General features: G+C 34.6%; 18 protein-coding genes, 3 long non-coding RNA genes, 1 other non-coding gene and 1 pseudogene across 37 annotated transcripts in view; 14 read left to right on the top strand and 9 right to left on the bottom strand.

Moving 5' to 3' along the window:
- The first annotated feature begins 411 nt into the window (after positions 1 to 411).
- Positions 412 to 2807, top strand: LOC142539594 (pentatricopeptide repeat-containing protein At3g02490, mitochondrial-like). Its single transcript, XM_075645158.1, is given in 2 exon segments — positions 412 to 1890; positions 1892 to 2807. Coding segments are annotated over 2 exon segments (1959 nt in total). The 5' UTR covers positions 412 to 540; the 3' UTR covers positions 2501 to 2807.
- An 888-nt stretch (positions 2808 to 3695) lies between these two features.
- LOC142539596 (basic leucine zipper 43-like) lies at positions 3696 to 6493 on the bottom strand. The gene has a single exon (XM_075645159.1). It carries the CDS (start codon positions 5120 to 5122, stop codon positions 4616 to 4618), a length of 507 nt encoding a protein of 168 aa, XP_075501274.1. The 5' UTR covers positions 5123 to 6493; the 3' UTR covers positions 3696 to 4615.
- A 3863-nt stretch (positions 6494 to 10356) lies between these two features.
- On the top strand, positions 10357 to 13211 carry LOC142539592 (pentatricopeptide repeat-containing protein At3g02330, mitochondrial-like). The gene is given in 2 exon segments (XM_075645156.1): positions 10357 to 11036; positions 11038 to 13211. Coding segments are annotated over 2 exon segments (2673 nt in total). The 5' UTR covers positions 10357 to 10523; the 3' UTR covers positions 13198 to 13211.
- A 269-nt stretch (positions 13212 to 13480) lies between these two features.
- On the bottom strand, positions 13481 to 16375 carry LOC142539593 (GDSL esterase/lipase 7-like). The gene is made up of 6 exons (XM_075645157.1): positions 16050 to 16375; positions 15808 to 15905; positions 15475 to 15597; positions 14232 to 14549; positions 13864 to 14116; positions 13481 to 13738 (listed from the first exon to the last, which is right to left on the bottom strand). Exons 1-6 carry the CDS (start codon positions 16306 to 16308, stop codon positions 13485 to 13487), a joined length of 1305 nt encoding a protein of 434 aa, XP_075501272.1. The 5' UTR covers positions 16309 to 16375; the 3' UTR covers positions 13481 to 13484.
- A 1665-nt stretch (positions 16376 to 18040) lies between these two features.
- On the top strand, positions 18041 to 21917 carry LOC142539591 (transcription factor BIM2-like). Of its 3 annotated transcripts, XR_012818948.1 has the most exons (9): positions 18041 to 18286; positions 18393 to 18480; positions 18821 to 18890; positions 18972 to 19070; positions 19423 to 19648; positions 19730 to 19835; positions 20425 to 20554; positions 21323 to 21463; positions 21598 to 21917. XR_012818948.1 is itself a non-coding variant. In XM_075645155.1 (7 exons), the coding sequence occupies exons 1-7, from the start codon at positions 18091 to 18093 to the stop codon at positions 21679 to 21681; spliced, it is 1080 nt and encodes a 359-aa protein (XP_075501270.1). In that variant the 5' UTR covers positions 18041 to 18090; the 3' UTR covers positions 21682 to 21917. The 3 variants fall into 3 exon arrangements, 1 of the variants encoding a protein (XP_075501270.1); XR_012818947.1 differs by having other exon boundaries at positions 19423 to 19835; XM_075645155.1 differs by lacking the exon at positions 21323 to 21463 and having other exon boundaries at positions 19423 to 19835.
- A 579-nt stretch (positions 21918 to 22496) lies between these two features.
- LOC142539590 (rhamnogalacturonan I rhamnosyltransferase 1-like) lies at positions 22497 to 25735 on the bottom strand. Its single transcript, XM_075645154.1, has 8 exons — positions 24859 to 25735; positions 24537 to 24604; positions 24367 to 24455; positions 24116 to 24281; positions 23752 to 24035; positions 23469 to 23673; positions 23136 to 23293; positions 22497 to 23002 (listed from the first exon to the last, which is right to left on the bottom strand). Exons 1-8 carry the CDS (start codon positions 25112 to 25114, stop codon positions 22753 to 22755), a joined length of 1476 nt encoding a protein of 491 aa, XP_075501269.1. The 5' UTR covers positions 25115 to 25735; the 3' UTR covers positions 22497 to 22752.
- LOC142538323 (uncharacterized) lies at positions 25529 to 29206 on the top strand (annotated as a pseudogene).
- Positions 29207 to 29313: 107 nt separating this feature from the next.
- On the bottom strand, positions 29314 to 30655 carry LOC142539589 (uncharacterized). Its single transcript, XR_012818946.1, has 2 exons — positions 30161 to 30655; positions 29314 to 30049 (listed from the first exon to the last, which is right to left on the bottom strand). It is a non-coding gene; the product is annotated as an uncharacterized LOC142539589 (long non-coding RNA).
- Positions 30656 to 41098: 10443 nt separating this feature from the next.
- LOC142539588 (E3 ubiquitin-protein ligase At3g02290-like) lies at positions 41099 to 43975 on the top strand. 2 transcript variants are annotated; one of them, XM_075645153.1, is made up of 5 exons: positions 41099 to 41203; positions 41278 to 41641; positions 41797 to 42223; positions 42539 to 42648; positions 43661 to 43975. In XM_075645153.1, exons 2-5 carry the CDS (start codon positions 41525 to 41527, stop codon positions 43685 to 43687), a joined length of 681 nt encoding a protein of 226 aa, XP_075501268.1. In that variant the 5' UTR covers positions 41099 to 41203; positions 41278 to 41524; the 3' UTR covers positions 43688 to 43975. The 2 variants fall into 2 exon arrangements, with proteins under 2 accessions (XP_075501268.1, XP_075501267.1); XM_075645152.1 differs by having other exon boundaries at positions 41116 to 41641.
- A 1753-nt stretch (positions 43976 to 45728) lies between these two features.
- On the top strand, positions 45729 to 51327 carry LOC142539587 (ultraviolet-B receptor UVR8). The gene is made up of 9 exons (XM_075645151.1): positions 45729 to 45842; positions 45939 to 46196; positions 48128 to 48321; positions 48918 to 48965; positions 49427 to 49499; positions 49745 to 49916; positions 50130 to 50561; positions 50652 to 50843; positions 51021 to 51327. The coding sequence occupies exons 2-9, from the start codon at positions 45941 to 45943 to the stop codon at positions 51076 to 51078; spliced, it is 1425 nt and encodes a 474-aa protein (XP_075501266.1). The 5' UTR covers positions 45729 to 45842; positions 45939 to 45940; the 3' UTR covers positions 51079 to 51327.
- Positions 51328 to 51516: 189 nt separating this feature from the next.
- Positions 51517 to 55406, bottom strand: LOC142539586 (agamous-like MADS-box protein MADS2). Of its 2 annotated transcripts, none has more exons than XM_075645150.1 (8): positions 54911 to 55406; positions 53948 to 54026; positions 53664 to 53728; positions 53201 to 53300; positions 52613 to 52654; positions 52467 to 52508; positions 51859 to 52001; positions 51517 to 51745 (listed from the first exon to the last, which is right to left on the bottom strand). In XM_075645150.1, exons 1-8 carry the CDS (start codon positions 55093 to 55095, stop codon positions 51658 to 51660), a joined length of 744 nt encoding a protein of 247 aa, XP_075501265.1. In that variant the 5' UTR covers positions 55096 to 55406; the 3' UTR covers positions 51517 to 51657. The 2 variants fall into 2 exon arrangements, with proteins under 2 accessions (XP_075501265.1, XP_075501264.1); XM_075645149.1 differs by having other exon boundaries at positions 51517 to 51759; positions 54911 to 55405.
- Positions 55407 to 58364: 2958 nt separating this feature from the next.
- On the bottom strand, positions 58365 to 59795 carry LOC142538868 (uncharacterized). The gene is made up of 2 exons (XR_012818753.1): positions 59636 to 59795; positions 58365 to 58868 (listed from the first exon to the last, which is right to left on the bottom strand). It is a non-coding gene; the product is annotated as an uncharacterized LOC142538868 (long non-coding RNA).
- Positions 59796 to 59867: 72 nt separating this feature from the next.
- On the top strand, positions 59868 to 59939 carry TRNAD-GUC (transfer RNA aspartic acid (anticodon GUC)). Its single transcript has one exon. It is a non-coding gene; the product is annotated as a tRNA-Asp (tRNA).
- Positions 59940 to 61350: 1411 nt separating this feature from the next.
- On the bottom strand, positions 61351 to 64987 carry LOC142539585 (uncharacterized). 2 transcript variants are annotated; one of them, XM_075645148.1, is made up of 10 exons: positions 64762 to 64986; positions 64490 to 64619; positions 63961 to 64099; positions 63672 to 63884; positions 63438 to 63576; positions 62414 to 62564; positions 62174 to 62283; positions 61996 to 62093; positions 61848 to 61917; positions 61351 to 61678 (listed from the first exon to the last, which is right to left on the bottom strand). In XM_075645148.1, the coding sequence occupies exons 1-10, from the start codon at positions 64852 to 64854 to the stop codon at positions 61589 to 61591; spliced, it is 1233 nt and encodes a 410-aa protein (XP_075501263.1). In that variant the 5' UTR covers positions 64855 to 64986; the 3' UTR covers positions 61351 to 61588. The 2 variants fall into 2 exon arrangements, with proteins under 2 accessions (XP_075501263.1, XP_075501262.1); XM_075645147.1 differs by having other exon boundaries at positions 61848 to 62093; positions 64762 to 64987.
- Positions 64988 to 65941: 954 nt separating this feature from the next.
- On the top strand, positions 65942 to 66420 carry LOC142538867 (large ribosomal subunit protein eL39x). Its single transcript, XM_075644163.1, has 2 exons — positions 65942 to 65965; positions 66082 to 66420. The coding sequence occupies exons 1-2, from the start codon at positions 65963 to 65965 to the stop codon at positions 66232 to 66234; spliced, it is 156 nt and encodes a 51-aa protein (XP_075500278.1). The 5' UTR covers positions 65942 to 65962; the 3' UTR covers positions 66235 to 66420.
- A 6864-nt stretch (positions 66421 to 73284) lies between these two features.
- On the top strand, positions 73285 to 77495 carry LOC142539583 (protein LONGIFOLIA 1-like). 4 transcript variants are annotated; one of them, XM_075645143.1, is made up of 6 exons: positions 73285 to 73418; positions 73664 to 73899; positions 74038 to 74084; positions 74217 to 76163; positions 76246 to 76405; positions 76553 to 77495. In XM_075645143.1, the coding sequence occupies exons 2-6, from the start codon at positions 73740 to 73742 to the stop codon at positions 77353 to 77355; spliced, it is 3117 nt and encodes a 1038-aa protein (XP_075501258.1). In that variant the 5' UTR covers positions 73285 to 73418; positions 73664 to 73739; the 3' UTR covers positions 77356 to 77495. The 4 variants fall into 4 exon arrangements, with proteins under 4 accessions (XP_075501258.1, XP_075501261.1, XP_075501259.1 ...); XM_075645146.1 differs by lacking the exon at positions 73285 to 73418 and having other exon boundaries at positions 73579 to 73899; positions 76255 to 76405; positions 76580 to 77495; XM_075645144.1 differs by lacking the exon at positions 73285 to 73418 and having other exon boundaries at positions 73579 to 73899; positions 76255 to 76405.
- LOC142539584 (uncharacterized) lies at positions 77061 to 78337 on the bottom strand. The gene is made up of 2 exons (XR_012818945.1): positions 77864 to 78337; positions 77061 to 77315 (listed from the first exon to the last, which is right to left on the bottom strand). It is a non-coding gene; the product is annotated as an uncharacterized LOC142539584 (long non-coding RNA).
- Positions 78338 to 87020: 8683 nt separating this feature from the next.
- Positions 87021 to 89269, top strand: LOC142539582 (ninja-family protein AFP3-like). The gene is made up of 2 exons (XM_075645142.1): positions 87021 to 87934; positions 88614 to 89269. Exons 1-2 carry the CDS (start codon positions 87349 to 87351, stop codon positions 88952 to 88954), a joined length of 927 nt encoding a protein of 308 aa, XP_075501257.1. The 5' UTR covers positions 87021 to 87348; the 3' UTR covers positions 88955 to 89269.
- Positions 89270 to 89628: 359 nt separating this feature from the next.
- Positions 89629 to 93678, bottom strand: LOC142539581 (LRR receptor-like serine/threonine-protein kinase RPK2). The gene has a single exon (XM_075645141.1). The coding sequence runs from the start codon at positions 93377 to 93379 to the stop codon at positions 89954 to 89956; it is 3426 nt and encodes a 1141-aa protein (XP_075501256.1). The 5' UTR covers positions 93380 to 93678; the 3' UTR covers positions 89629 to 89953.
- Positions 93679 to 100742: 7064 nt separating this feature from the next.
- Positions 100743 to 102516, top strand: LOC142539580 (UDP-glycosyltransferase 83A1-like). Its single transcript, XM_075645140.1, has 2 exons — positions 100743 to 101254; positions 101491 to 102516. Exons 1-2 carry the CDS (start codon positions 100771 to 100773, stop codon positions 102363 to 102365), a joined length of 1359 nt encoding a protein of 452 aa, XP_075501255.1. The 5' UTR covers positions 100743 to 100770; the 3' UTR covers positions 102366 to 102516.
- A 2274-nt stretch (positions 102517 to 104790) lies between these two features.
- LOC142539579 (DNA (cytosine-5)-methyltransferase 1B-like) lies at positions 104791 to 113757 on the top strand. The gene is given in 17 exon segments (XM_075645139.1): positions 104791 to 104959; positions 105046 to 105165; positions 106656 to 106760; positions 107197 to 108646; positions 109004 to 109283; positions 109285 to 110152; positions 110155 to 110241; positions 110244 to 110503; positions 110695 to 110859; positions 110983 to 111181; positions 111284 to 111395; positions 111527 to 111674; positions 111785 to 111982; positions 112072 to 112350; positions 112483 to 112644; positions 112741 to 112959; positions 113293 to 113757. Coding segments are annotated over 15 exon segments (4665 nt in total). The 5' UTR covers positions 104791 to 104959; positions 105046 to 105165; positions 106656 to 106657; the 3' UTR covers positions 113428 to 113757.
- Positions 113758 to 117941: 4184 nt separating this feature from the next.
- LOC142539578 (uncharacterized) lies at positions 117942 to 120991 on the top strand. 8 transcript variants are annotated; one of them, XM_075645138.1, is made up of 4 exons: positions 117942 to 118151; positions 118373 to 118524; positions 119086 to 119160; positions 120037 to 120424. In XM_075645138.1, the coding sequence occupies exons 1-4, from the start codon at positions 118008 to 118010 to the stop codon at positions 120038 to 120040; spliced, it is 375 nt and encodes a 124-aa protein (XP_075501253.1). In that variant the 5' UTR covers positions 117942 to 118007; the 3' UTR covers positions 120041 to 120424. The 8 variants fall into 8 exon arrangements, 4 of the variants coding, with proteins under 4 accessions (XP_075501253.1, XP_075501251.1, XP_075501252.1 ...); XM_075645136.1 differs by lacking the exon at positions 120037 to 120424 and adding an exon at positions 119858 to 119998; XM_075645137.1 differs by lacking the exon at positions 120037 to 120424 and adding an exon at positions 119834 to 119907.
- An 858-nt stretch (positions 120992 to 121849) lies between these two features.
- LOC142539577 (uncharacterized) overlaps positions 121850 to 121896 on the top strand; it is a 2681-nt gene continuing 2634 nt past the window's right edge. The window contains exon 1 of the mRNA XM_075645134.1: positions 121850 to 121896. This exon is cut by the window's right edge and continues 364 nt beyond it. The gene's annotated coding sequence lies outside the window, so the exon portion shown is untranslated.

Below are 121896 nucleotides of genomic sequence, written 5' to 3'. Positions count from 1 at the left end.
AAACTAATCTCCCTAATTTTCGCTAATATTTTTTTATTGTTGTTGACTTTATTATATTTGTTATTTTAATATTTTAAACATTGTTGTTAATACGCGCAACTAATTTACTTAAATAATCGTCTTCATTTTCTTAATTTTTTTTAAAATAATAATATTATAAATAATTTATTAATTTTTAAAACGAAATAAAAAAATCGTGGCGGATTGCCTTAATTTGATAATACATGTTTTTTAAGAATATATCATGCCAGCTAAATTACAATGTACAAATCAATGTCGTAACAGTAGGGGCCAAAAGTCAATTTTCGGAAATCGGGTGGCCAAACCGATGTTGTAACGGAATATAGAGGCCAATTTGAAAATTACACGGTTTTTAGGATCTGTTTTGGTATTTCACAGTCTACACTATAGATTCCCAAAAACATCTCCTTGAAAAACCCTAATAGCAAGAAATCAAAAATCGAAAAACATTTAATAAACCATCACCCTTTTGAATCCGAGGAGCCCCGTTAGAATAGAAGATCTTTGGGAATTTGTATCATGGGGAATCAATGGCTCCGATTGCTTCTTCTCCGATGCCAGACTCAATATCCGCCCCACATTTATAGACATTCTCAGGTAAAACCTGTCCGCTCCCCAAATTCATCACTTCTCCAGTCGCCTGCACCTTTCGCAAATCTCGTGTTTCGGTATTTTTCATCATCCCCCGAGCTTGCTGTTGAGCCGCAGAAACCTCCCTCCGATCAGACTTTTGTGTTGGCTGATATTTTCGCTAAGCCTGATAAGTCTGCTGAAGAAATTAAGCAGGAGTTGGATTCTAATAATGTTATTTTTACGCATGATTTGGTTTTGAGCGCTCTACGAAGTGACCACACAACCCCTGATGTCGCGAGAAGACTTTTCGATTGGGTTTTGGAGAGTAATAGTGAGAAACTGAGCTCAAAGTCATACAATCTAATGTTGGGCATTTTGGGTTCTAATGGGTTTGTGAAGGAATCTTGGGATATGATTAGTCAAATGAAAAAGAAAGGCTTTGGTGTGTCAAAAGGCACATTTATAAGAATTTCCGATAAGTTCAAGGCAGATGGATTGAACGAAGATGTTGAGAAACTGGAGGACGTGTATGCTTCTGGTTCGGCAAGCATTAAAATTAATGATCCTAGAAACGATAGTACTGCCCACAAGTTTTCTTCTTGGGTTTCTCAAATAATAAGGAGAGAAGTGTGGGGTAATGATGTGGAAAAGCGGTTGCAGGAGTCAGATGTGGAATTTTCTGGTGAACTGGTTACGATGGTGTTGGAGAATCGTGAGTTAGAGCTCAATAAAGTTTTGATTTTCTTCAGGTGGGTCGAGGAGAGTGGGTTGTTTAAGCACAATCAAACTACATATAATGCAATGGCCAGAGTATTGTGTAGAGAGGAGTACGTCGAGAAGTTTTGGATGTTTGTGAATGAAATGAGAGGTGCAGGTTATGAAATGGAGAGGGAAACTTATTTTATGGTATTGGAGCGGTTTGTGAGGTCTAAAATGATGAAGGATGCTGTAGACTTGTATGAGTTTGCCATGACTGGTGGGAATAAACCTTCAGTCCAGGATTGCATTTTCCTTTTGAAGAAAATAGTGGTTAGCAAGGAATTAGATATGAATTTGTTTTTGAAAGTTGTGAGGATATTTAATGAAAGTGGGAATGTCTTAACTGATGCTAACCTAAATTCGATTCTTAAGTCTTTAACTAGTGTTGGGAGATTGACAGAGTGGAAAGAAATATTGGAAGCGATGGAAAAGGGTGGTTATCTACCTAGTGTTTCTACTCAATGTCAGATTGCCTTCAAGCTTGGTAGTGGTGGGAAAAGCAGGGGAGCACGGGAATTTATGGATAAAATGGTAGATGGCAGAGGGTGGTACGGATAACAGTACTTGGGTTTCTTTGGTTAAAGGATATTGCTTGGCTCGTGATTTGGATGAAGCAACTTGTACGTTACGCAAAATGCTCGAGCAACAGGGGGCCTCATCTGATTCTGAGCGTGCTTTACAATTGTTGGTAGGTACATATTGTCGAAAGAACAGGCCTTTAAGTGCATACAAGTTAGTTTTAGAGATGGTTAATGACAAAGGGTTAACTCCTCGGCATACCACATACAAAGAATTGACGAGCACACTGTTGCTCAAAAAGCGTTTCAAAGAGGCATTAGATGTGATGGGTATGATGAAGAATCATGGGTACCCACCAGTTTTGGATTCCTTTGTTGCATATCTTTCCAGGATTGGCAATGCTGAAGAAGCTGTCTGCTTTTCACGAGCCCTGGCTTCAAAGAGATCTCCTTCAGAATCTACGTATCTTCGTCTATTTGAAGCATTTTTAAAAGCTGGACGACAAAATGAAGCTCAGGATTTCCATGCTAAATGCCCTAGTCACATAAAGAATCATGCAGATGTTTTGAATTTGTTTTGTACCATGAAATCTGGAGATAAAGCTCGGAATGACGGCAGAGTCCTTTAGGACTCAGATGTCTCACCTGTTGTTTCTTGTAGCACTATGTGATGGGGTATTTCCTTGAAATGTTTTCAATTCTTTAGGACTCAGATGTCTCACCTGTTGTTTCTTGTAGCACTATGTGATGGGGTATTTCCTTGAAATGTTTTCGATTCCGTCTCCTCACATTCCAATTTATTAACTTTTGTGGTGGTTTTTGAAGCATGCTTAAATTTTGATAGAGATAAATTCGGGAGTAACACAAAGTGAATATATATTTTAACATAACAAGTGCACTTACATTGGAGTAGGTATATGTGATAATGATTTTCGATTGCTAAAGTTGTGTTGTTTTGATGTCTTTCACGGGATATAAATTAACTTTTGTTAATTTTGGTCGTGGATTATAGAAGCTTGGAGAACAAGAGAGAATTCGAGTTTCGTACATAAAATATGGCCGCAAAACACACGATGATACCTGTAAAACTAAAAAGGAAATTTGAGAGTTCGTCGAGATTAACTTATAGAACTACAAACCCGAAAGGTACGAATAAATCCCAGAAAATTTACAGCGGAAAACACTTCAAAACATTACATTTGCGTTTTTTTTATCCTGGTAAAGACGTCTGACCCAATGTGACATTATCAACCAGGGGTGATGCCTGTATTTAAAGGTATAAAACCTCTCTCTAACCAGACTGGTGTCGGATCATTTCGTTTGCAAACTCCTCGCGGACTAGAATGTTGTCCAAGAAGATTGCTCGATCGATACAACCTCCTTTCCATAACCGTGCCGATTTCCCCTAACCTTAGCTGTTTCCATTTTTTATTCATTTAATTAGTTTATTCCAATTAAATATTTTGTAATTATCATGCAATAATTGTTAAGAAGTGGACTAGGACCTAGTGTGATCCCAGCTTAGCACACCATAAACAGAGGGAAGCTTATTGTCCTGGAACCAACAGAAACTCGGCATCACCGACGGCAAAAACAACCTCTCTATTATTGTTCCAAATTTCCTCCTTTCTCTCAGCTTTACTGATAGCAGATTCTCCACTACAGATTTTGCAGTATCCTTCAAAGGGTTCATTCTCCACCATTTGATCGAATAGGGTATCGTACGTATTCCATTTGAAGTTCGCGCCTTTGAATGCAATGAATCTGTAAGTGTTTTCTTGCCCTCGATCCGTTCGTGAAAATTACGCTTAGAATGAAAATATCTTTCCCCTTTTAAATCCAGCCAAAGGGATGGAGTTGTAAATTTCGTACATTGTTATTTTCTCCGTGATAACCATTCTGTATGCTTCACAAAATCACTAGCTATGAAGTCAATCTTATCCACAGAAATCACATTGATTGTGTGCATTTAGGTGTTGACCTCTTATGGCCCTGCTGATATTTTAAAAATGTTCAAAGCGAGGAGTCCTAGACCTGGCACAACAGGCCAATGCCCCGGATGACCTTGTCCGGCTTTAAACCCACAAGTTTTGTAACCACTTGTTTAATTCAAATATAAATTAGATGCTCCCATTTGGAACCTTGCGAATAATATTCTTGAAGACGTGTTCAAACGGGACACAGTGTTTTGAAAATGAGGCGATTTTTATATGGCATTTTTTTTATTTTGAGTATTTGAGCTTTCCCCTGCTTGCTAATGGCCGAATGAGTGTACAGGGAATTGGGGTGGATCCTTGATGCTTAAATTATAAAGCACAATTTTTAAGTAAAGGTATTGGCTGTGAGTCCTTTTATTTTTATTTAAAAAAAACTGTTTGTTCATATTCTTAAGTTTGTCAAGTCCTGTAAATGCATTGGTTGCTTTTTTGTGCATCCACGGAATTGGGGTGGATCCTTAATGCTTAAAAAAACTAATATTTTAATTGGTAGATATGTTGTGTTTTCATTCTTAGACTTACTTGTATTGGTTGCTTTTTTGTGCATCCACGGCAGGCTGGCACCCAGAAACTTAATTATGATAATGTATCGAGATTTCGATGAAATATAACTATTTTCTCATAGCGAACAACAAAGTCTAACAAGCCTTAAAAAAAAACCCAGAATCACAGCCTCCTCCTCTCCAGGAAAATTCAGGGAACCTGAGAACAGAAAATAGTTTGTAATACTTGGAGACTTTTATTTTGTCATTTGCAGAGAATATCTTGAAATTCTCTAATCATACTGGGATAAGGACTATTGAGCTGCATATTAGCAATCATCTGACGAAGCTCGGAAGTTTCTTCTTTCAGTTGCTCATTCTCTTGCACTACTCGTTCATGATCCTCCGACACATGGTTCAACTTGTCAGTGAGTTGATTATTCTCATTCCGTAGCCAAATGACTTGGGACCAGAGCTCATCCAAGTGCTTCTGCTTCCTCATACGTGATCTTCTTGCAGATTCTCGGTTAGAAATCTTTCTTCTCTGCTTCCTCTCATCTATGATGCTAAATCGTTGTTCACCTGCTTCATCTGAAGTTGTATTGTTGCTCAAACATGTTATTTGAGGATAAAATTCATGAACCTTTGGATTAATGTGTAGTTGAAATAAAGGGTCTGAAAATCTATTACTACTCGTACCAAAATGGGTAGGGAATGCAACTAAATTTGAAGGAAATATATACTGAAGCCCGGTATCTTCACCCGATTGCATTTCTAATTATACTAATGTATCTCTGTAAGTATTACGAGAATAGGAAATGCAAGTGAGAAGAAGTATTGGTGTTAGAAGGCGAAGGAACTTGTGGAGAGTGGTAATTTATAGTGTGGAAAAAGGTTTTGTTGGCCCCATTCTATCAATTTACCGCAGTAGAGTTCGATGAGAACCTGGGATATGATTGCAATTAAAACTATGCTTAGTGTTCTTACATAACTTTTTTACAATGCATTCATATAAGATGATGGACTAGTCCACACATTATGTTCTCCATGTATATAATTCTTTCATTAATGAATTGCCGTCGATGTTATTAGATACTAGAGAAGAAAGAATAGGGAGGGATTTATTTCAAAGTTTGATGCTCGAGGAAGAAATTAAGAATACGGGGTGTGAAAGTTAGATTTTAGATTAAATAATACGTTAAATTTGTTATTATTTTTCATTTACAGGGACGACTACCCTGTTCATATTGAGGTGTTTCTAGATATTACTTAATTTTGAAATATTGGTTGACTTATGGATAATCTTCAAGATTTATTTTAAATAAATGCTTAAATCAGTGAAAGAGGATTTTATCATGGGGCGTGCGATGATTGAATGGGGAATACCAGGGAGAGTGTATTGGAAAATGGGTCTAAAAAGTGGTGTTAATACAAGGTTGGCCAGATTAAAATTATACACTACAATATATTGGTTTTAGCATGATGGATGTTTAATGACGCAAAAGAATATAAGGAAACCATGTAAGAAGTTGGGGTCTGAAAGTGGCAATTTTAAGTGAAAAATGGGTGGCTCAATCAATCACCATTTTTGTGGACTAAATCAGAACAAAAAATTTGTACTTATATTTTAATCATATTTCAATCTGCGGACTCAGAAACAGTCAGATACAGAAAGGGATATCTCATTAGCACATCAGGCTCACAACTGAGTTGGGCTAGCCCCAGATCATCATGAATGACTAAAAAAAATTAGGTTGAACTTAATGTAAGTGTGAGTTGGATCGAGCTCAAGTTTGAATATTTAGTTTGGTTAAAATATGAGTTGAGTTTAGGCTTTTACAGGCTCATCTCATTTAAAGTGCAATCCTATCAATTGTTAATTTATTTCAGGTAATTATGGAACTGAATTGAATGTACCGACTTTTTCGGAGTCCAAGAAATGAAATCATGTTCGTATGATCAAATGAAAGATTTTTATTTTGAGACTAACAAGTGATATTTTAAATTCATTGTTCAATTATCATATAAATGAAACTTACGTGTAATTTTATATTTCTTTGAAAATTTTATGTACCAATAGTGGAATTATGAATTTGTGATTTTGTATTATTTATAATTTTATATATGGACATTACACATGTTCTTACTCAGGCAGCCTAAGCTCAATCTAAAAGTCGAATGATTTTATGAGCCGAGTAGGAGCTGCATATATGTGAGCCTTATTGAGCTAAAGCTTTTGTGAGTCTCACATTTTTTGTATGCATTAAGAAAAATCTTCAACGGTTTGTGGTGAGTATTCGAAGGTGTTGAGTGCATGAGATTGAGCTTTGAAAAATGCATCTTCCACTAAGAAGAAGGGGTGGATTGGAGGCAAATTCTTTCTCCTACATATTGGTTCAACTCGAGTGGCCTAAACGTTCAACTATATCATTAGACAAATATTGACTCCTCTTTCTTTTCTTGTCTATATTTGTTGGTTCTTTGCTTTATTTATTTTCTGACGATCGTCTACTTTTTCCCCCATGTATGTCTTTTACCATAATGGGGGATTTAACGATTGAAGATGGTTAATGTGGTTGAATACACGACATCACCACTTTTTTTGCCTGCTTGTATTAGTTAACTTTAGGAGTTCTATTTCCCACATACTGAATTTCGAAACCTATCATTTTTGTTCACCTTGCTATTTTACCTGCCATTACCAACACCAACACGGTCCAATGGTTGAATGAATGATGGAACCATAGAGAAACGAGCAGAGATAAATATCGTTTTTAACATTCTGGTTCTAGCCATAGAATGTTTTCTTGGCTCATATATTTTTAGCATTTCTATCAGTTTGGCTCATGTTTTTACAAATATGAAATGAATCCCATTTTCTTACCATATACATCATAATTGGATATCGAAACTGACACTTTATCCCAAGTGTCATCCCAAACTTGAGACATCGACGTCAAATGAGCTACAAGAATACGCTCACTAATCATGATATTGGCTATTGTCGATGTAGCACTACTTTTTCTGATTGATAAATAGAGACAGGATCCTAAACCAACGGTGGGGGTATTGTACGAATTGAAACTGGATTTGACACTTGCTTTGTCCCGACTCAGCATTGGGTGAATCGATAAGTTGGGCATATGTAGGATAGCTACGATAAAAAAAAAAAAAGTATCTTCCTAACGCAAGAATCTTCCCAGGTAAAAATGCAAGAATCAATACCATCAAACAATCTAGGATGCGAGCTCCCATGATCCTAGACGTACCATGAGTTGCCTTCGTAAACCCTTGATATATACGTAGAGAATTCGATACCGAGCCAATAACGAAGTCTGAACCATAGTGGACTACTTGTCACGAGCTGTTGATCACCCACCGGCATTCACATGGTCGATGAAAAGGTGTTTGGTTACTTAAAGAAGATGATGACCAATGTCTTTCCTGGGCAAAATTGGCGTTGACAAAACATTTTGGAGATACCTATGTTTCTTGCTTTTGTTTTTGGAAATGTAAATAATCTAAGTAATCATTTAGATCTATTGAACTTTTTCTTTGTTCGAATTCGTTTGCTCAAAGTTTGATTGATCATGAGATTAAATTAATAAGTAAATTTTATTTTGGTGCATGCATGAATTATATACTATGCACCAAAATTAAATATTTTTGGTGCATCAATATTTCATAGGAATATGTATTTTTATAAATAATTATGATTATAATGATGAAAAATGAAAGGTGTAGAGCAAGCCAAAATACACACCCTCTTCAATTGGTATTTATACCATATGATGCAAATTGATTTCATGAGAAAGAAAGAGACTCGTTGATTTTAGAGATTGTTTGGATGAAAAAGTTAATGGAGTAAAATCATTTTTTAGAAGTAGAATTTTTAGTCTTTTGGTTTCCGCTTCTACTTCTATTTAAAATAAAAACAAAAATAATTTTCAACATTTATCCAAATATCAAAATTGCTTATATTTTTTTAATAAAAACAATTTAAAAAACTGAATTTATCTAAGTTCTTTTTAAAGTTTATGCATATAAACTCAATTGTAAAAGAATATGAAAATTGATCAATTGTAAGATATGAAATTCATCACGCATAAAAAAAACATCGCGAAGATAAAACGAGTATAATTAAATATCTGAACTATGAAAAGAAATATATTTAATATGCATTTCATATGTTGTGGTAGAAACCAATCCGAGTAGAACTCTTGTGAGACGGTTTCACGAATCTTTATCTGTGAGACGGTGAACCCTACCGATATTCACAATAAAAATAATACTCTCAGCATAAAAAGTAATAATTTTTCATAGATGACCTAAATAAGATATATGTCTCACAAAATACGACTCACGAGTAGAGGTGGGCGTTTATTTTCGGGTATCGGGTACCCGATCCGACCCGATCCCGAAAATAATTTTCGGATTCGGGTATTTCACCGATACCCGATCGGGTATCGGGTACCCGAAAATTTTAAAAAAAATAGTGGGCCTATATGTTTATTCATTTAAAAAATACATGTATTTTTTGTGGCTAGTATATAATGACAAATGATTAATCATAAAATGATATAATGACATGATATTTTGTGAAATGTGAAAAATACATGTTTTTTTTAAATTTACTAATCATAACTCGATATAATGACGTGATTTTTTGTGAAATGTGAAAAAATATATATTTTTTCCAAAAATTTTTTTAAAAAATATTATATATTTTTTTCGTCGGGTACCCGAAAATACCCGATCATTTCGGGTACCCGGAATTATCGGGTTGGTGTCGGGTAGTAAAATTTACTACCCGACTTGTCAGGCACCCGAAATTTCGGATACCCGAACCCGAAAACCCGACCCGCACCCACCCCTACTCATGAGACGATCTCACACAAATTTCGTATGGAATTGGGTTCGACGTGAAAACAAGTTGGTTACAGATTTGACTTCAGGAGGTAATTCTCGTTTTATTATTTTGAAAAAATTGATTCTTTTTTTTTAATATCATAATCTCGGTGAAGCAACAACATTAAGTAGTTTTGTTTGAAAATTTGGGAATACTTAGTGATCTTTTGCAGTCAATCTGTTTGTGAAAATTACGCCATGTAAATTCAGTCAAAAGGTTCAGCTCATTTATGCAGCAAATTTACACGTATGAATACAAAGGCACGACCTTAGAAAACGTGGGGATGTAAAATGCAGATAGAAAGATCATTATTCCTTACCGACGTAAGAAGAAATCATAGAGTGATAAATCTTCAGAAAATATTGGCCAAAAAATTGGCGGCACGCTGATTTTGTTGAGAGTAAATTCCAAGCCTTTTGGCAGTTCAAGCAGATGGGCTAATTTTCCTGCACTGGTTTCTGCTAAAGATAGACGGGGTAACAAGTATTATGCTATATTCCTTTAACTGCTGGTTGAGTAACGGAACTGGCTGTTTACAGCAGAAGCTAACTTGTTCTTTTGGGAAAAAAAAGAAAAAGAAGAAGAAAAATCCTTTAGCTCTAGTCAAACTGAAATAATTGAACTTCTCTTTAGTCCTGCAATAGAGATGGCAATATCATCCTTAGATCTTGATGGTCCTACTCTTCCATCATGACTAAGGCTGCCCAGTTCTTATATCTATAATGCTCCGAATTCAGATTGGTTATCTTTAAATGTATGACGATGATTAAATTCTAATAATTATGCTTTAGATAATCACTAAGACCTGGAAGCCTCGTCAAGGTGCTCGTTGAACACATGCTCGACCAACTTTATCATCGTGAATTAGCATGACTTTTGTGGTCACAGGCAGAGGTGTCGCACAATATCTAGGGATGGAATCACATTCCCTTAAAAAAATGCCCTCAACCAGTAATTTTGACGCAACAAGGTACATAAAATAAAAAATTGCTAAAAACTAACACCACTCACACTGGTGCATTACTGCCTACCCTCTACCAAACAAGATAATTTGATCAGAGTCAACGTACTCTTTTTTTTTTTTTGCAGTTTGTGCTCACTTCTTGACCATTTATGCTCTCTCAGATATAGCGCCACGGGAACTGTAAATATAAGAAGATCAAGAAAATAGGGCCAGTTTACAAAGCATTGTACCTACAAGTAGTTGATGTTGATCAGTTCATCTGATAGCTAATACACCCACCAAGCATGAATTCAAAAATCCATGACTTCTTATTACTTCATCAAACGCTTCCTTTACCCGATAAAAGTTCCACTCCACGTTTCACCCTCGAAATTTCTACTGTTCGATGCTACAATCTCTACGGTGGCACATCAATCTAAACCCCATCCCATCTACAGAAAGACCTTCTCCAATATATTTCAAGAATGTTCAAAGCAACGATCCCTTGAGCCGGGACAACAAGCCCATGCCCGGATGGTAGTATCTGGCTTTCAACCCACAATTTTTGTTACCAATTGTTTAATACAAATGTACATTAAATGCTCCCATTTAGAGTGTGCAAATAAAGTGTTTGATAAGTTGTCGGAACGGGACACAGTTTCATGGAATGTGATGATTTTTGGGTATTCGATGAATGAAAAAATGAGGTTGGCGCAGTCATGTTTTGATTTGATGCCTGAGAGAGATGTGATTTCTTGGAATTCTTTGATTTCGGGGTACACGCAGAACGGGGATTGCTTGCAGTCAGTTAAGGTTTTTCTGTTGATGGGAAGAGGATGGCGTGGATTATGATGAGACCACATTTGCTGTTGTCTTAAAAGCATGTTCAAGTTTAGAGGATTTTGCCTTGGGTACGCAGGTCCATGGAATTGTAGATAAGTTGGGGTTTTTGTGCGACGTGGTGACAGGAAGTGCGATATTGGATATGTATGCAAAATGCAAGAGGTTGGATGAGTCATTGCAGTTTTTCTATGAAATGCCATTTAGAAATTGGGTTTCTTGGAGTGCTGTAATAGCAGGTTGTGCTCAAAATGACGAGCTTGCCTGCGGATTAGAGATTTTTATAGAGATGCAAAGAAATGGAGTTGGGGTCAGCCAATCTATTTATGCTAGCGTTTTTAGGATGTCTGCTGGATTATCTACTTTACCGCTGGGTTGCCAATTGCATACTCATGCATTAAAGACTGATTTTGGAGATGATATCGTTGTAGGTACATCCATGTTGGACATGTATGCCAAGTGTGACAATTTGCATGATGCTAGGAAGGTATTCAACTTGTTGCCAAACCGTAATTTGCAATCTCATAATGCACTTATAGTTGGTTATGCTAGAGGTGGTAATGGATTTGAAGGATTGCGATTGTTCCAACTTCTGTTGCAATCTGGTCTTGGTTTTGATGAAATAAGCTTATCAGGTGCCTTTAGTGCAGCCTCCATGGTGATCAAGGGATGTATCTCCGGAATCCAAGTACATGGATTAGCAATCAAGAGTCCTTTCAAATCCAATGTTTGTGTGGAAAATGCTATGCTGGATATGTATGGGAAATGTGGAGCATTGATGGAAGCTTGGCAAATATTTGATGAAATGGAGAGAAGGGATGATGTCTCTTGGAACGCAATCATTGCTGCCTATGGGCAGAATCAAAATGAAGAGGGGACTCTTTTACTATTTGCCAGAATGCTGCAATCAAGGATAGAACCTGATGAGTTCACATATGGGAGTGTTCTGAAAGCTTGTGCTGATAAGCAATCTTGGTGCAGTGGGAGGGAGGTCCATGGAAGAGTCGTTAAATCTGGGATGGGATTCGACTCATTTGTCGGAAGTGCACTTGTTGACATGTACAGCAAGTGTGGGATGATGGACGAGGCAGAAAAACTTCATAACCGATTGGAGGAACAGACTTTGGTTTCATGGAATTCGATCATTTCTGGGTTCTCATCCGAAGAAGACAGTGAGAGAGCTCAGAATTTCTTTGCAAGACTGCTAGAAATGAGAGTTAAACCTGATAATTTCACTTATGCAACAGTTCTTGACACTTGTGCTAATGTTGCTAATATCGGGCTTGGGAAGCAACTTCATGCTCAAATAATCAAGCAAGATTTGCTGTCAGATGTGTACATTACAAGCACTTTAGTTGACATGTATTCAAAGTGTGGAAACTTGCAGGACTCTGTTCTGATGTTTGCAAAATCATCCAAGCGTGATTTTGTGACATGGAATGCCATGGTTTGTGCTTATGCTCACCATGGTCTTGCAGAAGAGGCTCTACAGATTTTTGAAAAAATGCAGCTTGAGAAGGTAATACCGCACCATTCAACATTTGTGGCAGTCCTTCGTGCTTGTGCACATATCGGTCTTGTAGAAAACGCTTCACACTACTTCAACCTAATGCAGACCGACTATGGATTAGAACCTCAGTTGGAACATTTTTCATCAATGGTGGAGATTCTTGGACAATCAGGACGACTTGTGGAAGCTCTGAGGCTTATTCAAGATATGCCTTTTGAGGCTGATGATGTGATTTGGAGAACACTGCTGAGTATTTGCAAGATACGTGGGAATGTTGAGGTTGCAGAAAAAGCAGCAAGTTCTCTTCTGAAACTTGACCCTGAGGACTCTTCAGCCTATGTTCTTCTATCAAATATCTACGCTGACGCTGAAATGTGGGACGAAGTTTCAAAGATGAGGAAAGTTATGAGACATAGTGGGCTTAAAAAAGAGCCTGGTTGTAGCTGGATTCAGGTCCAATCTGAGTTGCATATGTTTCTTGTTGGTGACAAAGCTCATCCAAGATCCGAAGAGATATACGAGAACTTGGATATGCTTATTGATGAGATGAAAAGGGATGGTTATGGAACTTGTAGTCAAGTAACCATGAGTGAGGAATGGAACGTAGATGATGAGAAAGAACTGCACGCAGTCTCTTGTTGTTAAATGAAGTTTTGTTAGATGAGGATCTTTATATTTAATTTACTGATCAAGTTTTGTCCCTAACCTTTTCTTTGTAGAAAACATTCACAGATTAATACTTGTGAACTTTTGTACTAGTGCCATTGGTGAAGGTAGCTTCAAGGACATAATATTTTGACATACTAGAAATAAGTTCTAGAGAGGAATTTATAATATAGTTCAGACAGGCATAGTATTTTACTGTAGCGTCAAACTCGAAATTCCAAAAAAGAAATATCTAAATGTATGCGTCACATAAATGCGAAAATGTATTATATCTTCGATGTGTTAAAAATGGAAAATCCAAAGGACTTATATTTGCACCAATTGTTGAATATTTTGGGCATGCAGACAGATGTGTCGTTGAAGCAAAGAGAGCTGAGTGCTCTGTACACTGATTCAGTAAGATGATAGCCATCCCAAAAAAAGTGTTGGTCCGGATCGGGACACGCAGGAAGCCCTGGAATGCATGCCGATGTCCCATTCAGCAAAGCTATGCAGCATGGGTTACTTGTATCTTTCAAACCTTAAAGTTAAGTCCAAAAAAATGAGAAGATAAATTAGTGGATGGTTGATTGGCTATGTCCACTATCTTGGATCCATCCCTGAGTGACATGCTTTATTATAACGAGTAGATTTGAATTTAGTTACCATATTTGGATGGGTTAAGGATAGCATCATATCCGAACTGGTGACCCAGACCAAGAATAAAGGATGAGCTTTTGAGTGTAGATGTTAGATTTTGAAGAATGGAGGCTAGCTGAAGATTAAATGTGATTGCCATCTGATTCAACTTCTCAACGCAGGCTCCACTGTGCTCGTATTGCCTGATAATGTATGGAAGGCACCCAAGAGGGCCGAGCTCGAACATCACCACCTTCCTTGCTCCCAACTTGTACAATCTCTGCAATGACAAAGTTCATTATTTTGTGTATTTTCTTGATTATTTGTGCAAAAACACAACCAGAGGAATCCTCGTGATTTCTGATGAGCATTGACAGAGAATAATTTGATGTTACCCGAAGTTGTAGGGAGAGTTGATGTATGAGAATTTCAGCAAAGGATTGAGAACTTATGGTGGAGTCATGTTCTTGTGGGGAGACATTATCTATGACCGATTTCGTGATGCTTCGAGGATTAATCAAAGTGTTGCTTGATTCAGTCTTGTATTGAGCAGCAAAGTAATCGAGGTAGTCATTGCTCCCAATTGTGATCACAAATAATGACTTTAATAAATAATTTGAAAGCTCCTCTTGAGTTTTGTAGTATTTAGGCAAATCCCTTTTAACTGTTCTTTCAAATAAGTCGATTTGGTCATTTAGACTCAGGCACTTTCCCTGCAGATGACCAAGGTTTACATGTTTAAACACGAAAATGAGATGCATCATCATCTCGCGCTTGACTCAAATTTTATAATCTTTGGAGTTAAAATCCAACGATCAAAGCGATGATGTTTACAAATTTATAAGAATTGTACAATGACTATAATCTATTAATTATGCTGATATAAATGTAACTTCGATAAATTTGGATTGTTAAAATAATAAGCAAAAATCCAAATTTTATAAACAAGAATGACAAGGGACATTGAATAAATAAAATTAGCGTAATGGGTGAAAATTTGGTTGAACAAGTGAAGTAATAAATAAAAATCATTTTCACTTTTAAAAACATTCAATAATAACAGTTCTAGTATGAATATGAATACCCTTCTATTAATCATGTATACTAGCAAGTAATGGCACGTACAATACTTGTGATAACTAAAAAAATAGAAAGAAATGTTTTTTAAAAAATTTTAAATGCAAATTATCTAATTTTGAAGTTGAAATAGTAGAATCAATTTTTGAAATTGAAATGATAGAAGATAATAAATATGATGAAAAAAGATTTGTTAATAAAAGATAATACATTAAAACTTCGTTTAGTTTGATAGGATGTAACGTATTTTAGGAAAACCTAGTTTTTTGCGCAAATATTGTATGTAAAAGTAAAACAGTAGATACAAAATATAAATTTGTATATTTCAACTCATATTTTTTATTTCTACAATCTAAACTTTAGAAATAAGTAAATAAAATAAAATTATAAATCATGGATTATTTACAATATTTGTTAAAATAATTATTAGTCTTACACTTTTAAAATAGGAGACAAATTTTTAAAATAACGAGTGTATTAAATAAAATAAATTTCGTTATCCACATAAAAAATTTGTTACTCTATCTCAATTAATTGTAAAATATTTATATAAAAATATACCAAATCGTCTCCAGTTTGAGGAAGAATTCCACATGATCCTGAGGCAAAATTCAGTCCCCTCAACTCCAATTCACCTCTTATATTTAGCAAGCCAATTTTATCAGCCAAATCCAAACATTTTCCCTGCAAAATAAACCCCGCTTAACAAAAATATTTAAAATTTACAAAGAATGTCCGTGCTTACTCTACCGATTAGATCATTTTTTATCCGCAGAAAAAAGAACCAGACATATTTATTTCTTCATATTTCGACTTCCATGAAATTTTTTATTCGCTACAACTGATAAAATTCATTGTTTTAGACAATGCATAAATATATAAATAAACTCTTACCCCGTTTTCAATTGTCGGAATACTAATTCCACACTTCCCTATTGATCCGTCCAGCAAACTCACGTATGGTGGAGGAAATGGCAATCCAAGCAACTCAGCTGCCAAAACAAGAATCCATTTTACTTGTCAAATACCATAATTTACTTCATTTTCAATAGCAAGATTTACAGTTACTGAACAATTGTATGGACTTTAAACAATTTTTTTACATAAAATTACGATAATTTTCATGTTAGAGTAACCTATAAAATCCGCGACAGTTTTTCCGTTGGTAAATCTTCCGGTGGCTCCTCTCTCGAAGTCCAAGCCATACGGGGGATAATTCGCCTTTGCTAAAGTCGGCAGCAGATTATTATTGCCACTGTCGAACAGAGAATCCCCGAAGACATACAATGCAGGGGCTGAAGGAGATTTCTGATCAGTTCTTCCGAGACCAAAAACAAGAAAGGTAAACAAGATTTGAAATAGCAAATATTTATTCATTTTACCCCAAAGTTTCATGAACAAGGAAAAGGAGATTTGGGTTTTGGAATTTCTCGAAATGAGGTGTCAACGCATAAAGATGGAGGAAAAAATCATGTGATTGTTGAAATGATGATGGTCTGTGAATTTATAAAAGCTTAGTTGTCAACCTTACATTAATATAATGTATATAGGTCCAACAGTATATTTAATACATGATTAATAATTATTCATGTTTTCAAATCTTGAGCACGTATATCAGAAAAACTACACACAGTCAAGATTATGTACTTAATATTGAAAACATATATAGAGATACGCGTGTTCAAGATTTGAAAACACAGATGGTTAATAGATATTTATTTTTTGAATGAGTGTTTTTAGCAATCATATTAACAATATAATCACATGATTTTTTTATAAGAATGATTAATTACATGGATTATAATCGATTCAATGACTTGTCGGAAGACTTGTTAGTTGTTATTTTCCTCCACCGATATTGGTGGAACCGATATTTATATCGACTAAGCAATTTATTCAATTCGAAAGGGAAAAAATGATTTGCCAAAAAAAAAATTGTCAAAAAATTCTAATTTAAATATCAAATTGCTCCTCCGGCTTACCGTTCATTTAACATCAGAGTTTCGATTTTGAGATAAGACATCAAGCTCGAGACCTAATTGTAACAAATCTCGTCCTACAAAAAAAGCTCCGTGTTAATTCATTTAACATGCGATGACACTGAGTGATGCTCTTCAAAATAAGTCGGTATGTGCATATGATGTTATTCAAAATACAGCGATAAATGTGAATGGTGCAAGTTTGCTGCACTTTACAATTGTAATCGGCTTAATTTGCTCCGATGGCTGTATGAGGGTCTAAAAGACTCGAATAAATACTTGAGAGGGCCCCTGATTTTTCTCCGACGTAAATTCTCCGATGCTCAAGTTTCGGACGGAAAAATAGGAAAGAAAAAATATTTGTAGAAGATAAAAGAAAAAATGGTCTTTTTTTTTTTTTTGGGTCCAGTACTCTCCCTTGAAGTTTTCTATTATTATATATAAAAAAAGTCCAATTAATTTTAAAAATGACGACAACCTTAAAAATTGAAAGTATGATTATCCTATTGTTTAATTTTTGCTATATGTAAAAAGAAAACAGTAAAAATATGGAAAATTTTGAAAATAGTCAAAATTACAAGAGTATATGTGAGATCTAAATTTTAATATATAAAATCGTAATCGTTTTTTTATTATTTTAATTTTATTATATATAATTTAACAGACATCATTATCAAACACATTAAATTAATAAAAATGCATTCAAAGTCGATAGTAATTTGAAATAAAATTTATAGAATATTAAAAATTTCAATTTAATCTAAATGATTATTAAAACTTCTAGAAAATAACAATGAAAACATTAAAAATTACAATCAAAGGATTTTTGGTCAAGTTCTAATATGTTTTTAAATAAAACGATAAAATTGGAATATTATAGAAATCATTTACCAATAAAATATTTTTTTTATCAAATTATTTAATGAAGGAAATAATATGTAAGATAATTAAAATTGCTAAGAAGATAATATATATTTTTAAATTCATTTTAAGTTTTGTTATAACCACAAGGGTAGATTGAATGCAATTTTATAACCCATTTATCAAAAGACCGTAAGAGCCCATTAATAAATTGTTCAGCCCAGTCCATTATAATTGAGCCCAGTAGCAATACAGTCCATAGGCAGTGCACCTTTAGCGACTAAAAAATATAATGCGCACGTTAGCGCATATCACCCACCAAAATTTTCTATACTGAATGCGGTTGCCTAGGGCTCCTCAAAATCTGGCACGCGGCAAATATTCTGTCAGTACACATTATACTCATTGTTTCCTCGTACGCAAACACGTTTTTTTACACATTGGTCGAGAATTTGGATTTGGTGAAGCTCAAATGGTAAGAATTGGGAGTCATGTTGAAGATGAAGAAGCTCCCGATAGCTATTCTCCGATAGGTATACAAGCATGCTTGTATGTGTGTGTAGGTATCTAGTCCGGGTAATCAGGTCTGGTTTTGTTTATTTATGTGATTTGGGTTGTGGAATTTTGAAATTCGAGCAGAGGGGGTGAGACTTGATCAGAAGGTGGATGCTTCTCGATCGAAGCATTCGGAGACCGAGCAACGAAGGAGGAGCAAAATTAATGAGAGGTATGCGTGATTATTATTATTTTTTGTTTAATTGCTGATGTTTTCTTTAATCATTGTTTTGTACAAGTTTGTTGTTTGTTTGGTTGCTAGTAATATGTTAGGCTCGTGGACATTGAACTTTGGTGCGAGATGTTACAATTCTCATGTTTTTTTAACTGTGCATTGAATGTGTTATTTTTCGGTTGGGAGTTGGAAGCCTGGTTTTGGACTATTGTAGTATATGCATGTGTTTAATTTGGGATGGAGACAACCATTTTGATTGTGAGACCTCAATTTTTGTTTCGCTTGCATCATAAGTATCTTCTTGGGTGGAGATTGTTGTAAATTTTATGCACCGCAGATTTCAGATTTTGAGGGATTTAGTTCCGGAAAATGATCAGAAGAGAGATAAGGCTTCATTACTGCTGGAGGTTTGTTATCTCCTTTTACAGTTCAGTATTTGGATGCATTCTTACTTTGGGTACAAATGCTAATAAGCTGTATCTATACAGGTTATACAGTACATTCAGTTTTTACAGGAGAAGTTACAAATGTATGAGGGATCTTATCGAGGTTGGAGTCCAGAGCCAACAACGAAGTTGGCACCATGGGTAAAATATACATGCTCTTTGGTTTTCCTTTGATGCTGCACAAGTGAGTTTTTTTCCCATTTTTTGGGTCTTACTATTGGCTTCATGTAGTTTTCACCTACAATCTATGCAACATGACGTGACATTAAATTTTTGAGTATATTAGATTTATTTCTCATTCACGTAGTTTGGGTTGACTGCGTCAAGTTGTGTTATGATATTCTATCCGTGTGTGAGCACTACGATTGAGAAATGACCAGATTGAAAGTTGAATAGCATGCTTTGTGTATCATATAGTTGATTATAAAAGCGCCATCATCTTTTGAATTGCTTAGTCAAAATTACTGTCCATTACTTATGGTTGACACGACAGAAAATCAATTCTGGACCAGTTGAAAGCTTCCTTGATCAAATTCAGCTCGAGAAGCATATATCTGGGCATGAAGACAATGGTGTTCTCAACCCTTTATGTCATGTACGGAACTCCGTAGAATCTGAGTTGATTGGATCTAGCTTGTATAAATCAACAGATAACTTACCTATTGCAACAAATCAACCTCCTCTTCTTAACCTGCCAACTAAAGCAGCAACATTTGAGGGTATGTCTGGTCGGTCTCATCAAGAATGTTTTCCTGACGCTGAGCTATTGACCCAGCTTTCGCAATCCCAATCATGGCCAGGGAGATCATGTGTGAATGATTACTCTTTTCCTATCTGCAATACAAACGAGAATGAACCAAACATTGAAAGTGGGGAAGCCAGTCACTCAAGTACTTGCTCTCAACTGTAAGCACCCATTTTGAAAAGAGAAGGAAATTGACTATGGATATGACATATGCCCAATTACTCATGCTTATTTATTTTTCTTGGAAAACTGCATTTGGCGCTGTTAATTATTCGATACATGCTATTGATTTTTGTGGGTTTTGTATTTCTATAACAATGATCATGGTGGAACGTACTGAAATAAATGCTCTAATAATGCGCACCATGTAACAACATTTAGCAAATATTATTTGTGAACTGGTTGGATTCATGATTAGATATGTGATTCTTTCTTGGCAATTTGAGTTGATATTTTTTATTGTATTTTTACATGCTGATGATACATGGATAGCAAGTCTCTTTATAATTTTACAAAGTTTATAAATTTGATGTATAGGGGTGTAATTTAACCATTTCACTGATAAAAAGCTTTCAAAATGAAGATTTTAGTTGCCTTCTGATGTGGTTTTTTAACATCTTTTTGTTAAAGGAGATCTTTTTCCTAAATATTTTTGTACCTGATCTCTGTTTTTCCCATTACTGATGGGAGATTTTCATGAAAATAGTAGTTACATATTTTTTGAGTTAATGCTTATTTTGTTGTTGACAGGATATTGAGTTCTTTGAAGTACGCTCTACAATCATCTGGAGTGGATTTATCTCAGGCCAGCATTTCTGTGCAACTTGATGTTGGCAAACAAATAAATGATAGAAGTACCATGGCAAAGTTCAAAATGAAGGTTCTTCCATCTTATTACTAAGCTATATTTTAACTTTTGACTCCCCTGTGCTTCTCTATGTTTGCGTGCTACTTGATCAAATGATTCTCAAGTGACTGGCCCAAACATCTCCGGAAACTTCAATAGTATTCCGATATAGATTCCGTATTCATATCACATAATCTCTTCGAGTGACTGTTGGCTCCTACAATTGTCTGGAAAAGGGGAAAGCAAGAAAAAGAAACACATAGAAACAGGAAATAGAAAATGGGGAATCCAGAATGGTCGAAGCCCAGGATAGGAGAATTTGTCAAATTTTATTACCTGTAAAAAAAACCATCTAGCATATTTATCCTCACCTGGCCAATTGATAAGTGCATCAATGATTTCTAATTACAATAACATTGTCAAAAACTTGAATGAATTTATAAATTATCTGTATTAATTTATATTCCCAACATTAATATTGTATCATAATCAAAGATCAATTGACATTCGAACTTGGAATGTACTCCTTGAGATGCAAAATCTACATCTGTTGGAAAAATTTTATGTTCTCAGTCTTCAACTGCACAAATTAGAAGTATGGGGAAAAGGTTCTTATGAATGACTGCATGCTTGTGATTTCAGTACTTGGACATTTTCTCCATCTGCGGAGACTGTCCACAGTCTATTATGATCCTGTCGGTACCTCATGTCATTCTTCTATGTAACTTCAAAGATTTTAGTTTTTCCAAATCGGATCTACTTTTATATGGTTGGACTCTTACCGTTTTCCTACTGATTCAGGGGGATCAGAGTCCACCTGGCCATGTTTCTGTTGCTCATGGGAACGAACATCCTCATAAAAAATTCAGAGTTGACGAAAGCTAGTGCAATGCCCCCTAGCAGTGTACATGCTCATGCTCTTCTGAAAGGAGTTTTAATCAGGTTTTAGCATGTTATGTACTCTTTTTCTAATTTTTGCCTTGGTCATTCTTCTATGAAACTTCAAAGATTTTAGTTTTTCCAAATCGGATCTACTTTTATATGCTTGGACTCTTACCATTTTCCTACTTATTCAGGATAATCATAGTCCACCTTGCCTTGTTTCTGTGGCTCCTGGGAACGAACATCCTCATAAAAGGTTCAGAGTTGACGAAAGCTAGTACAATGCCCCCTGACAAATGTACATGCTCATGATCTTCTGAAAGGAGTTTTCATCAGGTTTTAGCATATTATGTACTTTTTTTCTATTTTGGTAGGCTTCCTTTTCTTTATGGCAAGACTTCCGTAAGAGGGCAATTGCATTTGCTTAACTTGGGTAGTTGAGTACTTAGTCACCTATCACTCCAAATATTACGAACTCAGGCTATATATATCTAGCATTTGCCGTATTGCTTCACCTTTTGGCCTATATTTATTTCAAACTTTTAACAATAATTACAAGTGTGGAGAAATGAAGGTTATCGCATTTATTCGGTGGAGTGCTAAAGCTATTTCAATTTTCACCAAAAACTACTTTTAAGAATAAATAAATAAAAATGGTTTTTTGTTAGTCATCTAATCTTGAAAAAAAAAGATTGCTTAAAAAGATAGAAGCCAAAAGTCATAATATTTAGCTTGTGAGCTTTCTCTCTCTTTCAAAATTAGCATATATATAATGTTTTTGTTGTATAACAAAAACTTATAAAAGCTGATTCTGCTAAGGAAATTTTTTAATTTGCAGCTTCTAGCTCGAAATCATATTGATCAGAAATAATTATTAAAACGTTAACTACCTAGCTCATACGTCTTTTGTTTCTTTCTTGACAAAATCTCTCATTTCAACTTTTATGAGAACTTTTTACATTCGAAGAGTTGCTATTTGGAGCTTCCAGATTAAATTCTGAAAAATATTAGAGGTTTTAACTGTGAGAAAGTATCAGTTCAAGTTTGAGCCTTGTGTTCAATTCCAGTTAATCCCGAACAGCCAAGCTGGCTCTTATGTAGCCCAAAAACAGTTGGATAAGGTAATGGACAAATGCAATACACAATTTCCAATCCCCGAAATAATAGGATTCCATCTGTACAGCCGAAGTAGACCGAAAATGTCAAATTTTAATGTATATGCATGTAAAATTTCCGTAGGTTTAGAACAATGGGTTAATCTAACTTAACCCTCTTGAACTTTTCTTCGATTTCCCACCATCCTTGGTGGACTAAATATATGCATATGAATCGAAAATATGATCGATGGATCACAAACTTCTTGGCATTTTATCCAACGGTGGCAAGCATTCTTCTGGGTTGGCATAAAAGTAATCTTCTTCCTTGGGTCTATTCTCCATGGAAACACGCTTCTTTGGACTCCCTGCTCGGTCTTCCGAATGAGCTTCTCTCACATAAGCTGAGAACTCATCCCAACTCAATGATCCATCATTGTATTTATCAATTAAAGCTACCAAAACTCGTCTGTTCAGGAGAATCGTCTTCTTGAAACCTAGATATCTGGATTGTTTCAAATGATAACACAACCTTCATTAATCCAAATGTAATGAATCAATCCTAAATGAGACGCTCAGTTGAATAGCAGCACAAAACGATAAGAGATACTGATCCAATAATACATAAGAGAACAAACCTGCGGTGCCCTTCAACAAGTTTAGCCATATTTCCATCATAAGTGGGAACAAATACATCACTTTCCAAAGATACAAAATAATCCAGAGCAGCCATTTGAGATGAATGATTCTTGAGAAACTTCAAGTCTGATGCTTCCAACAATGTCTCCTTGTTAACCTATTGCACAAAACTCATTAATAATGAATGTGCTTTAAAATTAGGCTTAAGGATGGACCCAGAAAGGGGCGAGCTGAGGCAGACTGTAGTTTACCCCTAAAACATAACCATGTAGCCAGCCCCTCAACTTTCTGGATCCATCCCTATTGAGCTCAAACTTGATTCTTTTACTCACAAGATTTGGAAATGCTGCCTTCAGACTTCTCAATCTCCTCGTTCCACCATATATCTCTCCAGAAGCGATATACACTTGAGTGTTACTATCAATACCGAGTGCAGTTAGTCCTAGAGCAGTTTCTTCGGGTGTCAGAGGACATAAACCTTCCTTTCTTTTGAGTTTGGGATCTATGACTTTCTCCTTCCACCAAGAGTTAGCAAATCTAGTCGTAGATTGTTTCTACTGTCAGTATGATAATACGAATCACTGCATTTTAGTCAAAACAGAAACATTTTTTTACCTCATTGTAGTGAGTTCATTCACCTCCTCAGTGTTGCAACCTCGAGTACAACCAGAAAAAGACAACATATCCATTTCATATCTTAGATGCAGGACAAGGAATGGGCCATTTAGCCTTCTCAGAATTTTTCTACCCAATTCCTCAATTTGGGAAGTAAATCTTAGAGAATGGAAATTTACTTTACATCTCAGCTTTTGAATCTCGAGTGGTAACCTGTTGTTAGCTAGCCGAGCATCAGTTCTGTTCAGATGCACTACTTTATATTTTTTAAGAAGTGGAAGAATCTGTCAACAAATGTCACAGCATTAATTTCTATAACTAGCCAGGATGATATTATTATCACACCTTTTTTCTTTAAACCAACCTGTTTATGGTAGTAAGAAATATTTGACCAGCTGACGGGTGCTAGCTCGTAAAACTTTCCTAGATCAACTCTAATTTTAAGTTTTGAAGGAAGCTTTTTGAGTATCTGGACCTCATCCCTCAAAGATGTGATGAAATGGTCAACATCGAATATATCCTTAAAATCACTGCGAAGCAGGTAAACAAGTTAGTAACAAAAATAAGCATATAACGAATTGAGACAAAAATTGCATGGCATTCACGTTTATGTACCTTGAATCTGCCCAAAATGATGTTTTATCCAATTCTGGGACTAGAAGAGTTATGTTAAGATATTTGGCAATAGCAACCATGTCACATATCTGCAAATGCAGGAGCAAGAGCAAGTGAGAAACCGACAACTCAAACGAGTTTGGAGAAGCCACATGTTAAAGTAAACATACCGCCGCTCTCATTTGGTTGAGTCCTCCATTGCAAGAAACAAGTAGATGACCATTGTTCTTGTATGATCCTGGCGACAACAGAAACTGAATTCAAAAAATAATTTGAAATTACCACATGAAACCCAGCCGGGACACTATAGGTATTATTTGGTATGTGGTATGGAATGAACAAATGGTATGCATTTGTAATACGAGTGATAAAACTGATTAGAAATAGGTCATTTATGTAACCTGATTAGAAAAAAAAAACTTATTATATTACTAGAAGTTTAAATATCTTATACTACATTAACAAGAGAAAGAACAAGAACCAGCGGCTCACTCTTTGGAGGTAGATGCACTTTTGGTTGGACAAAAGACTTGCTTTCCTCCGTGTGCTTATCAGGTGAACTAACATAAGAAGGCCAATCTTTTAGCAACTTTGCCCCCCTAAAGTCCCCTACCGCCACCAATTGAATCACACAAGTCCATAGTGATAAAATCGCGATCACCCTCAAAATCCAGAGCTTCATTCTACCACGACACGCTCTCAAAAGCATGGTTTTTTTCACTTTAGCTTCAACCAAAAACTTCATCATGCTCAAATCTGAAGACCGCAATCTCTCTTTTTTCTTCTCATTGATATCTTCCTGTCTACATGAGTAATTTACAACTAACCTGGGATTAAAATGATATCAAATTATAGTTCTTACGAGAAAGATAGTGAAAAACAGGGAACAAGCACACAAGAAACGAAGGTTGTTAAAAGAGAGGTTAAATATTAAAGATAATGGACTAGTTTTTGAACTTTAATGCTAAATTTACGCAGAAAAAGAGGGTAATGTACACACTCCTTGAATACCCAGAAAACAGAAATGAATTAACTGCGTTCAGAATCTTGAAATAAGGATTCATTAATCTCTCGCTTTATTAAAGCTCCACGCAGTGTGATTGATATACTTGGTTTCCAGGACAGTGGTTGAAATCTTGAATGTAAATGGACCAGACAGGAAATGGTTTTTGAAACTGCGCAGACCCTTTCCAAGATTCGGGATAAAGATTGGGTTACCGATAAAACTCCGCCGGAAAAGCGTGGATGGAAGTCAAGTCAAGACTCCGCAGAGAAGAAACTGGCAATCGCAGTATTGTTTACCCGTCTGTCATGTAACGTGTGTAATCGCAATTCTTTACACCATCTTTCAAATATTTAAACATTTCATTTATCTTCTAATCTTTTGGATAAAAAAAGATAGATACAATATATATAAGCCATTTAAATCTAATCTAAAAAAAAAATTTAAGGTAGTGAGAAAGTATATCCATTAACTCATTAAAATCATATCTTAATTATTATATTATATTATTTTTTATTTTTATATTTAGTAAATGCATGGCTTTTGGAGCCTTTTCTTACGACAAATTGCCTAATTAAATTTCCATGTCTTGCCAACTCCAAATCTGACGCATTCAAGATTACGAAATATATATTAAAATTTGAATCGGTTTCCACTAAATTTTTTTTTATTATCACGAAGAAGAAATTTTCAAAGTCAAATTACTAATGATACAAAACACAAAAATACAATTAATTTTTTCAATACATACATGCATTTTGCTATAAGTATCACTCATTTATTAGATGTGATGAAGTGTCACTTCATTGATGGACACTGAGGTGAGCGAGTTGACATATATCAAAACTGTATTTATATATTTTAGATATATAAGTTCTATTTAAAAAAAATTTAGATAAGGGTTTTTTTAAAAAAATGAAATCATTAGTGAATCCATTTAAATTTAACAACTAATATCAAGATTTGGATGAGAAGATTGGAATCTGATATAGATTTGGATTGTATGTATAGCTTAAACAAAAGAAGACGTACATATAATATATTTAAAATTTAAAAGGAAAATATGAAAAATGTTGATATTTATTTTCCAATATAGATTGGTGTTGAAAAGAAAATATAGCATTGTCAAATGTCGACCTATTATCATAGAAACCGATCGATCAATAAAATTAAACCGCGTATAAAATCTGCTTAAAACACCACGTTATAGGAAGCCTCATCACTCATAATTTCGGGGAATGAAAAAGTGTACATGCATTAAAAAAAAAAAGACAAAAACTTCTGTGAGACGATCTCACGGGATCGTATTTTGTGATACAGATCTCTTATTTGAGTCATAGATGAAAAAATATTACTTTTATACTAAGAGTATTACTTTTTATTGTGAATATCGGTAGGGTTGACCTGTCTCACCGATTAGGATCCGTGAGACGGTCTCACATGAGATCCACTCTAAAAAAATACAAAAACATGTGTGAGACGGTCTCACAGGTCGTATTTTGTGAGACATATATCTTATTTGGGTTATCCATGAAAAACTATTACTTTTTATTGTGAATATCGGTAGGGTTGACCCATCTCATATATAAAGATTCGTGAGACCGTCTCACAAGAGACATACTTAAAAAAAAAATTTACATACATTGTTGCATCATGTGTATACGTTTATTTCGATTTTGGTTTTAAAAATTATAAAATTTCAATTTTAGTAAACTATTTTTGGTTTTTCTGATAATTTTAATAATTTTTCCGACGTGATCTTGATGTGACTGAAACGACTAAATTTGTTGAAAATTGAAAGATTATGCAAAATTTACTTGACAAAAAAAATATATTAATAGTTATACAAACATCGTGTGGCAAGAGCACTAGTAATAATAATTATCCAATCATTTAAATTATTGAGATAAGGCATATCGGACCTTATTATATTATTATACTTTGATATAAAAATTAAAATTTTACAATTATAATAATGATATGAGATTAATGTGAATAATTACAGATTATCATCCATGTTAATGGGCTATTTAAAATTTGATGTTTCAATAGATATTAAATGGGCCTATTGATTTCAACCCAGATGTATATGGACTTAAAGCCCAAATGGTCTCCCAACGTCTAGGTTTAGGTCTGGTGTTTTCCTCTGGATTATAATCGGTCATTCGCAGTGACAGAGCGAGAGAAGATGAGGGGAAGCTTAAGTTTCATGAGAAGAAGCTATTGAAAAAAGTAGATTTCTTGGAATGGAAGAGAGAAGGTGGGCACAGAGAGAACATGGTTATGCATCGGTACCATGTCACGGGCAGAGACGACTATAAAAAGTATTTCTCGCGATTTAATTTCGAATTTATGTTGCGGGACTACTAAATTTTCTGAATATTGGTGCATATCTTGATGTATGATTTTTTTGCTTGATTAATGTTTCTGCTGGACTCAAACGAACTTTTTTGTTATTGACATTTGGTGGATTGCATGATTCTTTTAGGTATTCGAGCTTGTGTAGAATGGTGCAGAAGCTTGTGAATATTTTGAAACAGATGGATCCGAGGGACCCTTATCGGATTGAGATGACTGATGGCCTTCTTGAAAAGCTGTAAGTTTTACTCGTGAAATCTGACTTTTAATGCTTCGTAGTAGTTAACAGGTGCTCGTATGAATGTAAGAAAAAAATTTGTTCATGATTATGTTGAAACGAGCTTTCGGATTAGTTGAAATGTCTCTAATTTGAAAAATAAACGAACATGGCCAAATTTAGGTGCCAAGTAGTTAATTGTCTTGTAAGATTCTTTATTTCGAACAGAGCATGTAGCCATTTGTGACCAGTTGGGTCTTGTGGTGGACCTGTGGTGGTGGAAGGGACTCAATTTGCCATGTAATTTGTTGGACAAAGGACCTCATGTCTCTTTTTTTTTTTTTCAAAAGTTGTGTTGGGTACTATGCAACATGCATCAATTGCAGTTGAATCACATGAAACCTAATATCGCTTGGACTTGCATAATCTTGTGGCATTGAATGCGAATAGTGTGGGTTACAAGTTGTAGCAAATGTATATATTTTTTCACTTGGTAATGCAGCTACAAACCAACTGTCCCGGCCATCATAGTGGCAGAGCTCTTACTTCACTTTTCTAGGAGTATTTGTGTCCACTATAATGTGTGTTAAATAACAAGAGAGTGGAAATATATATTTGATTATTTTTATTTTGCATCGATTCAGTTACAGCATGGGTGTGATACCATCTCGAAAAAGTTTGGCTTTGTGTGAACGCTTGTCGGTATCATCCTTTTGCCGGTAAGCAGGCTGTACCATGTAGTTTATTGCTGTGCCTCAAACAATGACAGGCAGATGATATTGGTGTTATTTTGTTTGTATATATGTGCTTGCTTCAGGCGTAGGCTTGCAACTGTCATGGTGCAGTCGAAGTTCGCAGAACGCAAGCAGTAACATATATCGAGCAAGGGCATACTCGTGTGGGACCAGATACGGTTACAGACCCTGCATTCCTCGTCACGAGGAATATGCAAGATTTCATTACATGGGTTGATACGTCAAAGATAAGGAGGAAGTTCCTGGAATACAATGAGAAGCTGGATGACTTTGACTCAATGAACTGAGAGTTCCTTTACAAATTGATTTCTCTTATCAGATAATGGTTTATACGTGAGTAAGTACCGTGGCACTATATGCTTTGTTTGTCTTAGCTTGAAATTTGTAGTGTCGACTTTGTGATAAGTTTCAGATCTAAGAATTAAGCTTAAGGCTCTTTTTAACGCATCTGGAGGTGGGAATGATCTTTTTGGATGATTATACATGAAATTTCAAATTTGAGCTCTAGCTATTGAAGATTGACGAACTCAACTCCTAACACGCTCCTATCTGATAGTACATACGATAGTGCATACGAGCAGATGGAACAAACAAATTAACATAAAACGGTATCATGACTTTACACATAACAATCAAATTCCACATATTTATTGAAGAGAAATTACATGTTTAAATTCACTATGGAAAAATACGAGAAACTTCAGTCACCACTCTAGGGAAGCCAATAATCTGCTTGAAAGGAAATAGATGGAATGAGATCGGCAACAGGTTGCTTCACTGATCATTTATTTACCTTTATTATTCACCACTTGGGATGGTTTTACAGCAGCTTCTCTCACGGGGGGCAAATATGGGATTCCAGGCAGTGGCGGCAAACGTGGAAGCAGCGGTAGAGGTGGCAGCCTGGGAAGCAACGGCAGTGGAGGAAGGTAGAGCCCGAGTGTTGGCTGTTCCGGTGGTGTTGGATCTTGAATTGGAGGCAGAATTGCTGGATCATTAAGATTTGAAAAGCAGGATTTTTCAGCTTTCATGTTCTTGAAATTCTTGACGTCTGGTCTCTCATCACACATTTCTGGTTCCTTCATTGGCTTTAACGTAAGAAACCCTTCTGAGAATATGTTTCTTCCTTGTTTTCCTGATCGGACATGGTGACCTGCTGTAGCCGCAACGGCGCAGTATGGATGGATGCTGCTGAGTAATTTACGGAACATGCCTTGATTTTTCTGACATGTTTGCTTATATAGGGAGGGAGATAAACTTTGAATTCTCCATTGTCGTTTGTTTTCACTTCCTGTCTGAAACTGATTTTCGAAGAACTTGTGTCCTTGCACTCCACTGCAACAGATGCACCTGAGCACATGACAAAATAATTGATTTTTTGTTAAAATATATCAAAATATAAAGATCAAGGGCGACCACCCTTAATTTGAAATATAATGAGTTCTTGAAGATGAAAAGAACCTGAAATGAAGTGTCTGATCTGTGGAAATTTATGGCGGAAGCATGTATCACAATATGCAGTTCCGTAAACAGCAGCAAGGGATGGAACCTTTTTCACATATTCACCCTCAGAAAAATTACCAAATGTGAAAAATAATAAGATCACTGTCCAAAACAAAGACATGGTCTGGATCATAACCACCCTACAATCACAAAATGTGTCTGTCGGATTTTGATTCTGAATATGAACAAGATCATTCACAAAATCAAAATTCTGCGTTTGTTGATTTAGGATTCTTGATTGCTTAAATCTTTTTATAGTATGAGGAATGGCATGGCTTTTATGTCATTCACGCAGAAACCAGTGAACTGCAAACTAGCAAAAATTATTTCATATTGTAGTAGTCAGTAGACAGGACAGAGATAAGATTTGAACTTTAGGATGATTTTGGCTTGGTTATGGTTGAGAATTGGATGAATGGGCAGTTGGAATTCTATTTGTTCACGAGAACTTTCTTGCTGTCATATTATTACGGGCCTTCTTAGACCCTGTTCTTGTGTCAGTCCTACCATGAATTCTTGGAATTCACAAGAGTCACGCTGTGTGTTTGCCTTCGACTTTACTTTTAGAAACCGAGTAATCAAATGAAATATCATTCCATGTTTTAACCAAAAAAAAAAAAACATATGTAATATTAGATAATTAAACCATTCTTCACCAAGTGATTACTTTTACAGTTTCCATGATAACATAAATTTTTACTATTTTATCCTTTATAAATTAATATAATATTAAACTAAGACTTTTCAGCATTTGTTTTATTATGCAATATGAAAATAAATAGAGAAACTAAAAAACTGTAGTTAAATTGAAAATTCAAAATAAATATTAAAACATAAAAGTTTATACAATAAAAAAATAATTGTGTTCGCAGAGAGCGAGGGGGACATGATATAATTTTTAATATCAATAATAAAAAAAATGATAATTATTTAAATTAATAAGAAATTATTAGTAATAGAATTACTGATTAATTATAATTATAATTAATGAGGAAACTATAATTAAATTATTGATTAAAGAATATATCATTAATTATAACGAAAATAATAACTGTGTAAAAAAATAAATTTTAGAAAATAAAAAAAATTGACTTTTTAATATTAATATAAAAAAGTTAATAATAAAAGTAATAATAAATAATAAAAATTAATCGAATATTTTTTAAAATTATTTATTTATTTATTATTATTTTATTTTCTATTATTTATTTATTTTCTGTTTATTATATCTAGGTTAGGTAATTATACACATATAGTGAAGATATTTTGGTCATTTCAATATAATACACACAATTAATCCATAATTTTAAAATCATACCAAACATCATATATTTTATCTCACTAAGTTATTTATCATTATCTCTCATTTTTAATCACTCCAATTACTAATCATTTAGTTATCCTATCATTCAAACCAAACACACATGTTCAAATTCAAGCGTAAAGATGCATATGTTTTATTGACTACTCTCATACAATTGAATGTTAGTCAAGCAACAGGTAGCTAATCAGGCCAATCTCAAGTAGGGACTCGTATGCCAAACTATTTGTGAAATATCTCGATTTTTTTTTTACATGAAAAGATGCGACAAATTATACATAGCAAATATACAAAATTTATATAATTCACTCTTCCTTCACGCACATTACACGGTGTGATACACCTCGAGAAAAGGGCAACAACGAAAGTTTCTAAAACTCTTATTTCACACATTTAATAATATTTTTAACAACTAAGAACAATAAATAAATAAGAGTATCTCTCTTGTGAGATGGTATCATCTTTATCTGTAAGATGGGTCAATCCTACCGATATTCACAATAAAAAGTAATACTCTTAGCATAAAAGTAATAATTTTTCATGGATGACCCAAATAAGATATACGTCTCATAAAATATGATCCGTGAGATCGTCTTATACAAGTTTTTGTCGATAAATAATGAAATGACAATACATATCATATCAATTTACCTCAATTCTTCTATCTCTGTTTCCTTGATTCTCAAATATCTTCTCTTCTATATTTTTTCAGTGTTATTAAAAAATATTTACTTACTACTATATTTTGATATAGATATTGCTTAAACTTTCAATATTTACTCAATCATTGATGAGTTTGAAATTATAAATAAACATTAGTCACAACTTAAAATGGTTAACATAATAAATAAGGTTACAAATTTTGTTTATATATTGTAATCAAATTAGTAATATAAAAATCAGAAGTATTATTGTTGTATTCAAGTTTGTGAAGCATGGAAAGCTCAAGTATTGTAAATCGTTGTTCCTAGTTTTAAGTTATTTACTTGAAATCGTTGTTCGTTTCTTTTTCCTTTTCTTTTTCCTTTTTGGTTTTTATGGTACTAAGTCAAGAATTTGTTTATAATAATATTTTTGTTAGAATAAAAATATAACAACGATTATTATTTTATACATACATGTTAATTATTATTTTTTAATGATTATTTGTTTTAAACAAATTTCGGCCTCCCAATGAAAAGTCATGGCTCAAAAGTCTTCTTATTTAACTCAAATATAATTTAAGCCCACCCATGGAATAATTCACCCTCCCTCCAAGAAAAAAGTGCTATTGGTTTTATCCAAATCCGACCAACCCAACATCTATTTTGTTCATGTCGTTCGTGTTGAAAAATAATATTTAAAATGTGTGTATTGAATATTTGAATGTTGAAAATAAAAGTTGTAAATATTGAAAATTAGTGTGTGATGATGTAGGTAATAATGTATTTTATTTTTGGATTATTTGTAAAGATTTCCTATAAATAGATTTCTCATTTGTGAAGAAAATCACAATTGAGTAGAGAGAAAAATATTATAAAGTGTGTAGTTTGGTAAATTTTGAGAGTTTGAGATTTTTACTTTTTACCATAAATTTTTACTTTTTCACAACACGTTATCAGCACGAAGCTCTAAAAGTCCTACATACTTTTCCAAGCTCCAAACAGAAGAAAAAGGTAACAAAAATAATTATATTTATTTTACTGTTATTTATTTATTGTGTATTTATTTAATATACAATATAATGTTATTATTAGAAATAATAAAAATAAATTTTTCATAAACTTGTTATAAATCCTGGGAGGATGTTAAGACGGACATCCCACACTCCCGGTAAGGGATACGACAAGTATAAAAGCCTATAAGGTTTTTAAACAAAATAAATTATGACACTCATTATAATATTATGATATGATATACATAATTATTTAAACATGTCTAATATTATATATATCATATTATTACCATAAAATTATACAAATACATACCTTTATTTTTTTTGTACCCCAACGGTCATAAATGGTAAAACAACAGCTAGTTTTTGCCCTATAAATATGATCTCACAAACACATTCCATCACTCCAACTTTCTCTTCTTCTCTAAAAATTATTCATCATCAAATTTTTCGAAGAAAAAAGAAGATGGCTTTCTCAAGGATATTTTTAATTATTTTGGTTGTCATACTCACGAGTCTTGTATTTATCGGAGAATATCATCCTCCTGCGTTTTCTTTATTTTTACAAATACTTGTACTTGTTGTTTATCCGTTACTTTGTATTGCAATAATTATTAACTAATAAAATGCATCGTAATTTTTTTTAGTACCATCATGTCAAATTTAACAAAACTCGAATTTGTTGCGTTCGACATCACGGGAAAGAATTATATGCCATGGACTCCAGATGTAGAAATGCATCTTGAGTCATTGGGTCTAAGCGAGACTATTAAAGAAAATGGCATATGCACGTCACAAGAAAAGGCAAGAGCCATGATATTTTTGCGTCGACATCTCGACGATGGATTTAAATGTGAATATCTGACTGAAAAAAATCCCATGGTTTGTGGAAAGGATTAAAAGAAAGATTCGAACATATAAGAGAAGTTATACTTCCGACCGTCCGGGATGAATGGAATACATTGAGATTCCAAGACTTTAAAAAAGTCAGTGATTAATATTCGGCGATGTATAGAATAATCTCGCAATTAAAATTTTGTGGACATGAGGTCACAGAATCTGAGATGCTTGAAAAAACATTTTCCACGTTTCATGCATCAAATATTACTCTACAGCAACAATATAGAGTACGTGGATTCGCGAGATATTCTGAACTCATCGCCTGTCTTCTTGTGGCGGAAAAAAAACAACGAGCTATTAATGAGAAATCATCAGTCCCGACCCACTGGATCAACAGCATTTCCAGAAGTAAATGCTGTAAGTAAAAATGAATTTAAACCTGAAAACCAAAATCAAATTCAAAGACAAGGTTTTGGTCGAGGTCGTGGACGTGGAATTGGCCGTGGTCGTGGTCAAGGCCGTGGTTTTGAAAATAATCGAGATAGTTATTTTTATAACTCATCTCAAAAGAACGTCCCAAACCATCCACAGAAAAGGCATCATGAGAATACAAGTGTTAATGAGAAGCACTCAAAAAGATATGAAAGTTCTTGTTACAGATGTGGTACTCCAGGACATTGGTCCAAAGTTTGTCGAGTCCCTGAGTACCTTTGTAAACTTTATAAAGAATCATTAAAGGGGAAAGAAAATGAGACCAACTTCACTGAACGCAGTGACCGTTTGAGTGATTCAACTCATTTTGATGCTGGTGATTTTATGAATGATTTCTCTGGAAATGATCAATATGTTGGTGGGATAGAAATGAACAATATTGATGCTGCAGATTTTCTCAACGATTTCTCTGAAAATGAACAATATAATGATAGAATATAAATGTACAATAATATATTTTCCATGTATTCATAGAATAATGTTTTATTGTATAATTATGATTTGTGTTATATTTAAATATATATTGCAAGTAATTTATTTCATTGCATATTTTTTTGAAGTTCAAATATGGAAAATGCTATGAGCAAAGCTGAAGTTTGCATACCCGATAGTGGTACAACGCACACTATCCTCCGAGATAAAAGATATTTCTTGGAACTAAAACCAACAAAAACAACGATGAATACAATATCAGGTCCTGTAGACTTGATTAAAGGATGTGGTAAAGCACAATTTTTGTTACCTAATGGTACAAAATTTTTGATCAATGATGCTTTATATTCACCACAATCGAAAAGAAATTTGTTGAGTTTTAATGATATATATTCCCATGGGTATGATACTCAAACAATGAATGAAGGGAATGAGAAATATATGTGTCTTATCACATATAAATCAGGAAAGAAATATGTAATTGAAAAACTACTAATGCTCCCTACTGGATTGCATTATACACATATAAGTCCCATTGAATCAAACATGGTAGTTGATAATTCTTCGATATTAACCAATTGGCATGATCGATTGGGACATCCTGATTCAACAATGATGCGAAGAATTATAAAAAATACACATGGTCATCCACTGAAAGACCAGAAGATCTTTCAGAATAATAAGTTTCAATGTAAAGCATGTTCTCTTGGAAAACTTATTATAAGACCATCACCAGTCAAAATCCAAACTGAATCACCAATGTTTCTTGAACGTATTCAGGGTGATATTTGTGGACCAATCCATCCACCATGTGGACCATTCAGATACTTTATGGTATTGATTGATGCCTCCAGCAGATGGTCACATGTATGTTTATTATCAACTCGAAATGTTGCATTTGCAAGATTACTTGCTCAAATAATAAAATTGAGGAATCAATTTCCCGATTATACAATCAAGAAAATTAGACTTGATAATGCTGGTGAATTTACTTCCCAAACTTTCAATGATTATTGTATGTCTATGGGAATCATTGTTGAGCATCCTGTTGCTCATGTACATACAAAGAATAGATTTGCTGAATCATTGATTAAACCTCTGCAAATGATTGCTAGACCAATGATTATGAAAACAAAGCTCCCTATTTCTATATGGGGACATGCAATTTTACACGCTGCTTCATTAATTCGCATCAGACCAAGTGCATATCATAAATACTCCCCATTGCAGCTTGCATTTGGTAAAGAACCAGACATTTCTCATCTGAAAATTTTTGGATGTATGGTGTATGTGCCTATTGCACCACCGCAACGAAAGAAAATGGGACCTCAAAGAAAGGTTGGAATTTATATCGGTTATGATAGTCCATCAATCATTCGATATCTTGAACCTCAGACAGGCGACGTGTTCACAGCACGTTTTGCTGATTGTCATTTTAATGAGGAAATCTTCCCAATGTTAGGGGGAGAACAGAAACATACCGAAAAGAAAATTACATGGTATGTATCATCATTGTTACATCTGGATCAAAGAACAAAACAATGTGAAAAAGATGTACAACAAATTGTACACTTGCAAAGAATAGCAAATCAAATACCAGATGTATTTGCAGACACAAAAGGGGTAACTAAATCATATATACATGCTGCAAATGCCCCTGCTCGAATTGAAATTCCAAAGAAACAAATGGAAGATACTCATGATGTCATTAAACGCCTGAAGCGTGGAAGGCCAGTCGGTTCCAAGTATAAAAATCCTCGAAAAAGAAAATTCATAGAGAAACACGATGATCACAAAATAAAGAATGACGTTTCTGAAGAAAACACATGATGATCACAAAATAGAGAATGATGTTCCTGAAGAAACACATGATGATGAAAATGTTCTGTCAGAACCACAAACTGACGAGAATCATGAATTCTCTATCAATTATATTAATACTGGAAAAATATGGAACCGAAAAGATATAGATGAAATTGATGATATATTTTCTTATAATGTGGCAATCGACATCATAAATGATAACGAAGATCATGAACCAAAATCTTTTGGTGAATGTAAAAATCGGCAGGATTGGATAAAATGGAAAGATGTCATCCAGGTTGAATTAAATTCGCTAAATAAACGTAATGTTTTTGGACCTATAGTCCTTACACCTGAAGGTGTAAAACCTGTTGGATACAAATGGGTTTTTATTCGAAAGCGAAATGAGAAAAATGAAATAGTAAGATATAAAGCTCGACTTGTTGCACAAGGTTTTTCTCAAAGGCCTGGAATTGATTATGAAGAAACGTATTCTCCTGTGATGGATGCAATTACGTTTCGGTATTTGATTAGCTTGGCGGTATCTGAAAATTTAGAAATGCGTCTTATGGATGTTGTTACAGCTTACTTATATGGATCACTTGATAGTAATATATATATGAAAATCCCTGAAGGATTTAAGATGCCTGAAGCACAAAGTTCAAAACCTAGGGAATGTTATTCTATGAAATTACAAAGATCATTATATGGGTTAAAGCAATCAGGTCGAATGTGGTATAATCGACTAAGTGATCACTTGATGAAAAAGAAATATGTAAATAATTCAATATGCTCTTGTGTTTTCATTAAGAAAACAACATCCGGATGCGTAATTATTGTTGTATATGTTGATGATTTAAACATCATTGGAACGAATAAAGAAATTCAAGAAGTTGTGTCATACTTGAAGGAAGAATTTGAAATGAAGGATCTTGGAAAAACCAAGTATTGTCTGGGTTTACAAATTGAACAAAAAGAATGTGGAATGTTTGTTCATCAGACAAATTATACAGAAAAGATCCTTAAAACGTTTTAATATGGATAAAGCAAATCCTTTAAGTACTCCAATGGTTGTTAGATCATTAAACATAGAAAAGGATCCATTCCGTCCATGTGAAGATGATGAAGATATTCTTGGTCCAGAAGTACCATATCTAAGTGCCATCGGTGCCCTTATGTACCTTACAAATTGTACAAGGCCTGATATTTCTTTTGCCGTGAATCTGTTGGCAAGATTTAGCACATATCCAACAAAGAGACACTGGAACGGAATTAAACATATATTTCGTTATCTACGAGGAACGACAGACTTGGGACTTTTGTATTCAAAAGATGCTAATCTAAGTATAATTGGTTATGCTGATGCTGGATACTTATCTGATCCACACAAGGCACGTTCCCAAACTGGATATGTATTTACTCGTGGAGGCACTGCAATATCTTGGCGTTCTCAGAAACAAACGCTCGTAACAACTTCATCAAATCATGGCGAGATTATTGCACTACATGAAGCAAGTCGTGAATGTGTGTGGTTAAAATCAATGACCCAACATATCCAAATTTCATGCGGATTATCATCTGATGAGAAGCCAGTGATACTATATGAAGATAATGCTGCATGTGTTGCTCAAATGAAAGAAGGATACATAAAAAGCGACAGAACTAAACATATTCCTCCTAAGTTCTTCGCATTCACCAAGGAGCTTGAGAAGAATAGATGTATTGATGTTCGTCACATTCAATCAAGTGAAAACTCATCAGATCTCTTCACAAAGGCACTTCCTACGTCAATATTCAGAAAGCACATATATAATATTGGGATGCGCAATCTACGAAATTTGTGAAGAATTGTTCATGTCAACATCAGGGAGAGTTTACGTGACTGCAGTCTTTTTCCCTTACTATGGTTTTTATCCCAATGGGTTTTTCCAAGTAAGGTTTTTAACGAGGCAGTACAAAAACACGTAATAAAGACATCATCGTATCATGATCATCATCACAAGGGGGAGTATTGGAAAATAATATTTAAAATGTGTGTATTGAATATTTGAATGTTGAATATTTGAATGTTGAAAATAAGAGTTGTAAATATTGAAAATTAGTGTGTGATGATGTAGGTAATGATGTATTTTATTTTTGGATTATTTGTAAAGATTTCCTATAAATAGATCTCTCATTTGTGAAGAAAATCACAATTGAGTAGAGAGAAAAATATTATAAAGTGTGTAGTTTGGTAAATTTTGAGAGTTTGAGATTTTTACTTTTTACCATAAATTTTTACTTTTTCACAACAGTTCGCAATATTTAACCTTCGAATACATATTTGTTTGTTCATTTTGTGCTTCAGTCTACTCTCAATCATATAGGTCATATATAATTAGTGTCATTTTGCACGCGTTACAGCTAAAATATTTATTTAAACATGATAATTTTTGTTATTCAAATTAATGCTTTTTTCATAATTTTTTTTTACAATGAGTGATAAACTATCTAAAAATTTTAAAAATATAAATAAAGATAGGATTGCATTTAAAAGTAAGGTACATCTCTTGTGAGACGGTCTCACGAATTTTTATATGTGAGATGAGTCAACCCTGTCGATATTCATAATAAAAAGTAATACACTTAGCATAAAAAGTAATATTTTTTCATGGATAACCCAAATAAGATATATGTCTCACAAAATACGACCCGTGAGACGTCTCACACAAATTTTTGCCTTAGAATTGTACATAAAGATATGATTGAAGATTTAAAAGAAATTTTATTTTAAGAGAAAAAAAAAAGCATCAATGAAGTTATATACTGAAGATATAATTTTAATTTTAAATAAAATTCACCAAATCAATTAAATCAAAAGCTAGTTATTATTATAAAGACTTCAACCTTCACTGAATTATTTTTAAAATAAATTTTATATTATTAAAATATAATATAATACTCTCTATTAAATTTAGATAATATTAATATTATTAAATCTAGGGTAGTATTGTATTAAAATTTACTTTTTCGTCACTTAGTAGCGAGCTTCGTATTTTTTTTTAAAAAAAAAACAAATTTGAAAGAATAAAAATTAAGACAGGCTATTAACATAATATAAAAAAAGTAGGTTTATTGTGAGACGATATCACGAATTTTTATCTGTAAGACTGGTCAATCCTACCGATATTAACAAAAAAATGTAGTACCCTTAGCATAAAATGTAATATTTTTTATGGATTTCCCAATTAAGATATCTGTCTCACAAACGATCGTCTCACACAAGTTTTTGTTATATAAAAAACATATTAATATATCTATTTTCTAATATCATCAGTTTTTATGTTAAATCAAATTTACCCCTCGGAAGAAAATCACGAGTCCACCCATGCTTATACTGTTTTATTTTTATGGTTTGCCGCATTAATAGAAATAATATCTCATGGCAGGATTCTTTTAATATAAATTTATTTATTAAATTGCTGTAAGCAAAATTAGCTAGAAAACTAAACAAATAATAAATTGAACTTAAATTCACAATAACTTAAAATCAAAAATATTTATGTTTTTATTACTTTTCAATTCCAATTTCCGACTAAAGAGAATTATATTAACAAACACAAAAGTTCTTATAAGATTATTTTATCAGGCAATTTTATGTTACGAGACAAATCTCTAATATCATATAATTTATTAAAAAATATTATTTTTTATTATACAAATATTAATTTTCATCAATCAAATCGTTCCATATCACGAATATAAATTCGAATATTGTCATGTAACAAACTTATTACATCTATTATATATTGCAAAAATTTTATTAGACGGATATCTTATTTGAGTCATTTATAAAAAATATTATTTTTTATGTTAAAAATATTATTTTTTATTGTGAATATCGATATTATTAATCATCTCAAGATAAAAATTGGTGAAAACTTCTCACAAAAAAACTCATTATTATATATTATACAGAGAGAACAGGACACAGGGACCTTTTTTTGTTTCGTCTTTCTTCTTGTTCTCTCTCCCTCTCTTCGTGTGTGTGTATGTGCACACATTGAGAGAAGACAAAGAATAAACTGCAGAAAAATTGATACGTTTTCCTCGGATTTTACGGCCCTTCTCTCCGAAATCTTCTAATCCCAGGTTGCTTTAGCAGACCTTTGTTGTTTCTTGTCTATTATTTTCTTTGCGAGATAATCTTTCTTCCGATTTCAGTCTCCCTTCTATTTTATGGATTGGAATTTATGAGAATCGCATAATCTGTTATCGGTTTTTCTTGATGAATGCAAAATTTTTGTTCTCTTACAACACTGTACAATTGCTTATCTTTCTTCACTTTAAAGAAAGATACTATATACGATGTTTCGTAATTTGGGTGTTTTTTTTTTTCAATGAGAATTATTTAATAGGTTGATTTTTTGTCATCAAAGTCACCCAGAAAGGAAATTGGACTAGGGGTTGATGGGTGGCGGTAAATTCCAATTATTATTCTTGGATGATTCATCCAATCTTGATTGGATTATAAATCCTTTGTTAATGTGGCAGATGCTTTTTCAGTTACTTGAGGCCACCATATAAGGAGAGGCATTCGGGGTATTGTTTCCTGTCGAGAGAGGTGCTTGCTCGTGAAGTCGATTATCCTCTTCGAGCTTGATTCCTTTCTCGCTGTATTTAAGTTATCTACCGACAGCAAGAGTCGGTCTTTATTGTTTCTGTGATCGTATTCTGCTTTTGCATGGTATCGGCGGGAAAGAGAGTTTTGTAAGATTAAGTTTGGATTATCATTTCAATCATGGGTGCTGTTTGTTGCTGCTGGAGGGGTGAATGGGAAGATTTTTCAAACCCGAACAGCTCTGTGTATAGGAACTGTGTTTGCCTTCATTGCTTTGTTCAGCACTTCTTACTTGTGGTATGATATGGTTTCTTCCCTGTCAAATTTTATATCAATGGATGCTTATAATATAACTTCCTTGCATGTTTAGTCCATTTCTGAATTTTGAGTGCCAGAGTTCAGTGGTCGCATTGTGCCGAAGTTTATTATAGTTTTATAATTGCATTCTGCAGTATGCATCAGTATTTCACAGAGGAGGAAATGCCCTGCCTTCTTCGTCTCAGGGGACATCATCTTTCAGTTCTACAGAAACACTTGATGACTCTTTAGCTGATACGTATCATGCTCCTTCGAGACCTCTGCCTTATGATGTGTATCCAAGATATGTCCGCATCCAGCAGGATGAATCAGCCTCAAGAAGTGAGAAAGGCTCAACTCACTCAAACAATGAAATGGAACCGCTAAGAATGAATGGATTTGAGAAAGAGTCTGATTCTTTGAGTTACACAAGCAAACAAAAGGAATTTACATGTGATGAAGGATTGAAACAATACCATTCGAAATCTCCGCCAAAGCTCTCAGCAGTTAAAACCACGACAGGGTTTACCCATATTTACCCATCTTCGGAGGATGAAGATGTCTGTCCAACATGCCTTGAAGGTAATGAATAGTTGCTACTATAATAATGTTTTGTTCTTCATGCATAAAATTTCCATAGCTAGATATGCCAAGTAAACATCTGTGTATATTCACAACCAAATTTTACTGTGAATCGAGTGTGAGGCTAAAAGTACTAGCATCTGTAGTTGAATGCATAGGAAATAGCACATAATAGGAACAAAACTCTCAATAAATCTTGAATTATTTTGCTCACATTATTAGGTGTTGTTTGAGTTTATCTCTTACCAATAAATAAAACTCGTTTGTTATGAAATTGCAAATCTTTGTTTTATAAGACTGCATCATTTTCTGCAGAATACACCGCTGAAAATCCCAGTATATTGACAAAATGTTCTCACCATTTCCATCTTGGTTGTATATACGAGTGGATGGAAAGAAGTGATACCTGTCCGATTTGTTGCAAGGTACCGACTGATCCTTCCTGGTGTTTTTATGTCTGGCTATAATTTAGTTTGTGTTTATTCACTTGTAAGCTTGGGATTGTACTTTCACCTTTATTTTTTCTGTTATCTCAAACTTATATACTCCTCGTGCTTCTGTATTTTGTGATCCTTTTTGCACTGGCTAAGACTAATTTTTTGCTAAAGCCTATAGTCTCGCTAATTGTGCATAGGGTAGGGGGATAGTTCTGTGAATGCCTTTGCTCTTCATGCTCGGTCCCCTTTATTTATGATTTTTCATTTGGATTACTTGTATGATTGTTGATTCAATATATTTTCCGTGAGGAATTCTTTGCAATATGGATTATGAAAATTTGCTACGGCGTGTTTCTTTTTCTGGTAATGTTTTATGTACCTTATTCTGTATGCCTCAAACAACAAGAGGATAGGAAGGTATGCATAGAACTACAAACTAGAAAATTAAGTGTTGACAGAAAGTTGAATGGTTCAAAGGAAAAGTAAGGCGGTGAACGGGCCGCTAAGACTGGTAAACTGTGACCTCACGGTAGACCCAATAACAACGCCAAATAAATGTGTGTGATATGTAACTACTGCTTGACTTTTGGTAGGCACCAGTATTTCGGGGGAAAAGATGGGACAGTAAATATTAAAACTTCTACATATAGTCTTACAGTCTCGGCTTGTCTGAATATGTTGTGTGGAAGGAAAATCTTTAAGTGGAGGAACTTAAGCTGGGAACCAACATCTGAAACTTCAAACAATGCTTTAAGAAGCAAATTACATTAATAAGGCCATGCCAAGAAAATTGTGGCCGGTTCAATGAAATCCCAATCTAAAATAGCATCCCTCTTAGATTTTGATATTGTGGTACGGCTATCCTTTCCAGAAAATTGAATCAGAGGTTAAACTGTCAGCTGAAGTTTCAATGAAACATAGAATTGCTGTACAAATGGACGACTTCTTGAAGATATATGTTTCAGTCTCAGAGTCTGATAAATGTATAATTGGTTTACAGGTGATGGCATTTGATGAAACGACTTGATTTTTCAAAGACGCTGCGGTCGCACATGAGTGTAGTCGTGACGTTCAACATTTAAAAGAGGAGCACTTTGAAGGAGACCGGGAGCGTAAAGTCATTGTAAATACTGCGTGCTAGTTAAACGAGTGTGAAGTGTTGCCATTATATGCCGAACGATACGTCTAGCAAGACAATATCTCACATATAAATTTATCCCCGCGTTTCTTTGTGAATCGTCTTGATGTTTGTTTGGTTGCAACAATTGTGGAAAGTGAGCAAGTTGAATGGAGTTTTTGAACGTGGGAGATGATATTTTCGTTTCTCAAGCTTTGAGATGGATGTGGGAAGACCCAATCTATCGTATGAAAACATGAAAAACGAAAGTTTTAGAAGAGAGGTTATATCATCGTCTCAAAATATGATATAAAATGAGTAAGACTTCTTATGTGACGATATATTCATAGAACAGATCGATACGATTCATATTTAAAGAGAAAAATAATATTTTTGACATAAAAAAAAATGATAATTTTTCATGATATTTGGTTTATAGAATTGAGACGATCTTATAATAATTTTTGTGATAAAAAAATATCAAGAAAATATAAACTATGATATTTAAGAAGTAGATTTGTCAAGACATGTCTGATCGAGTGTTGATTTCGAAATATCAAGTTATGTTTGTATTACATACAACATTGCCCAAAGAACCGCTTGACTTCGTTGCTCATGAGATGCACGTATGAGCATCACAAAATATCACGTTTTTGGATGTTCTTGAAAAATGCTGTAAACAGTGACTTGATTGGTTGAACAATTATATGTCTACCAAAAAAACATCGCATTCAATAAATAAATAAAAATATTTTGGCCCAAAAAATAAAGGAAATTGATTATTCTAAACCATTTATTGTAATTTTAGAAATAATCTTCTTTATTAAATGTTTTATATTATGTCTTGTATAATTGAAATATCATATATTACCCTTTTTTATTCCAAATTATTTGCTCCAATTCTTTACTGCCTGGTTATCAATAAAACATGGATAAATAAAGAGGCAGATTCGTGCCAATTGCCACAGACCCCATTCCCTTTCTCCGACATTGATCTACATTTCTGTTCATTATTTCAAATAAGTTATTTTACAATCGTTGTTCAATCTCTGTTCTCAATTTTTATCCACTTTTAAACTTGTGTCATTTAATATTTGATAACTAATTGAAATTTAATATTAAGAATATTTAACTCAACATAGGAGGTTCCATTGCAGACGGTTCGACTCTCTATCGTAACCATGTGATATTCCATCAATTCTCAATAATTAGATCCTAGAACTTGGGTTTATGTGATAAGTTTGTATGATTTCCAAGAACTCAGGCAAAAGAATTATTATAACAATTAACAAGAACACATAAATATTTACATTTTAATACATACAAATAAAAAAAATTTCAAATATATTTCAACTTCAAAATATTTTTGTTGTAGTCGATATATTGCGAATCTTCCATTCATTAGTACTTACAAATAAAAGATTTCACACATATTTCAACTTCAAAAAATTCATACATATTTCAATTGCAATAAATCACAAATCATCTGCTTATTTTAAGTTAAAAATATTTTTAATTAAAAAACTTAAAATTATAGAAAAATCATGACAATAATCAAGTCAATTTTTTTTAAAAAAAATTAAAATCAAAATTATAAACTTTTATTAAAGTCAATATATTCAACAATTCGACAGAAAAAAAAATGTTTTGTCATATATCTATGCATATATATTATTATAAACAAAAAATAAATCATTATTTGTGTAAAAAAATTAGATGGACTGAAAAAAATGAAATTCATACATGTTTGAAGTATTACAATAGATGTGTTTCAAAGCTCTTGATGCATAGAATTGATGACAGAAGAAAAGAGATTGTGAGAAAAATTGACGGTGAGTAAAGATTAAAAAATATTTTTGTAATTTGATAGGATAAAAATTTATTTTCATAAATTAACTCGATTGAAAGTTAAAAATGATTATGACAATTTGATGGAGACTATTTAAGAAAATCTCTCTAAGAAATTATTGGGTGCAAGCGGGCAGCTGAGGGATTAACCGTTTCTTTCTCCAAGCTCTTCGGAACCCAACACATCGTTTCGCTCCTAAATCTACCTCGATCCAAGGTTCTCTTTTTCCTCACAATCAATTATCTCATTTCCTTTATTTTTCTTTTTTTTTTCTGCTGAAATGATTGTGAATTAATGACTGTTTATGAACAGTAATGGAGGTTGACGAAATACTGGGGGAATCCCAACGGATGAGGTTGCCGACGAAGAGCGCAATCTACGTATGGGGCTATAACGAGTCGGGTCAAACGGGCAGGAGAGGGGAAGAAAAGAACTTGCGGATCCCAGGGCAGCTGCCGCCGGAACTCTTTGGGTGTCCGGATGCTGGCGGCAATTCGCGATGGCTGGATATTGCCTGCGGCCGAGGACACACAGCCGCTGTCGCCTCCGATGGTTCTCTTTTCACCTGGGGTATCTAATTTTGTTTCCTTCGCGTCTCTTCAGTTGTTGCTTTGTATTTTGAACGTGACCTACTCTTATTTTTGCCCCCTTGTTTCTGGGACAATTTTGGTCTACTCTTATACGTTAGTATTTGGTATCTTATTCCATATTTATTGAGGTAAAGTGGCGGAAAATTTCTATTGGTTAAGTACCTAATATTGATAAGTGTTGTCATTTTGTAATGGAGATGAAGGTCAGAGGGGAGGACTTGTGATTTGGTCAGGGAAAAAAGGGTTACAATTGTTTTTCCACTCACCATTTTGACTTGGGTATGCATATATAATTTTCTAAAAATGTTAGTGGGGTGTATTCAATATAGAGATTTAATGACTTTAATAGATTTTTTTAAATGATAGATTTCCGTGGATTTGGTATATTTTTATTGACTCTTGTAGAATCTCACATATTTGTAATCAGAAATCCATGGACTTTTGTAGACTTTTTGCAAGAGACTTTTTTCAAGATTTCGATAGATAACTGTTAGTATTTTGCTCATACACTGTTGGAATATGAGTGTCATCAATAGCCCCAAAAGAAGCAAATAACAAATAAGTCTCCGACACAAAATAAAATCAATGAATAATGATATGGATCAAACTCCTACAAAAACTTTCATAAGAAGCTAACAAGCATATACATTTTTTTAACATATTTTGTTAAATTATCTCCAATTTGTTCATCTCGGTACAATATATGATGACCCACTATTGATAATTTTTTAACTTCAACATAATGAAATATAGAAATTGAAACATATTTTTTTTAAGAAACTGATAGACCGAAGCCTTCGTGTACACTATTAATGAATTCTATATATATTGGACATTAAAAAGTTACTAAATTTGAATAAAATATAATTATTTAAGTATAATAATATTATCCAATTCAATTATTTATTATTATAAGGTTATCAATAAATTAGATTCATACCGTGCCTAACTTCTTCAAATTTTTTCTCCTTTTTTTTGTTAATAAAAAAATAAAATTTAATATTACAAAATGGTGAGACATGAGATAATAAATAATAATGAGATAGTAGTAACAATGGATGTTCCGTCCTGTTTTCTATGATATTTTTAGAGCTGGTTTTTTTAGCTTGTCCTCGCGTAATTTTTTTATCTTGTTATTGTTTTCTTAGGTTATAATTTATAAGTGTAGTGACAATCTCGAGGATAATTTGAATGAGGAAGAAAGATATACGAGTGAGAAATATATTTTATTTGATTAAAAGTCTAGCAAAATCTCTAAGGTGAGTAGAAGATAATTTTTGAGTTTTTATAGTTGTACCTAGAGTCTTAAGGTTTGTACATAGAGAATTATGTTAGAATCATTGTAAATCTATGGAAATATTGGATACATATAGATTTTTATAGATTTTTAAAAAGTCAAGTTTAAATACCACTATACTTTTTAAGACTCTATAAAAATCTAATTTGGATACCACAAAACTTTTATAGAGTTTATAAAAGTCTATGTTCAATAGACTCTACACTTTTAAACTCTACAAAAGTCGATAAAAGTAATTAAATTTCCAAGATTGAATACACAATAATTAGTTTCACCTTAAACATTAAGTTACCTCTCAGGTCCTTCGTGTGATTGTGATTAGTGCAGAAACCTTAAAAGTAGTCGAAGCATTTTGCGGTCGAACGGAGAAATCCTTACTGGAATTGGGAAAGACTTATCTGGTTTGATTTGAAATCTTACTATTAAACAGTGCTGGATATGCTCTAGTAATGCCTATATGGATTTTTCAGACTATATAGGCTCCGTCTGCTGGAAGGCGTTTTCATTAACTACTGTATCATGAGAATCAATTTCATTGACAGGTCTCAGTCTAGAGTTTCATTGTTCGTTTATCACAGTTTAGGCTTAATTTGTCTTTCTATGTCTCTTTGTAGGGGCTAATGATTTTGGGCAACTTGGGGATGGGACTGAAAGAGGTAGGAAGTACCCGAAGAAAGTGAAGCAGTTGCAGTCTGAATTTGTGATATCGGTATCTTGTGGAGCACATTGTACCGCTGCTATCGCAGAACCACGTGAAAACGATGGTTCCATGTCGACTAAAAGACTCTGGGTTTGGGGACAAAATCAGGTAGATTTTGCAGAGAGTACAAATTGCAACAGTCTGGAAAATTGTATTATATTATTTTATGTGCATGGAGAGATAATACATAACTACACGGAAATGAGATGCTGTTATTTTGTTGCGAATCGGATTTTTTATATATGCACGCATGATTGTAATTAAAGATATGATCTATTTTTAAAAATAACCGGTGTACTTCTTTCTACATTTTAGAGGCCATTTCCATTCAAAATGGCTGAAGTTTTTTCTTTGTTTACTGTATTTTGTGTACTTTATGTGGTTTCTAAATTTTATTCAGTGTCAGGATTAAGGTTGAGTGCAAATGAAGAAAGAAAGACATGGTGATTATCGTCAATTATTTTTATTTTTTGGTCATATTTGCTTTCATTTCATTTTGGCAATAGTCATCAACTATTTTTCGCTTTTTTTCAAGTTATATATTTCCTTTTATTTTCATTGAATTTGAATCACTTACTCATCTTGGAAGCATTTAAAAGTTTTAAGGATGAAAATCAATGGTTAGAAGTTAAGATGATATCATGGAATTTGAAGCTGTGTTTCTTGTTTCGTTTTAACCAATTTTCTTGGTTCCATCTTTACAGGGTTCCAATAATCCACGTCTATATTGGGGTGACTTCACTCCAAACACGGTATCAGTCTCACTTCAAAAATTAAGAGTTATACTTCGTACACGCACCCAACTTACTTGAATATATATGAATTATACTTCTTACACGCACCCAACTTACTTGAATATATATGCATTTATCTTAAGGATTGCCTGATGAAGACATGACTTGCTTAATCAAATATTGTAACTTGAACCGTTCTCTATTTAGATGTTTTCATCTTAATTTTCTTTTAGTGTTTATCTAGTATCTTATGATCAAATCACACATACATTAAAATGCGCTATTGGTTTTTTATAAGTTATGTGGTAGCCATAAAAGATACAACGCAAGTTAGAGTAACGCCGAGTTGCTTGTTTTGCAATATCTATTTAGTAGTTTGTTTTCTTTGCTGTCACTGGTTTGTCACTTTGCTTGCTAGCAATGACCTTTGTTTCAAATGTGACGTAATGATGTTCCTGCTTGAACGGTACTCATTCCAGGTTGTTCGCCAAGTTTCTTGTGGGGCTGTTCATGTGGTTGCTTTATCAGAAGATGGCTTGTTACAAGCATGGGGTAATGTCTCCTATAATATGCTATTTTGGAATTATTTTAATGCACACATTTTGTTTATACCTGTTTCTTCTGACGCTAGGTTTATTTATGATGTTTACTCCTTTTGCACTCTTGTTATTACATCTCTTATGTTGATTGATATTAGTTTCTATATCATGGACACATTGGAACTGTGAAGTCGAAACACTTCAAATTCGGGTTTTAATTTTATTAATTAAAATTTTGTCACTCGTCTGTCAAATCAGGCTATAATGAGTATGGCCAGCTTGGTAGAGGTATTACTTGTGAAGGCTTTCAGGGGGCTCGTGTAATTAATGGTTTTGCCAGATTCCTTGACGAAGCCCCCGAGCTTTTGAAGATCATCCAGGTTTCCTGTGGAGAATATCACACTGCAGCCATATCGGAAAAAGGCGAGGTGTAAGTGCTCCAGAGGACCATTGTGATGTAAAAATATTCTTGTGTTGAGATGAGAACTGAAATTTAACCCATATAGAACGAGTTATTAGAAATCTTGGGGATTAGAACTTCAAACATGAGTTGCCTTGTTTCTGCTTTAACTTTTTTAGAATGTTTTGTGAACACTTCACTCTGTTTCTTCTTCAAATTATTTATCTCGTTAATTTGTCACAGTTATACTTGGGGACTTGGGAGCATGGGCCAACTTGGGCATTGTTCACTTCAGTCGGGTGATAAAGAGCTATTACCTAGGCGTGTAGTTGGTCTAGATGGGGTGTTTATTAAGGATGTTTCATGTGGAGGTGTCCACACATGTGCTTTGACCAGGACAGGAGCTCTATACGCTTGGGGCGGAGGGGTTGCAGGGCAGTTAGGCCTTGGCCCCCTGACTGGTTTCTTTTCTTGCTCACTAAATGAATCTGAAACTATGCTTCGCAATATACCCGCTATGGTGATCCCAACAAACGTGCAACTTGTCGCTTGTGGACATTCTCACACTCTCATTTGTACGAAGGATGGAAGAATTCACGGGTGGGGCTACAACAGCTACGGCCAGGCTGCTAATGAGAATTCTACTTACGCTTGGTATCCTTCTCCAGTTGATTGGTATGCGACCTACAAAACCGATACTCGTAATTCTGTTTGATAAAGATTGAATTTTTATTAATTGGTCAATGGGAGCTTCTTTCTATGTAGGTGTGTTGGGGAAGTTCGGAAGTTGGCTGCTGGAGGTGGCCATTCAGCTGTGCTGACAGATGCATGTTCCTTGAAGGAATTGTGTGAGTTCAGGCTTGCAGATAGTGTGACTCTGTCGAATGCATCTGCCATCGAGGATGTTGCATCAAGAACTGGATCAGATGCTTTGGTGCGTCTTTGTGAAAGATTCCGGTAAGAATTTTGATTCTTTTATATGCAATAATTTAAAACTATAAGTTTAGCCGTCTAAAGTCCAAGCAGTTTTCTTTTATATGTCATATCTCATCCCTCGGAGTTTCACCTAGTCTTGTACAGCTATTCTTTCATCGAGAAGAAAACTCATGTAAACATTTTTTTGGGCTCATGCAGGGAGCATTTTCCCAACGCCGGAGATTGCGCTGATGACGATGACAAATTTATCCTTTGAATCTAAAGGGGCATCCATATATTGTTTTAGTATCCCTTCGTAGCACTGCATTTGTTCATGCAAAGGCATTGATATTGGTGTAAAGGAGTAAGCCAAGTTCATCTGCGTTGTATGAATTGTAAAAAGTTGTGATTTATTATGTATGTCTTATAAATCCTGAATAGTACAATAATAGTTAACGTTTAAGACCAATTTCTAGACAATATGGGGGATATTAATGATTTCTCAATAACATGATTTGTTGAAATTTTTGTGATTTTATCCACGAGCTAGGATGTTTTTAAAATCTCAGAGGAGATCAATGTGAACCATTTTAAACCCAAAGAAAGAATGAAAAAATGGCTAAAGTTTTTAGAAAAAATAATGGAGCCATTTATATAATGATGTCAGAATCAAATCTTACTGAGCAAGAATCTGACTATTTCAAGGTAGCCAATAACCTTTTTTACAATAACTTACAGTACAAAATATGTTTTACACGTTTCATTATTAGTATTGCATCTGCAATTAGACAAGATCAACCAAGAAAACATCAAATCCAATCCCAGAAAGGTACAAATATCTAATAATAAAGTGAAATCATAACATGATCAAAGCATCCATCCCGGAACCAAACTGTTGTCGTTTTCGACGTGATTCATCGATGCACTCATCTGACTCGAATTCCCTGGATCATTATATCTATTTCAAAAGGAAAATTAATAATAATAACTAATTCAATTTTTAAAAAAAAACTTCAAAAAAGCTTTGATCAGTTAAAACTAAGTACAAAAACATTACCCCATTTGCAGATTAGAATTGCATTGAAGAGGATGAAAGAAGCCTTGGGAATGAAAACTGTGCTGATGTGTATATGCATTGATTTGTTCTCCTCCTACCCAAGATTGCTGAAAGTGCTGTTGTCCAGCATAGAATTCTTGCAGCTGAATTGCACCCAAATCAATAAAAAAAATATACATATATAAATATGATTACCTGTTAATAAAAACAAATTCAGAGTAGGTACAAAGGTAGTACGTATCCTCGTACTTTAAAAACAAAAGGATTTAAGAAAAGCTACCGACCACATTTAAAATCCATACGAGGTCCATACACTTTTTATGGCGATCCCACGTCTTTTGTATGACCTTTGAGGTAAAAGTTCGAATTTTCCCTGGTTTTGTATTCTTTAATTTTAAGTTTCACATGGATCACGCATTCAATTTGCCCTTAAATAAATATTATTATCAATAACGACCGATCGATGCATCATTTTTCGTATAAACACAATCAACCAGGCAAGAAATTTTTACGATATATATTCCAAAACATTTCACTTGACAACCAAAATATGGGAAAATAAAGTGAAATGGTATTGCTAATTTATAGCGTTGTGATTAACCACTAACCTTTCTTTCTAATGAACCATTAGCTTCGAGCATCAACTTTTCCTGCAGTTTAAGAATGTTCACAAGCAAATGCAATTAACTAGCAATTACTAATTTTTGATCAAGATATGAAAATTAACGAAAAAACTTATGATATTATATATCACCTTAGCTTGAAGATCAGAAAGCTGACCAAGCATGTTCTGTGTCTGCAATATATAATTTGAAGTGTAAGTAGAGGCAACTGATCCCTAGAAGTTTAATCTTTTAAATAATAATCAAATTTAGTAATTTTAATCAGGTACATATATGTAAATCATTGCATACAACTTTATGTTTATATATACAGAAAATTATGAAAAATGGTTTATTTATTTTTTATTTTCATCATTTAAATAGACACGAATAAATCACTGCATGGATGTAAGTTGGGTTTTTATTGTCTTTAGTCATGTTTCGAAGTGCTGGCATGACATAGTAGTGTTAATCATGTTGACAATATCATATGTCACATCAGTGTTCCGTCAAAATAGAATTGAAGGCAAATAAAAAACTAATTTAGAGGAGGGCGACCAAATTTTGACTACTTAGACGATCAAAACTTAAAATAGGTCAACTTAACTAAAGAACTTTGCTATTTTCTGTTTGTTTGGGAGCGTGTTTGTGTAGTTGGGTTGGCTGCTACTCAAAATATTGAAGAATTTGAATTCATTTTAATTTATAGAAAGAGATATAGTATGAAAATGATCTTTTACCCTTGTAGACCGGATGTGGTGCAACGATGTCTGCAACTGAACCTCAATCTGTTCAAGATCATTCATGCTTAGGGGTCCCAAATCATCCCCAAGAAGATGTCTGCATGCAACACTTTTGTCAAGAAATTCACGCACCTTCAAAGGAAACTACTATTTTGTCTCTTGTTTAAGCCAAAAATCATTTTGGTCCTTATTTGTGATATGTTAAAAAAGGTCCTTTGACTTATCAATATCATACATTTTTACTCTCTAACAGCTGTTAAAAACTTACAAAAAACGGTCCGCGCAAATTTTTCTTAATTGATACTTCCCAAAACAAGATAACTATTATCTCACATATAATTGTGCTTTTGATTTGGATTAAGGATATATATATATATATAGATATATATATATATAAATAAAATCTCTCAACATATTAGAACTAGCTAGCCAAAAAACACAGAGGGTGAATGTTGAATACCTTTGGCATCGTTGCAGCGACTCGTATTTGGATTTTAGTTTCACATATTCCACATAGCTGCTTTGCTACGAGATAAAATTCAAGAACGAGTTAGTGAGTTAATGTTGCTAAATTTAAAATGCAAATTATAATTTTGAATACATTCAATAAAAAAAAATTAAAAAAAAAAAAACATTTCCCGATGGTTATTGCTATGACAAATTTCCGAATTTTTAGGTAGAAATACTATTTACGTAGCTTATATATGTGAAATTGGTATGAAATATTAATTAGCACACAAATACCTCAATATCCTTGCCTGGATGATTGACTTTTAGTGAACCATAACTGCATTTCTGATGCTTTTCGAGTGTCTTGAGCATGCTGATTAGTCAAAATTTAGAAATATTTAAATAAGATTGAAAAAATAAGATTGGGAATATAATTTGGCAGAGAACCACCCTTGAAGATCATGTTCTTCACTATGAGATCTCAATGATATATTATAATCTTCAATTTAAGCATGGAAGTTTCTATCAACATATATAGCAAACATTAAAACATCAAGATAAAGATAAAGAATATAATATCGAATTAAATTGATATTTCGCCGATAGTTAATCATTACAAGCCCTTCGATTTTTCGAGAATATATTTTAATTATCTATTATAAATAACAAAAATGAAATGATACGAGTCGCAAGAACTCATACCTCATGAGCATCCAAAGCATTATGCAATCAGGGTATTATATATCAGGGAATGAAATAAAAGAAACTAAGATGCAGTAATTAGTATTTTTCCCCCCCTTCAAAGTGCATTTAACTGAAGAAAATCCAAAATCTCTGCTGGTCTCATTGGATTATTGATTGGGTCATGCTTACAAAATATAAAGTAAATAGGATTGAAAAGTAGATGAATGTTTTGATATTATTGATCAATGATCTGCCATCAGATAAAAGCACTAAAAACCACCCAAAAAAAAGAGGCACAAAAAAAATTTAAAAAATGAAAAAAGAATGAAAGAAAGAAAACCAAAAGAATTTCAAAACAAGAATCTTACAAATTCTTGAACAAGATCCATATCACCAAAATCAAGAAACGAAAAAAGAATTTCTGATCAAATAACATCATAAACAAATGGGAAAACAAAACTTGCATCTTAAAATCACAAACATAAAGAAACTAAACCACACAACCATAAACATGAACTCAAAAAGATACAACTATGCAACCAAAAAAAGATAGATTTAAGGATCAAAATATACTTGGAGGTGCTGCAGAATTCGTAGAGCTTGCCCCGATTAGAGAAGATGATAAGCGCAACCTCGGCATCGCAGAGCACAGAGAGCTCATAAGCTTTCTTGAGCAGCCCATTTCTCCTCTTTGCAAATGTAACCTGCCTATTTATTTTGTTCTCTATTCTCTTCAACTCCACCCTCCCTCTACCCATATTATTATAAACAAATCCTCACCTATATCTGGCTATCCCTATATTTTTCTTTATGGGTTCTGATCTTTATCTCTTTTCTCTTTCCCTGTTAGCTGAAACCGTGAAAATCTTGAAACCCAAAACACAGAAAACTCAAAAAACTGACATATTTATGCACATATACATGTATATGTACACCTGTAAAAGATTTCTTCTTTGTTTATTTTTTCTGGGTATGATTTATTTTTTCTTTATTTTATCTCTTTAAACTTCTGAAAGATCCACCCCGAGATCTTTAGTTAGATGTGCAGATGAGAGATGGGAAACCTAGGGCTTATGTTGTGTTTTATCCACGGGGATGAAAGCTGAGGTTTTTGAGAGATGGGGCGCGTGGAGCACAGTGTCCGGAGATTTGCGTGTGGTTGTGCATGACGCGGTGTGTGCGCGCGTGGCGGTGGACCGTGTTAACCATCGGGTAAATTGAGAAAATATCGGACAGCCGTCGCCAATTAAAAAATTTGTGGACACGTGTCGGATGATAAGTGGTTTTTGGATCCTTTCTTTCTGCTTGTACTCTCTGACATAAAAAAATGTGTCGAAATAATTTGTGCCCTAATAATTAATTTAACGTTGCTGAAAAAACACAAATTAAATATATACATTATATGGGAAATAAATTGAAGGACGTTGTTTATATTCTAAATTACAGGGATACATAATAAAATATTGTTTAAAATATATTAAATTTTATATAAAGTATAATTGTACGTCTTGAAATAAAAGTTTTAAGAGTAGACAAAAATCCGAGATGAGACTAATTAGTAGATCAAATAAGTTATTTTTTTCCATATATATTTGGACAGATAACAATTTTTTTTTTTTTTTGTGATTACGTGGTTAAAAAATTCATCGATATATGTTCGCGTGTTCGACAATATAATCATAAATAGTTACGTGAATTGATGAGAATGACTAAAATTGATCAAACAAACATAGTTACGTGACTATAATTGATTCGCAAAACATACATCACTAAAAGTCTCACACATCGATACATACATAATTAAAATTAACATTTTACCTATTTTTTTATTTATAAATACTTATACCATCGATCAGGGCTGACTTAACATATTGAATATTCATGATAATTATGTATATTTGATTATCAGCTCGTATGTGAACAATTTATATAGAATCTTAACTACATATTAACCGACGACTGTTAATGAATCTAGAGACCTCGAAATATGTAGTTGTATTATAGTGTTAAGGTATATTATAACTATATAAGCTATCACTTATGTGAAAAAGTCTCCTGGTTCGATAACATGACATACTCGATCGGTCTCCCATTTAAGGAGGGTGCCTCTTGGTTTTGAGGCAATATGAGTCTCCTGGTTTGATAGCATGAACCAAAAAAAAAAGAATTAAAACTCATATTGTTCAAAACTTGTATATAAATCTAGCTTTTTCGTTGGCAGGAAAAATCCCCAGCATCATACGATGTGTATTTGGTGGTTGTCTTAATTTATATATTTACTCGTTCTAAGTCTATACTTTGTATGTATTTGTGTTGATCTAATTATAAGTATATATTTACATAAATATTTTGGATAAACTAAAAATATATAAACATTATATAATAAACAAATGAAACGATAGTTATTAAAGTAAAAAAATCGTCTAGTTTAATTATTTGAATGAATAATGTGTGTATATTTTCAATTTTTTAACTTAATATTCCGTGAATAAAAATTAATACTCTTTATTTGTGAGACGGGTCAACCCTATCGATATTCACAATAAAAAGTAATACTCTTAGCATAAAAATTAATATTTTTTCGTTGATGACACAAATAAGATATCCATCTCACAAAATACGACCCGTGAGACTGTCTCACACAAGTTTTTGTCCAATTAAAAATGTTAATGATTTATCTTGTTCGTATTATACAAAAATATTAAAAATATATTTAAAATTTTAATATCCAGTCCACTTAGTCTTAGCTACTGTATCAGTTGTCCTTGTCTTAATGAAGGTTTCGAAATAAAAGAAAGAAATTAATATTTAAGTTAGTTAGTGTAACGTCTCTTCTCATTTCGTGGCGCCTGTGATTGCGACTTCGATGTACGGCTTCGAGGTCCACTGTGCACGTGTCATGTTATAACACGCTGAGCAGGAACAATCTGGAACGACAGCACGGTAAATTTAAGACAAACTTTACACGTGTCGATAAATTGTCCAGTTCTGCCAATTCGCCGGCGACTGATAGTAAAACGAGGTCGTTTTGCTATTATTTTTAACTTTTTGACTGTTAGGTAGGATTTTAATTGTACGGTTTTAGGGTCAAAGATTTCATGCCTTTAATTTTCGTAGGTGCATTCTCTAATGTACACTACTTTTTATCCATTTATTATAACATATCATCATGTATTAAATTGTTAGCTAATACACTATGTATTAGCGGAAATATATTATTCTCCAAGAAAATCATGTAACAAGGCTTCGTATGATTTTGAAATATGGGTGTTCGATCTTTATAGACTAACCGAAAAATTTATAACATGTAAAACTATCATGGGACGTGATAAGTTTTGATCTTTTTGTCATGGGAGGAATATAGATACATTGGGGATACTAGCGGATCCATTCGACATTAGTTTTCGACCATCGTCACTTCTATATGAAGCGTATTGTAAAAAGAAAATATTGGAAAATGTCATTTCTAATAGCATGTCGATTTTTTTTTTTGGAGTATTTGTTATTGCGAATATATCTCAGGTTATTTGGTCCCACTCGTTATAAATAAAAACACGCAGGTCGATAATTTACTCTAAAAAATAATTTCAAAGATATTTATTTTTACTTATACATATTATGACGTGGTAAATATATAATTTTGATATGATGCTCATCAACCTGTCAATCTTTGTGTCCACTAACGAGATATAACTCATCTATGGGATATACAATATTGATATACTTCATCACATCCAATAGCGAATGATACTCAGTGATAAACACAAAAGTTAGCACGGTTGATGAGCAACATATTCTCTTTTTCACCAACTTAAATCAAAATGCTTTTAACATAAATTTTAACATTGACCAAACATGTTTTGAAAATTCTTTAAAAATCTACTTCGTAAACTTAAATTAACACAATCCAATTAGATGTTACGTTAACGGCTTGATTACGTTAAAAACAACGTTGAAGAAGAGAATTTACTAATCACACCTATCCCCTCAAATTTCAAATTTGGGTTTCATATTGGCAAAATACATATGTTCAAAAATAATTTATTAAATTATCTTTAATTAAAAATATATGTTTTACACACACGGAGAAAATATTACACATTCCATGATTCATAATCCCCATTTCAAGAAGTTTTCTCTCTGTCCATACCAAACCAAACAATAGATTTGCCAACATACACACTCCAACCTCGTTGAGACTTGAGACACAAGGAAGATTCCTTGAAGAATTACATGACAAAGACACAGAACATATGTGTACTATGCAAAACTTTAGAAGGATTATAGTTTAAGGACTAGTTCTTTTCAAGCTTGGTTTGATGGAATCTTGGAGCACTCTGGGCAGGAAAAATGCCCTTTGGCAAGACAATTGCTGCAACGAGACAATCTCGACTTTCCATCCATGGATGGATTCTGATCAACAACAGGAATCAAACTGAACAGCCCACCTTGTTTAATCAATCCAGAGCCTTTGCATCTGGAGCAGGCAATCAGTTTCAGGTCACCACACCTCTTGCACATTCCCAAAGAACTGCTAGTTAGGGAACAACTCAATGCATCAGAATTCAATTATATGTTCAAATATAAGACTGTCATTGGTTATACCACCCATCCCATGAGTTTGAGCTTTGACACAAGGCAATTTTAACATGGCATCGGAGCAAGATGTTATCCTTGGAGCATAAAACTCTTTCTACTATGATACCATGTTAAGATTAGAACTTGGATCTAACTCAACCCCAAAAGCTAGATCAAGGAGGAAAAATTGTCCAAGCCCATATATACAACTCCCAGGTTATTTGTTCAACCAAGGTGGGACAATTAACAAATCTAGGACCAGATTTCAAGCTTGCACACGTGTTTAATCTTAAAAGTTGAAACTATCATCTTCTACAAGCTCAAGCCTACAGAAGATTTAATGCCCAAAAGATCCAAATTGGTCGGAGAATCCATTGATAAGTTACAGAGTGAGAGCATAGCCATTATTTGTCCCTACTCTATCTCTGAAAATTGAACCGGGACAATCCCTTCAATTTAATTCAAAACTCTACATTCGTATGCTTGATATTGAACGATTTCAACATGACAGGAACTTTGTTTCCCCAGGTGTAAACAGATGCAATCAAAACCAAAAGAAAGTAAACTTGACACAAGATTCAAATCTGGAGTAGGTTTTCAGCCAATCAATCAAGCTTGCAGGAACTGGAATCATAACCCAGAAAAAGAAAAAAAGAAAGGAAAATCTCCAAATTTCCAACTCGTGATTCGAAGAGATAAAAGGGTTTCGGTGTGGAGTACCTTCGCTGGGAAGAGGCAATAAAGGAATCGATTTTAGGAGCAGAAATGGTAGCGGAAAGCATGAGAGCCCCCACAGCATAGCCTGCAATTTCAGACGCTGTTATGTTTTCGAACATCTTTCGTTGTTTCTTCCTTCGCTTCTTTCTTCACAGCCTTATCTTCCAACCCGGAAGACATGATTTCATGTAGTTTATTTTATACATTGTTAACTTCACAATGTCTGAACAACGAAGTCGTTGTAGTATAGTGGTGAGTATTCCCGCCTGTCACGCGGGTGACCCGGGTTCGATCCCCGGCAACGGCGTGTTTTTTTGTGTTTTGATTTTTGGTTTCTAAATAAGGCCCAATACATGTTTGGGCATTTTTATGTCAAATTTAGTGTTGATTTTTGGTTTCTAAATAAGGCCCAATACATGTTTGGGCTTTTTTAGGTCCAATATTTTCTTGTCCACTGTCCAAAACATTTATATTACAACGAGCCAGTTTTGGTGTAAAAGGAATTTGGATTTGGATCCAACCTTAAATATTGGGGTTAGCCAATTGATCCCAAAGTTTGATGATTATATATGGCGCTTTCCTGCAAATCACAGAATCTCAAGAACACAATTTCAGAGGAAAGGGATAACAAATTAACAATCAGCACTTGGTCGAGGGAGAAAAATCCTCTGATTAATGCCAACTAATGTACGTGATTTTTTACTTACTGTTGATTAATTAGCATAATTAATAATTTATTTATGGTAGTTGTTAGTCGATATACCGGTTCTTAATAGTTGACTAATAAATATAGTGATCGATAGTTAAAGGACGTGAAAAATTTTGACTCTCTCTCAAATATGTTCACATCCTTGGTCTCGAGGAACATTCTAAAATGAAAAACATAAAAGCAATCGAGAGAGTTTCTTGAGAAATAAGAAATTAAAACAACAAAACAAATATAAAAGCAGCTCTCGATTACAGTGTGTTTTAATGCTTAAAAAATGGATTTGGATTTAGAGGAAGAATTGGATTTTGAATTCATGGATTTAGAATTGGCAAAAATTTCTGTGAGACGATATCACAGGTCGTATTTTGTGATACAGATATCTTATTTGGGTCATCCATGAAAAATTATTACTTTTTATGCTAAGAGTATTGCTTTTTATTGTGAATATCTATAAGATTGACTCGTCTCACAGATAAAAATTCGTGAGATCATTTCACAAAAGACCCACTCATTAGAATTTCATCAATTCGATTTATAGATAACATTATTATAATATCAGCAATCCATTTTAAACTTAAATTAACTTTCCTAACAATATTTTATCTTCTCCACTATCCCTGTATCCTCCCCGACAATCTCCATATATTTTACCCAATTTTTCATTTTTTCTAATTATCCTTTTGTTTTCAAAATTTTATGAAAATATAACTTATCCAAATGAATATATTTTATACTGTCATTATATATACATAATATTTATATATCACATTATATACACAGGCAACGAATGTTCACTAGCGTAAATTACAGCACTCACCCCCATTAAATTCTCGGGTTCACCCTAATTTCATCCGATATTCACAATGTCATTATAAAAAATATACTCGTCGCAATAAAAAAAAAAAAAAAAACCAGGAAAACGACATTATTTGCACGTAAGAAGATGCCTGGTTCATATATTTAAACACTTGCACCGCAAGGGGAAAAAATGAAAACCAGGACAATCTAGTGAAAGGTCATATGAAGGGTGCGGCGTCAACAAATATAGAATTCATGTGGCTCTTCAATAAATATTTATTAAAATAAAACATGTCATATTCGGTTACAAAAACACCTTTGATAAAAACTCGACTAAAATTAGAGCAATGTGACTTGCCTGAGGTCGAGATTCTGGGGGATCAGACCTTTGTGTGACTGACAATACAATTTGACTCATATCAAATTAAAATAGGGCAAGAATAAAAGCCTCAGCGAATCGCCAAGCCCTGCACTGCTTGAGTGCCATTTTCGGTTATGTTATTCGCTTGGATGGTAGTAATCACATTAGAAATGTGTCCCTAAAAAAAATTTGACATTTAAATCAGTCAGAAAACCCGATGTAATATATAACAAATAAAACTGTTTGATCTTTATTTTTAAAAAAAATTGGTTTGATATTAAAGAGTGCACGATCTCTGATTCAGCTATTTATATAATCAAACTAGAAATGCCAGAGTGAAATCCTACCCGCCATGCTCCAAGCTTTGATCTAAGCACTTTCCATTGCTGATGTCCAAAATCACGTTCAGCATAGCGGCTGCAATACAATAATACAACTTGTAGACGCTTTTCATAGCAATTTAAATCATATACATCTAACAAGTATATTACGTACCTCACGATGACTACTTGGTTCATCTGATCAATCCTGCAGTCCATCAATTTTGCTGTTATTGCCTTCACAACCCATGGCTCGACCTCATTGCCTTCAATCTAAGAAAGCCACGAAGCACAGAAATATATAGAGATGTAAATTAGAAGTTATGCCCACACGCGGAAAGAAAAGGCATTACCTTCAGTGTGTCCTTAATCAATGGATAAGGAACACGACCAGATTCATCAGTGCTAAGATCAACCAAGGATAGCAACCTCATCTTCGTAACACAATCCTCATGCACCAGACCTACACCATACCATAGAAACATTAAGTACCTGAAGAGCGTTGAAGCATTGCCACTAAGTTGAACAAACCTACTGAATGAGGCTTAAAGCATGTAATAGTTCGAATGCAAGAAAGACAAGCGATAACTCACCATAGCTTGTAAGTAAAGTGGGATTTGTCGCATGAAAATTCAAATATGCATCCAGCCTCTGAGTCACAAAGATTTTTAAAAGTTGATACACCGTGGAATATTTAGCATCTTTCTCCAGCTGAACCACAGCTGGCATATCTTGCAAATCACTCTGGTGCACAAAATAGAATAAGGAAATTGAGAAGGCCAAAATAAATGCTTGCTAATAAAAAAGCCACATTGAGATGTGTTAAGAAACATTGAGATGCGTTATGCAGAGAATAACAAAAACCGGTAAACCAAAAATAGAATCATATCATACCTAAGGGACAGACAATGAAGTGAGTATGTATTGCAGACACATGCTTAAATTAACAAAACACTGGAAAAATTGTTCGGGAGAATAATGTTTGGCAACCACCTTAGACACAAAAGTGAACAGAATTGCTTTAACCCAGACTAACAAGACTAAACTCAGAGCTGCTTCAGTGCTGCTTATATTTAATGTTCATTCATCAGCAGATCTCTTAAGAGGGATAGGGGGAAAAAGCAGCGTCGTGCTCATTGCAAGGAACAGGAAAGAGAACCACAGATGTTGAAGCTTGTAACACTCTTATTTTTTATTTCTGGAAATAAAAAATTTAATATCTGCTGAGAGATTGTCATTAATGTTCTCAAGGTAGGGCTCAAAGTTGGTAACCTGAAGTTCATTGATTTTTGTATCAATAACAGCACATCCAGGCAATGTTTATTATGATTAAAATTTAAAAGGATCAACTTGTTCCATTATTCGCACCAAGAGAAGAACTTTGTTTGTCTCATAATAAAAAATTTCAATTGGCACTTTACTTCAATGATGATACAAGGTAAAACCAAACAATTCTTGCATAAGAAATACACATGAGCAGCCAGAAGACATCGCAACCAAGTAACGACATCCACGATATATTCTACCAACATAATTAGGAACACAATCAAGATCAAAAGCACAAAAAGATGGAAGAAAGTTTATAACTTTCACAACTGAAATCAAGCAAACTTTTACCTGAAACATATCAGGTGCCTTAACAAACTCAATAATAGCTCGAACAGCTTCTTGCTTAGCCTCATTAAGAGTTGAGGCATCTTCGCCAGAAAAAGTAGCCAGATACTTGACAAGAAATTTAAACGAGTCTCTTGCAGTACTGGAAAGACAGGAATTTTGTTTGATCATCACATGATGAATACGTCCTTTGTATAGAAAAAGATAATGCAAAAGTGTACAAATCGAATCACTTACCTCTTAGTCTCCTTCAATATATTAGAAACGGTGAGAAAGAGAACTCTCTGGTCCTTCGCCCCAAGATTCCACTCCCTGAGAAAACTATCCATCTTCTTGAAAGATGGAACAACATGTTCTGTAGTATTACCACTAACTGCCAAACTAAGTGCCTTCATATACACAAAGAATCTGCTATACGGGTTCTCCAATAGGTTGTAGAGGTTGAATAGACTATATAATGGAAGATGTTAGACAGCAGTTATAAGATGCTAGGATCTTGATGATTAATTGAAAATAGTTATATTACATCTTCAGGCGCAGTTCAGGCTTATTGTTTGGCTGTTGAGTAAGCTTGGTTGATATGAGCTCAGCCATCTCATGCGCTCGACCAAGACTATCAGGCTTCTTAACAAGGTTGCATATGACAATATATATGCATTCAAGATCTAAAATGAAATTAATTAGAAGCCAGCCAGAAACATCTAACATACCAAAAATATTTTTAGAATAAAAACATACTACAACTGCTATATTAATGATCAGAGCATATTCAAAAACTAGCCAGGAAGAACAAAAAAACACATACCTCGAAGAGAAATTCACATAATTCAATCAGAATGACCAAAGAAACACATCACATCAACATCTAACTGTGAAAATTTATTATTTTTACACAAGATTTTCTTTTATGATTTAACTCATTTCAATTGCAAACTGGGCATTAATATTATCCTAACAAAGAATGGAAAACTGGACCAACACAGCACATAGTTATTAAAACTTCAGAACCATTCAAGTGACAACTAAAGAGACTCATCCAATGCGAATTATATCACCTTTTTCAGAAGCTTTCGAGAAGATCACATCAGCAGAGGTAAGCATCAACGAAGCTAAATCCAACCACCGATTTTCAACCATACATTCTCCAGCTTCCGCCAATAATCTACTGACCTGACCCTCCGCCACCTTTCGACACAGACATCAAAATTACATAAAAATTCGTCACAGACGATAACCAAATATCAACTACAATCACCAAACATCCATATACATCTCCACAAAAACCTGCATTATTTAATGCGCCGATAAATCTTTGTGTAACTATTACCTCGGGACCTGCATCACCCCATGACAACTCGGCAGTAAAACGAACGACGGAGAGGGCAGGATCTTCTTCTGATGTGGGGACAACCGTCGCCATTCTCTGAAATCTTAGATTGGGAACCCTAGAGAGATCCGATGGTGAAGAGAAGAAAAGCAATGAGATAAGAAAGAGGGATGAACCTAAACCCTAATTCCGGGATTGTGTCGCGAAAAGGCTTCGCTAATAATACGTGTTTTAACTTAAAACATAGGTTGGGCGGATGATAAAGTGGGTTTATGAATTTTTAATTCAATTTATCTTTTGTTGATTTTTATTTAATCAAGTTAATCTTTCATATGAATGATTAGATTATATTAATTGAGATAAAATAATCACTTCTCGTACCCTATGATTAGTTATCATACTGTTAATTCATCCTATTTTTTCAATTTTATTCTTCTCCTAAATCCAAACTCACCACACCACCACTTCCACCCACTGACCGCCCCCCGACCACCCCCCCGCGGGCTGACCCCTGCCGCCCGTCGCCAGCCGTCGCCCGATGCCGCCGAACGTCACCGCCGCCTCCTGACGTCGATCACCCCCTCCGACCCCCGCCGACCATCACCCGACGCCGACAGCCGCCGCCGCTGTCGATCATCCCCTCCTCCGGCCGACAATCACACCGTCAGCCGATAACAACCACCACAAAAATGGAAGGACAATTTTGTCAATTCATCACAAGATTGTTATTTATCACATTCTTAATAATCATATTCAATATCTAATTCACTTAAAAAATTTAAAAATTCACGTACTGTCACTGTGAATCTCATATTTAATATATTTGAATTATCTTTATTCAAATAATAATTAAAAACTATAAAAATAATTTACAAATAAAATCAATTTATTAATGATTATAATTTATATACATACATAGTCATATATCTATTAATAGTTGCATAATTTCAGATTTTACGGTTAAGAGAAGCTGAAGAGTGGTGTTGTCTTATTAATATATTTCGGGGTTAAACTGTAATTTCACGACTTTAAGGTAGTTCACGTTAATTTTACGCCAAATGGGGGGGCCTCTGAAATTATATACTAAATTTCTTTGTCAGGGTTAGGGTTTATACAGCAGCCGCACAGAGCTAAATCCAAAAATCAAATTTCATCCAGCCGAAACCCTAGAGCAGAGAGCTTCTTGCCACTGGAGATCAAGATGGTGCGGTTATATTTCTCCCTTTCTCTATTTACGCTTACAAATGAATTTCACGCTTACAAATGAATGTCTTTGTACTTGTTTGAATGAATATATTGTGTGCGTGATTGTATGAGCAGCCGTCCCACAAAACGTTCATGATAAAGAAGAAATTGGCGAAGAAACAGAGGCAGAACAGGCCTATCCCGTACTGGATCCGTATGCGTACTGACAACACCATCCGCTACAACGCCAAGCGCCGCCATTGGCGCCGTACCAAGCTCGGATTCTGAGCGACGCCGTTTCTATCTTACCTTCCCCTTCTTAAGATTATGTTTTTGTCTCCTTTGGATTTCATTTTATAATTTAAATGAAACAGACAGTCCTATGTTTTGTGATGCAACACTTCTTAGCCGGTTTTTATTAATGTTATGGATTCTTAACAATTGCATTTTGAAACTGTGTTTGTATTCTTTTAATCTAGCTTTAATTTATTTCCTGTACATTTGAATTTTTTTTCCTGTCCGTGGCTGGTTGGTTCAAGGCTCCTGGGAGAATGTGTGTAACTAATCTGGGAGAATGTAGTGTATTTTTAGGAGGAAAACTTTGATTTTTAGAAAGTTGAAGCTTTTTTATTTGTCTCCTGTTGTAGATATGGCTGTTGTTAGATTCCCATTTTTTGTACAGTTTTATCCACCTGTATGGATTTGGCTTGTCTAATTGAATTAACTAGCTTGGATTAGCTTTACTTGACTGTAGAATCGACATGAAATGATCAGGTACAGCTTAACTCTCCACAGAAGTATGAACTATTATCTTTATGGTGGCTTCATTACTTGTCTTTTCGGTTTTTAACTGTCATGTGAGGAAATTGTACAACATGGTCGGAGTGTTAGGCATTTTAGTGCATGATAGATTGAATATAGAGACGAGTTTTGGTTTAACAGATTGATGTCTGTCGATTGAATATAGTGATGACTTTTGGTTTAACAGATTGAGGTTTGATCTCTTAAACAACGGATTTTTGAACACGGTAAATCTGCATATCTCTGAACTAATGCTTGAAACCTTTGTGTTGCCTGAGGGAAGGATGAAGGCTTTGTTACGGTTCGATTGCTTTGCACTATTTTATTCCTTGTGGTGAGGGTTTACGGTTGCATGTGTTTTTGATGTATTTATTGTTCGGGGTGTTTGAATAGAACCGGCCTCAATTTATCAAAATTTCAGTAAATTTACTTGATGGTAAGGTAGAAATTGTTAAGTTGAAAGGATGGATCCAATGGGGCTTGTGAATACTTCTCATAGGATTGAGTTTGTGTCTTCATGTTTAGTGTTTACCAGCCTTCTGCTATGTGATTTTACATCGTGCCTAAACGCCAATGTAAATGTAGAGGAGATTTGGTTGCTGCCTTTTATAGCACATCGTTCTCTTCCCAATTTTATTTTTAACAAAATAAAATAAAATTGTGTTGACATCTCGTTCCGATATCTCGCGATTATTAAATCATGTGAATTTCTTATATTTTATTATGAGTTCACTCTTTAATTTGAAAATACAATTTTATTTTTAACAAAAAAAAATCGTGAAATCAAAATTGGAACACATACACAAAGGTACAAATACACTTGACGTACATGTGGATAATTCAACCATCTAAAATCAAATCACTCAAACAATTGTATCCTCGTAAGGATATAAATTGTTTATATACATGAAAATTCTATCGAGGTTCATGCAAGAATCAGACATTTTAGCGTTACTCGCCATCCAAATATGGTATACGGTGGCATATAAAAGCCTATCTAAAATGGTTCCACGGGAGGTGCTGATCAAGATTTTCTATAATTTTTCCAATGAGTATGATATAGGATATGTTAATTGGACTCAAAAATTTCAAACAGTCTATTTGGATTTCTTAAGTTTTTTTAACGAGAAAACTACATTTATGGTTATTTATATTGGTCTTTACGTGATTTTGATCTTATATTATCTAATTTCGGTGTTAGTCTTCTATATTTGTTTATATTCAGAAGCTTATTGTTTTTTTTTCCGCTTGACACTTATGTGACATCGATATATCTAGTGTCATGTAAAGACTCTCATTGAAAAATGACTAAAATTATAAAATAAACGACAAAAATTGTGAAAAATTTACATGACTACGACTCAATTCTTAAAATATATAGGACCAAATCGTATAAAGATAAACACATGTGATTTTTTTATTTTTTATTTGAAAGGAATATAATTTATTCATTAATTATAGTTTGATTTTTGATAATATTGTGCATATTAAAGTATAGAATTTTGTCTTTTTAGATTACTGAGATCTTTGATAAACTATAGGTATAATATATTTATTTTAAAAAGAGTTTATTTATTAATAAAATTATTATTTTCATATTTTGTGGGATTCTATCCAAGAAATAAATCTTATAGCAAACGAAGCTTATAAATAATCAAAGATAGATGATGTGATTAAAAAAATGAGGAAGATAGACGACGTGATTAAAAAATGAGGAATATAGACGTCGCAGATAGCAAGCACGTGAGTTTGTGATTTATTTCAAAGAAATCAAGTGTTCAAGTCAAGGCGTATTGCTGTGTTTCCGTAGAGTATTGAATACACGGAGATACAACACCTCAAACAACTAATCACATTGTTGATTAGTGTGTTTGTTTATCAAATAAAGTTTCGGCTTCACAAACATTTCATCATTAGTTTTGGTTTTGTGTTAAGGTGTTACAACAATACATACAACATCTACATCTGATTCATATAATCTCCTTCGATTTAGTACTTTTATGTCAAACATCTCTTTCAATATTGATGAACAATAGATGTGGGAATAACATTTTGTTTTATGTAAAAATATCATTAAATTTTGAATTTTTTTTAATATTCAGTCATTGTTTTGATTCGAAGTATACGATCATATTTAATGGGAAAGTCGTTTTTTTTCCTCTTTATATTTTAATGCAAAGTACCAATTTATGTTTTTTTCCACATTTATATTATTGTGCCCCACAGTTGATTGCAACAACATATCCAGTATAATTCATGAACCTGCAACACTATCAATTCTAAAGTTTTTTACACCATATTTTTTTGGAAATTTCCAATATACCTGGAGTATAATTTTCTATTAGAATTTGGTCTTCTCTACCGTCGAAATTGAATCTAAGTCAGTATATTTTAATTTTTGACATTTTTAATCATTTTTTCGTTAAATATATTATGTTACTCTACAAAAGTAGCAACATGTTGGCGACAAGTCAGCGAAACAACGTCACGTATGAAAAATGACTAAAACTACATAAAGTGATAAAACAAAAAACACGCATGATATATTAAGACGGAAACTTGACTTGACAACTAAGATGATAAAAAATTTGAAACACAACAAATATATATTACTCAAACCTTTTATATAGTATTTCAATTTGCTCAAAAATAGACAAACTTTTTATAATAGAGTAGGTCTCTTCTTCCTTGAGATAACTTAGAGTTGTCCGTTTATGGTTCATTTGCGACACGGTCTCACGAATCTTTATCTGTGAGACGGGTTAACCCTACCGATATTCACAATAAAAAGTAATACTCTTGGCATAAAAAATAATACTTTTTAATGGATAACTCAAATAAGAGGTCCGTCTCACAAAATACGACTCGTGAGACCGTCTCATACAAGTTTTGGCTTTATAATATTAGAGCGGTTGCCCAAATCAATTTATACTGCAGGATTTTTAGTGTTTTTCTGTAAATTGTTTTCTATTCAGTTAAATTTCTCGAATTTTCTAGCTAATTTAATCTTAGAACTATTTTAATCATGTTACACGAACAACTTGCAATCTATCGAAATAATTCGTGTTTAATCAGTTTACACCTATATATGTCGCAAATCTATACTAAAGTCTAAAACCACTGAACTTGAGTTGCAATCTTCAATATATTTTGTTCACATGTTCAACACCACAATATTATTTCATAAATCAATGTATATACAAAAAGGATTTTCATTTAATTTTTGAATTATTAAAATATTTACCATGAACTGGACGAATTTCCAGATGGAAGAATCTTGGCAGATATATATATATATATATTATTATTATTATTATTTCTTTATAGTATAATTATTTTTATTGCATTATAAATAATTTCCAGATCCCCATGGATTCCATCGCAGTTGCAGGAAGGCAAGCGGGCATGTGCATAAATCTGCCAAGTCTTCAATTAATAATGATTTTAAAATAATAAATAAATCCAACTTGATCATTTCAGAAATATGACAATCTCTGTATTTTATGTGAACAAAAAACTATCACAAAAGCTCTTGCGAAATAATTTCACGAGCAATTGTGTGATATGGATTAATGATTGGACTTCACTCGTGAAAATTATAACGTTTTATGTTAAAATTATTATTTTTCATTACATGTATGTTCTATGTTGATATGTCTCACTGATATAGATATATGAGACCGTCTCTACTTAAAATATATATATTTAAACATCTCATGTCACGTGATATATATATATATATATATATATATATATATATATATATATTAGATCACGACTCGATTGCATTTTTGAAGCACATTTATAATTTTAAAATCATCGTATTCAACTCAAGGTTTTTTAAAATAGATAACGATCACAATCTATCTGCCGAATCCACCTAAAACAAATGGTGGGTAGCTCGATTGATTTGTTGTTCTTAATCGACTTGAAAGGCTAATTTTAACAAAAAAATCCATTACATATAGCGATAATCTAGTTCGGATTTTTAAGGAAAAAAATCGATGAATGATCATATTCATGTCTGTTGGATCGCCCTCAGACCGATGGTCTGTAACATAGTATAAGCTAGCTGGGATTGATTGAGATGGGTTCGTGGTTGGTTTTTGCGTCGTGAAATTGAAGCACGCCTCATGGGATATCTTTACTTTATACACGTGATGGGTAACCTTTTTTTGTAGCCCTCTGTTTCAAGTTTCAATTATCAAATCATACAATTTTACCCCCTCTTTATTTGGTTATTAAAGTCAAATAACTTGAAAATTGATAGCATATGAAAGGTCTACACATCACACATGTACTCTTCAAGCATTATTACATCAATATATATATTTGATTTGTGAAGTTTGCAAAATAATATTCTTGGGAACAACACCCCATGTTCTTGTGATATCTTGCAAGGACATTCACCTCTTTGAGAAAAATAACATATGGATGGAGGCTTGGGAAAATTGACGGTGCGTAATGGAAAAAGTCCTTTAAAAAAAAAAATAGATTGTACATTTTTTATGAAAGTTAAAAATGTTGTCACATAATAATATTAGGCTATTTTCTTTTTATTTCAAGCTGGGTAGTTATTAGGAGTGTCAAAATCGGACCCGATCCATTATCCCGACACAGTACGACCCGTATCTGAACTGAAAAAATAATCAGATTCGGGTCAAGAAAATTTTAAATTTTTTAAAAAATATATAATTAATAAATATTGCATGTATTTTTATGTATCGTATGTATGAAAATTATTTATTGTATATTTATATCATAAATTTTCATATTTATTTTGCGCATTTTTTATTTTTAAAGGACTTTTTATTTGATTTAATAAATATAATTTAATTTCCTACTATTAGACTTTCAAATTTAAATCATATATGAAGGAGATTTTGTTATTATGTGTTTACATTTTTTTTTCGAATTTTATTTAATTTTTTAAAAAATTTAAAAATAAAAAATCGGGTTGAGAAATTGATCGGGTTGAGTCGGGTTTAGGTTCAAATTGTGAGTTTTCGGGTTGGTTTGGGTTGAACAATTTTTAAATAGTATTATGCACCAACTCGATCCAATCCACCCGAATTGATAACCCTAATAAGAATATGTTGACGTATTTGTCAAAATGTTTACAAAACCAGAGTTGTTATTTTTCTATCATCTATCAAACTCTTCCCAAAAATTTGACTTTTAAAGTAAAGGATCCGAAGGGTAAGTCGAACCGTCCAAGAGTTTTGCTATCAATGAGGGAAAAAAATTAAATGTAATGTGTTATTTCTTCTAAATGAAACACTTGAGAGGATAAACAAACATTATTAGCAAAGATAAAAGTGTCCTTTGAATGCGTTTAAATGATATTTGCATTATCACAAAAGAACATCATTATTGTTTGTGATGTCAGTCACATTTAACAGTAGCTCTTTTATGAGACAGTCTTATAAATATTTATCTGTGAGACGGATCAACCCTACCGATATTCACAATAAAAAGTAATATTCTTAACATAAAAAATAATATTTTTTCATGGATGACCCAAATAAGATATCCGTCTCACAAAATAAGATCCGTGAGATCATCTCACACAAGTTTTTGCACACACACACACATATATATATATATAGGTGAAGAAACAAGCAAACGCTATCACATCCTTACCATCTAAAGATCATATTGAATAAATTACGATGGATTACGGTTGCACCCTCTATCCATATTTCTTGCTCAATTATAATTCATTAAATTTTACCAGCCTTCCAATTATATGAACTGTTACATTGTACACATTAATTAATTGCTAAGTTGCTTTGCGGCAGTTGAAATAATAAATCAAAATGGCAACTACCTAACATTAAGTTATGTAAATCATGCAACTGAACTTCAAAACAAGACCATTAGGTTATTTTGAAGAGAACAATAGTCATAAGGTGTCCACAAAAATTTAATAAGATACATCATCAACAATCGAAAAATACATTCAAGATAGTCGTAGAAAATTTGAAGGTGTTCTAATTCGAGATCGAAATTTCGGATATCATCAGAGTTTCTGTCAATGAGTTTACATGGACAAAATTGCCACCATCAATGCTGACTCTCAAAGATACATCTTTTCTAACCAAAGAATATTATCTAATATGTGTAGTGTTAAAGCAGCATTCTCGATGAAAAAAGATTAAATCATAAAAAATCTTAAGATACTAGATTAAAATTATAATTTGATAATATTGATGACTAAAATTATAAAAAACAAACAGATATCATAAAAATGAAATTTTTTTAAAAATAAAATAAAAATCAAGGGAGTGATTAAAGTGGTATTTGGCCAAAACGAATGATCTGACACACCACATGCCAAAGTAGAGATGTCCAGGCTCCAGAATCTCGACCCCACCAACATTACATGATCCACATGGAATCAAAGAATATGACCAGTGAAACTGTGCCCCACACATTCACACCACATCTGACTCAGATTCTTTCCAAAAAATATATATCATAAATAAACACTTACCCATTATAAATAATATATATATCCATTTGCACACACTGCGAGAAAACCCGAATAACACAACATCATTTTCGTTGTCTAGGAAGGACGGATCTTTGATATTCTTCATTGATGGTGGCAATTCTCGATCATTGTTGGAATCCAGAAATTTTATCATTTTAAACAGAATCCCATCTCTGTAAGTGCTCTGTTTTCTTCTTCTCTTTTATCATGCTCATAGTTTCAAATTTTACGCAATGAAAGTTTACACATATTTTTTCACAAAGTCTGGTTGAATCAAAACTACTGGGAAAGACTCGTTATATTCCTCCCTCTGGCAGAAAACAAGAAACAAAACATGCTGAAATAAAAGTCAAGCGATAAAAAAAGGCTTCAAGACCAACTGAAACTGTCTGTGAGTAATCAAGATATTTCTTGAATCAGGTTACTTTCATGTTTGGAGGCGACAGAGGCCACTGAATAAGTGACATAGGAAGAAAATCCAAGTTTTTTCACTGTTATGGTATCAGGGAAGGAAACAGACATGTCTGAAAAGACGCTTAATGGAGATCTGCGAAAACAGATTGGGTGTATGAATGTCATATTTCAGTTCTTGGACCCGAATCATTTTCTTGCAGGTCGGCGTGTAAATGGCCGCAACCATAAAAGACTAATCCAAGGTACATTAAAAATAATATTTTTTTCATGGATTGGGTCGAGGGAGAGATTCATCTTGTAAAATTTATCCTTGATATGATCCGTTCTACTCATTAAATTCCTCATAAACTAAAATATAGCTGCTGATTCTGTGCTTCCAGGTGCTCAACACCATATGGATTCTAAAAATGCACCAAAAGCTGTCATGGTAAGGTTCTGCAGGGTATTCTTTTGTTTTCTTGGAGAACGAGATACAGAAATTGGTCAAAATTCATTAAAGTTAGTTGTCACCACCTTTATTTAATTTGGACAAGCCTAATTAAATAACTTACATTGGCAGGAAGAAGATTTGGAGGTGCAGAAGGAGAAATCGAGGAGTTCCATGGAATCGTCCCGACCCTCTTATTCATCATCATCTTCTTGTTCATCTATGTTCTCATCACTCGAGTGTAACCGAACAGTTAAACAAGAATTACTTTCTCCGAGACAAACCAGTATGCCTGAGACGCGATCACAGATCACAGCCATGAAAGAGCCGAAATCCGATGAACTTCAAGATGTGGTGAAGGACTCGTTGTACAAACAAACACATGGATTGTCGATAAAATGCCCAGCCAAAGATGAAATAAGAGGCCGTGTCTTGAAACACGTCGACTCTCCCAGGCCTTTGGAGCTGCCCAAATATGTGAAACCGAAAGCCATGAGTGCTGAGGGATCAACTCGAGTTCTTGCCAAGCTCCAGGATCGCACAAACAGCTCCAAGGATGAGAGGCTGGCACTTCCTCGCCTCTCTTACGATGGAAGAGAATCACGAGAGATATCGAAGTCAATGATGAAGCTCAAAGAACTCCCAAGGTTATCATTAGACAGCAGAGCAAGTACCACGAAGTGTTCAGCACTCGAGACCAGATTGGATCTTTTGGGCTGTGACTTGCACGTGAAAAATGATAAATGGATCGAAGAATCCCAAGCAAACCAAGAACCGGGAAGCCACAATCGATCATCCAGTTTAGTAGCAAAGTTAATGGGTTTGGAATCTTTCCCAGAAAATGCTGCATCCAGTGATGGTGGGATCACAAACATCAATAGATGTCCCAAAGAAGATTTTGTTTCAAGATCGTCCCAAACAGCAGAGAACAGCAACCAAAATCATGTTTCTTACTGCCCACAAATTACACGGAATGATCCTGCCTCACCACGATTGCCTTCTTCCAATTCTGATTGGAAACCAAGCACCCGTTCAAGGTTTCCATTGGAACCTGCTCCATGGAGGAACCAAGATTCTAGTCAAGATTCTCCCAAGGTGGCTTCCCACAGTAGGACAGCTTCGACAAATATCCAGCATCAATCTTCTTCAGTTTATGGTGAACTTGAGAAGAGAATAACAGAACTTGAATTCAAAAAGTCTGACAAGGATCTGAGAGCTCTTAAACGGATACTCGAAGCAATGCAAAAAACAAGAGACAGATTGGAAAATCAAAGAGGAGAGTATGATCAATTCACATCACGTACAAGAACGTATAGTTTAGATGAAAGCTGCTCTGATCAGAATTATTGCTTGTCAATGTGGCATGATAAAAAGAATCATCAACAAGCTTTTACCATTAACGAGCATAGCCTTCCAAAGATAAGAGATTCTTCAATCGTGATCATGAAACCACCAACAGTAATGGACAGAGAGAAATTTTCGAGATCAACTCAGGTTTCCAGAATAGCAATACAGCATTTGCAGAGATTTCAAAATCAAGACTCTAGAGGGTACAGGGATAACTCAGTTCACAAACAAGCAGCAGAAGATTCGAAAGCAAGGGCAATTGATTTCGATGTCTCCAGTCCACGTGATCCTTCCATCGGAAAGAAGATCATTAGGAGAACCTCAAAAGTAGAGCAAACCTTAAAAACATCTCCGCGGATGATGGTAAAAAGTTGTAATACTTTTGGAAAGAGTTCTGAATGCGTGAGCCAGAGATTTACAGAGAATCGAGGCAGGATAGAAAAACAATCCCATCCCACAACCCCATCACCGGATTCAGGCAGGGTCAAAAGGCACTCCATTAAGAAAGTAGTAGAAAAACGTTCGAACGCCAGGGAACTCAACATAAAATCAACAAATCTGCGATTAAGTGATGATCAATTTAGTGAGCAAAGCACCGAGACAAGATATTCAAGTAACCAGGGTGATACAGCTTCTATAAAGTCGAAAGAGAACATCAGCATATCCTCACAGATGGCAACAGAAGTCACAGGCGTCGTTAGTTCTATTAACACAAATACCATAACACAAGAGGTAAGAAAAGATAGAGATACAAAAACTTAATATAATTTTTGATTTGTTATTTTGCACCCTAGCTTACTAGCTTTCATTTTAGTCATCCCAGAATTCAGTGGCAACATTGATCGAACACATGCCAGCAGTCAAAGTTGCAGCAACCATGATGGAACAACCAAGTCCAGTCTCAGTTCTTGATACCACAATTTATGAAGAAGATTCACCATCTCCCATTAAGAAGATATCAACAGATTTTCAAGGTATTGTTATCTCTTCAGATTAGCATAAACAGAAACTGAAGTGGACAGTAAACTTCACATGATAAAAACATATGAATTAACAAGTTTCACTTATATAATACACACCTCATATGTATAATCGGATGTATGATTATTATATTTTTTTAGGTTCGCTTTGTCCTCCTACCTGTACAGAAGATGAAAGTTCGTATCCTGATAAAGCTCTATGGAATCTAGAGAAACTTAATCATTCCTCACTCGATCATTGTTACGAGCACAATCAAAAGAAGCTAGAAAACATAAAGGACTTGATCCATGAGCTTAGATGGTTGAAAACCAAACCTGACAAAGCTACGGCAAAGCAAACTGCATCGGTGGATGTGATCCCAAATCAGGATCACAAATACATTAATAAGATGATACTCGCTTCAGAACTTCTTGAGGACATGAACTTCATCTCTTCGACCGATCAGCTCCATTCCTCATCCCATCTGATCGATCCAAATATGTTCCACATCCTCGAACAAACTGAGGAAACCATGGACGGGCCTAATGGAGAACTCAACAGAAAGAGTGAGTGGTTACAGTCAAGTTGTAGAAGCCATAGAAAAGTTGTTTTTGATATGGTAAATGAGATATATGCCCGCAAAATCGCTGCCGATGGGTCATTCGTCCCAGGTAGGAAAAGGGTAAGCCCGGAGTTCCTCATAAAAGAATTATATCTGGAAGTGGACCGGCTGCAGCAGAAGGCAGAACGCAATCTTGATGAAGATGGGCTCATCAGAATCTTAAATGCAGATATGATGTATCAATCGGATGACTGGGTAGACTACGGTGTTGAGTTTCCAGCCTTGGTGTTGGATATCGAACGATTGATCTTTAAAGACTTAATTAACGAAGTAGTTACGAGTGACACTATGGGTCTACACAACTGGCCAAAGAAACATTGCAGGCAACTGTTCAGAAAGTAGAAGTTATGCTTACCCTCTTTGCTACTAAATTTTTCTGTCTTCTATGTAAAACACAATGTCAGATGTATATATAATTAATATATCTCTAGAACTGAGTAAATATCTCACTTACTTTAAATACTACTATGCTTCATGTCTAAGCTTCGGTTCACGAATCATTGTATGAAATTCAAGTTATAAAATAAGTGAATCAGAATATGTGTGTGCGTATATATATATTAAGGCTGAAATTCACTTTATCCCACATTGTGCAATATTGAAGGAGAAGAAATTGGCTCCTCCAATCTTTTTCATCATTACCAGAAGACACGACATTTTCTGATTCTCAGTAGTACAGGTGCTTCACAGAAAAGTGAACACATCATACAACTTTTGCCAACTACCACATTGCTAGGGCGAACAGTACTAAGGTGTCGAATGAGCATTGATATTACTTGTTGCTACAATATAAACACACGAGATAACTAATAGATGCAAAGATAAATGAGATGATATTGGAATTGGTTACCCTTTTGAATTATCCTCTTCACGCCCTGCAAGATGGAGGATCCATCAAATATCTGATTTTGGAATGAGAAATGGACTACCACCCAGAGGTTCTGTAAGCATACACAATAACCTGCAGAAACTTGTTCTCGAAAAAGTGATAATCAAGAGTTAAATTTTTCATACACAAACAAAAACATGATTGGAACGTAAATATGTGGCTCATGTATTGTCACAAAATAAGGTAGGAGGTCGGTGTACATAGAAACCAATCTCATGTGATAAATAACACATAAAACTTCTTCTACAGCATTTGCTCATGTATCCAGCCTCGGTGGAGGAGCGCGGAACTGATTTTGATCAACTAAATGCTATGAAATAAAATTTAAACCAAGATATATTAAATATGTTGTGTTAGAACAACATCTGTACCTAACGTGGTTGCAATCAGTCCGAAAACACTGTGAAGTAAGGAGGAAACCACGTTCGAGAAACAAGTGATGACAAATTGAGCCATTCAAGAACTTACAAACTCCTCTTATAGCTTATCGATGTAACTGCATTGGTGTATGCATAAATTGGAAAAATTTATTCACAGAAAATGAGTAAATGACACATGGGAACGAGTTGTAAAGTCAATAAATGGAGAACCATCAACAAGAGATAGAGTTTCAGATGGAATTAGGGGTGTGACTGCATCCTTTGCACCAGTCATGTCGAGTTCGTACGTCAAGAGTTAGCAATGTGCCGATGTCTTCCGCTCCCAAAGAGTGATGTAGAGAGCCAAGATCTTTGACGGAAAACTTACTGGCTACTTGGCAGATCCAAGAAATCAGGATGACTACCTGTTACAAATATTTTATCGACATAGACCATGAAATAAAAACAAGCATGTATCAGAAAATGATTGTGGGACCCAGAGGCAATCAAAAATGCTATTAGCATCACACCATGTTTGAGCACTTGTTTAAGACCGTATAGCGCTTTCTTGAGTTTACAGATGTGCACGTGGAAGCTGTTAATGTCTATGGCTAGGGGGGCTGCATCATATATACATCTTCATGTAATGTCCCATGGAGAAAAACAATGCTAACATTCAATTGTTCAGAGGCCAGTTGTTAAATAAGGCGAGACAAAAAAATATTTGTATCATTGCAGGCTTTGTAATTGCCACAAGATGAGTTCGTGTTTATAAATTTATCTGTTGAGCCACCTAGATTTCTCTCGCTCAATATATCCATTTGCAATGTATATAGTATATACAACTGAACTCGAGATAAATTCCCAAGCACCATTCAACAAAAGTGCATTTTGTTCAGCATCTACGGCCAGTTTCTAAAGGGGATCTTTGAGAGCTTGGGTTACAATTGAAGGTTCAAGTGTCGGCGACAACGGATGTTTTCCAGTGAGGTTGATGAATTTACCGTTCTAGGACTCCTAACACAAGCTGGGCGAGGGTGGTTGGGATTGGGAGCCATGGCAAGAGCAGGAGTGGAGCCTGAATTATCATCCATCAACATTCTTTTGAAGTCTGTGGGTTCATAAAAAATTCATAGTAGGAAACACGAATTTGTAGTTGAAATTAAAACCATATGAACAATAAGGTCCTCTTCATGAATTGGATTTTGGTCAAGAGCCAATCCATCTGCAATTGAAAGAGTGCCCTTCGAATTCTTAGCTGGCTTGGCCATAAGGGAGATGACTGGATCCCCGAGAATTGGCAAAGCTAAGAGTAAGACGTACCCAGGCTTCTTATGAGGTTTACCACCTAGACTTACACTAACAAGAATCTGGTCAATACCTCATAGTATGGATTGGATTGACTTTTGCTCTTGCAGTTTCAAGAGATTGTGATGCTAGAGTTAGAATTCTATCGACAATATTTGATACAAGGCCAAGACAGATGAAAGTTGATGAATTTGGTTTTCTCCTTAAAATATTCACCAAGCTTCCCATTCAAGAAAATATTTCATGTCTTTTCTTCGACAACAGCACAGCTCTGTGCTTTTGTTAGAAAACGATAAAACATACAACTATGGGTTGCTTTCTGCTGCTTCTGATTTCTTTAAAGCTTCCCCTAATTCAACAGGTACCTCAGGGAGACACTGGTTTGGATAACAACAGAAGAATTAAGCTTACATTAAGCCTCTCACTTCTGAGAATAAATTGATTATACACACACACACACACACAAAAAGGAGCCAGTTCATTAGAGGAACTGAATCTAGGTGACAAAAGACGGATGATTATTGAGATATGGCAAAAAATAAGGAACAATGCCCACCGGCGTGGAGCTAGGATGACCTCGAATTCAAGTAGTAAGCAGCAACTGGTCTGTCGCAGCTCACAAATTTGTTATGAAGAGAAAATGCATTCCTCGGTAGTTAAATTTCAACTTCCGTCCTATCCTACCAATGTCATCGGATGAATAGAAGTGGAAGCGGTGCAGTTGCTTTACATTTTCTAACTTCAGATTAGTCACAATGGAAATCAAGAATACAAGCTCACTGAAAAAGAAGAATGGAAGATGGATAAGACATGTCTATAGTTATCAAATGGACAAATTACATTCCAAACATAGTAAGATATATCACTTGAAATGCAAGTTGCAGGGGCATGTAATTAATATTGTTAAAAACTTTTCCACACAAAAAATTCACATATGGTAATGCAAAGAAAGAGATTATTTAAAACTCGCTGAATACCACTGTTAATCTTTCAAGTACAAAAGCATGATATGATCAACTATCAAACTCTAAACTCGCAGGATGTGAGTGCCAGAAGAGCACGAGATTACCATCCCAAATCCAAATAAATGTTTCTAAACATCAATGAAACAGTAGTCTCACAAGTCACAAACACTGAATACAATAGACAATTGCATCCTCACACACGTTCCTACTGATGCCTCAACGGCTCTAAACCTCAAACCAATTGAAAGAGTGTCAATTTTCTAATTCCCCATAACTAAAATCAACGTTATTTCATCATGTCCAAGTCAATGCCTCCTAACTTCTGGCAAAATTGCAATTTAAATGGATATAAAGATAATAGCAGCAGCAGTAACAGTGACAGCATGATCTGATCCAATGGCGATTTAAGATTCTACCATATTGTAAACTAGACCTCGAAAAGTATTTCTCAAAAATGTAACTTTTTAAGAACCAAAGAGATTTGTGAAATCAACTTTCACGTTAAGCCAAAAAAAATGTCAATTCAAAGTTCGCATATCGCCACCTTTGATATCAAATCATTCTCGGATTATCGATCATAAACACAATCCACAAATTTTCACAACAAAATTAATGGAACAAATCAAATGGCCCAACCATTTGTAACTCATCCATATATCGTGATTTCCCATAGTTAGTAAAGCTTGAAGACTAACAAACTTGGATAATTTTATTCATCGTGAATAATTGTTTACACTGTTGATCCTTGATTTATAACAAGTATAACAAATGAAAACATGACACATGGATTTCTGTTGTAACTACTATGACAGACAAAATCTAATCTGTTATATCGGAGATGCATATTTATCCGCATCTTTCTTGATGGGCCCAGACTTGATTGCTTGATCATGGACTGGACTTTGATGGGTTGATTTAGGCCTTGAATCTTTGTTCACTGTAATTTCCTCCCACAAGCTCAGCAGTGGTGAAGGAAGAACTCTGAGCTTGGACCGTAATTTGAGAAAAGAGGCAGCGGTCAATGGTTTAGTGAGAATATCTGCTATTTGATCAGAAGTTGGAACGGGACGAACGGAGATAGCCTTGGATAGCACTTTCTCTCGGACAAAATGGAGATCAAGCTCAAGATGCTTTGTGCGAGCATGAAGGACTGGATTTGCACTTAATGCAATGGTGCTGAGATTATCACACCATATGATGGGAGGTGCTACTGGCAGAACATGAAGTTCAGATAAAAGAGATTGTATTCAAAGAAGTTCCGATATAGGCATATAGCATTGGCAAGACTTCGATATTCAGCTTCAGTACTAGAACGTGAAACCACGGCTTGTTTTTTAGAGGTCCAAGAGACAGGAGTGTTTCCAAAAAACCAACAAAACCCAGAAGTGGATCGTCGATCATCAATATCGCTTCCCCAATCACCATCACAGTAGCCAACAAGACTGAGATTAGAGGACGAGGTGAGATGGAGACCAACGTCAAGAGTTCCTGTGAGATATCGAAGAATACGCTTGACAGTTTCCAATGTGTGTGAAGAGGTCGTTGCATAAACTGACACACTTTATTCACACTGAAAGAAATATAGGGCCGTGTAATAGTAAGGTATTGAAGAGCGCCGACTGTACTTCGATATAAGGTAGCATCTTCAAAGATTTCACCGTCATGTGCAGATAACTTGCTGTTGGTAATCATCGGTGTATACTTGGCTTGAGTGAGAACTAACGATTGGTTAGTAGATTTAATCACTTCTATACCCAAGAAAACAGACAAATTTCCAAGATTTTTAAGAGAGAACTGAGTGTGTAACTGTAAGATCAAGTCTTAAACATGAGAGCTATTATTTCCTGTAATTAAGATGTCATCCACATATACAAGAACATAGAGAATAGAGCTGGAATCAAACTTGACAAAGAGATATGTGTTGGCCTTGGACGCTGAGAAACCCATTGATGTTAGAGCAAGTTTGAGTTTGTCAAACCAAGCACGAGGGGCTTGTTTTAAGCCATAAATGGCTTTGTGCAATCTACAGACGAGTTGGGAGTTGCGTGACTGGATCTCAAAGCCAGGCGGTTGATGCATGTAGACTATCTCATCAAGATGTCCATGTAAAAAGGCATTATTAAAGTCAACCTGACGAATGTTCCAGCCCTTGGAGATAGCAACGGTGAGCACAAGCCGTATAGTGGTTGGCTTGACAACTGGACTAAAAGTTTCTGTGTAATCTAAACCAGGGGTTTGGGAGTACCTTTTTGCCACGAGACGAGCCTTATACCGAGCAACAGATCCATTAGGATTAGTCTTGAGTTTAAAGACCCACTTGCAGCCTATGATCGGGGCATGAGTTGGAGCTTCAACAAGAGACCAAGTCTGATTTTGGACTAGGGCTTGATACTCACTGTTCATGGCCTGACACCATTTCGGAGAACCTTTGCCTCAAGATAAGTCACAGGCTCTCGAGGAATAAAACAACTTGTTACGAAAATTTTTGGCTTGAAGATTCCAGCCTTGGATCGAGTAATCATTGGGTGATGAATTTTGGGAGAAGAGACAGAGGTTGAGCACGCTGAAGTAGGGGATGGAGATGTGGAAATGATGGGAGATGGACCAACTGGAGATGAATGAGAATTAGAGTGATGATTTAGGGGGGAGTTTTGAGGTGTGTTAGAGGAGATGAGTTGAGGTAAATAAAGTAATGTAGTGTCTGAGTGATCTTTAGGAGCAGAGTGGAACATGCTGTCATAAAGAAACACCAATTCATTGAATTTAACATCCCTAGAGATGTAAACCCGACCATCCTTGTTGTAACAAATAAAGCCTTTATGAACAGCACTATATCCTAAGAAGATACAAGGTTTGGAGCGGAATTGAAGCTTATGGTTGTTATATGGTCAGAGACACGGGAAGCAGAGACACCCAGAAACACGAAAAGAAGAAAAATCTGGAGTTTGACGATAGAGAAGCGTGAGTGGTATATGACCACGATTACCAGAAGTTGGAAGGTTGTTGATAAGGTGAACAGCAGTGAGGAAAGCGTCTTCCCAGAAACTTAATGGCATAGAAGCGTGAGCAAGTAAGGAAAGACCAATCTCAACAATATGGCGGTGTTTTCTTTCAACGACACCATTTTGCTGAGATGTGTATGGGCAAGAGAACCTATGAATTATGCCTTGATCGTGAAGAAATTGAGATAGAGATCGAAACTCTCCTCCAGAATCGGTTTGTAATATCTTATTTTTTTTTTCTGAAATTGGGTTTCATCATGCTTCTTAAATTGAAGGAACATGGAATACACTTCAGACTTAAGTTTGAGAAGGTAAATTCAAGTGAACCTACTGTAGGCATCAACAAAACTCACATAATATTTGAATCAATTTCTAGACAAAGTATGTGCTGGCCCCCAAACATCTGCGTATATGAGTTCAAAAGGTGTCGAGTATTGAGTTAAAGAATGAGTGAAAGACCATTGATTCTTCACGTATCGATGAAGTGTTTGTATTAGCGATTTAATTGTTGACGCCATTGCTGAATTTGGGAAAAAAGAGATCGAGTAACGACTACAAAATAGAAATTATAAGATTATTCAGATGTTATATTGGTTTTAATTTTTTTATTATACTTCTATACTTCTATAGTATCTATACTTCTATAATATATCTATACTATCTATACTTCTATACTATATTATTAAGTGTGAGCACATGATAATAACTACCTAGAGATGACACCAATTTTTTTTTCCAATTTTACCATTATATGATACAAATATTACACTTTTGTTTTTTTTTTATTTCAACACACACTTTTATTTTTATTTTTTTTATTTCAATCATTCAAATATCAATTTAGCCCCTCCATAATTTGTCAATTTTCACTTTATTACATCGATAATGATAAAAAAGATTGTACACACACGCATCGCGTGTGCAGAATAACTAGTATATATTGTGTTAGATGGATTAATATATTAATATATTTTTAAAATTTTATAAACACTCATAAAGATAATTTTATGAAATTAAATATATTAAAATTTTATAAAATTACAATAATTGTAAATATTTTAACTTATTTATTCTCTATTTTCATATACAATTATTGTTTTGTTTATTTTGTTGTCAAAAATAAAATTAGTATATTTTTTCGTAAAGAATTCACTTAAAGAAATGTTTTACATTTTATTACTTATTAATATTTAAAATTATTCTTACTTATTTTTAAAAAACATTAATTATATATAAAAAAGCATGTTAGACTGATTAGCAATTGAAATTTTATTTTTATAATTTTTGTCATGTTTTATTTATTATCTTTCGTAAATTAAATCAATAACTAAAAAATATTTATATTGATAAAAAAAACTATTTTAAATAAATAAAAGTGTTAACTCTTAGTTCAAAGAAACAAAAATAGAGATCACAATCATAAAATATAAAATTCATATGGTTCTATGAAAGAAATTTTGGTAAAGCGGTAAGAACTCGGTCCTACAAGCTCAATGAATAGTTTTAATAGATATGTGTGGATATGATAGTAGCGACAAATGGATGATGTGTCTGGTTCAGATTTATTGACGTTTACACAATGATCATAACTGATGATTTGTGATTATTGATCGAAAAAAATGTAAAATATCGTAAATAGCTTTATCTTCATAAATTCATTGGTTTTCAATAAGTCGAGATGAGATCGTTGATTATTCTCAGTATTTTTTCTTACATGAAATCACAAGACATCGATATAACACACGGAGGCGATGATGACATATATAGTGAACACGAAGGAAGATTAAATTTATTAAAAATAAAAAATACAAAGTAATTTCTAAAATTTAAAAATACAATCGGATCAAAATCGTAAATGCAAAAATTACAATATTAAAAAAAATCGTACACAATTTTGAATTGTAGTAGATGGGCCCACGCTCATTAAATTTGTCACTGAGCACGTTGCCTTCTGCGAGTTACACGTTGTCGTGTAACATGTGGTCCGCATCGAAACGCGACACGTATACATATCACCAACAATTCCACGTGGCAGCTTCCGAAAGTGCAACTTGAATCGCTACTCCAGTCCACCTCGGATTTCATTTTCCACAGAATCTCTCGGACACCGTCCAACTTGACATTCAATCATTCAACATTTACTTGAGATATTTTTTATTCGATATATATATATATATATATATATATATATATATATATATATATATATATATATAATACAGAGATAAATAATATTTTTTAATAATAAAATATATAAAAATGATAATGGATATAATATTTGATTTTATTGATTAAATTAGAGATAATGTGATATTATCGTTTTGTCTTTTTAAAATGTATAATATAATACAAAATATATTATATATTTTATGGGCTTGTATGTGTTTTTCGTATGAAATTCGATACAAAATATTGAAAATTTACAATAAATACGATATTTCATGATTAAATATTTTAAAATTGACACTAATATAAATACCTAAACGTATATCCTACACATCCATCTATTTTTATCATATGAATCTCTTAAAAGATAAAATAATAATAATAATAATAATGAAAATATTATTGTCAACGAGGTTTTGTGTTGTTTTGACATTGATTTATTTGTTTTGGGAATATGAACCATCAAATTCCCAATTGACATTTGGCAATTAACACCAAATTGCTGATTTATTATATATACTTTACTTAATATAATATTTATTATATTTTTTTGTACAATGTTTTTTCCCATTCCTATTGGTTATGATACAATATAGCATATAATAATGTCGTCTAATAAAAGTACAATGTCTTGATCCATTTTCCAACTTAGATGGTGATTACAAAACTAGTCAACATTCCCATATCTTTTTTCCAAATCATCATAAGTCTAATTTATGATAATTTATAAAATAATTAAATATTAAAATAGAGCGATTCTATTTGTACATCAGTATTTGTACTTCGAATATTATATCACAAAAAAATCAATACAAAATTCAATTTGTCAATCTGACGATATAATGAGTAAAAAAATTTAACGACATAATAACAAAATCTTGCTATATAATTGATGTAATTGTCGATGCACGATATATTATATGTACCTTTTATATTATCCGTTAAAATACCTTACTCGAAATGTTAGTTTAGCTAATGATACACAATTTTACGAAAAATTATGTGTAAACATTCTTAATTTTTTCCCCCTAATATTCAGAGAAGCTGTGAAGAAAATAAAAAAATGTTAAAAAAATATAATTCAAATTATTATAATTATTTTTTGAAAAGTGAAATTTATTAATTTCTAATATGATCTTTAAATGGATGTGACTTAGCAGTTAGTTGGACAGGCCTGTTTGGTATTCCACCTAGAAAACCGGCTGTCTCAACCACGTGGCAGAGTGCAAACTCGTCTCCTGTCGCCGCGTGTTGGTTTTTTGACAGAACTACGTTACGGTTGAATGACCCTTTTCGTCATTTCAACCTCTCTCCTGGAATCAAGATCCCTCTTCCATTTCACCTCTTCATCCAACATTCTCTCCCTCTTTTTCCTCTCCATTGCCTTGCTCTATATCGCCGGACTTTTTTCTTCGTATCAAAATCACTTAAAGATAGGATTTTTTTGTTGCGAGAGTCCCGAAAATCCGGATTTTTATTATTGTTCTGTTTGAAAACATGCTGTTTTGTGCGTTGAAATTCGCGCGGAATTTCTTGGTTTTTGAAGAACCCGCCTGAATTTTGATTCGGAGGTGTGTTTTACCGTGTTTGTGTTTGGCGAATTCTTTCAAACCTTTTTTCTGGGTGTTCTTTCTCTTGCTTGAGTCATGGATAAAGTTCAAGAAAATGGCGAGAAATTCAATCTTTCTTCACGGGTGAGCGGGGTTCGAAGAGATCTGCAGCATAAATTCACGAGACGGGGTTTTGAGGAGGAAGACGATGAGATAGAGTTGAGTCTAGGACTTTCATCAAACGGTATATTTGGTGTGGACCCGGCAAGAAAGAAGCTGAAGCGTTATTCTTCGATTTCGGATTTGGTTTCCCCAGTTGAGGCTGCGTCTGATAATGTGGGTGACACACAACAACCCCGTGTGGCCGCGTTGGAGAGCTACGGGCTGCCGATGAGGGCCTGCTCTCTGCCGTCAGAGGCGGCGGCGAAGGAGGTCCGCCTCCGCAGGGAGCTGCAGTCGATGCGGCGGATGGAGGCGAGGAAGAAGAGGTTGGAGAAGTTGAAGAATGTGAGAGTTGTGAAGGATAAGGAGAGCTGTCTGGAATCTGAAAATGGTGACTTTCAAAGGGTTTGCAATGAAAGTTGCAATGGTTTGGAGAATGGACATGGAATGGAAGGGTCCAATGGATCACTGGGGAGTGGTTCATCTGGAGTTTCTGAAACTCAGAGCCCGCATATAAATGGTATATATTACATTTCATATATTTGTAATTTTTATATTTTTTTCTTAGTGCTATGTCTAAATTATGCACTTTAACTTTTGTTTTTGTTTTTCTTTTTTTTAAAGTATGTTGAATTTCCGTATTGGGTCCATATTAGTGAACAGATGCCATTTCGGACTTGGTCTTCTTATGTGATTATGATGAACAAAGTTGGGTGATTTTGGAGTTTGAAAACATGGTTTTTTGTTGTTGTAGAATATGTAAGATCCAGCGCATGACTCAAATCTTTTGAATCTGTGTAGTTAAGAATAACAGGAACATTGTTGCGTATCCGCCTGGAGAAGAAATAAGTGTTTTGTTTGAACCCTGTGTATTCACATTTTATGTTAGCCACATAAAGCGGACAACTCTACTCTTCAAGATCATTTCATTGATGCAGCATTATAAATTTGGCGGCTCCTTTTTTTTTTTGTAAACCATATTATCATGAAGAACATACTTCGTTAGGTGTTTGTCGATGTATTGTCTTGTAATGAGATCGTTTTCTACATCTAGAAAATCGTGCGTGATCTCGATCTTTTATTATTTTCAGCTAGTTAAACCAGTAAGGTTAACCTCATATAATCGTTGAAAGGCAACTTTCTGGCTAAATTTACTCTAAATCTATGTGAGATTTCACGTATCTTATATATTATAACAGGAAAACAAAATGCAGAGGTGAAGAGCCCTTCTAGCATTCAATCATCCCCGGCTGGTCAGATGGAACATAAACCTGGTGATAAGGGTACAACAGATGGAGCAAAAGAAAAGCTCAAGAACATCATGCTCAATATGCCTTACGTATCCACAAAATGGGATGGAATAAATGGCAACAAAGTCGACGGATTTCTATATGGATACAAAAAGGGGGAGGAAGTCAGAATCTTGTGTGTTTGCCACGGTCTTTTCCTTTCACCAGCCGAATTCGTGAAGCATGGTGGAGGCAGTGATGTGGAGAACCCTTTGAAGCACATAATTGTTAATCCCTCTCCTCTTTTGTAACTATCTTTTTTTTTTATTGTGAATCATGGCGGAGGCGGTGGTGGGAAGGTTAGGTTGGAGATTCTGGATTTAGTTTCCGCTGGAAAGTTTCCAACTTTCTCGTACTTGATGAAGAAAACATGGTTCCCGAAGGGAAAGACTTTGGTTGTAAGAACGACGAGTCTTTTTATTTATTTGGAGCAAGTGTTTTTATTGGTTGATCCAAGGGTTTTCCAGTTCCAGGAATTCGCTCTAAATTTCATATTTTAATGCTTAATCTTTGGAAGATTGGTATTGAAAGGTCTCCTGTAATCTTTAAAATTAACTAGTATTTGCTCATAATTATTCGCTCTCCCAAAAATATGTTTTTACTATTGAAAATTACCCACAATCCATGAATTACGCTGTCACTTACGGAAACATTTGGAATGGATTGGTCGTATATTCTTAATGTCAAGTTCGGTAAAGTAGAAATTTCCACCTCGTCTCCGGTGCATTCTGTACGCATTTTCAAAGGGTTTAGAACTACTACAAAATACATGTCAATCCATGTCCACGAATTTTCAAAATGATTCGACGTTAAGTCACACACCTCAGAACAGAATAAACTACGTGTGCCATGCAAAAAGCTGGGCCTTTTTTTTATGAAACTAGAGTTGATTTCACACGCTAGGGATTCATGGAAGGAAATCAAAGGAAAAACACTCACTAATCTTTGTTATTTTACTTGAGCCAAGAAAAAAAAATAGAAACGAGATACAGGTATACAACACCATAAACAAATATCCGCTTCATTCCGCAGAACATTAGTAAATGAATCCCCCCTTCATCTAAGACTCAAGCAAGGGAAAAAAATGGGGGTAAAGGTAAAAGCTACACTACAATATACAAATCGCTAAGAATTCAATACTAACAGCAGCCCAAGACACCCAAAACCACTTCTCCCATAAAAGTGCCGGGTCACAGATGCGATTGAACTTTTAACATTCTGTGTCAATAAAATGAGGTTCTTCTGTATTTCTAACAAGATGGAGGTTGAAGTTGTTTAAGCCGTCTTACTACCTGCTTCATTGTTGGCCTGCTCGACAACGAATCGACAGTACAAACGACTGCCAGATGCAAGACCTCGACCAAATCGTCGTGCGGACTCGAATCCCACAACCCATCAGTAAAGAATTCCTTGGCATGGCCCTGCCGTAGAAGCATGCACGCCCAAGCGACAATGTTGAATCCGTTTCCATATGAAGAGAAGGATGGGTCCAGAGCTTTCTTATCTGAAATTAACTCAAGTAACACAACCCCGTAGCTATATACATCAGCCTTGTCAGAGACACGGCAAGTCATGGCGTATTCTGGAGCTACGTATCCAAAAGTTCCTGCCACACCAGTTGTGGCATGAGTTTCAGAAGTCCCCAGTAGCCTAGCTAATCCAAAATCGGATAGATAGGCATTATACTCCTCATCCAGCAGAATATTGCTTGGCTTCACATCACGATGAAGAACACGTGGAACACATTGGTCGTGTAGGTACGCGAGTGCCCTTGCAATGTCTAAAGCGATCTTGTGTAGTATTCTCCAATCAACTGCTCTGGTGGATCTTTCTTGAATAAACTTTTCAAGATTGCCACCTGGTAAATAATTGTAAACCAGAAACATCTCGGTTTCACTGGCATGATATCCTATCAAAGTAACAAGGTTTCGATGGCGAAGCCTCCCCAGGGTTTTGATTTCTGCATCAAACTGCTGAACACCTTGGAAACGGCCCAATGCAAGGCGTTTTACGGCAACCAGGACACCTGGAGCAACCTCAGCTTTGTATGTTGCTCCAAAACCTCCACTGCCGATGCAGTTGCTTGCATTAAAACTTGCCGTGGCACAAACAACAATATCAAATGTCAGTGGAACACCGATGTCGGTAAAGGTGATCACTTCCTTTCGAGCAGTTCCACTTACTCTGGACCGTGGTTTCCACTTTCTAGTGTAAAAGAATAGAACAATAAGAGCAAGAAGAACAGACACAATAGCTGCAGCTGATGTTATAGAAGCAATCTCAATTGAGTTGAAGCCTCCATGTTGACTTGTTTCATTTGAACTTGATGATGGAGAAGTAGCATCATTTTGCGAGTTTCTGTGTTGATCAGCAGATGTTGAAGCTAACAACAACAAAGGGCAAGGCTGGAGGAAAGGGTTCCCAAGGAAACTGCTGCATTTGGTGGAATTATTCAGAGGCAGAGGTCCAGAAAAATTATTGAATGACACATTGAATGTCAACAGAGAGGTCATATTTGCCACCTTTGCGGAGATCTGCCCAGAAAATTTGTTATTGTTCAGGAGGAGGACCTTCAAGTTCCTCAAATTCTCAAGATCCTTAGGAATTTCACCAAACAGAGAGTTTGAAGACAGGTCAAGAACTTCCAGAGACTGTAGCTGTGCCAAGCTTGCAGGGATGGAACCATTCAGGGAATTTCCAGCTAAAGAAAGGCCTCGTAGATCCTTTATCTGGCCAAGGTTGCTAGGAATCATACCTTGCAAACGGTTCCAGCTTAAATTCAGAACATGAAGTGACACCAAGTCACTGATGCTGGAAGGAAGACCACCCACCAGTTGATTAGCCGAAGCATCCAGGAGCAGCAGAGACTTGCACGTTGTGCCAATATCTATCGGAATCTGTCCAGATAACCAATTCTCAGAGACGTTAACAATCATACCTCTCATTTGATCACACTTCTCAAAAAATATTCCAGGGAATGATCCATTAAGCTTGTTGCCGCCAGCAAGAAATGCATAAACCGTTTGCTTTCCCAATCTTTCAGATGCAATAGGCATTGACTGCACAAGGTTTGCGAAGTTGTTAGAACCAAAGTTATGGATCACAGGGAAAGTATCGGCATCTTCAAAAAATGGCAAAGAAGTTTCAAGCTGAGTTCTATATCCAAAATAGGATATATATGCAGCAGATGGATCATTAGGCTGTTGGGATTCCCCATATGTTGATTGCACTGGTTTACAAGATCCATTAAATCTGGGAATTGAACCAGTCAAAGTATTCCCACTGATATCAAACCGAGTCATACAAGGAACAGGAATTTTGTCAGAGATCTCACCACTAAGTCTATTTGAGCTCAAATCAAGAAAATGCAGTTTCTTGCAACTACCAAACCCCTCGGGGACATGTCCAGAATAAAAATTTTGAGCCAAATTCAACATCTCCAAATTGTCACAAGAACCCCAGCTAACGGGCAACAATCCTTCAAGAGTTGCTCGAGGTACCCAGACCAGCCTCAAGCTTGAGAGACTAGTAACTTCGAATGGAATTGTACCTTCATAGAAATTATATTCATCACCAGTATTTGCCAACTTTTCCATTGTGCGACCACCTCCAAGACTTGCGACATTCGGAAGAGGATCCCATAAGCTTGACAGCACAAGGGCAGATAAATTTGAGCACCCTCCGAGCTCAGATGGTACGGTGCCACTCAAACTGTTTCTCGACACATCCAGCACTTCAAGCTGATTCAGCCGACCAAGTTCACTCGGAATAACATATTCCAACATATTTGAGAACAGCACAAGCGTTTTTAACCAAATACAGTTTCCAAGACTTTTAGGAATACCCTCAGATAAGTAATTCCCTGAAAGCTCCAAATATTCAAGTTTTCCGCAGTTATCCCCAATCTCAAGGGGAATCGGCCCATTGAGTATATTGTAGGACAAGTAAAGCCCCCTTAAATCTTTAAAATTGCCAATAAACATCGGAATTGATCCGTTAATCTGATTCCCAGCTAAATTCAAGACTTCAAGAGCAACACAGGCGGATAGAGAGCTTGGAATCCCCCCAAAAATCTCATTAAATCCCAAGTTAAGAACTTTCAAATTTTTCAAACCATTAAAAAGAGCGGGTAAAGAGCCTGAGATCAAATTCCCTTCAAGGTCAAGATTCTCGAGATTTTCCATGCCCCAAATTTCTGCCGGAATCTCACCACTCAGCTCATTGAAGGGCAGGGACAAAATCCTGAGTTCAGTAAGTTTTGCAATAGAAGGGCTCAGTGTACCCAAAATCTTACCTTTACTTTCCAGACAAGGCCTTCTAATTCCAAACCCGTACAAAGGGAATCGAGCAATTCTAGCACAAGACAAAGAATTGCCTCCACCAGAAACATTCAACGCCACGACCCGGGAACCCGAATCACAAGAAACCCCGGTCCACGCACAGTGATCCGGGCTATTCAAATCCCAGCTACTCAGCACACCAGAAGGGTCCGAAAGCGAATCCTTCAACTCCAAAAGCACGGATTTATCCGAATCGGAGCCCCAAACAGCTCGCTCCTGAGCTGAAAACAAGACAACACAGAGGAAAACCAAAACCCTCAACGGCCTGTGAAGATGGTACACTATCATTAGAAAAGAACGACAACCCATTTCCGAAAAACCAAAAGGGTTCCTCATAAAGCCCCAAGAAAAGCTCGGACCCTCACTTGTCCCCCTCTTTCTTGGAATCGGGTAATGGAGTTCGCTAAAAAAAACCCTAACCCTAATTCGAGATTATCTTTTTCTTCTTCAAATTAAACTCGTGAAACAGCGTCCACGGAGAGAGGAGAGAGGAAACAGTGGGGCTGCTCTTTGTTTGTTCTCCTTTGACAAAACGCGTTGCTTCGCATTTTCATTGTCTCTGTCATCTCTTGTAATAATTTTCTTTTTCTTACTTATGTTCCACCATTTTCATATTTCAGACTATTTTTCTTGGTCCATAGCCTGGACTACGATGACTACAGATTGGACTTTCCCGAGTTGACGCATTTTTTTCTTATTATATTTTAATATTACGATTTTTTTTATAAATATTTTGAATACCTGAAATTATATATATTTTTCTTCACCATGTACTGCGGCGTGTCTTTTTATAATTACAACGTTCATTCGATTATCGACTAAATCGAATTTTACAAAATCAAAAAATAATAATTTTTTTGCTTACGGAACCGAATCGGTTAAATTTTTTATCAAAGTCGGATATAAAGCGAATTCAAAATCGATTATAAAACCCAAACTAAGACAGTCGAAAACCAATGCCAAATAACAAATAATCTAAGATCTAAGATCCATTTCGGAGAAAATCGGTTATTTAGGTTCATTGACATTGTTTTAAAAAAAAATTGTTTTCATGAAATAAAAATCGAAGGTTCAGATTAATCGAATCAAATTTTCAATTAAATAACTTGGTTAGGTTATTTAGGTTCTACAAGACGAAATATATGTTAATATTAGTTCTTTGATCCAAAAAATCGTCTTAAATTTGAGACCTAGATCTCAAACTCGAAAAATTATGTAAATTTATATCATATTACCAGTAAAGTATAAGCAATAAGCATGTATAGAATATCAGACAAATGGTCGAGGACAACAATTTTGGTGAGATCGTTTCACGAGTCGATTTTTTAGACGGCAAAAACTTGTGTGCGACGGTCTCACTGGTCGTATTTTGTGAGACGGATCTCTTATTTTGGGGTCATCTATGAAAAAGTATTACTTTTTATGCTAAGAGTATTACTTTTTATTGTGATTATCGGTAGGATTGACCCGTCTTACAGATAAAGATTCGTGAAACCGTCTCACAAGAGACCTACTCCTTTGAGACGTGTCTCCGATCTGATCTAATTTATGAAAAAATATTTTTTTTATGTCAAAATTTTTACTTTCGTGATAATTATTAATTGAATTAATCCGTGTTACAAAAGATTGAGTACCGGAATATATCTTACGTGGGGAGGTGATAGCTACCGTTAGCCGGTCAGTTAAGGCATTAGCCCGTCAATGGAGTTGGTGGGCCCAAGGCCGAAGCACATGGCAATAGTGGATTCTTCGATTTTGGGTTTGATTTTGATGGACTCAATTATTACTTTCACAAAGTTGACATGGTCGAGGGCCAATCAATCTTTCACCCCACCAAAACTACACGAAAACATTTGATTCTATTCTTAATATATATGGTTTAAAATGTTAAAATAATTGGTAAAAAAGGTTGGTTTTGAGAAAGATTGGAAAATCTCATCTTTGAAATTGACCACTCCTACTTGCAAAAAGCTATTTTTTTTTTTTTGCCTTTTATTTATTGAGTTTGTGCGTTGGACATGTGATGAAAAAAACCTTGGTTATGTCCACCAATCAAGATAGAAGTTACACTCCAAAAATTCCCCTCCATTTCCCTTCAACATCAAGGGAAATTGGTGCTCCCCACTTGCTAATTGTTCCTTCCCATTGTTTTTGTCCCGCCTGTTTTTTTTTTTTTTTTTTTTTTTTAACCACGTCTACAATTTGCTATCATTTTTTATATCAAATTATGTTTGATGCCAATTGACAATAATATTTTATTTTTAATTAATATTTGTCTTTTATGTAATTTGAAATAAAAGTGTTTTGTGATTTGTTTGACTTAATCTAATCTTGATATTTATCCTACGTGATTTGTTATTCCTAATAAACTATTGTTTCCATGTTTATAGGATTGATTTTATGAGAATATAATTAGGTCAATATATGGTTGAAGCATAGATACGAGATATTCAGAAAATCAGAATGACTAATTTATGGTCGGCTTTGGTTGGACTAAAAAATGAAAAATCCAGGCTCTGTTTATAAAAAACCCAATTGGTAATATATCTACGATTACTATGCGTATGAAAAATGATTCATCTTTGTTATTTGTAAAGATATCCTATTTGGGAAACGAGGGAATCTCAAACTAAATACTTGGTGAAAGATTTTAAATTAATTGAAAAAAGTCATGAAAAAGAAATGGTGATCAGGAGATTTGTCCTATATGTGCAAATCAATATCGGGCAGATATTTACCCGGAGTAGAGCAGAAACCTAAAAGGATGAAAGAGACCTATTCATGAACAAGAAAATATCATCGTGGTTTGGATTGAATCTTGATGAAATAATACAACAATGAGAAGTTAATTCGATTAATTTAGTGACTTTTTTCTATTCTAAGGAAGAAAAAAATGTCCACAGTGCCTCTTAATTAAAAAACTTGTGCGAGACAGTCTCACGGATCGTATTTTGTGATACGGATCTCTTATTTGGATCATCCATGAAAAATTATTATTTTTAATGCTAATAGTATTACTTTTTATTGTGAATATTGATAGGATTGACTCGTATCACATATAAAAATTCGTGAGATCAAATCGGATAAGACATACTATTTTCTCTTTTATTTAATGAAATTTTATTTTTTCACTTTATATTTATCAAAATTTTACCTTCAAAGTTTGTTAAAATTAGGCTCATCTTATCTCTATCCTTGTTGACTGTTGTGGTTTGATTCCAGGTTTTTCCGGCCTTCTGTTTGCTCCAGTTGATAAGTTTTTTTTTTTTTTCATGAATTTAAGTTTTCATCTATCGATCATGCATGTGCACAAATAAGTTGTTATACTTGGATCACTTGTCATGGTTTTTATGATGATATTTTTTTTAATTGAATCGTTTTTTGTGAACTTTGGCGTTTTTTTTATCAATCATATGGAAAAACTGATTATTAGAACTCATCATCAATATTGTTGTATTACAGTTTTTTGAGTTATCACAGCATTTAAGAAAACTCAAGTTTCCCTGTTGATTACCTCTGGATCAATCATGTGTTTTAAACATTTTCAAGAGCCAGATTCTATGCCAACACAACATCTACTTATCACATATCATTGTTGTTGTCTTTGTACAATTTTAAGTAATATACGATTATCTAGGTATAGACAAGGGTAATTTGTTTAGAATAGTTTATATATTGATATGTCGAGGTCACGTAAACGAATCATAGGCATCACATAAGCATCACAATGAACTAAAATTGTAAAAAATAATAATAATAAAGATAGAAGATCCGAAATGAAATTCGACAACATAGATTATCAAAAACTTAAATAAGCATATATAGAAGACGGATATTACAAATTTCCCAAATAAATAATTCTCTTGCAAAAAGGTTTTATGAAATAAAAGCAGATATGAAAAAAATACATTTTATATCAATTGTAATAATTCGATTATATAGTTTCACTCAAAAAAAAAAGTCTCTGATTGGGTTCAACTATGTGTTAAATTTGATGAGCAATAATTTACTCTTGGCGAGACATGATGTGGGGTCCTTAGCTCATAATCGTTATTGCAATGCACTTTGATTAGGGTTAACTAATTACAGCGGAAAACGAGTTTAAAATTTCCTTTACAATGAGCCCAAATCATTTTATTTGAATACTAAAAATAGTATTTCATCTCACATAATAAACATGCCCACGCATAATCAAAACCAATTATATACAAACAACTCATATTCTCGGGACATGCCCCCGTATATAGATACATATACATATATACTGGGAACAAGACATAAACATAAAACCTCAGCCCAAGCTGTGGCTCCCTCCAGAAGTACCCTCTCCGGTCTCCTGATATCCTGGAGTACCTGCCATTGTCCACACACAAAGACAACAACAGCCCCCCTTGGGGGTGAGCAAAGCTCCGTATGGAACAACCATCATATATACCACAAGTATCTAAACAATGATATATGGTATGCAATGCATGTATGTCGTGGAGGTATCCGGTCAAATGCCCATCCACTGAGCACATGTCAGAATCAAACGAATCGCTATCAAATCAATGCTCGAGCTGGCACACCGGCCTCAATAAGGGATACTCGTATGATAGCGTCGACAAAGCGCCATCAAATCCCAAATCTCATATCCAATCATCGGGGCCACAATTGTCTATGCTTTACGGGTCATGTAATACCAACATAGCAATTGTGTTCACAAACCCCAGAATCCAATCAAATCATATCAGGGTATCCAAGGATCATAGCTCAACGTGCATGTCATGTATCGATGTATGCATCAAACGATGTGTGTTAACAAAACATTTATTTTATACATCGATATCTCAATCACAATGTCATGTATGCCACATAAACTCAACAATTAAGACATATAGACATGTATTCTCATTCTAATCAGTCAAATCAATCCAACATATATCATATAATACAGATACCTGTCGTATGTTACTCGGTCGCAACATACCTCGATTCTTCGTTCCAGTTGATGTAGCCTGAAGATATCGGTATAATACTTTATCTACATCAATAACATACTCATTCCAATCAATAACATTATTCAAATCAACAATATAAGTTTGAAACATCTTTTGAAACTTTGAAAATTTCATATCAAATTCAAATCATAACATAATTCAATTCCAACTTCAAAACTTAGTTTCTTGTCGGTTATTCTTCCGCATATATTTATCAGGATTAATAATAACTGACAAATAATTCTTCAATCTCAATCCAACGATTAAAATTCCCTAATTATAATAAATTAGGAATAATTCAAAATAACATCACTATAATCATCTCTTCTTCGTTAAAATAATACACTATTCAACAGTCTTCAATTCCAGTATAATTTAACAATTTATCGGATTTATTCCAAAAATAGACGAATTTCAAACATCACTAAAAATATAAAATTTATACCTCAAATCGAAGACCTCGTGTCAACGATCCCAGAACTGAAGTCGGTTCGTCGATTGCATAAATCGATAAGTCGCAAGATCGAAAAGAAAAACAAAAAAATCCTATATCTATTCTCATCTCTCTATGCTGTGCGTACATTCGAATGAATTGATTTCTTCCATTCATATTTATCTCTTTTTTTTATATTTTTTTTAATTTTAAATATTATATTATATAAAATAATATAATATAATATATTTAACATTTTAACATCGGTACATTCCTTTGGACCGGTCAAACGATCAAATTTCTCAAAACTCAAAACATGAAACTTCTATATCTTTTAGTTTTCTACTTTATATCCAAATCTCAAATCATTTGGACTTCATATGACCAAGATATGTCATATTTTATGCTTAAAAATTAATTCATTATTTTTCAACTTATTTACGAAAATACCATCAAAATAAATTGAATATTTTTCAACTTATTTACCAAAATGTCATTAAAGCTATTTTAATCTCGGGATCTCACACATGATCTGATTGAGAAATGTTTATAATTAAATATACCGATGAGTGAAATTTAAGCTTCAAATATGAAGTTCAAACATCTTGATATTATTTTATATTTGGGAATTAAATGTTGAATTTAAAAAACCTGTAAAATATGACCACTTGACTGTTGATTCTCAACATATAGACAAAAATAAGATGTCTTTAACCCATAACCTTTACCAATAAAATTACCCAAAAAATGATAAAAACAAGGTCGTTAGTTTAGAGTTAATCCAATATTCGATACTTCATCAATAATGATACTCTCGGACCGGAGATAGGTTCGGCCTATTCTTGGAAGTCCAAAAAGATAAAGCCCACACAGGTATTGAGAAAATCCCGAAAGGCCATCTTCATGACAGAGCCCGTCAGGAGGTCACATCATTCACACGAAGCTCGGGGAGGTCATCTAGGCCGACCTCCCAAACGTCCGTAATCTCGTCAATCAAAAAGAGGTGGCCGACCTCCTCTGCCGACATCCCCATCATGAGCATAGCCGAGCCGAGCCGAGCCCACATCCAAGATTTGGGTAACGTGTTGATTGGAAATATCTCGGCCGAGCTTCCGAGCCAAGCTTCCACATGGTCCAGACTATAGACGGGCTCCTGTCTATGAGAGCTTCTATTCAGACATTAACATGTAGTCTACAAAAATAAAGTTCAAAAAGGTAAAGCCCACAAAGGTTTAATCTAATCTTGTCTGAGATTCTGAGAATCTAGATCTGTCAAATAATGACTTTATTTTTCTCCTATAAATACCAGGTTTCATTCATTGTTTATTCTTTTATATACTCATTCTACACACACGGTATTCCCTCTGTTTTCTATTATCTGACTTTAACGTCGGATGGGCTACGCCGGAACAACCTTCCGACCCTCTTTTAACGTTCTCGTTTGTGCTTCCAGATTTTGAAGGTCCGATCTGAGCTCCCCAAGTGAAGATCCGACCTTCCAGCTACCATCCCGAATTTCAGCAACATCAAATAATATTTGGATATCCTCCATATGTTGACCTTTTAGATTGGCTACACTGTCATCAAGAAGCCTATTGAAATTATAAAATTGGGAAATTTATATATACGTTTTCTTTTAAATGTCTCGTATCAACTGAATTAAGTCATTAGATTTGTATAGATAAACTTGTACAATTGATCTCTACCTTGAACTAGTATTTTGGGTTAAGTTAGATCTAAATCTCGACACTAACATATAGTTTTCTTTTAATAAAAATTAAATATAAATATAATTCGCATTTAGAAGAAAGTTACAAATTAAATCCAATTCTCATTTAAAAGAAAGTTATAAATTAAAGCTTAATCAATTTATTTTGCATTTTTAGTCCGCTGTGATTGCTAATTTTGTCATCATAGAACAAGTTATAGCTCCACATTGATCTAACCTCCAAGGAATTAAGATTTAACGCCCCGAGATCCTGTAGGAGATTAAACAGAGAACTGAAATCTTGATCATTCCAAGAACCAACAACGATACAACAGACAAACAAGTGAAATAATCGATCACAAAGATGCAACACCTTTAAAACAAAAGATGTAATGCCAACAAACATATAAACGACGGAAATTATTCGATCGATTCCATCCCAGGCATCCTCGTTTAATTCCCTGAGAAAAACAACTGAAGTTCTTGATCCCAAACCATTCATTATTTTCGTCGCCCCGTGTATGCCGGCATGCACCTATTATATAATGTAGATGACACGAATTCGAACACCTATATCGATCAAGCACGAACGGTTTTCGAGCGAAAAATGGGGAAACCCCATGTTCTAGTTCTGCCATATCCAGCACAAGGCCATGTTATTCCTTTAATGGAGCTTTCCCAATGTTTAGCGAACGATGGCATCAAAGTTACGTTCGTGAACACTGAATTCTGTCACCAACGGGTAGTCAAATCTATGTCCAACAAAGGGAATCACATACATGAAACGATAGATTTGGTTTCGATCCCCGACGGGATGGAACCTTGGGAGGATAGGAGTGATCTTGGAAAGTTGACAGAAACTTCCGCGAAGGTGATGCCTGGAAATTTGGAGGCTTTGATCATGGAGATCAACGCAAAAGGAAGAGATGAAATCACATGTGTTGTTTCAGATTACTGGCTGGGTTGGTCTATGGAGGTGGCCGAGAGATTTGGAGTGAAGAGAGTCGCGTTCGTGCCTGCGTCTGTTGCAATGTCTGCGTTAAGCATGAATGTGCAAAAGCTGGTTGATGATGGGATAGTTGATAGTAACGGTAAGTCCATTCTGTCGAATTTTGGCTCCAACTCGATTTGAAGTACAGATAATTAAATATTTTTGCTAAATTTAGGACTCAAATTCCTAAATGTTTTCCAGGATTCTAACTAAGCTTATTTACGTTTGAAGAATTTTTTAACTCAAATTACAGAGTAAATAAAAAATATTATTATTATTTAAGTTACTGTTATTAACAATGGAGATCAATTCGTTACAATATTGCATAATGTGCAGGAACACCCTTCAAGAAACAGGTAATTGAGCTATCACCAGGCATGCCTGGAATCAACACAAGGAACCTAGCATGGATGACCATCGGAGATTTCACCACACAAAAGATCATATTCCAGTTCATGAAAGATAACATCAAGTTGATAAATTTAGCAGAAAGGGTGATCTGTAACACATCCCATGAGCTCGAACCCGCGGCACTCGCCTATGTCCCGAATTGGTCGACCATAGGCCCTCTTCTCGCAAGCAAACGTCTCGGCAGCTCGGTAGGTCATTTCTGGACCGAAGACTCCGCCTGTCTGGATTGGCTCGACGAACAGCCACCACGTTCCGTCATCTACGTTGCATTCGGGAGCTTCACCGTCTTCGATCAAACACAGTTCCAAGAACTGGCGCTTGGCCTGGAAGGCACCAACAGGCCATTCCTATGGGTCGTAAGGGAAGGCACGGGTAAATCCTACCCGGAAGGATTTGAACAAAGAGTCGAGAATCGCGGGAAGATAGTGGGTTGGGCGCCTCAACAGAAGGTTCTGCCACATCCTTCTGTGTCATGCTTCGTGAGCCATTGTGGATGGAATTCGACGATGGAGGGCGTGAGCAACGGGGTGCGGTTCTTGTGCTGGCCGTACTTTGCGGATCAGTTCATCGATGAGAGCTACATCTGTGATTACTGGAGGGTTGGATTGAAACTAGATAAAGATGAAAGTGGGATTATCACACAAGAAGAGATTAAGAATAAGGTGGAGCAGCTTCTGAGTGATGAAATTATGAAGAGAAGGGCTTTTGAGCTTCAGAAAAAGTCTTTGGATTGTGTTGCAGAAGGGGGTAGCTCTCACAAGAATTTTCAAGATTTTGTGGATTGGATTAAAGGAGAGTGAAGCGATTAAGAAGATTTCAATGCGTTTCATGATATCGCAGTAGAAATTATAAGTTTCTTAAATTATTTTAAATCAAAGATAAGCAGCCAGACAATTTGGAGAACCGCATGTTCATAATCTGTCAAATGGAGTTTGGTTATTATTTTAAGTATCTATGCTGTTCGTAGCTTTTGAAATAGTCCGCATCTTTTAGAGGAAATACTTTTATTACATTAGATTGTCCAATTTTTTTTTATGTTTTATTAAGTTTTTAAAATTTAGTTTTGATACACTAATTTTTAAATTTTGGTTAAAATATTGAACTAACATTAGATGCATCACAGGAACTTGCACTCATCATTCCATCGTCTTAATGAGGACTGGTTTACTATTTCTTTTCATGAGGAAATATTCGTAGATATTATGAATTTGAAGTAAATGGTTTACACATGGTAGTGGTCACAGATGGTATTGGACTTTGTTTGGGTATAAAATCTTTTTTTTATTGAACAAATATGAAATTGTTTGCCTTTTACAAAAATAATTCAAGAGATGAATAATAAAATATTAATTTTCACCGTACATATGGACCAAATCGACCTATCTCACGTACATAGATCAAAGACGATCTATACTTGAAGTGGAAAATAATATTTTTGATATAAGAGTTTTTGTGCTTTTTTAAAAGTTTTTCTTTTGGCTAAGTGGATCATATGAATTCCACATGTACCAAATCAATTTTGGAACTTTTGATTTTCTGTCGGTATATTACTTTTATGCTAGTTTGAAATTTATATATCATGTGAAGAATTTTCTTGAATCTAGGTTAAAAAGGTTTTTATTGAATTTGAAAATTTTATTTTGGGTAAATTAATCATCTTTGATAAATATTAAAAAAAAGTAGATACCGATATGCAAAATCAATATAATTTACATCCCGTGTTTTAAAACCAAACACAAAAAATGGATTGAATGTGTTTGAGAGTTTTTAAAACACTAGGACTAAATGTGCTTGCTTTTTAAAAGTGTATGATATATTAGTATATTGATACTTTTAAGAGGTTTTTATGTTTTATAGACTTTTTGTGAGGGGGTTTAGGCAATGAGACCCAATGATTATGTATATATTACTATTATTATGAATTTGGAGGATAAAGACAAATTTAAAGTCTTGGTCTAAGTTTTTTTTTTTTATCATTTCAAATTGCAGTATAGTCATGGGGAAGTTGGTGAAAAATCCTCAGTCAAAACATTTATTTGGGTTCACTCTCTACCCACAAAATTGTGGTACTATGTCATACAAAATGTGGTACACTTCATGTGAAAATGTGGTACTAAAAAAGTACCCAGGGACTGAACACAAAAAAATCGACGGCTGGAGACTGAAGACCAATTTCCCGTATAGTCATTTGGTAGTTTTACGATTTCATTTTATAATTTCAAATTGCAATATGATCTTTTGTTGATTTTTATAATTATGATATTACTTTTATTTGAATATAAATCAATTTAGTTTAAAAAACTGTATAAGCATGCACCGTGCATTAGTATCATCTTAAATTGTGTGAGCATGTGATCAATTGATGGACGAAGGAACTTGTTTTTTAATTGGAAATCAATTTCTCAATGAATATTTTTTTTGTGATATTGGTCGACCAAGTATATATTAAAGTGAAAAATAATATTTTTTATGTGTCTGATCAGATAGAAGATTTATTTTATAAAATTAACTGATGAAAGAGTCTCATCAGACTTTTGTATTGTTAAATATTTATATCATATCCTCTCTTGTTTTTTTTTATATATCTAGTCACATTTGATTTTTAATTAATCTATTTATCATTAAAGGAAGCGATCCCACCATATATATAGATTGCAATTGCATCTCATCGAGTATTTTGTTGTATTCTCTTTCATTTCATATCCATGCTTTCATATAAGTTGAGGGCATGTCGATAACTTATATGACTTCAACATCCCAGATTTAAGACAAGGTCTCACGTCCGTAACCTAATTATAATAAATTTTTTTCACAACAAAAATATAAAATAAAAAAAATGTGACCACACGACCTATCGAAAACCAAGAAAACTCAAGCTTTTTTGCTCCGAGCCGTTTTCTGTCCAAAGTTATTTCATGGTCCATTATATGTTGGCGTGTTCAACCCATTTTGATAGTTCTACAAATACATAGACTTATCAAAAAAACAAAAGGTGAAATAAACGTGACATATACATCGATAATAAATTAGATTAATACGAGGGAAAATTTAAAGAATTTAATAATATTTATGTAGCTTTTAAAATTACCAAAAAGTGACGATTTGACTCTTTAATATATACTGTAGTTTGTGAATTTTTGCAAACACGTGATTCATTGATTTATATTTATTTATGCTTTGAAAACCATTGGAATAAATATCTATTCGAGTAAAAAATATTTTACAAAGAAATCATAAATTCGGAGAAATCCCGCTGATGGAAGATGCCGTTTGGTTTTTGGCGCTCATCCAAATTGCCTAAATTTTTCATTGCTTTTCAAAATCCTGACGCAAAAGCCCTAAAAAACCCACGAAAATTCATTTTTTTTCTAACAGGTGTTGGATTTTGGAACAGGTTCCTCTCTCTCCCACCTGTCGTCTCTTTGACAACCTACGTTTTTTTTTTCTTGTTTTTCTAAATTTTTTCATCGTCTATTGCAGCTTGGTAAGAAGATTTTCGTGCCCATTGTTTTGGCGAGAAATTGGTGCATTTTGGCCTCAGTTGTTTGATTAGACCGGAGGGGTTGAATCGGCATAACAAGCTATAGAAGGAGGTCTGGGGTAAGATTTTGGGCATTTAATGTTTGCTGATTTTGGTTTAATTCTTTTGTGGGTTTAATTATTTCAGCATTTGATTTGAAAACAATCCATTGAAGATCTCGATCTATCACGCTTTGAATGATTCCGGATTACCTTGATACCCGAAGCTTGTGTTTTCTTAATTTTTTTTGGAGTGTGATGGTTGAATGAGGGCTCTACTTTAACAAATCTCTCTTTTTTGACGCTCGGGCATTCTCCGTTAACGCCATCAATCTCCTTCATCTCTCTCTTTGTTTCTTTTCTTTCTTTTATCTTTTAATTGATGCTGATTTGTCAAACCTTCTATAGAAGAACAAAAGATTTATCATTCATGGAATATAAACCCATGTATGAAATCCACGGGAAGCATGGTTTGCTGGAATGGTTGTGGCTCGAATTTAACGGTTTTAGTCGCGGAGAATACCGTTTTAGTTCCAATTTAACGGTCGGGGCGCGCAAATTTTAAATAAAGAATTGAAAAACTCAGAAATTTAATATAAATTCTTAGTCATTAGAAATTAATTCATCAATATATAATGTATTCCAAAATATGTAATGTATACAACTCCATCATACGGCATATATCATCTAAAATCTAAAAATATTAAAACAAGAAGCTTCAAATTTTACCTATGTTCTATAGATCAATTCATTAAATGTTTTAGCACGGTAACTTTATTTAGTCAAAAATATCAAATCTGATTAGAAAACAACGATAGGGGAAGTCTTGTGCAGATTCAGTCCGAACCAAGAAAACAAGTGAAAGGATAATTGGAGGCGTTTCTCATCACCGTTTTTGGTTTGCTTGGTCCTAAAAAGTTTACAAATCTGTAAAAATCTTGCAAAATTAGTCTACGAGAATCAATAAAAATCTTTTACAACTCCGTGGGGATTACCGTGGTTAGTTTAATGATTTACCATAGTTATTTCGTTTCAATTGTGTACCAGATTTTTTACTATGTAAGAATTGCTTTAGTGAACTAACGGCGTATCATTTTGTTAATCGTTATTCATTAATAGTTGGCAAAGTCGAGGTTATTGAATTGAGTATAACTATGCAGTAAAGTTTGATAGATATAAGTGTGGGTGGATAAATTCCTAAATTTTGCATTTTTACAAGGTTTAATGGGATGAATTATGACAAGGTTAAATTGTATGAACCGGTATAAAAGATAAAAGACGTAGTTAAAGTGCACTTAATTTGTGGTTATTTTCCCTGGGAACACAATAGTTGGTTTACACACAGCGATAAGGTATTCCTGTGCACTTGCATCAGGACCAGTCAAAGCAACTTTTGGTTTTTTTATGTTGTTCAATTAGTTTGCTTAGAGTTTGAAATGTGAACCAATATTTTTTGTTGCATTGTTATTTGAACTTTTGAAACGAACAATTTGAAAGTATCAAATTCCTAGAATCCTGATTGTGACAGCGTTGGGCTTTTGATAAATATGTTTAGTGTTGTATTTATGTAGCAATGGCCAAACAGACTCAAAAAGGAAGGCATGAGAATCAGTCAGATGATAGCCAACAAATTCAACACCCCAAAAATCCACAATCCAGTAGGAAGTCGACTTCAAGTAAGCTCATAACCTTATGAATTAGACATTTGCATAAAGTTGGTTATTTTAGCATGAATACAAGTAGATGACTGGTTTTTAACTTTTTATTGCCAAAAATGTTATTCGTATTTTCCAATATATGGCCCAGGCCGACCACCTCTATTTTCGCAGTTCTAGAGATATCTCAACTGTCTGTTGTACCTCATGCAGCCTTAGTTTTAAGCATTAAGCAATATCAATTTTTTTCTTTATCGCATTTATTTCATTCAAACTCATTTTATGCTTTCAAATCTAGATTGATTCTGATGCCAGCTTTCTATTCTGTTAACTCACATCTAAGTTGTTGAAATTTTTCATGATTTATGTATATTTTTATTATTTGTGCCCAACTTTATTTGTGATTGATCTTGATACTGTTCACATAAGAAGAACACTAATGAAATCTTTTCTTTAGATAAAGTTAAAGTGGCAACCGAGCAAAAACAGAGAAAGAGGCCTGCCTCACAAGCCAATGATGATTCCGTTGTTTTGCGAAAAATGCCAAAGCGATCTGCCGCATGTTCAGATTTCAAGGAGAAATCGCTTAACATAGCGGAAAAAGACTCCATAATTGAAACAAAAAAAGATGTTAGTGTGGAAGATGAGTTGTTGGCTGTTCGTCTGACTGTTGGACAAGAAAATGGCAGACCATGTAGGAGGCTCATGGATTTCATCTTTCATAATTCAGATGGGGTACCCCAACCTTTTGAAATGTTAGAAGTTGATGATATTTTTATCACCGGTCTCATCTTGCCGCTTGATGAAGGTGTTGACAAAGACAAAGCAAAAGGAATAAGATGCGATGGCTTTGGGCGCATTGAAGAATGGTCCATATCTGGTTATGAAGATGGGTTGCCAGTAATATGGATCTCCACGGAGATAGCTGATTATGATTGTCTTAAACCGTCTGGAAGCTTCAAGAAGTTCTATGACCATTTCTATGCCAAGGCTGTTGTCTGTGTTGAGGTTTACAAGAAATTGTCCAAATCTTCTGGAGGAGATCCCAATGTAAGCCTTGATGAATTGCTTGCTGGGGTTGTGCGTGCAATGAGTGGGATGAAATGCTTCCGTGGTGGTCTATCTATAAGGGATTTCATTGTTTCACAAGGAGACTTCATCTACAACCAACTTATAGGACTGGATCAGTCATCAAAAAGGACTGATAACCTATTTATTGAGCTCCCTGTCCTGTCTGCTTTAAAGGATGAATGCAGCAAGTTAGTAGATCTCGTCCAAGCTCAGCCTGGCTCATTGCCTGGGAGTCTTAGGATCGGTCCAAAATACGGAGATGAAAACAGCAAAAGCTTATCTGCTATTTGTTGTCCATTGGAAGAAACTGAAGATTCAAAAATGGCAAGGCTATATCAGGATCAAGAGGTCTGGTGCTCAATGAAGCAGAAGAAAAGCCAGGGTTCTGCCTCCTTATCTAGCCAATACTACATTAAGATCAATGAGGATGAAATTGCCCATGACTATCCTTTACCTGCCTATTATAAGGCATGCAGTGAAGAAACTGATGAATATATAGTTTTTGATAGCGGTGGTGGTGTACATGATATAGATGACTTGCCCAAAAACAGGCTCCACAACTGGGCTTTGTACAATTCAGATGCTAGATTGGTTCCGTTAGAACTCCTACCAATGAAACCATGCTCTGAAATTGATGTGACCATATTTGGCTCAGGAGTAATGACTATTGATGATGGATCTGGTTACAACTTGGATGGTGAATGTGCTCGTTCTTCTAGTGGTTTGGCGGATTCTGAAATAGAAGGGATGCCAGTTTTCTTGAGCGAGATTAAGGACTGGGTGATCGAGTTTGGATCTGAGATGGTTTCTATTTTTATACGGACTGATATGTCCTGGTACGATCTCTCTCCTCTCCACCCCTCCACATCTAACCATCCATAACATTTGTGAATGTAACATTGTGAGTGCAAAAACACTAGCATGCATCTGTTAACTATGCATTGTAATACTTGAACTGAAACACCAAACACTTTTGTTGTCATCGGCGTTTGGTTTAGAGTGCGCGACGTAATTGTCCAAGATGTTCAGTACCTTAAATAAATTAATAAAATCCATTAGTGCAGTGGATGCATTTTAGAGAAAGCATAGCTATACTGTTTTTTTTTTTAACTTGGAAAATTTAAAAATCATGAAGATTTTGAAACTCATGAAGCTTCTTCACTCGTAACTGTTATCTTCCTTTAACTCTCCAGGTATAGGCTTGGAAAGCCCTCAAAACAATATGCTGCTTGGTACGAGCGGGTCTTGAAAACAGTAAGGGTTGCAGTTAGCATCCTTGCTATGCTAAAGGATGAGATTAGGCTGGCAAGGCTTCCTTTTAATGATGTTATCAAGAGAGTTTCAGATTTCACCAAAGATCATCCCGCCTTTATATCATCCAATAAGGAGGTGGTGGAAAGATACGTGGTTGTGCATGGTCAGATTATTCTGCAGCACTTTTTAGAATTTCCTGACAGAGGTATAAAGAAGTGTGCAGTTTGTTATTGGCCTCGTCAAGAAGATGGAAGAGAGACATCATCGGAAATGGCTAGTCAGCAAGAAGAAGGTTGTGTTGAGGAATGGACAAAACTTGAATCCCAGATCTGCAATTGAGCCCGTTGTCTCCAAAAGAAAGCCTATGCAGGCAACAACAACCAGGCTAATCAATAGACTCTGGGGTGGTTATTATTCAAATCACTTACCCGAGGAATCAAATGAAGGAATCCATAGTGAAGTAAAAGAGGAAGATGAGATTGAAGAGCAAGAGGAAAATGAAGAGGAAGATGCTCTTGAGGAGAAATTGGCAGTTCAAGACAAAAGTCAGATACACGGTTCAGCACAACGGCAAACCAAGTCTTGTTCAGGTAGCAAGTTAGTGAAGTGGGTTGGGAAGTCAGTGGGCCAATTACCAACCGGAGAGGCTTTATATAAAAGGGCAACAGTCCATGGATATGAAATTGAAGTTGGTGGGACTGTCCAAGTTGATGAACTAGGAAACGATCTGGCCATCTGTTTTATTGAGTACATGTTTGAAAAAATTGATGGAGATAAAATGTTTCATGGGAGGTTGATGCTACAAGGCTGTGAAACTGTGCTTGGAAACACTGCAAATGAAAGGGAGCTATTTTTGACGGAGCACTGTATGAACTATCAACTAGAAGAAGTCAAACATAGTGTACATGTGAACATCGGATCAACGCCATGGGGTTATCAGCATAGAAAAGCAAACGCCAACACTGAAAAAATGAATAGGGCGCGAGCAGAAGAAAGGAAGAAGATGGGATTGCCCACTGAATATTACTGCAAAAGTTTGTATTCACCCAAGAGGGGTGCCTTCTTTGCTCTTCCCTGTAAATCGATGGGCTGGGGTCTGGATCTTGCCAAGCATGCAAATCAAAGGAAGCTGACGTTGATAATGAGACGTTTATCCTGCATGATTCTATGAATGGTTTTATGTACTAGGAAATAAATACTCAATTCTTGATTATGTCTATGTGAGTCCTAGTTACTTTTCAGCAGAAAAGGAAGGTGAAAGTTTCAAAAGTGGAAGAAATGTTGGATTAAGGGCCCATGTTGTTTGCCAGCTGCTTGAAATTTGCAATCTTAAGAAGTCTCAGCCACGTGATGCTAGTTCAGTTCAGGTCAAAGTTAGAAGATTTTTCAGACCAGAGGACATATCAGTGGCAAAGGCTTACTCTTCAGATATTCGAGAGGTAATAGCTTGCATACCACATTGAAAACAACATATCTACTCCAATATCATTCGTAATCATTTAATCCTTTTATATTTTTCATATTTATATTTGGAATAAAGATTCATATCAGCAATGTGTTAGTTAATCTATACTGAATTTGTTATCTTATGATGGTTTTTTAAATCACTTTTTTCTGGAGAGTTTCTCAGCTCTACTACAGTGAGGAAATGCATACTGTACTGGTTGATGCGATTGAAGGTAAATGTGAGATCAGGAAAAGGAAAGACCTTCAAATTCAAGATGTCCCTTGCACCTTTGACCATGCTTTCTTCTGTGAATGTCTGTATGATCCCTCCAATGGATCAATCAAGCAAGTAATATTTTGCTTCTTTTCCAGTTACATTTATTCAAAATTGTTGGATGCAATAAAGTTAAACTGAGTATGCCACCTCCTTATTGACGTTTTTTATTAAATGTTCTAATCTACTTCACGGCAGTTGCCATCTCATATGAAAATAAAATATTCATCTGGGAAGCCAAGTGACGATGCTACATACAGAAAGAAAGGAAAATCCAAGGAAGGAGAGGATGACTCAGAAGTTGGTAGACTAAAAGAAGAATCTCAGCGGAACCGCTTGATTTCATTAGATATATTTGCTGGCTGTGGTGGCTTGTCTGAGGGATTGCAGCAATCAGGCACTACTTTCACTTGCTTTTGTTTTTGTGAACGTTTTCAAGTTTATAGTTACTTGCATGTAGAAATCTGTCATTTGGGTTCTGATGCGTCTGATTTTTCAGGTGTCTCTTTTACTAAATGGGCTATTGAGTATGATGAAGCTGCTGGAGATGCGTTTAAACTGAATCACCCTGAGGCTTCAGTGTTTGTTAGCAACTGTAATGTAATCTTGAGGTATTTCTTTAAGAAGATTAAATACTGTATCACACACGTACATGCATATACAAATGTGTGTGCACCAAACTATCTCAGACATGCCATCAACAGAACTGATATGATATTTATTGAAACTGTTTTATATACAGGGCTGTGATGCAGAAATGTGGTGATGCAGACGACTGCATTTCAACCCCTGAGGCCACTGAATTGGCTGCATCATTGAACCAGGAGGATGTTGATAATCTTCCACTGCCTGGGCAAGTTGATTTTATAAATGGAGGACCTCCTTGCCAGGTTGGTAAAGCAATATACTCTTTTCATTGTTGTTTAAACAATCTGCTGTTAGAATTTCCAAACAAATGAATTAATCACGTCACTAAAAGTGGACATAATTTCTCCTGTAGGGTTTTTCTGGAATGAACAGATTCAATCACAGTGCCTGGAGTAAAGTTCAATGTGAAATGATTTTAGCTTTTTTATCTTTCGCTGACTACTATCGACCAAAGTTTTTCCTTTTAGAGAACGTGCGGAATTTTGTGACTTTCAACCAAGGTCAGACATTCCGCTTAACTTTAGCTTCCCTTCTTGAGATGGGATATCAGGTACAAGTTGTTACTTTTACTAGGAATATGAGGTTCTTGATTTATTATATCTGCTGAAGTATTTATGTGTATTTGTTGCTTATGGATAGGTGCGATTTGGTATCCTTGAAGCTGGTGCATTCGGAGTACCTCAGTCGAGGAAGAGGGCCTTCATATGGGCGGCCTCTCCTGAAGAGATGCTTCCCGAGTGGCCGGAGCCAATGCATGTCTTTGCGGCACCAGAATTGAAAATCTCACTGTCAGGAAATTTGTATTACTCTGCTGTTAGGAGTACCGCAAGAGGAGCTCCTCTTCGTCCTCTTACTGTCAGAGATACAATTGGAGATCTCCCGCCAGTGGGCAATGGCGCATCTAACCCAAGCATAGAGGTACTAACGATGGAATCATCCAGAACAGAAAAAGCTGTATGATGTAATAGTATTGGCCAGATATTCCATAGATCATATATAACAAATTGAGCTCAATTAGCTAATTATATTTTCTCACACCTTGAAATGCAGTATCAAAGTGATCCTATGTCATGGTTCCAGAAGAAAATTCGTGGAAACATGGAGGTATTAAATGATCACATTGCAAAAGAGATGAATGAGCTTAACCTAATTAGGTGTCAGAGGATTCCCAGGCGTCCTGGTGCAGATTGGCGCGATCTTCCAGATGATAAGGTATCATTATAACTAATTGGTGTTGGATTGGATTTTAAATCTCCACTGTCTGTTCTGGTATTTTATCTGATAGTCTTGTTTTTCATTGCCTTACAGGTCAAATTATCTACTGGCCAAGTTGTCGATCTGATACCTTGGTGCTTACCAAATACTGCCAAGAGGCACAATCAGTGGAAGGGTCTTTTTGGAAGGTTGGATTGGGATGGAAACTTTCCAACTTCCATAACAGACCCTCAGCCAATGGGTAAAGTGGGAATGTGCTTTCATCCAGAGCAAGATAGGATTGTCACTGTTCGTGAATGCTCACGTTCTCAGGTAAAAATTCATTGGATGTTGACTCAACTCATTTATACTAATGAATACACCAAATTTATGCATGAAATGACCATCTATATAAGATAATTCAGTATTTATTCGATATTACGTTGTGTCTAATTTGTTGATTATATTATACTTGTGGAGACCAAAGACTTGAGGGCTTAAACTATCGAATGGATCTAATTGTATCATGCATTTTTCCATATGTTAATTATTGCATGCTCCTTTAAAAGTCAAACACTTGCTGGTAGAACACGTGAAATGTTGCTTTCTAGATAGTGATGAATATGGATATTGTTTGCTAAAACCAGATTGGACTTGTTTATGCAGGGCTTTCCGGACAAGTATAAATTTTCTGGCGCTGTTCTTCACAAGCACAGGCAGATTGGGAATGCTGTTCCACCTCCTCTAGCATATGCACTGGGAAGAAAACTCAAGGAAGCTATTGAGAGAAAGTCATTGTAGCAAAACTTATTTGGTGTTGTCGAGGTTAACTTTTTCCGACTCCCAAAGAATCAGAGAAAAGTTCGCCAAAGAATTACTTGTTGACCTGTCCCCTCCCATTCAATTTACATTAATTTTGTATTCACCCTGATGGTTAACCAATCATCAAGATCGGAGAAATTACTTTGGTCACTCAAAGTCTGTGTGAGTTTGATACTTTTATTTTGGGAGTAGTCAGCCCCCCCATTGACATTACTTGAGAGAGGATGTTTGTTAAGTGAACTACTGTATTCTAACTGAGAATTGGATGCAGGTGAACTCATGGGCAACTTAATCCCAATTTAGTCCAAATTTAATCTTAATATTTACTTGCTCGTAAAACCTCTAGTAGATATTTTTAAGAAAATTAAAACTAAGAGTATAAAACTTGGCAGGATATCATGTTTTTTCCAAGTCTAAATTGGTTCGAAAAATTTATCAATGGATTAGATTAAATTCAGATTGATGTTCACTCTTTTCTTTGTAAATATCAGTGGCTAAATATACTATATTGAATATTAAATATTTTTTGGGCGCAGCTGTTTTTATCGTTGGATAAATTTGTGAAAAATATATTTGTCAATGTTTGAATTAAAATTCAATGCATAGCCACAATTTTTTAAGAATTAGTATTTGACTATACTAATATCGTAGTTTTAACTCCATATACAAATCAAATTTACATTTTTGCTCTTTATTATTTAAATAAATGTATTATTTTATCCACAAAAATTATACATATTTTTTCATCTAAAATATAATTTTAAAAAAATATTGTTTCTCAATTATCATGAAATAAGCATAAATACTTATTTTGATATACAAAATACATATTACAGGGTTTCAGATAAACATGCTTATCGGTTCCACCGGACCGATTTCAGACCGGTTTCGGCTGGTTCTGGGTTCGATGAATTTGGAACCGGTCCGAACCGGTTAAGAACCGGTTCCAAACCGGTTCCGGTTCCAAGTTGAAATACTTGGAACCAATCCAAACCAAGAGCGGTTCGGCTTCTAATAAACCGGTTCCGGTTCGGGTCAAACCGGTTCCGAACTCTAATTTATTATATTTTACTATATAATTAAAATTAGTAATATTAATGGACAATTTTTTATTTAGTATTTTGATTGCAAATAATTGTGATTACATAAAAAAAATTTAACATAATAACTTAAACATTTATTTTTACAATTGAACATCTAAAATTCATCACGATTTATTAAAATATATTTTGAATATTCTGGATCTTCGTCGTAACTTGAGCTTTGGAATTCGTCGATCGCGCCAGAGCTCATATTCTTTTTTTCTGCTGCAAACTAATCTTGTAGGCACGTTAGCATGGAAAGTGTTTCTGGCTTTAAATTAGTTCTTTGGTCACCAATGATCCTTCCACATACTGAAAATGCTGATTCGGAAGCAACACTTGAACTTTGAATGGGTAGGACATCTCTTGCAATTGCAGATAACACTTGATAAAGTTTAGAATTTACTTTCCACCAATCAAGAACATCGAAATTATCCGTAGTCTCAATATATTGACTTAGATAAATTTGGATCTCATTGTAATTGGTTGTTGTCACCGATTTTTCTTTGAACTTTTGTCGTTTCAAACTTTGAAAGAAGTTCAGTGCTCCACTTTTGCTCTTATATGTCGGCATCTCCTCCGGCTGCGCACTCGGTTCATCACATTGTTCACTAGCATACAAATCAAACAATTCTTGGAGAGAATGCATGATTGACTTCTTTTGATCGTCAACATTCTTCCCAAGAAATTTAGCATAATATTCAAAAAACACGTCTAATCCTCCTTGATTTTAAGTAAGATCAAGTAATGTTGCTAAACCATGCACAATTGGGATAGTTTCCCAATATTTTAAAAATTTGTTTTCCATATTTGAAACAAAATCACGCATAACATAATCATCGCGATATTCAATAAATTTATAAAATATATTGAAAAGTAAAGGTAGAAACATGGTTGAAGTAGGGTGGTTAATGCCAGGAAAATTTTTCGGTTGCTTCTTTAAAAATTTCTAACAAAGAAACACATTTACTCAAAATATTCCAATCATCGTCAGTTAGCATTAAAGATTGTGTTGTAATATTATTATAATATGGAGTAACTAAATCTTGAAAACGTAATAAAGTATGAAGCAAGTGATATAAAGAATTAGTTTCAATAGGAAAGAGGAAATTTTTTAAATTTAATTCCGGTTGATTTGACTAGTGTTTTCCAGCCACGTCCATATCTTCTTTCACGTAATAATTTCCCACATAATTTGAATTTTTCTATTACAATGGACATTTGCTCATCGCATGCACATTTAACACATAAGTTGATAATATGACACGCACATCTAACATGAAGCAAATTACCTTCTAAAATTGGTTTTAGTGAATCTTTAAGATATTAATTGCAAGAGTATTGGCACTCGCATTATCTAACATTATCGACATTATTTTATTTTGTATGCCATAAATCTTAACAACATTTAAAACATATCTAGCTATAGTGTATGCGTTGTGAGACGATTTTAAATGATCTAGCGCTAAAATTTTTTTTTGCATTGTCCAAGTTTCGTCAATCTAATGACATGTAACAACAAGATATGATTCATATTTTAAATTAGTCCAAATATCAGTTGTCAAACTAACTCTACAAGAAATATTTGAAAGATGCGATTTTAGTGTTTTTTATATTCTTTGTAAATATCAAAACAATATTTCTTAAGTGTGTGCCTAGAAATATTGTGAAAACCAGGTTGAATAGTACTAGTAAATTCAACAAAATCTTCTTATTCAGCTATTATAAAAGGTTGACAACATTTGGTAACAAACTTTACGATGGCTTTCCGAGAAATTTCTTTTGTAATTGTAAAAGCTTTACCACTAAAAGGATTAATTTGTTGTTGTATTGGTTCCCTACCGAATGGTTGTAGCGTATCAAGGGTCAAGTTCATGTACCTTAACTAAATATTTTTTCAAAGTACCGGTACCACCGAGAACCACCACCCGTTTTGTAAGAATACCTCGTTTTGCAAATTTTACAAACGACAAAAGAGTTATTCGTACCTTGTTGTTCAATATCAAAGTGATCCCAAACTCTGCTTCGTTTTGCACGGGCTTGTCGTCGTGCTCGTTGACATTGTGTTGCTTGCTCGAGTAGGCGATGGCGTCCCTACATCTTTGTTGGGGAGTTCCATGGCTTCTTCATCCTCGTGGTCAGGTTCGACTTCATCAAAGTCGGGGATGTAGCCAAAATGTTCACCAAAGTCGGGATCGTATTCGCCACCACCACCACGACGGTTTGAATATGATGCCATTGAAATTCGAATTATTTATATGAGTAAATTGCGAAATAATAAATAAATAACAATAAAAAATAATACGGATTATAGATAAAATTATAACACAAATTTTGAATATATTTGGAGAAATGATAGCAAAGAAATATATTGATTGTACAGAAATGAGAATTTGAGAAAAAATTTATATGTGAAATATAAAAAATGACTTGTATTTATAGATGATTTTGAGGGTTTAAATTTTTTTTTTTGCAATTTGGCCCCCAACAAATGTAAAAAAAAAATTGCACGCCGTTCAACGGCTACTGAAATGTGCACTTATAATGTGCAGCAGCCAAATGCAGCCTTTGGGCCAACGGCCGTTGGCCCAAAGGCCATTATTTATTTATTTTTTTAAAAATTCGGATTATGGGTTTTGGGTCCGGTTCCAGGCCGGTTCCGGATACGGACCAGGAACCGATTTGAACCGGACCTGGAACCGGTTGAACCGGTTCAGAAAATGCTGAACCGGTTCAACCCATAAATCAACGGATTGTACACGATTTCGGGTCCGGTTCTTTCATATTGGTTCCGGTTCCGGGCTTAACGGGCCGATTTCGGGTCGGTTCCGGGTCTAACCGGCCCGTTAAGCATGCCTAGTTTCAGATACTTGATTTCGCTATTTCAATACTCTAAATGTATAAGAAAATACTATATTTTCGAGTAATTACCACAAATTCAGTCATTGTTGGTCTTTTCATTAGAAGTGCATTAGGATGATTTATTAATGTCATTTTATTTTAAAAAAATATAGTTCATCACTCATCATGAAATAAGATTAATTATTTTGACATACAAAGTGCCTATTTTGGAGTTCCAGATGCTTGATTTGGTTATTTGAATACTCCAAATGTGTAAGAAAATACTTGAGGTTCAAGTAATATTAAGTGACTTTTCACGACCTAATCCATGACCCGGGATCATTCAGAACCCATGACCCGAGCCTCCTGAGGTATCATTACTTCCTCTCTAAATAGTCGGACTAGAATTTAACTCGCTGTCTCCATCATTCTCTCTTTCCCATCATGGAAAATTTTGGTCATTTCATATTCTCTAGGTTGGTAGGACTGATGTCATGCGAATGTATGTCATAGAATTTGAACGTCGAATTACGAGAAGGCGAACAGTTTAAAGCCCTTCGAATTCCGAACCACTTTTCCTATCGTTGCACAATTTTCAAGATACATACTGATTAGATAACGGTTGAGTATAAAACAATGAACCTCCCCATTTGCCACTTTTTCGGTCTCGTTTTCTCCACAATCTTTCTTCGTACCTCCGGTGTACTGTGCTTAAGTTCCGGCGTGCTGTTCTTCTCCTCCGGCAACCGCTACTATCTCCTTCAGACCTTCAAACAACTCGTAAGTTTTGTCGTTCCTCACCAATTTTCCAAAATATGTCAGAATCTGAATTCTGAATGACTCTGTGGCATATAACTTTGTCAACATTACCATACATGCAATCCCGTAAATTCATTGTTCTTTTCTGTGTATAATGGATCAAGATTTCTTGTAATCTAAACTATCAATTATTAGGATTTCTGAACTTCTTATCCATGTTCTACGTGTTCAAAGTCTTTCAGTCATATGTTGTAGATCTAGCTGACAAGATGACTGGCATAAGCCTCTATGGCATTGTGAGAGACATAAGTAGAAATTCAGAGTCCAGGTTTTCTTTGAAGATTGAAGATGCCACTGGAGCAATATGGGCAAAGCTAAATTTCATTAGATCTTGGTATGTTAAATTTTTTGTGAATCGCACGTGCATGATATGTGATGTTATCCTTATAATCTATAATAGTGGATCAATAAAAATTGAGTGACTACTGGATGTATTTAACGTTATGCTATGTGGTATTTAGTGTTTAAAAGATCTGAAATATGAAGTCCTTACATATGAGTGCATCCATATTGTAGCAAAAGATATTTGCAGAATCACAACATTTTTTTTTCTTTTAAATTGACTCAAATGCCGCTTGGTTTGAAAAACAAGATCAGTTTCCTTCAGGAGCAAAAGAATGCTCGTGCTTCTAAAAATTAGGAGGAACGAGAAACACTAAGATTCAGTCATTCTCGTAGGAATACATTTTGTTGAGGATTTAGTGGTAGCTTTGTGTATGAAAAGAAATACACTTTGAGACGGATGATGAGATTTCTGGTGTTGTTGATATAAGGAAGGGAATTAGTACTTAAAACTTTCAACTGTGTACATCTACCATAAGATGTTTGATTGTACACTCACTTGAGATGCCAAAAGAAATGAATGACCTGTTTTTTTTTCTATAATTGTCCTTAGGTCATTGGGGAGATTAGGAGTTGGTCATACAGTCTACATATCTGGTTTAAGCTCTTGGATGACGCGTCGGAAAAGGTAATTGCGTACTGACTACATTTTGAGTCAAGCAAGTACTGGAGCTGTTTAAGTGATTTTTTTTCATTTTCTGGATTTTGTTGTTTTTTCTTTTTGGTTTGCTCCATTTCAGAAGTTTCCATTATTCAAGATTTGTGCCATGACTAATTTTTTATCAGGCTTGAATTAATATGGCATGAGAATGACGCTGAAGCCTCAGTCATCAATACAAGCTGCTTGCTGGCTTTTCTTAATTCATTTTGTCTCCACAAATTATCGTGTCTCTCTGATTTATCTCTCCACATGAGTGGTGCACAGGATTGTGACCTTCATTTGCATTTGGCACGAAGTAACATCGGCGTACATTAAAAAGTTACTATTTTATTCTTCTAGGAAAATTTTGTTTCAATCACAGCAGTTTTCCAGATAGTTTCATATGAAAATATTTTTCTCAGGAAGAATAAGGCTGAAAAACAAGTTTGTGGAATAAAGTTTAGTTTTGGTGGTGCTAGTTTAGGTTTCTTGGGTAAATTTGGAAGACTTAAAACATGCCGGTGATACTTTGTTTAGGTCTTATCTACTTTTTTTATGCATAATATTGATTTGGTCTAGGGGATTTACCTTTTTATTTTTAGTAATTGTATCCAATCTCATTAACTTTCCGGCATTCTGCCACTCTGATCTTGATGTGAAGGTAGAATTCAGAGCATACATTCAGATATGTGGAGTATGGATAGATCAAATTGAACATTGTCACATAAACACGAGATTTATACATGTCCCTTGCTGGTCATCTTGTCGACTTGGCTTCTGGTGTAGATCTTGAATGCAAATTCTGCTGCCATATTTGCAATGCTGAAGTACAACGAACCTTCTGTTTAAAAATCACTCTTGCAGATGATACTGCAAAGTCATTTGCTTGGTGTGTTGGTAGGACTGCTGCTGAGTTGCTGCAGATAACTCCATATGAGTTCTCAGTTCTATAACCTTCCTGATGTAAGATCAAATAATTGTTTACACGTTTTCACCTTCCTATAAAGTGAATAAGACATACAAATGTTTACTATCAGGTGTAACAGAGGACAAGAAAACATAGTCAAAACAGTAACTTTTAACACAGTTATATGAATTTCAAGTACTTTATTTTAGTATCATGGAAAACCAAAGAATAAAGTCGACATTCAATTTATGCCAACCTTTATTTCGCATTTTCTTTTGAGGCTACGTGATCGAAAAAGTGTTTTTCCAGTGTTTATTTTGTTATTTTACTTTGATACAGAATCAGGTATGTGCATAGCATGTTTTGAATATGCCGTTTGACAAAACATCCCAGATGGGTGCTCTTACTAATAAATCTTTTGTTTTTCACTATCCTTCATGAAGAACAAATTATGTATCCATCTGCACTTGGGCAGGAAAAGTTTATTGTAACAGTCGTGAATTGTGCAAGACAGCAGAACATGCAATGCACCAGCTGAGCAAGACTCTGACACGGTTGATTGGGAAGTCACTTTTGCAACGAAACGTGAATGAAAGATGCTTGTTTTACGAGGTAGTCCTGATGCTAATTTTTAAATCTAGGTACGCGATGGATGAATCAGCATAGTCGGTCTAAAAGAAATGTGTAAATATTTTGAAATATTTCAACTCCTTCACAATTTCATTTTTGTAATGAATAATGTTATTGCATCCTGTTACCTTATAAACTCAGAGTTGAAAGGCATCTGCACGTTTCTTGCTTTTGTCATTTGTGTCTAGATATGCTACCGCAACAGCATTGGTAAGACACATACGTGATGCAAACATCAAGTGTGTTTGTTCTGTGGATGAACGTGACTGCCATTACATAGAGCATGAACGTCACAGCCATTTCATAGATTGGATCGATTCGTAGTATCATCTCACGAAATTTATCCACGAGACAGTCTCATAACATATTATATGTATCTATATATTATAAACAATATTCTGGAATGCCAAAATGAAACTGCGCTTGTGACTTAAGCAGTCGGTAGTGGTGGTCCTGGTCATTGAAGATGTGGAGGGTAGGACTTCGCCATTTAGTACAATTTTACACCACAAAAGAACAAACAATGTCTCTATATAGTTTCCTGACATTGTTGCTCATCAAATTTCAAAGGATATTTTGCAATATAGCAATTTCTATACCTAGACTTTCTAGTGTTTTCAATTAATTGAATCAAAATTATGCCTTTACGATTTTTGAAAATTTTGAAATTATCTCCAATTATCGAGGTCATCAATAAATATAAAATGGACGTTTTCAAGCATAAAAATTAAAACAAAATACCTACAGTTTTATTAACTGGTGGGATGAGATCACGAATAAGATATGATAAATCAATATGTATAGTATAAATATTTATAACTCTAATAGTTTATATAACTTGAAATTTCGTCTCTTTTATTTTTATTATTATTTTGATGAATTTTGATTTTTCATAAAATTCAATAAAATCATTTTCTTGAATTCATCAAGTAAATCTTTTTGCATATAGTATTTTCACTTTATTAAATTGAAAAATAGAATTCAAGAAAGTATGATAGAATTAGAAAATATATTTATGATCATTTTTTAAAAAACAAACAAAATAATATATAGTTGATTATTGAATTATTTTTTGTTAAATGAGTAATAAATAAATAAATCTGATTAGATAATAGAAAATATATATAAATTAAAATTTCCCCAAACTCCGTCATTAACCTCCAACGGGGTTTCTATAGCAACCGCTA

This window comes from Primulina tabacum, chromosome 3, assembly GCF_025594145.1.
Source record: "Primulina tabacum isolate GXHZ01 chromosome 3, ASM2559414v2, whole genome shotgun sequence".
Classification (NCBI taxonomy): Eukaryota; Viridiplantae; Streptophyta; class Magnoliopsida; order Lamiales; family Gesneriaceae; genus Primulina; species Primulina tabacum.
This window is presented reverse-complemented; position numbering and strand designations above follow the sequence as displayed.

Excerpts from the sequence above, each read along its gene's own strand:
- LOC142539596 (XM_075645159.1), bottom strand. The coding sequence starts at position 5,122 with ATGCAATCGGGTGAAGATACCGGGCTTCAGTATATATTTCCTTCAAAT.
- LOC142539593 (XM_075645157.1), bottom strand. The coding sequence starts at position 16,308 with ATGAAACTTTGGGGTAAAATGAATAAATATTTGCTATTTCAAATCTTG. Across the intron at positions 14,117-14,231 it reads AACTCTCCCTACAACTTCGG|AGATTGTACAAGTTGGGAGC; the intron begins GTAACATCAAAT and ends TTGTCATTGCAG. Across the intron at positions 13,739-13,863 it reads CCTTAACCCATCCAAATATG|GTTTGAAAGATACAAGTAAC; the intron begins GTAACTAAATTC and ends CTTAACTTTAAG.
- LOC142539591 (XM_075645155.1), top strand. The coding sequence starts at position 18,091 with ATGCGGTTGCCTAGGGCTCCTCAAAATCTGGCACGCGGCAAATATTCT. Across the intron at positions 18,891-18,971 it reads AGGCTTCATTACTGCTGGAG|GTTATACAGTACATTCAGTT; the intron begins GTTTGTTATCTC and ends GTATCTATACAG. Across the intron at positions 19,836-20,424 it reads TCAAGTACTTGCTCTCAACT|GATATTGAGTTCTTTGAAGT; the intron begins GTAAGCACCCAT and ends TGTTGTTGACAG.
- LOC142539590 (XM_075645154.1), bottom strand. The coding sequence starts at position 25,114 with ATGATGAAGTTTTTGGTTGAAGCTAAAGTGAAAAAAACCATGCTTTTG. Across the intron at positions 24,282-24,366 it reads TCATTTTGGGCAGATTCAAG|TGATTTTAAGGATATATTCG; the intron begins GTACATAAACGT and ends CCTGCTTCGCAG. Across the intron at positions 23,674-23,751 it reads AATGAACTCACTACAATGAG|ATTTGCTAACTCTTGGTGGA; the intron begins GTAAAAAAATGT and ends ATCTACGACTAG.
- LOC142539588 (XM_075645153.1), top strand. The coding sequence starts at position 41,525 with ATGGGTGCTGTTTGTTGCTGCTGGAGGGGTGAATGGGAAGATTTTTCA. Across the intron at positions 41,642-41,796 it reads TTCAGCACTTCTTACTTGTG|TATGCATCAGTATTTCACAG; the intron begins GTATGATATGGT and ends TGCATTCTGCAG. Across the intron at positions 42,224-42,538 it reads CTGTCCAACATGCCTTGAAG|AATACACCGCTGAAAATCCC; the intron begins GTAATGAATAGT and ends CATTTTCTGCAG.
- LOC142539587 (XM_075645151.1), top strand. The coding sequence starts at position 45,941 with ATGGAGGTTGACGAAATACTGGGGGAATCCCAACGGATGAGGTTGCCG. Across the intron at positions 49,500-49,744 it reads TGGCTTGTTACAAGCATGGG|GCTATAATGAGTATGGCCAG; the intron begins GTAATGTCTCCT and ends CTGTCAAATCAG. Across the intron at positions 49,917-50,129 it reads ATATCGGAAAAAGGCGAGGT|TTATACTTGGGGACTTGGGA; the intron begins GTAAGTGCTCCA and ends AATTTGTCACAG.
- LOC142539586 (XM_075645149.1), bottom strand. The coding sequence starts at position 55,095 with ATGGGTAGAGGGAGGGTGGAGTTGAAGAGAATAGAGAACAAAATAAAT. Across the intron at positions 54,027-54,910 it reads GAATTCTGCAGCACCTCCAA|CATGCTCAAGACACTCGAAA; the intron begins GTATATTTTGAT and ends TTGACTAATCAG. Across the intron at positions 52,509-52,612 it reads TTTCTGATCTTCAAGCTAAG|GAAAAGTTGATGCTCGAAGC; the intron begins GTGATATATAAT and ends CTTAAACTGCAG.
- LOC142539585 (XM_075645147.1), bottom strand. The coding sequence starts at position 64,854 with ATGGCGACGGTTGTCCCCACATCAGAAGAAGATCCTGCCCTCTCCGTC. Across the intron at positions 64,100-64,489 it reads CTCGAAAGCTTCTGAAAAAG|ATCTTGAATGCATATATATT; the intron begins GTGATATAATTC and ends ATTTCATTTTAG. Across the intron at positions 62,284-62,413 it reads CACTTTACTTACAAGCTATG|GTCTGGTGCATGAGGATTGT; the intron begins GTGAGTTATCGC and ends GGTATGGTGTAG.
- LOC142539583 (XM_075645143.1), top strand. The coding sequence starts at position 73,740 with ATGGTATCAGGGAAGGAAACAGACATGTCTGAAAAGACGCTTAATGGA. Across the intron at positions 74,085-74,216 it reads ATGCACCAAAAGCTGTCATG|GAAGAAGATTTGGAGGTGCA; the intron begins GTAAGGTTCTGC and ends TTACATTGGCAG. Across the intron at positions 76,406-76,552 it reads GATATCAACAGATTTTCAAG|GTTCGCTTTGTCCTCCTACC; the intron begins GTATTGTTATCT and ends ATATTTTTTTAG.
- LOC142539582 (XM_075645142.1), top strand. The coding sequence starts at position 87,349 with ATGGATAAAGTTCAAGAAAATGGCGAGAAATTCAATCTTTCTTCACGG. Across the intron at positions 87,935-88,613 it reads TCAGAGCCCGCATATAAATG|GAAAACAAAATGCAGAGGTG; the intron begins GTATATATTACA and ends ATATTATAACAG.
- LOC142539581 (XM_075645141.1), bottom strand. The coding sequence starts at position 93,379 with ATGAGGAACCCTTTTGGTTTTTCGGAAATGGGTTGTCGTTCTTTTCTA.
- LOC142539580 (XM_075645140.1), top strand. The coding sequence starts at position 100,771 with ATGGGGAAACCCCATGTTCTAGTTCTGCCATATCCAGCACAAGGCCAT. Across the intron at positions 101,255-101,490 it reads TGGGATAGTTGATAGTAACG|GAACACCCTTCAAGAAACAG; the intron begins GTAAGTCCATTC and ends CATAATGTGCAG.
- LOC142539578 (XM_075645135.1), top strand. The coding sequence starts at position 118,008 with ATGAACCTCCCCATTTGCCACTTTTTCGGTCTCGTTTTCTCCACAATC. Across the intron at positions 118,525-119,085 it reads CTAAATTTCATTAGATCTTG|GTCATTGGGGAGATTAGGAG; the intron begins GTATGTTAAATT and ends AATTGTCCTTAG. Across the intron at positions 119,161-119,272 it reads TGGATGACGCGTCGGAAAAG|AAGTTTCCATTATTCAAGAT; the intron begins GTAATTGCGTAC and ends GCTCCATTTCAG.